This window comes from Ascaphus truei, chromosome 20 (genome assembly GCF_040206685.1).
Source record: "Ascaphus truei isolate aAscTru1 chromosome 20, aAscTru1.hap1, whole genome shotgun sequence".
Lineage (NCBI taxonomy): Eukaryota > Metazoa > Chordata > Amphibia > Anura > Ascaphidae > Ascaphus > Ascaphus truei.
The window spans coordinates 3,493,570-3,637,748 of NC_134502.1; the positions used below are offsets into that span (position 1 = coordinate 3,493,570).

At 43.3% G+C, this 144,179-nt stretch overlaps 2 protein-coding genes and 1 pseudogene across 4 annotated transcripts in view; 1 reads left to right on the forward strand and 2 right to left on the reverse strand.

The window, feature by feature from the left end:
• Window positions 1-1,168, reverse strand: part of LOC142470659 (valine--tRNA ligase, mitochondrial-like) — a 52,890-nt gene extending 51,722 nt beyond the window's left edge. Inside the window, 2 exon segments of the mRNA XM_075577267.1 lie at window positions 165-326; window positions 1,015-1,168. Coding sequence (XP_075433382.1) covers window positions 165-305 — 141 coding nt within the window. The 5' untranslated portion in view covers window positions 306-326; window positions 1,015-1,168.
• A 10,038-nt stretch (window positions 1,169-11,206) lies between these two features.
• Window positions 11,207-13,194, forward strand: LOC142471449 (uncharacterized; annotated as a pseudogene).
• Window positions 13,195-28,637: 15,443 nt separating this feature from the next.
• LOC142471198 (mucin-3A-like) lies at window positions 28,638-114,796 on the reverse strand. 3 transcript variants are annotated; one of them, XM_075577984.1, is made up of 13 exons: window positions 114,701-114,796; window positions 113,565-113,656; window positions 91,768-105,159; window positions 79,513-79,698; window positions 77,164-77,282; window positions 74,815-74,873; window positions 70,399-70,544; window positions 67,741-67,806; window positions 34,616-34,781; window positions 31,979-32,149; window positions 30,770-30,870; window positions 29,494-29,561; window positions 28,638-29,036 (listed from the first exon to the last, which is right to left on the reverse strand). In XM_075577984.1, exons 2-13 carry the CDS (start codon window positions 113,626-113,628, stop codon window positions 28,992-28,994), a joined length of 14,583 nt encoding a protein of 4,860 aa, XP_075434099.1. In that variant the 5' UTR covers window positions 113,629-113,656; window positions 114,701-114,796; the 3' UTR covers window positions 28,638-28,991. The 3 variants fall into 3 exon arrangements, with proteins under 3 accessions (XP_075434099.1, XP_075434100.1, XP_075434101.1); XM_075577985.1 differs by lacking the exon at window positions 91,768-105,159; XM_075577986.1 differs by lacking the exons at window positions 91,768-105,159; window positions 114,701-114,796 and adding an exon at window positions 111,742-111,811 and having other exon boundaries at window positions 113,565-113,621.
• Window positions 114,797-144,179: the final 29,383 nt, after the last annotated feature.

Consider the following 144,179-nt stretch of genomic DNA (forward strand, 5'->3'; position numbering starts at 1 on the left):
AGGCAGGGTTGCAGACCTGTTTAAGACATGTGAATGTGCTCACAAGTGAAATATATATATATATATATATATATATATATATATATACCTGGACTAATTAGTAGAGTTGTCAGTGTTCTGGACATAAAAAATGGGGGCGGTCAGTAGGGAGCGTCTCCTCTCACCTGTGCCGCGTGCTCCTCCTGCAGGCTTCGCCTCCGCCTCTGACGTTCCTCCCGTCCAATCCGCTCGTTAACGCCAGCCACTCCCCTGCGAGTGGACACACCCACCGCACGGGGGGCAGGGCCTGAAAGGAAACGGAGCATGGGGCAAGAGGGGGCAGGGACCTGGGGAGAAAGTGGGAAGAGGGTGCATCAGTGAGATGTATTCCTGGGGCTGCGTGACCTCTGATCTTGTACCCCCAGCACAAGGTGACCTCTGACCCGGTCATTCCAGCACAGGGTGACCTCTGACCTGTCATTCCAGCACAGTGACCTCTGACCCGGTCATTCCAGCACAGTGACCTCTGACCCAGTCATTCCAGCACAGTGTGACCTCTGACCTGGTCATTCCAGCACAGGGTGACCTCTGACCTGTCATTCCAGCACAGTGACCTCTGACCCGGTCATTCCAGCACAGGGTGACCTCTGGCCCGATTATTCCAGCACAGGGGGACCTCTGACCCGTCATTCCAGCACAGTGACCTCTGACCCGGTCATTCCAGCACAGGGTGACCTCTGACCCGGTCATTCCAGCACAGAGTGACTGCTGACCTTGTCAACCCAGCATTTGGTGGCTTCTGACCCTCTTAGTCCCAACAGTGTGACTTTCCCCATGATACCCCTGGGTACTGTGACCGCTGACCCCATTGTTTGACCTCTGGCTGTGCTATTCCAGCACCACATCCCCTTCTGACCCCATATAATTTGGTAGTGTGACCTCCAACCCCCTAAACACAGCCTCGTATGACCCCAACAGTGTGTGAGTATTACGTGACCTCTCCACTTTCTCCCTGCCCCCTGTGTAACCTCTGACCTCAGCTCTTCCTTCTCCAGGGATCCCCTCTGTTCAGCATGGAGGGGTCAGAACGCGATTCAACTCCCAGGCACCACAAAGAAGCCAAAAGGAAGGATAAACTGTCTACAGGCAGCCAGATAGTTGAGACATTGCTTGAAACGCACAGCATGCGTTCCACCGGTGGCCCACCCCACTCAGCCAATCGTCAAGTCGGAAATCCCTGCTGACAAATCAGAAGGCGGACGTGGTTGAAACGCAACCGTTTGCGTTTCAAACAGGTGGGCAATCAGGAAAGGGGAAGAGCTCAGCCAATCAGGGAGCAGAAAAAGCGGGAGTATGTTGGAACGCAAAGGGTGCGTGCCAGCGCCTTTATCCCCTCTACTAAGGAACGGGCTATAACGATTTAGCGAGCTGCATAGAGCGATGTATCGCGTTTAACAACCTAAATAAAGACGCTTCTTCCGTATGTTCTACTCGCAACAAGGGAGGGCTTATACATGCCGTTTGAAAGGGCGGTGTGGCTGCCATCTGAGAAGTGGGCAAAGATGATTCAAAGATGGCCGCCGAGAGCTTCAGCGCAGCCTCCACCTGCCAGACTGGGCGGCCATCTTTGATTTGGGAATACTGGATGACATGAAATCTATATAGTAAATCATAATACTGAGTTAAGTTATGGTGAGTAAAAAAAGTGACAAAAACCCTCCACAGGAAAGCAAATATGCAAATATAGCTGTATGCTCATCTGCATGTCTTAGGCAGGAAAGGTGGGGTTGCAGACCTGCCTAAGACATGCAGATGAGCATACAGCTATATTTGCATAGTAAATCATAGTAATAATTAAAACTATGTGATTGTTAATTTACAGCTGTTGTCCTCCTGTAGACAAGCAGGTTTTTATAAACCACTTGATAACATACCATTGTTATAAACACTTGTTAATAAACTGTTATTAGTGTTAAACTTGTTAATAGGCATTAATTAGCATTTAATAATAGGCACTTGTTAAACTCATTAAGATGCATTAATATCACTTGTTAAGCGACCTTAATAGCCACTCGTTAATGAACACCTGTACGTAAACTAAAAAAAAAAGTCATTTATAAACCCTTGTTCTTAGTATTAATTAAAAATACTTGTTAATGAGTATGCATTAATAAAAACCTGTACAAAATACTTTTTACTAGGTTTGCCAGGTGGCTTCTCCAAAAATACTGGACTCAATGGTGAAAGGTGCGTCAGGTCACTATGTGCAGGCAGGAAAATACCGGACGCATACATGTCCAGTATTACAGCACCTCTCATTTTTTACTGGACAGAATATCCAAATACAGGACCGTCCAGTTCAATACCTGGCAACCCTACTTGTTACTAATGTAGCCCCATTCTAAAACCAGGCCCGTTTTAGCATGCAGGCTAGGGCAGCACTCTGGCAGTGTATGGGGTTAAACCTAGTACACATGGTCATTCGTGTGAGCAGTCCCAGAGATAGATATGTAAAGGAAAAGGCTTCTGCTTCAGCTAACCTTTGGGGGGTGCAAGTGGGGATAGGATGTATTGGCAGAAAAGATCCCACTTGGATCATGCACTCCACCTAAGTGAGCCATGCTCTGTAGCACTCCTCTGTGACACTTATATGCTTATATATATGTTGTGGTTATATTGGGGGTTCAATATGAGCTTGTAGGTGTTCTGTATGTTCTCCACCTAAGTGAATAAGATCACATTAACTGGGAAGAGGTGGTGTTAGCCACCACCACTAATATAGAGAATTTATGTACACCATGAACCATAAAGAATATAATTCAAATATAGGAAAGGGGACATTGACAAAGCACTGCTAAAGGCAGAAGCTAAATGGATATATCTGTTTGGCACACTCACACTGCAAGGATTAAATGAAGGTTTTGCCTACACAGCAAGTGACGGTAAAGGGGTAACCAGGCTCTCAATGAAGGTATTAAGCCCGTGTGTGTGGATAAGGCTGGTCAGAATGAACCTGCACGCTTTCCCATTCTATTCCCCATAACCAAAGGACTTAGAACAAATATGTGAGAGTAGATTTTATTAGAGTGTATAATAGTACATATGCTTGTGCACGGTATATGAGCTGGGGACTTCCAGGTCCACGGTTCCGAGAGACCATGTGGCTACCAAGCCTGGTGCCATCAAGTCTGCTCGGGTCCCGGACATGAAAGCCTCAGAGGTTGCCAGGGTGTGAAAGCCATTTGGGCACTGGGGTTGGGGCTCAAGTACTCACGTCCTGGGATGAATGGAAGTCATTGGACCACCATTTGCCCCAGACCAGACGGTGAGGAGCCTAAGTCAGCGGTTGGCTTCTGACAGACAAGTGGCAGCGGCAGGGTCGCCAAGAGGGGGACCGGGCGCCAGTTAAACAAAACCAAAAAAAAAATGTGCCGGGTCTCCCTATTGGCAGCGCCGGAAGTCAGCAGCTGGCCTATGCTTCATGCGCACCGGCGTGAGAGGGAGGCCCGGCGCGTGCGTGAGCAGCCCCGTGGGACCTGCTCCTGGGTCCTCCCCCCTTGTAGCACCGTGACTGTGCCACCCCCTGCGCAACGCCCTCCCTGCAGCATCGCTCCCACCACCGGTACACCCCCTGCGCATCGCCCCCCCCCCCTGCAGCACTGGGCCACCCACTGCAGGCTGCAGCATCGCCCCACCCCCCTCCTACCTGCAGGACCGTGCCCCTCCCTGCAACATCACTCCTCCCCTGCAGCAGCGGCCCTCTGAGTCCCCAGCCTCATGCAGCCGGCTCCTCACTCCCCCCTACCCCCCACTACCGGCATCCACCTTTTCCCCTCCCTACCAGCATCCACATTCCCCCCTCCCTACCGGCATCCATCTTCCCTCCCCACCCCTACCGGCATCTACTGGACCCATCATCCACAAGGTAAGTCTTTTTTTTTATATGTATTGGGGGGCTTGGGGGAATTTTTATATGTATTGGGGGGCTTGGGGGAATTTTTATATGTATTGGGGGCTTGGGGAGTTTTTTTTATCTATTTGATGTGTGTGTGTATATATATATATATGTATATGTGTGTGTGTGTATATATATATATATGTGTGTGTGTGTGTGTGTGTGTGTGTGTGTGTGTGTGTGTGTGTGTGTGTGTGTGTGTGTGTGTGTGTGTGTGTGTGTGTGTGTGTGTGTGTGTGTGTGTGTGTGTGTGTATATATATATATGTGTGTGTGTGTGTGTGTGTATATTGTGACAGAAACCAGGGGATGGTAATAAATTCCATATATATAGGGCTCCCAGGATACTGAACAGTTTCTATCCTGTTTGGCCTGGGAGTGCAGCCTTATAATACATGCACTCCATCCCACAGTTTGGCAAGTGCTGGAACTGAGGGATGAGCGATCCAGACCACAGTTTGTCTGCTGCCTGATTTCTGTCACCTGTCCTGCTCATTTGAAATCAGGCATTTAAGACTGATTTCCTGGTTCCTCTTCCCTCTCCCCCAAGAGCCTGGAGGCAGGACGTCTGCTAGAAGCAGAGAGGGGAAAAGCATCTCCCCAAACAGGTTAAATCATTCTGCTCTTTTTTGTCTAAAACTGCAAAGTTCCTTATTTTGTTGTTGGAAGTGGAAAAGCCACTTCAACCCTGAGTCAGGGAAAATCTAAGTTAAGTTATCGCTCAGGTGAGCAGCTTTTTGTTTTGATGTGTTTCTGTTGTATGCAGTGTGGCAGTCTCAGTGCCTGGGACTGAATAAACCAGGCAGTAGCCTGTTTAAAGGAACAGCACGTGACGCCTCGTCATTTAACCTACCATAAAAGACCGTGTTCTAACAGTCCCGGACAGACGGCGGAGCCCCGGAGTAAGCCGTTTGTCACATATGGTGGAGAATGCGGGCAGAACACTAAAAGGTCTGCGGGTTAAAGAACTTTAAAAAAAAAAAGGGGGGGGTTCTCTCCAAACAAGATGGAAGACGTGGTGAGTGCGCTGGTACGCAATGTCGCTGCCCAGAAAGACGCGAATGAAATCCAGCAAGAGGCGAATGCAGCCCTGCAACGTCTATGCAAAATTGAAGTTCGAGATCCTCGCCCGCCTCGGCGTAACCACGACTGTTCGTGCCCAAAGGTTCCACGCATGGTCCTTCACGTTGGTGAAGCCAGATGTATGACCTCATCCACCTCGCTCGGAAGTGGCTACAACCCGAGATCAACTCAGCAAGCCACATCGTAGAACAGTTGGTCATGGACCAGTTCTTGAGGAAACTTCCCTCTGCCCTACGTCGTTGGGTCAGTCAGAGTGACCCCCACAATGCAGACGAGCTGGTGGCCCTTGTAGAAAGGTACAATGCAGCAGAAGAGCACCTGCAACCCACAGTCATGGAGCATCCCCACTACCCAAGGTTTCAGGACTCTTCCAGAGACGGTAAAAGGGTACCAGGGTTAAGGGGGTCTGAAGAGCGACGACCGCCTTCACACAGCACCAGCAACAGTGGCTCGCACACTAAGGGCAATAGCCAACATGGGGAGCCGGGAAAAGGCTCTAAGTGGGACACAGACTATGTACCTAAATGTGTAAATTGTTATGAGAGGGGCCACACCGCGAAAGTCTGCCCACTAAATACTGAACCAATGCAATGCAACAGCGTTGAACCTTATTCGTTGTGGTCCCAATGTATGGGCCCTAGCCCAGAGGACCTCTTGAATAACCATCTCTGGGCATTTGTAAAGGTAAATGGTAAGAGGGTTCGGGCACTACTTGACTCTGGGAGTATGATTACAATGTTGCCCATTGAGAAAAAACAGGTAAACAGTTCAAAAAGAGTGGCAATTTGTTGTATACATGGGGATAATCACGAATATTCCACTGTTGATGTTCTTATTGAAACAGAGTTTGGTTCTTTAGATTTCAAAGTGGGTATAGTACCCAAGCTGGCACATGATGTGTTAATAGGGACCGACTTTCCCCATTTTCTAAAAATGTGGTCCTCCTCTCAGAATAGCGCCCAGAGTTCAATAGCGGACCATAACGAAGTAATTGAAGAAACAAATCCTTTCCCTTTTTCAGAAATAGAGGTTGACGAAGGCCCAAATAAGAAGGGGAAAGAGGATGAGTGCTGTAAAATTCCCTTCCCCATGGCTACCTTGGTAGGGAATACCCCAAATCAAGATGTTGAACAGGCACTTACCACCCCCAGAACAGGATAAGACCTTCGCTGACCTAGAGGTCAGTCCTGGGAGTTTTAAGAAGGCCCAGTGGGAAGACCCCACATTAGCGGAAGCAAGGGGGAATATACGGGACCAGAATAGTACTCCTGGCCAACTAGATAGGTCACTTGCCTACCCCTACTTCGAGGTAGAGAATGACCTAGTATATCGGGTTGATAAAAGGAAATCAGTTACAACTAAACAATTGTTGGTACCACGGACATTCCGTAATGTAGTATTACACCTCGCACATAGTCACCCATTGGGGGGACACCTAGGGGTGGAAAAGACAAAAGAAAAGGTTCTCCGAAGCTTCTATTGGCCTGGGGTTCTGGCAGAAATGACAAATTATTGCTCCTCATGCCCAGAATGTCAGATCACCGCCCCGTTCAAAGTGTATCGTAGTCCATTGGTACCCCTTCCCATAATAGATATACCATTTAACCGGATTGCTATGGATCTAGTAGGACCCCTAATAAAGTCTGCTAGGGGACATCAGCATATATTGGTAATATTAGATTATGCCACCCGATATCCGGAGGCAGTTCCCCTACGTAGCACCTCTGCTAAAAACATAGCAAAAGAGTTAATAGTTCTGTTTACCCGGGTCGGAATTCCTAAAGAGATTTTAACTGACCAGGGAACACCATTTATGTCCCAAGTAACAAAAGAGTATGTAAACTCCTAAAAATCAAGCATCTCAGAACCTCAGTTTATCATCCACAAACAGATGGTTTAGTGGAACGGTTCAATAAAACCTTAAAGAGCATGTTACGCCGGGCGGTCGATAAGGATGGGAAAAACTGGGATTGTTTGTTACCATACCTGTTATTTGCCATTAGGGAAGTTCCCCAATCATCCACAGGCTTCTCCCCGTTTGAACTATTGTATGGCCGACACCCAAGGGGCTTACTGCATATAGCCAAAGAGACTTGGGAACACGAGTTTACCCCTTACAGAAGTGTAATAGAGCATGTTGCCCAGATGCAAGACCGCATAACTTCAGTCCTACCTACTGCACCGACACACTTTATTCGAGCAAATACCCAGTATGTACCTGGCAGATACCTGGAATGCGCCGCTCCTCACCTCTGACAAGCCCCGTTGCGTTTGCCTTCCCAGCCTGGGTTCATGCCTGGCTGACGGGCGGCTGATCTGTTAAATAATGATTAGGATTTAATAGGCTGCAATGCTTCGTGTGTCTACCAGATGGCATAAATTCATGAATTGTAATGCAGTATATATATATATATATACTGTGCAGTATTGCAGCCAGCGGGAATAAAATGCTTCAATCCCTGCCTGGAAAATACCTCAATGCACTCGGGCAGAAAACAGTCACAAACCTCAATACACCCGGGTATACCCGAATTCGTGGGACTAGCCGAGCTCGAATAAAGTGTGTCGCCAGTGTATAGTGAGGAAACACATGGAAAAAGCTCAAGAGGCACAGAGGAATACGTATAATAAGGGTGCTAGGGTCAGAATTTTTTTTCTAGACGATAGGGTACTAGTTCTGGTTCCCACCGTAGAGAGTAAATTCCTTGCTAAGTGGCATGGGCCATATGAGGTCTTGGAAAGAGTGGGAGAAGTAAATTATAAGGTGAGACAGCCAGGTAGGAGGAAAGCTGAGCAAATTTACCATATAAACCTACTTAAGCCCTGGAAAGATAGAGAGGTCTTGTTAACCCTAGTACCCCCAGGTCCATCAGAGAATCGAGAAACTGACCCAGAGGTTAGCATAGCTTAAACCCTGTCCGTTCATCAGAAACGAGAGGTCCAGAATTTAGTGAGAAGAAACAAAGAAGTCTTCTCTACACAGCCAGGTAGAACTAGCGTAATTGAACATGACCTAGTCTCTGAACCGGGGGTCTGAGTTAACTTTAAACCGTACCGAATCCCAGAGGCCAAAAGAGAGGCTTTAAGTTTAGAGGTTAAAAAAATGCTAAAACTAGGCGTAATTGAGGAATGCCCAAAGTGGGTGGAATAGCCCTATAGTTTTAGTCCCAAAGCCAGACGGTACAACAAGGTTATGCAATGACTACCGTAAACTAAACGCTGTGTCAAAATTTGATACTTATCCTATGCCCAGGGTTGATAAACTGGTAGAGAGACTGGTCAAAGCCCGATATCTCATGACACTAGAGCTAACAAAAGGGTACTGGCAGGTTCCCCTCACAGAAAGGGCAAAAGAAAAGAGAGCCTTCTCAACCCCAGACGGCCTCTTTCAGTATAGGGTGCTGCCTTTTGGCTTACATGGAGCTCCCGCCACATTCCAAAGAATGATGGATACAATTTTAAAACCACATGCTCAGTATGCTGCCGCCTACCTGGATGATGTGGTAATCCATAGTGAAGATTGGCAATCCCACCTTCCAAAGGTCCAAGCTGTGCTTGACGCAGTTCGGTCTGCTGGACTAACTGCTAACCCCGCTAAATGCACTATTGGTCTGGAGGAGGCCAAGTATCTGGGGTATTCTATTGGCAGAGGTTTATTCAAACCCCAAACACTCAAAGTAGAGGCGATACAAAATTGGCCAAGGCCAGTTACAAAAAAACAAGTAAGGACCTTTTTGGGATTAATTGGTTACTATAGAAAGTTTATTCCCAATTTTGCAACTAAGGCTACCCCACTAACCGACCTCACAAAAGCAAGAGGTCCCCTAATGGTAAAGTCGCCACGGGCCTGTATTTTAATGGATTTGTCGAACACTGTGTATATATATATATATATATATATATATATATATATATAGTATGTGTGTGTGTGTGTGTGTGTATATATATATATATGTGTGTGTATATATGTATATATATGTATATATATGTATATATATGTGTGTATATATGTGTGTATATATATACTAAATATATACGCCTACGATACAATATAAAGTCAATGTACACACATCTAATGGCTGTGTGTGTGTGTATATATCTCTTTCTAACTGTCTCCTTTCCCTCTTTACAAATATATTTTTTATATATTTTTTTATTTTTTTATATATATTTTTATATTATATTTATTACACATTTTCAGTTTTTTGTTAGCTCCTTTGTCTTATTTTTTGCACCTGGGTCCCTCTGAGTCTCTATAATACCTATTTTATCTCCTTCTACATTTAGTGGTTATTCAGCTACAGTATCTCTTTATACTTAGGATATTGTTTACCATGTATTGACATCTGTTTCTTGTATTATATGTATTATATATATGTTACTATGCAAGTTATCTACCAATGACATTCTACTTAATCTTTTTGGTTAACCTTTTTGGATAACTTGTGTGCTTAATTTTTGTTTTACAATTGTGATATATAATTAATGCACTAGTTGAAGCGCTTAATACTATATGCAATAATATATTTGGTCCTTAGGATTAAAATTGTGAATCTGTATCTATGTGTGCTTTGGCATATATGGGGGTTAATCCAACCCTATTACTCATCATGTGTATCTCATTACTAATCCTCTGTCTTCTATGCTCTGATTGGTCTTATGTACTATATAACTGTGTTTAATGCCTATGCTATTTCTCCTGATGAAGTCTCGTTCGAGACGAAACGCGTAGAGATTGCTGTGGAGCCTACTGTCCAGTTTGTATATTTTATACTGACACTCATCTGCATATATTGCACTTTTGCTGCGTTGCTAGCATTTTGCTACCAGCCATTCAGACATTCAAGTTCCTGTTTACACTGTGAACTCTCTCCGGCTGAAACCTCGCTGACGTCATTGAGCTCACGCGAGATTTGATTCAGTGTATGCTCTGTGTAGCGCCGGAGCAAGGGGAAGGCGGCGTCCCTCGTGGCTTTCGGTCCCTGCTGGGACATAGAGGGGCTATTGTGGCAAGACACACCGCGGACATCACACCGAAGTCCTTCTCATTGGGTTCCTGCGTCTGAACGGGCTGAGTTGTACTCAAAAATGCATTTTATTCAGCTCTGTTTGTGAGTGTGTATTTTTATCCCTTACTCCATAAATTTATTGTTATACAATTTTACGCTACGAGTGCGCCTGTTTTTTCTGTGTTTTTGTAGATATCCTCAAGGAAGTGGTGTTCCCTTCATTCGGGCTGCAGAGACTCTTTTGGATAACAATTGGAATATCTTGGGATTTGTATATATTTTTTATATATATTTTTCTGGACATTTTCTTTTTTTATATTTTTTTATGTATTTTTTATGTATTTTATTAGTTTAATACATTAATTTTTATTCTATCCACTGTGCTTAGCATAGGTTTTTTATTCTTATCTGTATTATTTTTACTTTTATTTTTACAATCACCTTTTATTTTTATAGAGATATTATATAGTGATAGGTTGGCGCTAATATTTTTTCTCTTGATATGTATATATATGTATATATATATATGTATGTGTATATATATGTGTGTATATATGTGTATATATATACTAAATATATATACCTACGATACAATATAAAGTCAATGTACACACATCTAATGGCTGTGTGTGTGTGTATATATCTCTTTCTAACTCTCCTCCAGAGACAAGATCTGCCCTCCGCTTAAGTGTATGTATATATGTGTCTGTCATAGTGTGTGTCATGCCGGGATAAAGTACGAAGAGATCAGGAGGGGCGAAAAGAGAGATTGGAACCGAAAAAGAGTGAGTGGGAACAAGAGTGTGATAAGGAAGAGAGGGGACCCCCCTACTCCTGATTCCTGATCCTTTACTTTCGCCATTGGAAATTCCAGGCTAATAGGGAAAAGTACCATAAACCGGATTTTTAATAGAGGAAGTCAAAGGGATTTTTAACCGGATAAATTAAAGGGGTTACCGAGGAAAGTAAATAGGGTTTTTAGTAGTGGATTATAGAGGGAAGTTGTAATATAGGAGAATAGAATGGGTTTGTAATAGGGGAAAGTAGATGGAATTTCTAATAGGAGAAAGAACTGTGAAGGAATGGCTGTTAGGGAGAGTGAAAGGGGTTTCTATGAACCTGAAAGTAAATGGGGGTTCTAATAAGGGGGAAATTGATTTTCCACACAGAAAGTACTGTAAATGGGGTTTCTGCTTGAGAAGGTAAAGGGGATTGCTTTTAGGATTGTTGAAATGTGGCTCGAGTTTTACCAGGGTTTCTTCATATGTAATATAGAAAATGTAATCTTAATCATATTTTTGTCTAATATTTCTGGTATATCTTTAAACGAATGGGATTACATTTCTTATGATAGATGCATTGATGACGTTTGGCCATAAGAAGAAAAGTGTGGAATATAACAAACATCATTACTCAAAGTAACAGTGACCTTAAAGACTAATCCTAAAAGAAATTGACAGCCGAAATCTTTTATATGTGAGCGAGTACATGTAGACCCTATAAGAAGACCCTAAAAGAAACGCGGCTGAGATTTCCTTCATTTTCAAGATTTAAGTGGTTTTACAAACAAAAGCCTAGAAGTTCAGTCTAAAGGAAATTCGGAAGAGAAATCCCATTGGATCAACAATATAGTAACCCTACAAACGCAAACCAGAAGTCCATTTCACGTGAAAGAGTTTTATTGTAGCCTTGCAACAACAAAATAACTTCCAAAGCAGTTGACAGTAGATCTCTACTATACGGGTTGAGAGAGGAATCCTCAAAGAAACTCCAGGCAAAAAGAAAATAGATGAAGTTGAACATTTTAGAATGAGCTTGTTGTGACCCTATGAACACTAAAAGGAACTGAAACAAGAATCCCACGCTACATGAAGATGATACGGACCGTATAAAAAACAAAAATAAACCTTTAAAGAAACTCGGGCTGGAATTCCACTCTGGAGTTGTCGAAAATTAAGTCATCCTATATCGGTTCGGAGTGGGAAAATATTTAATATGGAGTCACATGTTGTTATACACAAGAAGATTCTCGTTGAGAAGAGACGCTACACTACCGACACACTTTATTGAAGTGTGGTCGGTACCGCAAGCCGGGAAATCTCCCGGCTTGCTAGTGGCCGCCCCTCGGCGTGCCGCGCGTCATAGACGCGCGGTCACGCGTCATCGGGAGCGTGCGCCCCCTGCACGCGTGTCCAGGGGCTCCCCGAGGGAGCCCTGGTGTCCCGCGATCGCGGGACAGCGGCAGGGGGTTCCGGGGGACCCGGCGGACCCGGCAGCGGTAGGGAGAGCGCCCCGATCGGAGGGCGCTCTTCCGCTGCTTCGGCGCGCGCCCGTCACACTCGGGCGCGCGCCAGGCTACTGCTGCGGCACAGAACGGGCAAATGCTCGAATAAACTGTGCCGCAGCAGTATAAATGTTTGCAGTGTGGGAACAGCTACAGCCAGACTTCACATCTTCAGAGACATGAGAGGATTCCCATGGAGGAGTTGCCCTATAAATGTTCTGTGTGTGGAAAGAGATTCTGTGGGCAGTCTAAGCTTGTTAAGCACATGAGGAGCCACACGGGAGAAAAACCCTACAAGTGTTTGTCATGTGACAAACATTTCAGCCAAGCATCACATCTCAACCGCCACAAAATAATTCACACAGGAGAGACTCCCTTTAAATGTTCTGAATGTGAGAGAAGTTACAATCGGAAGTCTGAACTCCTTACGCACCAACTAATTCACACAGGAGAGAGACCTTATGTGTCCCGAATGTGGGAAAGGATTGGTAAACAAGTCCCATCTTCTTGAGCACCAAAGAATTCACACGGGGGTGAAACCATACAACTGTCCTGACTGTAGGAAGAGTTTTACTCACATATCAACTTTTAGGAGACACCAAAAATCTCACATGGGGGAGAAACGCCATAAATGTTCAGAGTGTGAGAAAAGGTTCGGTCGGAAATGTCATCTTGAGAGACACCAGAGAATACACACGGGGGAAAAACCCTACAAGTGTTTGGAGTGTGGGAAATGTTTTAATAGGAAATTTGGTCTGGTCTCTCACCAGAGAATTCACTCGGTGGGGAAACCCCTTTAAATATTCTGAGTGTAAGAAGAATGGTAGTGAAAAAAAACCATACCTTATTCCCCACCAGAGAATTCACACAGGGAAGTCTCTCTAATTGTTCAGAATGGGAGACGTCCTTCTGTGCAGAGTCACGCCTTATCCTACACACAATAATCAACATTAATAAATGTTAAACAATAAATGCATAGACCCTTCAAGTCCAGTAGGCTGCACGTTTGATGGTCGTAAACATAATATGTGCAATGTTGGAACTGTTTCCATCATGAGTGAAGCCGTATGCAGTGAAGAATCCACATTAGTTCTGAAAAGTGTAACGTCTCAATATGGGAGAAGCTTCAGACAGGAGCAATAGACTGGTAAAATCATATGGTAAGTATTTACATCAGGGGTCAAGTCTTATAAACTAAACAATGCACGTTGGTTACAAACCTTGTAGCTGGTTAATATAGAAAATGTTTCATTCTAAAAACCCGTGTGAAATTCTGAATACGTTACACCAGAGTAAAATACAATAAAGAATTCACATATGTTACTGAGTGTGGGAGTTTCTGCATTTCGAAATGTTCCCTTGTTATAAATTGTGAAGAAGTCAGACAATGTCAAAACCATATATCTTCTGAGTATGAAAGATGTTCCTATTAGGAACTGAGCCACATAGTACACCAAGGATCCCGATGACCACTTTTAATGTGAAGAAACCTTCAATTCCACACCATATATTGGGCACCAAACAAATGACTCAAGGTATCAAATCCACCAAAGTTGAGAAAATCTTGATGGGCATTTGGTATCACCCCACCCTGTAACTTCTTAGGATGTGGGATTTCCAGTCCGAGATCCACTCAAGAAGTCCATCCATACACGTCCTTCAGATCCTACTACCCTGCTGTAGACCTATTAATGTGTAGTGACGTAACACTCTCCATTTTTCCTATTCCAGGACAAATCCAGTGGTTCATATTCTGTAGGACCTCTTAATTATGGCCTGCTTTGACAAAAATCGGAAGAATCAGTTCATAACTGGGCTATGGGATTGCTGTAGCATTCTGATCGTCTTTAGGATCAATCCTTTAATAAGCCCCTACTATGAGCAGCATGTGCTGTATATTCTGGGAATTTGCCTTTGTGCTTTTTGAGGTTAGGTTTTGAGGGCTGGACTTGAAAACCCTATCAAAACATTTTTTTCTATTAGGAGATCTTCAAACAAAATAAATACAATGTTCTTGTTCAGTTTTTAAACACATAGATATTGTTTATTGTCTAAATTATTTGTGGTAAAATCCAATTGGAGATTTTTCATTGGCGATAATCGATATCCACCTGTCAATGTTTGCAAACTCACAAACAAGGGTTCGTTGATAATGAGTAGTTTAATGCAGAATAAAGCACAGAGTATGATCATACACCTCCCAAAAGTCTATAAGTCTCTCTGGCTAGGGAGTGTCCAGGCAGGCTTTTTTATGCATTTCATTTCTTTGTCTAAAATGTGTTACTGGGCAGATTATACTAACCACTCCTTAATCTTAAACCAATCATTTTACAGATCATTAAAAACCTGGTTAAAACTGGATTAAAACAGCTATGTATAGGAACCAGGTACAATCTTATTCTAGGAATGTGGGCGTAGACTACAGGCACAGTCGTAAATCTGCCACGAGCAAGAACTCACTCACACCCCATTCTTACACACAACATGGATACTAAAGACATAACAGACAAAATGGAAACAGAACAACGCTTTCAATCCTTCTCCAGAGACCCCCCAGTCCATTTCAGTAATATATCAACAGTATCTTCATTTCAGCAATATTACTTCATCAGTCCATGCTCTTATACTTTTTGAAATCTTAAGTGACAAATGTATAACTTTTATTCTTAGAAAACACGTATCCTTTCCTGGTAGAGGGTATTTCCTTGATGTAACCCTTGGTCTGGATCCTCAATCCCTTGGAGTCTCACCCACTCCATATCCATTCGCAATTGTCTTTCCCTCTCCTGACAAGCATTTGTCATTGGATCACATCAGGAGGGTATTGTTACATAAGAGAGGTTTCTGTCGTATCTTCATATATATATTTTCGGAAGGGGCATGGAGGGAATGACTTGAGCGGTCAGCTTGGTGATTAATACTTGAATGCAAAATTCATATTAAAAAATAATAGGATACTTAAGATATAAAAGACAAAATGGAAACAGAACATCGCTTTCAATCCTTCTCCAGACACCCCCCAGTCCATTTCAGTAATATATCAACAGTATCTTCATTTCAGCAATATTACTTCATCACACCTAACTGAACCTTTAGAAAGTACAAGGGTTTACAATTGAATTCGTACAGCAAATCAGGATTCAGAAACTGGGGATTGCTTTCAGGTGAATTTGAGATGCAATCAAATCAGTTTGCTACCATAATGTATTTTTTTAATGGCATGACCAGAATATATGGGTTGAATTGGCATTTGTATCATTGCATCATTGTATCATTGCATCTCCAACAGTGGTTGTTGAGAAGTCAATTTGCCTTTTAAAGTCTGGCAGGGTGTTTTATGCCATATTATATTGTGTACTGGATTAATTGATTTGTTGTCCATGTTATATGACGGAATTCCCAGCAACTCTTCCGTTCCTCTTTAGTAATATTGATACTTAACATTTTTTCCTGACTTATTCTGTCAGCTGAGATGCAAGTCAATTACTGTGCGGCCATCATGTTTTATTTAATGCCATGACCATTCTCAAAATAATGTGAAATAAGAGGAATGTGTGAAACGAAACTAGAAGACGCGTGTAGGCCATATATAATTTGACATCTTACAATGACTGGTTTTCCCCCTGAGTATATTGTTTCTGTCATTAAGCATCTTCTGTGGTTCTAGGTATGTCTTACCCTATCCTCCTCCTTTCCCTTTCCTCCTCCTATCCATCTCCCCTTCCCCCTCCTTTCCCTCCTCCCTTTCCCCATCCATCTCCATTCCCTTCTGCCTCACACCTCCTCCGCCCCCCCGCCCCCCTCTCATCACTTCTTACACCCTTATTCCCCCTCCCTCCATTCCTCCCTGTCCTCCCATTTGCCCTCCCATGTGGAATTCATAATATATTTTTTGGGATGGGCTTATTGATGACATCATGGTTGTTGTCACCCACTTTTTACTATTCTTACCCTTGTCCACTTTTAATCTTGTGCCTTATTTGTTGGCACTTTTCACCAATCTATTTTTTTTTATATTGTTCCATTGTTCTTATATGGCTATTTCACTACCCCCTTCCCTTTCCCATCTCTTTCCACTTCCCGCCCACTCCCCCTCCCTCCCTCCTCCCACTCCTCACTCCCTCCGTTTGAGGTTGTTGCTTTTTTTTTTTTGTCAAGCCCAATCATGTTTGGTACTACATATTTTAATTTTAAGTATATCAATTGTATATCCATTGGCTTCTGCTGTTTAAATAACTTCTTGTTTGTGAGTGTCATTGTATGTATAGATGAACTCCTTTTATATACTGTTATACTTCGATGTTTGTTTAAATGAATTCTTTACTATATGAGGTTCTTTTCATTATGTTTTGCATGGGATGCCCAATATTAATCACGATCCACAGCTGACTCCTTGAGCCCGTATAGGCTGTATAAGGTGCATTTTAAATATTAAATATTTTAAGATCTTATTTATTGGATTTACTGAACGACCGCATAAAACGACTGTTTTACAGTTGCTTTATGCTTTACTGTGGAGGGTTTTTGTGCTTCTGGCAGCGGGCGGGAGTAGATAGTCTGGGAGAATGCTTTCCTTTTGTCGTGGCGTTACCGGGGGTGGTCATCTCCACCAGAAGGGTATACGTGTATTCTGCAGGTGGAGGGGGTGAGTGTCGGGGGTCCCATGGCATGCTTGGTGTTGGCCCCATGAAGGTCAAATCCAGGGAGTGAGAGGATGCATGGGGGGGGGGGGGTCATGTGGTTCCTCCATGGGAGAATAAGGTGCCTCCAGGCCATCCTCCTGATCCTGCATCAGACATACAGGGACAAGGACTCAAAGCAAAGAATAGAGCCCCACAATGTTCCTCTCAATCTTATCCTGACGAACACCCATGCACCTATCCATATTCTCCATGGTCTCCAAAAGACGATCCATCTTGGCCTCCATTCGGTCCCTGTATTGCACTGTTGAGTTGTCAGTGAAAGCGACATCACTGAAAACATCCAGCATGCAGGTGACCGAGCTGGATCTGGTGCAATGAGTGCTGGTGTCACCCGGATGAAAATCTGTGTGGCTGGGTGCTGGAACAGGTAAGCTGGGGGTTTCTGGACGGGCATCGGTGTGGATGGGTGCTGGAGCAGGTAGGCTGGGGGTGTCCGGACGGGCATCAGCGTGGATGGATGCTTGAGCAGACAAGCTGGGGGTTTCCGGATAAACATCAATGGACAAAGGGTCAGAGCGGGAGAATGTTTTGGAATCGGTGGCGATGGCAGTGAAAAGTCCGGGGCGTCCAATTCGGCTTCGGTGGGTGCGGGGGCACTTCTGGTGCCCAGCCAAACACATTGATTGAAGTTGATTTTGGCCATTCCTCACATAATAAGGACCAGGGTTCTTTTCCTGGGGAGCCTTCATAATGTTTTCTTTATTAACCTTTGGCTTTGAAACAGCTTTTCGCTTTCTCGTAGTCGGCACGGCAGAAGAAAGCAGGTTCCTGCATCCGTAGAATCAGGGAAGGTCCATTGAAGCAGGTGAAAGAATGCACAACACATTATCTGGACAAGAGCTTGTTCAGATAGAGATCAGCGTGTGGTAGGCTATGCAATTTGTGTCACCTTTAAAGCAATGTGTCCCTATTTGATTTTTTTGGCGGGCATGGACACGGGCTGCAGGTGTAAAAAGTGGGCGTACAGTGCTTAACCTGTCGAGCGAGGTCCATCACATTGTGTAAATACACCATTACTTCTTTTGATTCAATGCACATTGAATATACATCGAATACACATCGAATATACATTCCTCTGTGCTTGATTTCTTTCCTAAAGCAGCGATGCCGAGGAAACTTGTTTCAATGGCACTCAGCATGAGAATACAGGATATGTACAAGAAAGGACACAGCATTTTAGAGATCCAATGCCGGTTACGTTCTTCAAGCCTCGTTTTAGCAAAAAGCACTGTCAGTTATAATGCCCAAGGTAAATAAAAATTGTAAAGCGGTGTCCCACAGTCACAACAGAGTAAGTATTTTTGTTTTCATTACTGTATGTAATTACTGTATTACTTGTATAAGCTTCTTGCCTATCAAAATGCATTTGTATGTTTACTTGTTTTCTTTGCAAGTATTTTAGAGGCAAAAAATTACTGTACTACTTTTAGAAGAAAATATCAAATGTTTTTTTTGGCTCTTGATGCTTATACAGTAATGTAGAATACTGTATATAGTATACTGTATACAGTACTGTACTGTATGTCATGTATTTGTGTTGACTTAATTATGGGTCTAGTGTAACAAATTGTTCTCTTTTCCTTTACACTGTAGTATGACAAAGTGTCTGGTGGATGAAATCAGCGAGGCTAATGATGAGCGCTGTGCAGCAAGAGTCAAGACTTTTCTAGAGAACGGTCACAATATCACAGCATATGAGACCAGCATCAGGGTGATGAGACACCATTTGGGATGAAAATATGGACGTGTAAGGTAAGTGTCTTACTGTAACAAGGTACAGTACTGTATATTGCATATAGTACTAAATAAAGTACAATATACAGTAGTAATACCCCCCGCAAATACTTAATAGTACAGTATGGTAATAAAGTTCAGAATATTGTAATAGTACTGTATGCAGAGTGCTGTGCCGCAGGTAGGACAGTACAGGTAAAGTTTTGCACAGTACACTACTGTACTGTAAAATAGGTAAAAGTGTGATTTTACTGTACCTGTAAAATTCTTCCATCTCATTACAGAGCATATCCTATGATAAGGGAGGCCAACAAGATCAAAAGAGTGGACCAAGCACAGGCATGGATCGAAAGTGGCGAGACTTTTCAGGATGTCATCTTTTCGGACGAGACAACTGTAGCGCTTTGCCACTTTGCCACTTTTGCATTCCACATTAAAGGACACCTATCTCTGAAGCTGCGGCCCAAGCACCCACTGAAGATGCAGGTGTGGGGTGCGATCTCTAGACGTGGACCAGGATGCATAATCATCTTCGAGGGAAAAATAATGCACAACGTCACATGCTGTAGCCTTTTGTACTGTACAGTACAACTGTAGTGTATTTTGTACTCTAACGTTACATTTTTCTTCTATTTTTCCAGGAATCATGGATAAAGTATTTTTCCAAGAACAAATTGTCACCCATATTGCTGAATAAAACAAAAAAGGGATACCGGCGCCTAATAAGTCCAATTAGGAGTATTCAGTGAGAATAATGCCAGTCCCAAAACGATCCACTGTCTCTTAGTCTCGGAATGACTTGATGTGGCTCCGTTCACAGGATTGGGACATGGAATAAAAAGAGAGATGATTAGTGCAACACTGTTATATATATATATATATATATATATTCACACAGACATGAATACACAGACTGACTAACAATACTAACAAGACAGACAAACACAAACACAAAAGCAAAGCTGTTAGTGAAAGGTAGTTTTAATATAACTAAATTGAATAAAAAGCTGGTCAAAGACGGGTACGCCAATCTGGTTGGGTAAAATCTGAATGACACTCACAGGACGGCAAAAGGTAATACGCATAAGATGGTGGGTTGTCAGCTCCACGTGTAGAGAATCCTCCGAGCGCCACACACGCCGTGTGCTCCTCTGTATCTCCTGATCCGACCCGGAAGTGATGTCTCTGATGTGAGCCGTGACCGGTAGTGACGTCACCGGACGTGACGTCAGGGCCTAGCAGGCCCGTCCGACGGAGCTGGAGGAGCTGGAGGAAGCGGCAATGTTCCCTTCTCTGTCACTCCACACCGAGCTGCGACATCTGCAATAAACCCGCTTGAGGAAGTATGCTTAGACACACGAAACGTGTAGGGCTATCTATTTTATTCTAGCTGGACATTGAAGGATCTAAAGGACATACAGGACAAGCGGGTTTATTGCAGATGTTGCAGCTCGGTGTGGAGTGACAGAGAAGGCAGACAGCTCCGTCGGACGGGCCTGCTAGGCCCTGACATCACGTCCGGTGACGTCACTACCGGTCACGGCTCACATCAGAGACATCACTTCCGGGTCGGATCAGGAGATACAGAGGAGCACACGGCGTGTGTGGCGCTCGGAGGATTCTCTACACGTGGAGCTGACAACCCACCATCTTATGCGTATTACTTTTTGCCGTCCTGTGAGTGTCATTCAGATTTTACCCAACCGGATTGGCGTACCCGTCTTTGACCAGCTTTTTATTCAATTTAGTTATATTAAAACTACCTTTTACTAACAGCTTTGCTTTTGTGTTTGTGTCTGTCTGTCTTGTTAGTATTGTTAGTCAGTCTGTGTATTCATGTCTGTGTGAATATATATTTATATATATATAACAGTGTTGCACTAATCATCTCTCTTTTTATTCCATGTCCCAATCCTGTGAACGGAGCCACATCAAGTCATTCCGAGACTAAGAGACAGTGGATCGTTTTGGGACTGGTATCATTTTCACTGAATACTCCTAATTGGACTTATTAGGCGCCGGTATCCCTTTTTTGTTTTACAGTAGAGGCAACGCTTATTCTAACAAAAACCAGTGGCAATTCCCCAAAAGACCCAGGTACACCCAGGTACATTCTGAATACATGCCTTAAACTTTCCTTAAACTAGCCCCAGCATTTCTGCATTGATTAATGGCCTATCAGATTAACAGCGGGGGTCCCTGGCAGTCCCATTCAAACTGAATTGGACTCCCAGGGATCCCTGCTGTGTTAATCCTATGGGTCGTTAGTCAATGCAGAAATGCTTTAAACGTGCCTCAAACTAGCCCAGAACATACCCAGCACATACCCAGCACATACCCAGAATGTAACCCGGCTAGTTTAAAGCAAATATTAGAATAAGCGTTGCCTCTACTGTATGCTATTTTTCTGATTGTACTGTCAGATTTTTTCCAGGCTGCCTAGCATACCACTAGTGTTCACCCCTATATAGGATATATTGTGTAATTTCTATTAGCGCTATTCTACATCACCTCTCTCTTTCCATATTGTTGAATACATTAAGCATGATTTCCCATCTGGTGGTCACCGTTTCGTCCAGGTCAATGACCCTAAACATACCGCCTCTATTCCTATATTTTTGCAAGCGGTACCAACTGGGTTAAGACGGCACCGGAGTAAGTTCTCCAGTTTACTGTACTTTACATTAACCTTTTTCTCATTGTTTTAAACTGTTTTTATCTGTTCAACTAATTCGCCATTTTTTTCCCTCTCCCATTCCAGGTCACCAGATTTGAATCCCATCGAACTGGTGTGGCATGCGATGAAGGATTATATACGAAAGGTCGTGAAACCATCCAAAAAGGAGGAAATTAATACAAGGAATAATTAGTTTCTGGAACTACATACCCACAGTACAAAGATTCAACAACTATATTGACATATTGCCCGTTATTTTACAGCGTTTTGTTAGTGCCACCGGAATGTAGTAAGGTACTGTACTGCACTATAGTAAGGTACTCTTCACTTTCTATATATTATATACAGTATGTACAGTACATTTGTATTAGACATGTGTGTACTGTCTTACCTATTATAGTTATATACTGTATATAGTTTAGTATATATAGTTCTAGTCCAATATTGTTAAACAGTCAGGCCTTCAATGCACTAATCCTGCTGAAATTGTTTTTCTTTCACAGCAGAGAGATGCAGCACTACAGGAAGGGGGGGATGTCCAAAATGATTGTACTGTGTGCATAATAACAGTTTGTGTGCATAATAGTTTGTCCTAATCCCCCCTCTCTCAATGACAAAAGAACTACAGAATGCAATGCAGCCTGAAAAAGAATGAGAATGTGTGAATGACTCTGCAGTACTGTTGTAGTTCAACAGACAAAAACCAAAGCCTGAGAAATAATGAATATCTCTGGGGGAGGTGTCGATAAGCAGTTGAATGTCCTTTTGCTAGGTTTTGTGAGGGGGAAATGTGCAGCTTTGCCAGTCCGGGTGTGCAGGATTATATATTGTAGTTCAAAGAAAACATTTGAACAGTTTTACAATAAAAGTTCTCACTACAGTACATAAATACCATGGGTGCGTGTCTGAGATATTTTCATAAACAGTATGAAAAGCAGACAAAGCCTCATATAGAAATAAAAAATAAGTGATTTTAAGAATGTAAAAATTGATAAAATATTAAAAACATGCATCGCATACTTTTTTCTTAAAATCACTTATTTATTAAGTCCTAGTCGAGAGAAGAAAAAAAAAGTATGGCTTTTTTTTTTTTTGTTTTGTTTCAGACTTGAAATTCACATTGGCAGTTGTGTCATTCTTGTCAAATCCCAATGAAGGACTTTTCAGCCATGCACATGCGTGTGAAACCGGTCACAGGACTCTACAGTACTGTTATAGTTCAACGGGCAAAAATAAAAGCTTGAGAAATAATGAATCGCTTTTGGGGAGTGTCGATAAGCAGTTGAATGCCCTTTTGCTAGGTTTTGTGAGGGGGGAAGGTGCAACTTTGCCAGTCCGGGTGTAATGCGCATGCGTGTCAAACCAGGCAAAGTAATTACTCAGCCAAGAACCCAGGCTCAAAGATAATGTGTTTGTATTTTTTAAGGAAGCTCCCATGGCCTGGGGGAGTTAAGGATAATGACTCGAATGCCTTTTGCAACTAAATTAGTCTGTCTTTGTCTAATGTGTGTGCCACGGGAGACCAGTGCTTTTAACACATTAATACCCGGATCCTTTGATTGAGCAAAGCAAGAGATAAAATAAATTGTGATTTATTTACAGAATGAACATTACACAGCTTGATTTACAATTACAACGAAAAATACACTTACTAGTTACGCTGTTAAGTCTGGTTACAGGTTGAATCTTTCACTACATGATGAATCTTGTTACATGATGGAACTCCTTCCCGATGGGCTGCAGGGTTTCTTATGCACTAAACAGTCCTACACTTAACCCATGCAGCCAATCTATTCCGTGGAAATAATTCCTTCCCCCTATCCAGGGAGTTGCCAATACTTTTCAAACCTGGCAGAGGGGCTTCTCAGTCTGCTCTGGGCACGTGCAACTTTGCACCTTGGCCGCTTAGAATATGAGGCCTGTTTCCTCTACCTGGTGCCGTTCAGGCTAGGCAGAGTGACAGCTGGCCAGGTGTCTTATTGAAGTTTTCTGCCTTTCCCCCTCCTTGCTAACAAAAGGTTTAACACTTCCATATCCTGGACTGCCTTTGAAGCTTAGAGGGTGGAGTAGCCACTCTGTCTCTGGCATGTTAGATGAAAATCCCCATATGCCTAACATGTTGGTACAATTAAAATAGGAAGACATTAATTCATCCATTTTTTATACAACGCTATAAAAATTGCGCGACATGATAGTTCCTGATTTTACCCGGACAGTGCTCACAGCAAATCTCACGGCGCTAGGAGCTTCCTAGCGAAAGTTAGCAAAAAGCCACCTGCTATGCTGCTAGCTGCTAGGTTTTTAAACCATTTTTCCTTTCACACACTTACACGAAAACACTGCCACAATTATACACATAATCTTAAAAATTACTTCACTCTGAACCCCCCCTGGTTCTGGGGTTCGCGGGCATATACCGGGGGACCTGAATGTAATTAATTCGCCTGACCGGTCTTACTATTATGGTCTGTGCTGAAGCGGGGAAATGTTCGCTGCTTAACACTCCTGGAGTAATACATATACAGTTTTATCACAAAACACAGTGTTTCTGCCATGATTGGATTGCAGAGCTGACATTTTACAATTCCCCAATATAGCTCATGGGCACCCAGCCAGACCAAATACCTTTATTAATGGCCTGGGTCCCCCTCACCATCACAGTGTGTGCTTCCTTGAATCCTTGGAACTGTTTTAAAATGTAATAAAGAGTTAACACTTACAGAAACAATGTTTGTGTGAGTGTAATATTTCGACAAACAGTATGAAAAGAAGAGCAAGCCTAGCAAAAGTTGAAAGTATTGAATAATAAATAATAAATATAGAATAAAAGCTATTAATATTAATTTTGTGGTTTCTTAGCAGAATTAATTACCCATGCACGTCTACTCTAATTATACTGCAAAATGCAACATCATTGATAAAATAAAACAGTTGTGATGATAACAATGAAAAAATGTATGAAAATGAAAACATAGCATAATCTATACTATCTGTACTATAATTCTAAATTGGATTCCGTTTGTTTGTATGTCAGAAGCATCGAAATCTCACAAATGGCACCACGTACTGTAGCACCACGAATCTTTCACTGTACATTCTGCTGTGGATTTGTAGGTTAACACAACTATTTTACGCTTCCAATGTCACTCACCTCCCAAATTATAGACATTCTATTGTCCAGCAAATCTCTTAGAGTAGGGGGGGGGGGGGCGTGGCTACTAAGGGAGAGGGCGTGTTTGTGCCAGAAACACACATCTGATGATTGCTTACAACTCACAGCCACAGGGTGACGGTGGGAAAGGCGGCCTGTGATTGGTCTGTGCGAGTTGGCAGGTGAAGCTACGCTGACCACAGAGAGACCCCTGGATCCCCCCACCCCCTGCCCAGAGAGACCCCTGGACACCCCCCACCCCAGAGAGACCCCTGCCCCCTCCCCCTCTGCCTCAGAGAGACTCACTTCGGCCAGGGTAACTGACGCCAAGTCTGTGCAAAGTAACGGCGGCTGTAACCGCAGGCCCAAGAGAGACCCCCGGATACCCCCCACCCCAGATAGACCCCCTGATACCTCCCCCCCACCCCAGAGAAACCCCTAGACAGAGAGACCCCCGGACATACACCCCCTGCCCAAGAGAGAACCCCCTGACAACCCCCCCCCCCTCACAGCCACTGGGTGAGGGCGGGAAAGGCGAGCTGTGATTGGTCTGTGCCAGTTGTCAGGTGAAGCGGGGTAAAGGTCACTTCGGCCAGCGTAACTCACACCATGTCCGTGCTAGGTAACGCTGGCTGTCACCGCCCGCCCCAGAGAGACCCTCGGACACCCCCCCCTCACAGCCACTGAGTGAGGGGCGGGAAAGGAGGCCTGTGATTGGTCTGCGCGAGTTGTCAGGTGAAGCTGGGTAAAGGTCACTTCAGTCTACTCACAGGTGTTGAAGGATTAAAATAAATAACTATGTCACATTACAATGTTTTTTTTAATACAATCTATTCAATCAATATTACAGTCCCCAGGCGAAGCCGGGTACAAAAGTACTGTATAAGGTTTATATAAAGCTCACAATTATTCTCTACTTCTGAATAAAAATTACATTGTCACTTTAAATTTTTTTCCTTGTTGGATTTGTAAATCAGATTCACAATGCGCATGCGTGTTGAAACAGAAAATTGAAATTTTATAACTGTTACAATTGATTAAATATGAACAAAATGCATAACGTGGTGTTTTCCATTAACCAGTAAGTGGAATAAAAGCAGGAAACTTCTTGTTGTGAAATTTTAGTACAGTTTATGACATGTAATTGAATCGATTACATACAGTATTGTACAGTGCCTAGTGTGTTGTCCAATATAATAGCGTAGCAAAGTTTTAAAAGCTTGAAGCTAGTAAAACTGACAATATAAAAGTAAAAAAAGCAACGTTTTAAAAAAGCGATATTAGAGTTCCATCGAACTTCCTCCTTATCTTTTGACGCTCGTTGTTAAAGTTTCTTTTCTGGAAAAAATGATGCTATTATTTCCGGTATTGCGCATGCGTCAAGTCGTGCTGTAGTGTGCATGAGAACAGTACAAGCATTGATACTGTATGGCAGGCGTACACTACTGTAGTGTCATTGGGAATTAAAGTTAATATTGTGCTGTATAGTGTAATACAGTATACAGTAGTACATTATAATTATTTACCTTCATTATTGTGAGATTTTCGCTATCCTGGCGACCGTAGACCGTCTCCTCACCTCAGACCTGCTGCGGTAGCAAACTCTTTGGAAGCACAGGCGCGCGGTCCTGCTACATGCGCGCGGATCTTGCGCGGTCTGTCCGCCCGCTCGTGGGTCCTGGCCCCGCCCCCTGCTCGGGTACTCGCCGCTTGTGCTCGTCCAGCATCCCCTCTGAGGCACGCCCCCCTCTCCACCCCCACCCTGCTGACGGACAGGACCGGCGTGGGAGTGACTTGCGCACCAGGCTCCACCCCCTGACCTCCGTGACGCGCGCTGGCCGGCGCACCCTCAGTCCCGCATCCCTTCCTGATCAGGCTGCATCATAGGGCACACCTGTGTCTACCAGCAGCCTATGGGATTCTGTTTCCTGGTTCCGCCCTGGCTTACCATTGGAGGATCTGCCTTTATATACCCTCTTGTTCCTGACTCTCATGGCTGAGCATAGTCTAGTGTGACACGTGCCTTGCTGCATTCTAGTTCTTGTGACCTTGCCTTGCCTGTTAACCGTTGTTGCCTGACCCTGCTTCTCTCCTTGGACTCCGCACCTCTCCTCTCCTGAACCGGCTTCGTACGACCATTCTCCTGTCTCCAGTCCTGACCTTGGCTAAGTACTCCAACGATCCGATACTCTCCTATCCTGAACCTGGCTACATACCCCGACAATCCGCTACTCTCCAATCCTGAACTTGGCTACACACCCCGACGATCCGCAACTCTCGTCTCCTGATTTGGCAAGTACCCCTCACTACTCTTACATCTCCAATCCTTACCTGGCTTGCACGACCAATCTACAGCCTAGGCACGCCCGCGTGGCTGTGGGTTGGCGTTACTCAATTCCCTACCTCAGCACTGTGGTCGCGCTTCGTTTGTGGTGAGCTACGCGTTACAATGATAAACTTTGGCAAATAGGCGCGCGTGCAGCGCAGGCAGCGGGGCCGTAGCCTCATGGAGGGGTAACTGTCTTAATAGACTGGTCCTTCACAGGTGTTTAGCAATAACTGCCATTTAAAAGGTGGGATGGGCAAAATCAGGGCAAAGGGTTGTTTTTTTTCGGTGCAAAATTATATTTTAAAAGGACCTTTTCATACAAAATGTTGAGAAGCGTGGTTGTCTTTTTTATGTATAAAAACTGAAGTAAGGCTGCGGTCCCAGTCATGACTGTGACACGCGCGCCCGGTGTGGGGGGGGGGCGGCACATGCACAGCGCTAACCGCGATTTGCGGTCTCCATGAGAGAGGGAGCTTGCGACAGGAGGGGGTGTGGTGTCGGGGATTTGCGGGGGGGTGGCCATCACGTCACATGGCTGGTTCGCCCTCATTGGGTGAACCGCCGGTGGGGGCGTGACCACGCCTCCGTCGCAAGGTTTAAACTCAATTTCATTGAGTTGTAAATATCCTTGCAGTAGGGCGCAGCTGCACCTTCAGCGGGAAGGTGACTACTGGGCCCAGACCCATTGAGGGGCGGTGCTTACATGCACAGCGCACGCCGCACTGTGCGCTGTGGCAGTTACTGGGACCGCAGCCTAACACTGTTATACTGTTACAAATAATCATTTAGGGAGGTATTTTCTTATTGTTGGCTAACGGGAGTTTTTTTACTGTACATTTTGTTAAAAAAATCTATACAAATAATGAAATAATATAATGACATCACAGTGAAAATTCAAACCATTTCTTGTAATTATTTTCAAGACAAATGCATGTTTGTATTATTCTTTTGAGATGTACCATTTTTGTTTTAAATTCAGAAATGGATTCTAACCTTGGTAATACTTACCACATCATATTAATAATAAATATATTACTTCTCAAACAAAATGCAAAATACATATATTATTGAGATAGCCTCCTCGTATACCTCACCGCTGATAATCATTTAACAACTGTCTTTCATTTTAAACCGGGGTTTTTTCGTCAAAACTATACATGTTTTGTTTAAACTTGGTTAACTTATTGTGTCACAGAAACAGAGTGACTAGTCGCTCACCTAGTAGTATAAGGAGATAAAAACCTAGGTGCTTAGGGAATATTAGTACAAATAAACACTTGGACAAGTGACTAGAAGAGGTCACTAAAAGCCCTAATAACAGCACTCAAAGGCACCATACACAGGTAAGTACACAGGTGACTGCATATGTATTGCACTGTATGAATAGACCCTTATTGTGTAGTCTATCTACCTTCTACACTATAGTGTATCTCCTTCAGATATGTGTTTCCACACATGAGCCTGTCACACAAATTAGCCCACCACCGTTTGTTCCGTGAGGATTTTAATATCCAGTGTGTGTATATATATGTTCCCCATAGTTGTTAAGTTGCGTCGGTCGTTATATTAATAAAACTTTATTATTTTTGGTTTTAATTGCTGTTTGTAGTCTTGTGGCTGGAGGTTTATATACCTCCATTTTTTGGTCCTAGTGAATACACTTATATCCTATCCCCACCATATACTTACCTGTGTATGGTGCCTTTGAGTGCTGTTATTAGGGCTTTTAGTGACCTCTTCTAGTCACTTGTCCAAGTGTATATTTTAACTTATTGTGTCCTAAATGTTTGACCAAGTCTCCCAATCATCGTCATTTTTCATAGCATTTTTTCTAGGCATTTTATCTTGAAAACAAGTACCCATTTTTCCTTCTTCCAGATTAAACTTCACCCGCCTGACCTAAATTCAATGGGAGATGAAGATACATCGATCTTTTCTTTTCCAAATGCTCAAAGGCCTTACACATATTTGCATGTGTCTTCTTCGTGGTGGCTTCTAGTGGGTGGGATTTTCTCATGCGAGATGTGTAAAGTTCTCAGTGTCTTTTCTTATCTCCTTAGACGATGCTCACTCCGGACGATCCTAGCCTCAATCTGCCTTGCTTACTACTCTCTCCGGACGTTTTGTCTGGATCTGTAAAAGAAGAAAAAAGGCAAAGTCTTGATGAGTCCTGAAAACCCTGCATTATAATTGATCCACCATTACTGGTTAATATATTAATTCAAACATTTGCCTAAAGCTCATTAGTTACTATGGTGAGACTTTGATTATTCACTGAGAAATTTATCATTTGTCTACTTGCAAACATTAACTTCTGCTTAAATTCTAAGTCTGATATATATGATGCTTAAAAAATGAATTCCCCTATAAGGAATTACCGTTTTACTTTCTCCTATTAAAAAATCCTCTAACTATGCCCTTACCACCTTAATAAAAAAATTGTATAGTCAAAATGCGCTGATTTCCATTCCCCAAGGAATGTCACATTTATATATTTGGTGTTTGTTTTTTGTATGATAAATTAGCTCAAAATTACATTTTTTTTTCAGTAAATATATATATTTTTTTCTGGCTATGGAGGCAGTCTTACCTTTAAATTGGTGTCCACGGTTTCTAAGTTTGGTCTAAAATATTCTTTACTTAAACCAGGGTTGATGCCTATTGCAAAACAGAAGGGAAAAAAAGAACAATTTAAAATAAAATTGTAACATTATCCAATGAAAACTATCTATTAAAGTGTCAGTCTCTCTGTAAAACCAGAGTGTACTAATGGCAGTGACATGGTTAAGGGGTCTGTCCCTCCTAGGGGCAAAGTGTACTAATGGCAGTGGCATGGTTAAGGGGTCAGTCTCTCATAGAGGCAAAGTGTACTAATGGCAGTGACAGGGTTAAGGGGTCAGTCTCTCATAGAGGCAAAGTGTAATAATGGCAGTGACATGGTTAAGGGGTCAGTCCCTCCTAGGGGCAAAGTGTACTAATGGCAGTGACAGGGTTAAGGGGTCAGTCCCTCCTAGGGGCAAAGTGTACTAATGGCAGTGACATGGTTAAGGGGTCAGTCCCTCCTAGGGGCAAAGTGTACTAATGGCAGTGACATGGTTAAGGGGTCAGTCCCTCCTAGGGGCAAAGTGTACTAATGGCAGTGACATGTATAAACGGTTTGTCCCTCCTAGGGCCAAAGTGTAATAATGGTGGTGACATATTTAAGAGGTCTGTCCCTCTCCTGGGACCAAAATTACTCAGTCCATCCAAGGACCAAAGTGTACTAATGAATGTGGCATCTCTGTTACATCTTGGTGATTACAGCCTTTGTACCCAAGTGCGACCCGTATAAGTATTTTTAAATCCTTTTTAAAAGTGTGTTTGTAAACATGGTGACCTGATATGTATTACATCATAAAGGGGTGCCACTGATCCTATTTAATTTATAGGATTCAAGAGTGTGAGTAACCCTCTCATCGTATTAGAAGGTGCAACCTATCATAGGAATACCATTCATGACAAACCCTCTTCTCCCACCAGAGGGCGATAACACAGACAATTTTAACTAATAGGAATCCCATTCAGGAGATGTAATTTATCCCATTAGAGGGAGATGCTACTCATCCTAACAATGTATAGAAATATTATTCATGGGAAGCCCTCTTATTCCTTAAGAGGAAGATGCTGTTGACCTTATTAACTTCAAGGAATCCCATTGTTGAAACACCCTCTCATCCAATCAGAGTGGGACGCCACTGACCCTATCAACTTCCAGCAGTTGTTGCCAAATCTCTCCTCAGAGACCCCCAGGGATGGGCTTTAGAATCCGGCCTAACCTATAGGAAACCCATTTGTGAGACCTACTCTTTGGAAATTAACAATCTCACCTTCATGTCCCCTTGCATTTGGGTTTTTGACAATGAAGGTCTCGGAGGAAAACCAGGGTGATTCTTCATCAACCCAAGAATCGTATCCGGCGAATCTGCTCCTTCAAATACAGCAGAACAATATTTCTTAGAATTCACGGTATTTAACATGTTCTAAAGTGAAAACATTCAATCGTGTCACATCTACAATTTTGTATGTTTCATAATTTAACGGTTTTTAAAATGTAGGCTTTGTTTAAACCATAAAGGCCAAAAATGTGTCAATAGGTCAATTTGGCCCTACATCGGACTGACTCTTTACCCATTTAACATGCCACTGTCATTAGGTCACTTTGCCCTATGTGGGCCTGGCAATTTAGGTCATTAAATAGGTCACTGTAATTAAATCCCTTTGATGCTACATGGGAATGACGATTTAATCCATTGAAGATGTCACGTCATTAGGTCACTTTGCTCTTAAGTTGACTGCCATTGGGACTGGCCCTTTAATCCCTTAAACACGTCTATCAGGCTACGGCGTCATCAGTGCCCACACTGAAGCCACAATGTCCATCTTGTTCACTGGCAGTCCTTTATTCACTTCTCTCCACATTCAGGCTGCAGGGGCCATCTTGGTCACTGGCGTCCCCGACCTTGCACCTCTGCCACCTGCCATTGGGTCACTTTGCTCCTACATGGGACTGACCCTTTAACCGATTAAACTTTTCACTGTCATTGGGTCACTTTGCGCCATCATGAGACTGACCCTTTAACCCATTAAAACCGTCACTATCATTGGGTCACTTTGCTCCATCACAGGACTGACCCTTTACCCCATTAAACACGTCACGGTAATTAGGTCACTTTTCTCCTCCGTGGGACTGACCCTTTAACTCATTAAACACGTCACTGTCATTGGGTCACTTTGCTCCTTCATGGGACTGACCCATTAACCTATCAAACCCATCACTGTCATTATGTCACTTTGCTCCTATGTGGGTGTAAGACGTGTGTGCAGAGGTACATTTAATGGAGACCGATTAGGGTGAAATTAAATCCTGGCTTTATTGAGCCTGTTCCATTAATAAGGCAAAACATTCAAAATAAACAAAATAAAAGCCTACTCCGCTTTGGAGAATGGGCAATCTAGGTGGACCAAGTGGTTCTCGTCTGCTGTCAATGTCTATGTTTCTATTGAGTGGTTTCTCACTCCAACAGTTGCTGACTTACTTTGTAAATATATTCCATTTTCCACGTCGTCTTTGAAAGATGATCAGTGCAATGATGAATATGATGATTAAGATACAGGCCGCAGCCGTGACTCCACCAATCACTCCGGGCCTACTTATCCTGGTATCGCAGGTCTGTCCCGAGTACCAGAAATCCGTAGTGTCGTGGCATCTGTAAGTGGAAACCAGCTATGAAGTCCAATTGAGTTTCAAAATGGCCGACCCTGTGTATCCTTCTGCCTCAGCATACAGCCCTGAATACTAGGCTGTGTCCAAGCTGCCACTGAGCACGCTTGGCGCTTGGCGCGTTTACTTCAATGAAACTCAATAGGTATCACCACGCGCTCGTGCCCGTGCACATATGCTCTCAGAAGCTCAGCGCTTGGAGAGACAGGGAAATTTAATTTCCAAGCGCTCAGCAGGGTCCCATGACCCTTCAATAGGGGAGAGAGGGACAGACACAGAATGGGAAGAGGGACACAGACAGAGAATGGGGAGAGAGACAGACACAGAATGGGGAGAGAGACACAGACAGAGAATGGGGAGAGAGACAGACACAGAATGTTGAGAGAGACACAGACACAGAATGAGGAGAGTGAGACAGTATCGGATGAGTGGAGAGAGAATGGAGGGAAGGGGGAGGGAGAGCGGTGGGAAGGGTGGAGAGAGAGGTGGGAAGGGGGGGAGAGGGAGGAGGGAAAGGGAGGAGAGAGAGGAGGGATATGGGGGAGGGAGCAGGGAAGGGGGGAGAGATGAGGAAAAGGGGGAGAGAAGAGGGGGGAATGGGGGAGAGGAGGGGGGATGTGAGGGAGAGAGAGGAGGGAAGGGGGGAAAGAGAGGTGGGAAAGGGGGAGAGAGAGGAGAGAAGGGGAGAGAGAGAGGAGGGAAGGGGGAGAGAGAGAGGAGGGAAGGGGGAGAGAGAGAAAAGGGAAAGGGGTGAGAGAGAGGAGGGAAGGGGGAAAAAGAGAGGTGGGAAAGGGGGAGAGAGGTGGGAAGGGGGAGAGACGAGGGAAGGGGGGAAGGAGAGAATGGGGGAGGGAGAGGAGGGAAGGGGGGCAGGAGAGAATGGAGGGGGGAAGGAAAGAATGGAGGGAAGGGGGAGGGAGATGGGGGAGGGAGAGAATGGAGGGACACACACAGACACACACAAACACATAGATACTGTACACACACACACACACACACAGAAAGACACACCCAGACACACCCATAGACAAACACACACACATGCACAGACACACAGCCCCGATCCAGCCAATGACACGCCCCATCCATTAAACACCACGCCCCTCGCTCCTGCTCTCTAATTTGTGAAGGACAGCCAAGCGCTCAGGCTGGGAGAGGTGGGGACGTCACCGCTCTCAAGCATGAGCACGCTCAGCAGCAGCGTGGCCACAGCCTTAGGCTGCGTCCATAGAAGGACAAGCAGCGCTGAACCGTGCGGACGCTCCGCGCTGAGCCCCTGCATCCTCAATGAGGATGCCTTGAGAGGGGGCTCACGCGAGCGTCCGCAGGCGTGCGGAGGCTTTGGAGTTTTCAGCCGAACGCCAAGCTGTTTTTCAGTGCGCTGTCGGCTGAAAACATCCAATCAGCCTTAAGCAGCGTCAACGTCACGGCGCCGTGACGTCGGCGCCGTGACGTTGACGTCAGTGCGTCGCGGGCGATTGGCCCAGCGATGTCACTGCCCCACCTCCAATCACCTCGCCCCGGCTCCCTTTGCGCACGCTGGCTCGCCTGCAAGTCCGTGGAATCGTGCTGACTGAAGCAGGTGAGCCTCAGCGTTAGCGCGCCTCTGCTCTCCTCACCCCTCTATGGCCCGGGCCTTAGTAAGAGAGGTATTATTATAAAACAAAATGGCACACCATATGTATCCTACAGTCTGACCCCTGAATAAAAGGCAGAGATATGTTATTATAAAACAAAATGGCTGACCCGATGTATCCTTCAGCCTGACCCCTGAATATTAGGATAATACTGTTAATTTCCTTTGCAATCCACCATACAGTATGTTAGATATGTAATTATTATACAAAATGGTCGCTGTAGCACCAAGCAGACAGGCCACTCACGTGCCTTGACGATGTCATTAAGGCACAAGATGGCTGCCTTTTTGTATGCTGCTGCAAGACTCCTGAACATCACATGATTCAGACATTTCACACGTGTTAGAAACAGTATGTCATTATGACACACAATGACCAGACGTATGTCTACTGCCACAGTGGTTCCTGCTGTGTATACTGCTGCCTGATCCTCGAAAACTTGGGTGAAACAGGATACTCGTGTACGTTAGGGATGTCAGACGAGAACCGGCACTCCAGTTGAATTTCTAAATAATGTAATTGGTTAATTTCAAGAGGATAGTCGTTTCTGTCTCAGTGATGGCTTCCTGACACAAAATGACATCCGACAAAATGGCTGACTAAGAGCACCTGCAAGAACTCCCTTGGTTTCCTGTGGGATAGAATTGTAAAACAAAATGGCCTCCCCCACGTATTCTTCAATTCCTTACACATTCATTTCCCATCCCCCTTATAATAGCATGTTGACAGGCCCAGCATGGGGATCCCTCCACAGTTGACACGATACAGGATTAAAAGCAGTAGTTCCCACCTCGGAGGCCCAGTCAGATACTTACTCGCACGAGGGTCCTGACTTTGGCAGCACGCGGCACTGTCCGTAGTGACAGTTCATAGTGCCCAGAATCCCCTCGGTGCAATTCGTGACGCAGATCAGGCCCTTGTCGCTTGTATACGGATAATAGTAGTTTGCGTTTTCCGGGGGAGACACTGACTTGCACCATTCTGCAAAACAGGTTATACGTCGGAGACGTCGTGCGATTAGCCTCTTGAAAGACTACTCTGGGCAGGAAGGAAATAGAGGTTTAGGAAGGCCACAATAACAACACTTCCTTCTGCATTAGGCTGGTTTTATGGTAGGTGCGCGCACACGTGCAAGCCTGTGCGCACGTGCATGCACGTGACGCACACTTTTTGTGTGTACGGCCCACTTGGTATAGTCTTTAGAAGTTTTCTAGTATTATCTGTATTTACTATGGGTGTCTCGCTGCTTGTCAAACTCGCACTTGCCCCCACTTCTACCTCCATACCACCTTGTATCCTCATCTATTCCATTTAGTTCATTATCTGTTTCATTCCCCTCCCTCCTCCATCCTAGTTTAAAATCTCCTCCAACCTATTTAGCATTCTCCCCCCTAGCACAGAAGATCCCTCTTCATTGAGGTTCAATCCGTCCCTAGAATATAGATGGCACCTCTCAGAAAAGGAGTCCCAGTGCTCTAAAAACCCAAACCCCTCCTTCCTGCACCACTTTCTTAGCCATGCATTAACTAAGTGATCTGGGTGAGGAACTCCAGGCTCTGAAGACTGGCGCGAGATGCTATGTTCGACTCGACTGCTGCCCAGCAGGAGATTCCTCAGATGAAGTTGGAGAAAAAGGTTACAAACCTAAGACAGACACTTGGGTCACAGAAGCAGTCCATGGAAAAGATGGCGGTAGATTTAAAAGGAATGAGGCTCCACGGAACAGTAATGCACAGGTGTCCCCACTACAGGAAAAGGTATTGGCTTAGCCCAAATGTCTGTATCCCACAGAAACTAATGTCGTGATGACAAGGGTACAGTGAGAGCGGGGGACACCGCTCAACTGCAAAACGAGATTACAAAGTTTGAACAAGTGAGAGAGTGATGCTGAGCAAGTGAAGCGCTCGGGTAAGCGTGACTGCAATACCTTTGCAGTACCACAGTCTACTTTCCACAAGGCACGGAATGGGAGGACCAAGTTGGAATGGAGTAGCACAGTAAGAATCCAGTTGTACTGCAGTGCCCATGGGACTCAAAGTGAATTCCGTGCCATGAGGGCAGCTGCTGAAAATATACAGTCTCGGATGAGAATGGGACGGAAGTGTGTCCGTGATTGTAAGACGAGAAAGACCTCACAGATTGTCCAGCGACACTCCCACCAGAGTAAGCTAAGGAATCAAGAAAGAAAGGCACAAGCCTACGAGTCTGCCGACTGTAATAAAGAGGCGCCATGGGGTGGACTTGGGGTTAATGACAATCCAGCCCAAGTTGAAGTACTGAAGATAAATGGTGTGGAACCCAACACTGAACTTGTGGTGAATGACCGGTCTCTAGTATCAAACTCTGAAGTACGCTGATGGAGAAAGGTCCAAAAGCCATCACCGCTAAAGCGGAGTTACTGTCTTCACAAGAGAAGGCCAAACAGTCACTGGTGAGTGAATGAAATTAGCTAACCATTGAGGACAAGGCTCTTCTGCAGGGTAATGAAGACTCTGAGCACGGGAGGAAGAAGATGGAGATGCATCTTCAGGATATGCAGATCAAGGTCACAGTTCGGGATAGAGTCCGGGCTGAGATGACAGAGAGAACCAACGGACTGCAGGATGCTCAGGAACTTTTCTAAAAAGTAACACGCCAAGAGCTGAGCTTCAATGCTAAAATCAAACAATTGAAAGAAGAGAATGTAGCGAAGTACCAGTCAGCAGGCCCAGAAGGCCTAGTACATGCCCTGCAGGAAAAAATCTTCAACTGGAAGTCAAGGAAAAAGAAGAGATGGATGTCAGACGTCTCTGATAAAGAGCTGGTGCACGGGAATAGTGCACAGGCCACGTCACAGGACAATGTTACGCTGGGGAGGGGGATATGTGATACCATCACTCTCCTCTAGGTGAAGGCATAGGGCAGCTATGGGACTTTCCAACACACAGAGAGTTCATCTCACTAGAGAAGCCAGCAGCAGCTGCTGGCTTATTGAACAGGCTGAACTCCTGATTGCTCATGGAATTTTAAAAGTCAGGAAGTGACTATACATAATGAGTGAGATACTGCTGCTCCCAGAGAAGGGGACAGAGAAGAGTTCTCCCCAGCTGTGGAGGCTGGCGCAGCCCCCTAGGCCCACTGGACAGTGGTCGCAGAGCCTGCTGGGACTGCCTGGGTTGTTAATCTCAGGAAGAAGAAGGAAGGAAGAGAGACCGTGCTCAAGCGGGGATGTCCTATCCTTAACATTGAACTTACAGAGGAGAGATTCTCTGAGCTCTCGTGGGGCAGAGCTCCCCTAGGAAGGAAGGATAAGAGACTGTGCTGGAGCTGGGACGTCTGCTCCAAACCCAGGAGTAACAGATAAGCAAAACACTTTATTGCTGTGTTCAGAGACAATATATGTTCAGCTATAATAGTACCTGTTTGGGGTGGTAACCATCCAGTTAGTAAGGGTTGAAGCTGAATGTGTAGTTAGTTTCCTAAGAGGAGTAGGAGTTTATTTTATAATTTCATATTGACTTAGAGGGACGGTAGGTCTGTTAGTTTATTATTTATGTCCAAGAATAGTATGTGTGGGTGCACAGCAGAAAGGAACAGGTCACGTGGCAATGAAAAATATTTATTAATGCTGCATATTAAAAAACGGTGGAGGATACATCACTCCTACGCGTTTCGTGCTTGTGGGCACTTTATCAAGGAGTTATCAAGTAACTCCTTGATAAAGTGCCCACAAGCACGAAACGCGTAGGAGTGTTGTATCCTCCACCGTTTTTTAATATGCAGCATTAATAAATATTTTTCATTGCCACGTGACCTGTTCCTTTCTGCTGTGCACCCACACATACTATTCTTGGACATCGTTGGACTTTGGATGAGGCTGCACGCCTGTGGACATTAAGGGGCAATAGCGAGTACTTCATTCTGTTTATGGGACTTTCTAAGGAGGAGGAAAAGTTATTACACTTTTATTCCATACCCTCAGGCATTATTCAGTCTATCTATGTCAATATTTAGTACTATACTATTAATATGTATACCCCCTAATTTGTCCACATCAATATGGATTAATGGTGGTACCAAAGCATTTGAGCTCCCACATATCCAAATAGTTTATTATTTATCCCTGTGAAGAAAAGAAAATGTGCTAATAGCGCTAATGCAGTAATTAATTCGTAATTAATAATTAGTGTAATGTACAACTAAAAGTGAATACCCTGTAGGTCTTATAAATATAAGATAGGCTGCCAGGAAAATAACCAATCAGAGCACATATAACACAAAAACAAAAAATAATCCGGCGCCTAAAATAATGTGAGTTTTGACGAAACTGCAGTGTGTTGAACGATCAGTGCTGTGCCAAGCGGAGATCAATAATCACCTCCCCGCGCAGGTAGGGAAACGCACGAGGACAGTGCACAGGACTTGGCATCTATGGCGGCTGTGAGAGGAAGCTCTGTTTGGCTGGTGTGGTCAACAGAGGCGATATCGGAGCGGCGGTACAAGCGACGGCGGTACCTACACCCGGGGGCAAGTGCAACGGACATCCTGGACTTGGGACCTGCCAGCAAGGGTAGAAACTATCCACTATGCCCTTCTGAATCATGCTTGCTGTAAGTAGGATTCCAATTTTTCCTTTACTGGAGCAGAATATTTCACTTCATCACTCCCTGTATAGGAGGCACTTTGTTATTATTGTTATTTTTATAATTATATTAAATTAGTCTATTTTAGCTCAGCATTAGGTGTCTAGTTTTACGTTAGTATAAGTTGGTTTGTCTGTCTGTTAGTATTGTCTTATTTGTTGTTGTCATATCAACAGTCATTTAGTTACATTCTATGATCGTTTGTTTTATCTGCTATTGTGGATTTATTTTAGGTGCCAGATTATTTTTTGTTTTTGTATTATTTATCCTTGTAAATAAATCCCATATAGAGAAATACTACGTTTCCTGCCTTTATCTGGGACTAAAAGATGCTACAATGTGGTGTGGGCATCACAATATATATATATATATGAATAAAGGACAGGCACTCCAATCTCAAAAATGTGACTTTTAATAGCTCAACATTTCAGCTCCAACTCGTACCTTTCTCCGGAGCTTTCGAAGATGTAAAAGGCAAAACCATGTATGCCCTCGCCCTGTGACAAGACTAGATTTGGCACCCAGAAAAATCCCAGGTGAATGCCCTGTGACATCACTGGAGTGTGAGGAAGAGGCGAGGGGCCTAAGGAGCCACAGTCTAAAGAAAAGGGGATGGAACAACTGGTCTACTGGATGGACAATGGTCTACTTGGAAACAGTAAGGTGTTGAACAGGCATAAAAGTAATGTTACCAAAGAAACACAATGTATGTAAATAAATCAAAATTGCAGCATTATGTGTAAACACTTGTCCGCAGCAAACTGGAGATCCACTGTAGAGGGTGGGAAGGAATCAGGAGACGGTCACGTACATAATCAGATGCACAGACCGAAGCATGAACTCATACTGTTTAGCTCTATGTACTTTGCCCTACGTCCGCATGTCAGTTCCAGATTAGAGTGTATTTTACTTTCAGGTCAGGCTAAAATGGAACTGTCCTTTCCTTAGACAATCCGGCCGAAGCGTCATGCTGTGTCTGTGACAGAGCCCTGACACCGCAATGGGGCGACCAGTCGAACTTCTATTTAACGGCCAGCCACATGACTTCAAGCAGTCCCGTGTCCTTGTGCTCCCCAGGGACTTGGCGGCAGCAGCAAGTCCCCGTCAGCCGCGTCCATCTCTGTATCAGTAACGGATCGCCTGTAGCTGTCAGGGACTGATCTACTGCTTCACTGCTCTGCTGCCCTCCCACCCCCGCTGATGGTTGAATGTAACGGCTTGGACAGACCTGTCCATGCTCAGATGCCTGGCAGGGCTAACTCTCCATTGTTGCACCTTATTTGGCGACCAGTTTGGGACTTGATTATGAATGTATTCTAGATTACCGTGTTGTTCTGTGCATCTGATCCTGTATGTGACCGTCTCCCAGCTCGGATCTCATGCCCACCATCTACAATAGATCTCCAGTTTGTGTTTAGGTGCAGGCATCCCCCACTGCGGCGGACAAGTGTTTACACGTGCTTTAGATTTTATTTATTTTATTATTTTTATTTACATACATTGTGTTTTTTTGGTAACATTACTTATGTGGCTATACACCATAATTATGTGTTCCTCTGAAGACCACACAATGGTGGTAATTGTCCCACCCCTTTCTTTGTACGTTAGGCCCCATTCCTTTTCCTCGTCACTCCAGTGATGTCACAGGGGGTTCACCTGGGCTCAAAATCTAGTCTTGTCACCCAGTGAGATCAGATATACTGTATCTGGTTTTGCCATTCACAGTTTTGATTGCTCGAGATTGGAGCGGAAATATTTTAGGCACTATTGCTAAGCCTGCTGTCTACAAGCACTCCTAAATCCTTCTCCATCAAGGATTCCCCCAATCTATCCCCATTTAATTTGTAAGTCGCCTTTTTTATTCTTGCTTCACAAATGCATAACCTTACATTTATCTGTAAAGAGGGAAAAAAGCACAGGAGCGCATCAAGGTAAAGATGTATGTATTAAACAATACAATAATAATGCATGGAGTAACTTACATAGATAAAAGACACAGTCCAGTAGATGATAAACGATCAGGCTCTGTGTTGCCTCAACAGTAGTTCAGGAGATATGGGGGGGGGCTGTATTGGTGTGGATCTCCCCTACTTCCAGGTTCGCGCGCCACTGCGGTACCCGTATGGCATAAGCCCCCGCGTCTCCGACACTTACTATTGTCCCGGACGAGGGGGAAAATAGGTGGCTATGTGTACTACGAGCACACAAATGGGTATGGCAACCAACTAGCGTGGAGCCTGAAGTTATGAGCAATTCTTCCGATATGTTAAGAATTGCTCATAACTTTAGGCTGCACCTTAGTCCGGGTATATATATATATATTGTGACAGAAACCAGGGGATGGTAATAAATTCCATATATAGGGCTCCCAGGATACTGAACAGTTTCTATCCTGTCTGGCCTGGGAGTGCAGCCTTATAATACATGCACTCCATCCCACAGTTTTGGGCAAGCGCTGGAACTGAGGGATTTCTGTCACCTGTCATGCTAATTAGAAATCAGGTATGTAAGACTGATTTCCTGTTTGCTCTTGTCTCTTCTCCAGAGCCTGGAAGGCTGCTGAACACAGTGGGGAGAAGCCCCTTCCCCACACAGGTTCAATTGTTCTATTCATTTGGCTAACTCTGCAAAAGTACCTTGTTTTGTTGTTGGAAAGTGGAAAAGCCACTTCCACCCTGAGTTAGGGAAATCTAAGTTAAGTTATCGCTCAGGTGAGCAGTTTTTGTTTTGATGTGTTTTGTTGTATGCACTGTGGCAGTCTCAGTGCCTGGGACTGAATAAACCAGGCACAGCCTGTTTAAAGGAACAGTACGTGACGCCTCCTCATTTAACCTACCCCAAAAGACCGTGTTCTAACCGTCCCGGACAAGCAGCGGAGCCCCGGAGTAAGCTGTTTGTCACATATGGTGGAGAATGCGGGCAGAACACTAAAAGGTCTGGGGGTTAAAGAACTTTAAAGAAAAAAAAAAAAAAGTTTTTTTCTCTCTCTCCAAACAAGATGGAAGACGTGGTGAGTGCGCTGGTACGCAATGTCGCTGTCCAGAAAGACGCGAATGAAGCCCAGCAACAGGCGAGTGAAACCCAGCGACAGCTGTTAATAAACCAGCAAGAGACTAATGCAATCCTGCAACAGGCGAATGCAAACCAGCAAGAGACAAACCGCTTGCTGAGAGAGGAGCAACAGCGGTTCGCTCAGGGCTTACAGCAGGAACTCGAGATCCTGAGGGGGACTATCAGTAACCTTCCACTGGCAGCGGCAGCCCCAGTTCCGAAAATGACCAGGGCAAGCCACTACCTTCAGAAGATGGGACCCTCGGATGATGTGGAAGCCTATCTTCTCACGTTTGAACGCACGGCACAGAGAGAGGGATGGCCAGAAGCTGAGTGGGCTGGTCTAATCGCACCCTTCCTAAGCGGCGAACCCCAGAAGGCTTACTTTGATCTAGAGCCAGCCGAAGCTAACGTCTATGCAAAATTGAAGTTCGAGATCCTCGCCCGCCTCGGCGTAACCACGGCTGTTCGTGCCCAAAGGTTTCACGCATGGTCCTTCACGATGGATAAAGCCACCCGAAGCCAGATGTATGACCTCATCCACCTCGCCCGGAAGTGGCTACAACCCGAGATCAACTCAGCCAGCCACATCGTGGAACGGTTGGTCATGGACCAGTTCTTGAGGAAACTTCCCTCTGCCTTACGCCGTTGGGTCAGTCGGAGTGACCCCCACAATGCGGATGAGCTTGTGGCCCTCGTAGAAAGGTACAATGCAGCAGAAGAGCACCCGCAACCCACAGTCGTGGAGCAACCCCACTACCCGAGGTTCCAGGACTCTTCCAGAGACGGTAAAAGGGTACCGGGGTTAAGGGGAGCTGAAGAGCGGCGACCACCTTCACGCAGCACCAGCAACAGTGGTTCGCACACTAAGGGCAATAGCCAACATGGGGAGCCGGGAAAAGGCTCTAAGTGGGACACAGACTATGTACCTAAATGTGTAAATTGTCATGAGAGGGGCCACACAGCAAAAATCTGCCCACTAAATGATGAGCCCATGCAATGCAACAGCGTGGAACCTTATTCGCTGTTGTCCCAATGTATGCGCCCTAGCCCAGAGGACCCCTTGAATAACCATCTGTGGGCATTTGTAAAGGTTAATGGTAGAAGGGTTCGGGCACTTCTGGACTCTGGGAGCATGGTCACACTAGTGTCCGAATACCTCTTGCCCATTAAGAAGAAACAGGGAAACAGTTCACAAAGAATGGCAATTTGTTGTATACATGGGGATAATCATGAATATTCCACTGTTGATGTTTTTTTTGAAACAGAGTTTGGTTCTTTAGATTTCAAGGTGGGTATTGTACCCAAACTGGCACATGATGTGTTAATAGGGACCGACTTTCCCCATTTTCTAAAAATGTGGTCCCCGCTCAGAATAGCGCCCAGAGTTCAATAGCGGACCATAACGAAGTATTAGAAGAAATAAATCCTTTCCCGTTTTCAGAAATGGAGGTTGACGAGGGCCCAAATAAGAAGGGGGAAAAGGAGGAGTGCTGTAAAATTCCCTTCCCCATCACTACTTTGGTAGGGAATACCCCAAATCAGGATGTTGATCAGACACTTACCACCCCAGAACCGGATAAGACCCTCGCTGACCTAGAGGTCAGTCCTGGGAGTTTTAAGAAGGCCCAGTGGGAGGACCCCACATTAGAGGTAGCAAGGGGAAATATACGGGACCTGAATAGTACTCTTGGCCAACCAGATAGGTCGCTTGCCTACCCCTACTTCGAGGTAGAGAACGACCTAGTATATCGGGTTGATAAAAGAAAATCAGTTACAACTAAACAATTGTTGGTACCACGGACATTCCGTAACGTAGTATTACACCTCGCACATAGTCATCCATTGGGGGGACACCTAGGGGTGGAAAAGACAAAAGAAAAGGTTCTCCGAAGCTTCTATTGGCCTGGGGTTCTGGCAGAAATTACGAATTATTGTTCCTCATGCCCAGCATGTCAGATCACCGCCCCGTTCAAGGCGTACCGCAGCCCATTGGTACCCCTTCCCATAATAGAGGTACCATTTGACCGGATTGCTATGGATCTAGTAGGACCCCTAATAAAGTCTGCTAGGGGACATCAGCATATATTGGTAATATTAGATTATGCCACCCGATATCCGGAGGCAGTTCCCCTACGTAGCACCTCTGCCAAAAACATAGCAAAAGAGTTAGTAGTTCTGTTTTCCCGGGTTGGAATTCCTAAAGAGATTCTATCTGACCAGGGAACACCGTTTATGTCCCAAGTAACAAAAGAGTTATGTAAACTCCTAAAAATCAAGCATCTCAGAACCTCAGTCTATCATCCACAAACAGATGGTTTAGTGGAAAGGTTCAATAAAACCTTAAAGAGCATGTTACGGCGGGCGGTCGATAAAGATGGGAAAAACTGGGATTGTTTGTTACCGTACCTGTTATTTGCCATTAGGGAAGTTCCCCAATGCTAAAACTAGGCTCCACAGGCTTCTCCCCGTTTGAACTATTGTATGGCCGACACCCAAGGGGCTTACTGGATATAGCCAAAGAGACTTGGGAACACGAGGTTACCCCTTACAGAAGTGTAATAGAGCATGTTGCCCAAATGCAGGACCGCATTGCTGCAGTCCTACCCATAGTGAGGGAACACATGGAGAAAGCTCAAGAAGCACAGAGGAATACGTATAATAAGGGTGCTAGGGTCAGATTTTTTTTTCCAGGTGATAGGGTACTAGTTCTGGTTCCCACCGTGGAAAGTAAATTCCTTGCTAAATGGCATGGGCCATATGAGGTCTTGGAAAGAGTGGGAGAAGTAAATTATAAGGTAAGACAGCCAGGTAGGAGGAAACCTGAGCAAATTTACCATATAAACCTACTCAAGCCCTGGAAAGATAGAGAAGTCTTGTCAACCCTAGTAACCCCAGGTCCGTCAGAGAGTCAAGAAACTGACCCAGAGGTTAGCATAGCTGAAACCCTGTCCGTTCATCAGAAACAAGAGGTTCAGAATTTAGTGAGCAGAAACAAAGAAATCTTCTCTACACAGCCAGGTAGAACTAGCGTAATTGAACATGACCTAGTCTCTGAACCGGGGGTCCGAGTTAACCTTAAACCGTACCGAATCCCAGAGGCCAAAAGAGAGGCTATAAGTTTAGAGGTTAAAAAAATGCTAAAACTAGGCGTAATTGAGGAATCCCAAAGTGGGTGGAACAGCCCTATAGTCTTAGTCCCAAAGCCAGATGGTACAACAAGGTTTTGTAATGACTACCGGAAACTAAACGCGGTGTCAAAATTTGATACTTACCCTATGCCCAGGGTAGATGAACTTGTAGAGAGACTGGGCAAAGCCCGATATCTCACAACCCTAGACCTAACAAAAGGGTACTGGCAGGTTCCCCTCACAGAAAGGGCAAAAGAAAAGACAGCCTTCTCAACCCCAGACGGCCTCTTTCAGTATAGGGTGCTGCCTTTTGGCTTACTGCACCGACACACTTTATTCGAGCAAATGCCTGGTTTGTACCTGGCAGAAACCTGGAATCCGCCGCTGCTCACCTCTTGCATGCTTCGTTGCGTTTGCCTTCCCAGCCACGGTTCATGCCTGGCTGACGGGGGCCTGATCTGTTAAATGATAATGAGAATGATTTACTAGGCTGCGATGTTTCGATTGTCCACCAGATGGCATAAACTCATGACTTAAGTAATGTGTGGCCTTTGCAAGTTGTTTCGTTTCCAAAAAAAAGTTACTTTATCCCAGTACAGTATGCTATTGTGTAACTTGTCCTTGAGACTGAAGGAAGAGTTGCAAAAAATGTATCAATTTAGGCTTTACATACAGTAATGTATTAAATAAAGACAAAGATCATTTTCACTTACACTATTCTACAGAGACATGAGTGTTCAAGTGGAGCCCGTGTTCCAAAAACCTGACAGAAGTTATGCTTATTTGATATGGGCCGCTATTAATGCAACAGAGGATAAGATGGCAACAGTTGTTCAAATTTATCAGTATTTTATCGAAAATTATGACTTTTACAGATTTTCGCCAACTCCTCATTTGTGGAAGCATGCAATAAGGAAAAGGTTATGTAGTGACCCCTGTTTTCACCGTATTGAGCCCCAATTTGTTGGAGGGTATTGGTGTGTGTCACAGGGTTTTTCCCGTATCTATGATAATGGAGGCGGCAAAAGGCGAAGGGTCGTGTTAAAACGAAATAAGAAGCGACAGTCCCTGCCAAGCAATGCGCCAGAACCAGAACCAGAACCAGCAGCAGCACCAGCTTATCATCATGGTCCCGCCGTCGGTGACAACTCTGAGATGGATTTCGCAGCCAGTTTTGATGAAGCTTGCATGTACCTAAGCGATTTCCCGCTGACTACAGGTGGGCTAGTCCCTCTGCAAAATGATGAAAGCTGGACTGGAAGTGGGCCGGCGCCAGCGCAAGCTGAATGGGAAATTTAGTAATACTGTACAGTATGGTGAGTACTGTATTTTTGCCGTATTATTTTGGTGGGGCTGGCTGGGAACTTCTTTAGGGGGCTGACCATTACTGTACATTAAAACTTTTCATTTTGTTTTTCCTCAGAAAAGAAAACGGCTAATGGGGGGATTTCGATGGATTATATTGTACTGTATGCTGATGTTTTCCGGCCATACAGTATACTGTGTAATAAACCCGAATAAATAAAACTATGCATTTATTCTACAGTACATGTTCAGTAAATTACTGCACATACTGGGGGCGAGATGTGTTTGCAGCAGAGAGAGATTTAATAATATTGTACAGTGAGCAGGGGGTTCCCTGAGCCAGAAATTAATGCTCAGGGAACCCCCCCCCCCCCCCCTGCTCCTGATCAATATTATTAAAAATACGGAAAATGCTGCGTCATTACCATAGCGGATAGCCGCTAAGGCAATGAAGGGGTTAACCCACCGTGCCCGCTTTATTGTGTGTAGTGGGGATGGGTGAGGGGGTTATTTGGCCCTTGGTGTGAGTTTAGGACTTGCGGGAGGGGGGGGGGGTTGCGGGTGCACTTAACCCCTTCACGATCGTAGCAGTTAATACCGCTACGGTCATGAAGGGGTTAAGCCCTCCCGCTACCCCACCCCCCCCCCCGCAAGCCCTCCCCAACCATCGTTGGGGCGAATACCCCATTCACCCACCCTCCCGCTACCCACAATAAAAAAATACACACACACAGCAGCCGCCAAAAAATAAATAAATAAATGACAATAAATACATTTGAAATACATTTTTATTGATAGTGTAGATGTGCAGGGGGTCTCCGGAGCTGAACCGCGCTGGTTTTAGGTCTGGGGACCCCGTGCCCCCCGAGATACAGGCCCCTTAAGGGGGTGCCGGTAGCCCTCTGCTTGGTTTAAAGGTCCGATCACGTGATCGCGGCCTGTAAACCAAGCAGAGCAGAGGGATACCGGCACCCCCTAAAGGGGCCTGTATCTCGGGGGGCACGGGGTCCCCAGACCTGAAACCTGTGCGCTTCAGCTCCGGAGACCCCCTGCACATGTACACTATCAATAAAAATGTATTTCAAATGTATTTATTGTCATTTATTTATTTATATTTATTTATTCATTGTGCTGCTGCTGCAAGTCGTAAACTCACACCAAGGGCCAAACACCCCCCTCACCCCCAATAAAAAAAATTCACGCACAGCAGCCCCACAATTAATAAATAAATCTAAATAAATAAATAAAATCTATGTAAAACCCCCTCCCCTATTCTCGCTTTTAAAACGCCCTGCCTTCTCTCTAATCTATGTAAAAAACCCTCCCCCTATCCCCCTATTGTGTGTGCGTTAAGCTTCCCTGCAAGCTATGTAAAAAAACCTCCCCCTATTGTGTGTGTGTTTAAATCTGTCTGGCCTGTGTTTCTGAGTGCTGAGTGCTCTGCGTTTAAAGGTCCCGATCACGTGATCGCGGCCTGTAAACCAAGCAGAGCAGAGGGATACCGGCACCCCCTAAAGGGGCCTGTATCTCGGGGGGCACGGGGTCCCCAGACCTGAAACCTGTGCGCTTCAGCTCCGGAGACCCCCTGCACATGTACACTATCAATAAAAATGTATTTCAAATGTATTTATTGTCATTTATTTATTTATTTATTTATATTTATTTATTCATTGTGCTGCTGCTGCAAGTCGTAAACTCACACCAAGGGCCAAACACCCCCCTCACCCCCAATAAAAAAAATTCACGCACAGCAGCCCCACAATTAATAAATAAATCTAAATAAATAAATAAAATCTATGTAAAACCCCCTCCCCTATTCTCGCTTTTAAAACGCCCTGCCTTCTCTCTAATCTATGTAAAAAACCCTCCCCCTATCCCCCTATTGTGTGTGCGTTAAGCTTCCCTGCAAGCTATGTAAAAAAACCTCCCCCTATTGTGTGTGTGTTTAAATCTGTCTGGCCTGTGTTTCTGAGTGCTGAGTGCTCTGCGTTTAAAGGTCCCGATCACGTGATCGCGGCCTGTAAACCAAGCAGAGCAGAGGGATACCGGCACCCCCTAAAGGGGCCTGTATCTCGGGGGGCACGGGGTCCCCAGACCTGAAACCTGTGCGCGTCAGCTCCGGAGACCCCCTGCACATGTACACTATCAATAAAAATGTATTTCAAATGTATTTATTGTCATTTATTTATTTATTTATTTATATTTATTTATTCATTGTGCTGCTGCTGCAAGTCGTAAACTCACACCAAGGGCCAAACACCCCCCTCACCCCCAATAAAAAAAATTCACGCACAGCAGCCCCACAATTAATAAATAAATCTAAATAAATAAATAAAATCTATGTAAAACCCCCTCCCCTATTCTCGCTTTTAAAACGCCCTGCCTTCTCTCTAATCTATGTAAAAAACCCTCCCCCTATCCCCCTATTGTGTGTGCGTTAAGCTTCCCTGCAAGCTATGTAAAAAAACCTCCCCCTATTGTGTGTGTGTTTAAATCTGTCTGGCCTGTGTTTCTGAGTGCTGAGTGCTCTGCGTTTAAAGGTCCCGATCACGTGATCGCGGCCTGTAAACCAAGCAGAGCAGAGGGATACCGGCACCCCCTAAAGGGGCCTGTATCTCGGGGGGCACGGGGTCCCCAGACCTGAAACCTGTGCGCTTCAGCTCCGGAGACCCCCTGCACATGTACACTATCAATAAAAATGTATTTCAAATGTATTTATTGTCATTTATTTATTTATTTATTTATATTTATTTATTCATTGTGCTGCTGCTGCAAGTCGTAAACTCACACCAAGGGCCAAACACCCCCCTCACCCCCAATAAAAAAAATTCACGCACAGCAGCCCCACAATTAATAAATAAATCTAAATAAATAAATAAATAAAGACATGAAGAGAAATAAATATATACTGTACAGTATATACTTTGTATATATATATACACTGTATGTATATATATATATATATATATATATATATATATATATATATATATATATATATATATATATACAGTATACATATATACACTGTGTATATATATATATATATATATATATATATCATACAGCTATATTTATATATATATATATATATATATATATATATATATATATATACTGTATATATATATATATATATATATATATATATACATACTGTATGTGAGTGAAAAGAGAAAAAAGTAACCCGTATGGGAGCACTCAGGTATGCAATTGATATATTTGTTTATTTATTTGACACAGTGCAAAAAGGGATGAATAAACAGTACATGATTTAAAAACACTTAAAAAAGAGGCATGGACCCTTAAACACTAATGAACAGCACTAGGGAACGACACACGCTGTCAACCCTAAACATGAAAAGGATAGTGACTCAAAAAACACTAGGGAGAATCAAAGTGAATCACAATAGGTTACTGGGTTTAAAGGCACCTACTGTATACAACGCTAAGGATAATGCACACTACACACCAAAAGGTAGACTTGTCAAAGTATAAATGACAGTCTCAAAGCATCACACATCTGCATTAGCATACAGTAATATACAGTAACCAATGCCTACAGCACAAATCATGTGTAGGAAAGGTGGTAAGGTGGAATGAAATCCCTAGATGTGTAGAGCAATGAAGTTAATGAATAGCATACTGTACAGTATAAAACATAACATTACAATCCACACAGTACATTGCATTTACAGTACATTGTATACTGTAAATGATGCATAGCATTAAATCTATGCACCATATACAGTACTGTACATTCTGCAAATGAATGTTAACAATATAATTGCAAGCTACTCTACCAGTAAATACTGTACAAACACTTCCAAACAAGTCAACTTAACTACAGTATTTTAACCAAGCAAGTAAACCAAAATCAATATATACTGTAAGTAACAACCAGAAAAGACAATTTAAAAACAAACTAACCCTTACAATACCAAGGATTACATCTATCTAATTGTAAAAAACCTTATACATTATACACAGCATTGTTTAAAAACCCCTTCCCCCCTAATGTTTGTGTTAAGCAGATTACACTGAAGGGAGAGAGATATAAAGGCCTAAAGCCCCTTCCCCCCTAATGTTTCTGTTAAGCAGATTACACTGAAGGGAGAGAGATATAAAGGCCTAAAGCCCCTTCCCCCCTAATGTTTGTGTTAAGAAGATTACACTGAAGGGAGAGAGATATAAAGGCCTAAAGCCCCTTCCCCCCTAATGTTTGTGTTAAGAAGATTACACTGAAGGGAGAGAGATATAAAGGCCTAAAGCCCCTTCCCCCCTAATGTTTCTGTTAAACAGATTACACTGAAGGGAGAGAGATATAAAGGCCTAAAGCCCCTTCCCCCCTAATGTTTCTGTTAAGCAGATTACACTGAAGGGAGAGAGATATAAAGGCCTAAAGCCTTACCTGCATTGGTAAACCCTCCCTGCATTGGTAAACCCTCCCTGCATTGATGTCGTGTAGTGTACAGTATGTAAATGTGGGGAGGAGGGGGGCCCAATGTGCATAATGTACTGTGAGGTCTAACCACCCTCACCCCCTACCCACATACTGTACCGTTACCCCCCCCCCCCCCATCCTGGCCATGGCCCCTCACGCACAGCAGCTCCACAATTAATAAATAAATATAAATAAATACATGAAGAGAAATAAATATATACTTTATATATAAATGTGAGTTTATAAATAAAATAAAGAATATTATTTCTAGGGGCCCTAGAACAGAAGTTCCCACGCCAATTTCGCGCTCATTGCTCTTTTTTTGCTCTTTTTTTACAATGTTGCTGGTCTTGCGGCTTTGCAGTATGCAAGCAAAAAGCGCAGTGTATGAAGTCTGGGTGAGCGCTTTCCACATTTGATGCCTACGGCACCTTCCCATTTCTACACACTTCAATACCTGCACAGTTGGTAGCGCTTTCCATCCCAGCTACCATTCTGGATATTCACCTCTCACAGGCCATTCTTGCCCGAGTCTGTCCTATCAGACAGGGGCATTAACCTGTATCCACACCACCTGGACAATTTCTCTCTGTCAGAGACTTGTGCTATTTATTTTATATATTTTTGTGTAATTATTCATGCAAATTTATGCTCATTTCATATGTGGTTTTCAACATAAAGTGGCTGCTGGGCCTGATCCTAACTCATACAGTATACAGTAGCGCTTCCCTGTTTGTTTGTTTATTGCAAGCAAAAAGCAGTTTGTAGTACTGAGTGTGAGATAAATTACTGTATTTATCAGTGTTGATCAAAGAGAGTTGATCAGAAGGATTCCCCTTATATACAGTACGTAGAATTAATAAAATTGTATTATTTTCCGATATCCGCAGTGATTCTGGTCAACCTGACAGATTTTTAGTAATACAGTATACTGCAAGACCATGTGTTGTCTACCCTTTACTACAGTATACTGTACTGTATGAATGACAATAGAGTGCTGTATACTTTATAAGGGGAATCCTTCTGATCAACTCTCTTTGATCAATACTGATAAATACAGTATCATATTTATACCCCTTTAGCACCTGTCGTTCCATCCTATGCACCCATTTACTGTACAATGGTGATTGCGGTCGTATTCACGTACTTTATGTGAGATAAATTAACCAGTTCTTTTATTGCTGAAGTCGCCACAAAATACTTTTATTTACAAATACAGTACAATACAATGGTGAAACATTTCAAGTTAACAGCAATTCAAAACATCAACACACAATAATACATACTTTACAGTACTGTATACTGTACTAGTATATTTGGGCCTTGTCTTTGGGGGTTTATTCATGCAATTATTAGGGTGACCTGGCGTTGGAAATACTGACACAGTACAATCCTACAGTACAGCTACACCACCCACCCCCTCCCTTAGAGTTTTTAATCCCTCCCTGGCCAAGCATCAATCGTCTGGCTAATCCAATCCAAGCCATTGTTTTGTTAAACTGGCCCTGGGCTGTTCAGAACAGCCACTGCTTCTAAATTACTGAAAATATACAGGATAAATATACAGTGATGTGAAATACTGTAATCCTTTCTGTGGGTCTGAGAGGGTTGAAAGTCACCAGGTCCTCATACAGTAGAGTACATTCTCGAATACCTTTAGAATAAAAATACAGTATATATAAATATACAGTATAAATATTGCACAGTATACTGTAATGTTAAATAACCCATCCTGTTCTTTTTCCCTTCATACTGTAACAGTATCCTCATTGTGTCTGCGGTACAGTAGTTCATTGAGAGAGGAGAGGTTTTGTGTACATCATTACTGCTGTTTATATACTGTACATTTGACTGCACAAGCAGATTTGACGAACACAAGGCCCCCCCTCCCCCCTGGTGCACCCTTTTTCCTGGAACGACAAGAAAACAAAAACTTTGTTCAGTTACTGTACTGTACTGTATGTGCATACTGTATTATGGTAGAACTACTGTACAGTAGGTGGCTGGTGCAGCTTTCTCTGGAAAGAAAAAAATGGAGCAGTTAGTAGGCAGTTACTGTAGTATGTCAAACTAGTCTACTGTACTGTATACTGGAACTACTGTAAACTCTGACTATTGGGAAAGCTAAAATCTGTGCCATACTTACCTGTATCATAGTGTACCTACTGTACAATACTACAGCACTGTACTACTTTCCTGATGCTTGTCCATTGCGCGCGATGACAATGGGCAACACAGTGGCAATATGGTCTATATATTTATTGCATCGTTCCACGGTGAGTACATCGTTCCAAAAACTCATTATGGCTGTATACAACTCGTCCTTCTTGGAGGGTTTCGCCACTTTACGGATGTGGTCCTTCAGCTGATGCCAGACCATTTCGATCGGATTGAAGTCTGGCGATCTGTGATTGGAAAGAAAGGACAATTAGTTTAAGAGATACAGTACACAGTAAAAACAGTGGGGAACATATAAATGGGACACGGTCTACTGCACTTACTCCGCTGGCGTCTTCACCCAGTTGATGCCGCGCTCAAGGATATGCGCCGTCGACGCGGTGTGCTTGGGATCATTGTCCTGGTAAAAGCGATGACCATTGGGAAAGTCTTCTGTGATGTATCGCACTATCACGGGCACAATGTTGTCTTGGAAGAAATCTTTATTCATGATTCCTATAGCAAGAAAAGAAAAGTGCTCAATAGTACAGTACAGTGCATACGGTAAGGCAACACTAGTCAAGTACAGTGCATTAGGCGGCATTATATTTGAGAAATTGTACCTTCAAAGACGACAATGCATCCCGGTCCACGCCTAGAGATGGCACCCCACACATGCAGCTTCACAGGGTGTTTTGGCCGTGGCTTCAAAGTTATGCGGCCTTTTTTGTGGAACGCAAATCTTGCAAATCTCTCCAGCGACACAGTAGACTCATCAGTGAAGATGCAATCCTGGAAAGTCTCACCGCTGTCGATCCATGCCTGGGCCTGGAGCACTCTTTTGATTTTGTTTGCGTCCCGTATCATGGGGTACGCTCTGTAATGACAATGAATAAAAAATGTTAGCGTCACAGCGCAGTACAGTTTGCAAAACAACATGTTTACTTTACAGTACAGTACCTCCTGTACTGTCCACTACTAACCTCACACGTCCATATTTCCATCCAATTCTGCGTCTCATCTTCTTTATGCTGCTCTCGGATACAGTCAGATTGTGGTTTTCCTGAAGAGTGTTTTTAACCCTTAATGCGCTCCTCTCATCATTCTCCTCACTTATTCTGTCCACCAGAAGAGTAGTCTCCCTACAATGCAAAGAAATTATATTGTGTTATTAATATGCAGCAATATAAAATGTATATTGTATACTGTACATGTAATGTTGTAATATACAGTAAATATAAATATACAAAAAATGTATACTGCTGTACTATAAATATAAATAGACAAAATATACAGTATACAGTACTGTTGTAATATAAATATACTATATAAATACGGTATACTGTTGTTACTGTATATCATAATAAATACACATCATATACTGTATATTCCGTTGTCAGATGAATTGCAATATACCAAAAGTGTATACTGCTGCACAAAAAATATAAATTGACCACACATACAGTACAGTACACTACAGTATATACTGTTGTAATATAATAAATATACTATATAAATACGGTATACTGTTGTTATATCATAATAAATACACATCATATACTGTATATTCCGTTGTCAGATGAATTGCAATATACCAAAAGTGTATACTGCTGCACAAAAAATATAAATTGACCACACATACAGTACACTACAGTATATACTGTTGTAATATAATAAATATACTATATAAATACGGTATACTGTTGTTATATCATAATAAATACACATCATATACTGTATATTCCGTTGTCAGATGAATTGCAATATACCAAAAGTGTATACTGCTGCACAAAAAATATAAATTGACCACACATACAGTACACTACAGTATATACTGTTGTAATATAATAAATATACTATATAAATACGGTATACTGTTGTTATATCATAATAAATACACATCATATACTGTATATTCCGTTGTCAGATGAATTGCAATATACCAAAAGTGTATACTGCTGCACAAAAAATATAAATTGACCACACATACAGTACACTACAGTATATACTGTTGTAATATAATAAATATACTATATAAATACGGTATACTGTAGATGTACACTACAGTTTTCTATATTTTTTTTGGTTAAGTTTTATAAATACAGTATACTTACGCATTTGTTACCCTTGGTGCCTTTTTGCGGTCTCTGTTTTTTCCTTGTGCATGATAGCACACAGTGCTTGATGGCACAACGAGGCCAGAAGCAGTTAACCAGCGCTGGATATCTGCAATTCGTTTTCCGCTCGTGTACATCTCCTTCATTCGCATGCTGAGATCCTTGGAAATCTTCTTAACAGGCATTGCTGCGAGTACTGTACTGTAGAAAGAAATACAAACACAAGAATGTGTATTCGATGTTTAGTCGATGTGTATTCAATGTGCAGTGAATCCACAAAATGGATGGTGTATTTATATGTTAATGACTCACATAACAGACCACCCACTTTCAACACCTGTACCTGGCCACCATGCATAAAAGGTTGTACACGTTGCATAGCCCACCACTTGCTGATCTTTATCTGAGGCATTGTCCAGATACTGCATTGTGCCTCCCGCTTACATGGAGCAGCCCCGGTTCTATGGACGAAAGAATCATCTCACCTCTGCTGTGCCTGCCACACTGAAAAAAAGAAAGGCAGTTACCGTTTCCAAGCCAAAGGCAAAGCGACAGGCTAAGGCCAACAAAGAAAACCTTCTGCTGACCCCAAAGGCTAAGGCTTTTAAAACACGTCAGCCTTATTATGTGAAGAAGAAATACGGTACTGTGCTCGGTACGCAAGACGCATGGCAGCCAACTCACCGAATCCGCAGACCACTTGCTCCCATATGCTTCGACGACTCTGCTGTAGCTGTCCCGGAAATCTTCAGCCCGGCTTCTCCACCCCCATCTTCTCCGGTTCCATCTGAAGATGCTGCTGCCTCTGAAATCAACGGGTCACTGTCTCCTTTGCTCTTGGACGACTCTGCTTCTCTCCCGGAAATCCAGCGGTCACCTTCTCCATCCCTCTTCCACCACGCTGCAGCTTCTCCTGTACCGGGCATCCCCAGGTCACCTCTTCCACTCTCCATCGATGCCGCTTCTCTCCAGGGAACCCCCATCTCATCCTCCGTTGCACCCATCCCCCCAGATCTCCAGATGCCATGCACAAGCAGCTCGTTGGACCGGATCCTGAATGGGCTAAGTGTGGATCTCCCCGGGAATTCTAGTGTGCTGGCAAAGCTAGATCTGCTTCTGGAGTCGGTGCTACATATGGAGCAAGGGATGCTACATATGGAGCAACGTATGGATCAACGGATGGACAAGATAGAGGCAGACATAGCGGGCATACATTATTTGCTCGGTGTTAATGCCCCTGTTTCCCCGACGCTGGAGCAGGGGGGTGACATGGATGTGATGCATGGTACCTTCGACCCCCTTCCATCACCAAGCGCACCCCCTCCACCAGAAGATACAGTGTACTATGCTATTGAGGAGGACATGACAACCCCATCAAGACCACGCCAGGAGACAACCCGGCGACCACTACCAGAGGAAAGCTTCCTCCCAGACACCCTACCATTGCCCATCGCCTCAAGTACACCCGCTCACAAAAGACTTCCTACACCCGCTCGCATACAAACAGTGCCCGACATCTCCCTGTGCGATCTGCCACCGGCGCTGAGGGAGAAGTATAGGGTGAGGAGTGCTGGTATACCACACAAGTATGCCTTGATCATATTTAAACACCATGTTCCCTACACATTGTACTGCGAGTGGGTGTTCAAAGTGAACTATGATGGGAATCGCCAAAAAAATGCCCTTCCTGCCAATTTAAGGAAAAAGATTGTGGAAGAAATGCAGCGCTATTATCCTGTTACAGATCCTGTAATGAGAGGCGTTAGAGACTGCATTAATGGCGTTTTGCGCCATGCAAGGCATCGGCCATGGCTGGAAAATGGGGAGGACTTTCAGTGAGACCATACTGTAATGTTGTGCTGTACTGTACAGTACATGTTTTACCCTATAGTACCTGCTGTACTTAAACAAAGGATACTGTATGTTGTTGTGTGTTGCACGGTTTTTGTACTGTATTTGTAAATAAAAGTTTTTAGTGGCGACTTCAGCAATAAAAGAACTGGTTACTTTATCTCACACACAGTACTACAGTACAAACTGCTTTTTGCTGCCAGACTGCAAACCCGCAAGACCAGCAACATTGTAACAAAAGAGCAATGAGCGCGCAATTGGCGTGGGAACTTCTGTTCTAAGGCCCCTATAAATAATATTCTTTATTTTATTTATAAACTCACATTTATAAACCCCGTCACCCACCCCCGCTAAACACAATAAAAAATAATCACACACAGCATCCCCGCAATAAATAAATAAATAAATAAATACAAATAAATACATTTGAAATACATTTTTATTGATAGTGTAGATGTGCAGGGGGTCTCTGGAGCTGAAGCGCACAGGTTTCAGGTCTGGGGACCCCGTGCCCCCCGAGATACAGGCCCCTTTAGGGGGTGCCGGTATCCCTCTGCTCTGCTTGGTTTACAGGCCGCGATCACGTGACCGCGGCCTGTAAACCATGCAGAGCAGAGGGATACCGGCACCCCCTAAAGGGGCCTGTATCTCGGGGGGCACGGGGTCCCCAGACCTGAAACCTGTGCGCTTCAGCTCCGGAGAACATCTACACTGTGAATAAAACACACACATCATTAAAGAATCATTCTTTAGCTTAGCGGCTATGCGCTATGGTAAAGAAGCAGCATTTCTGTCTTTTTAATAATATTGTAGAGTGAGCAGGGGGTTCCCTGAGACAGAAATCTAATCTCAGGGGACCCCCTGCTCCTGCACAATATTATTAAAAGTTCAGAAACGAGGCTTCATTAGCATAGCGTATAGCCGCTAAGGTAATGAAGGGGTTAAGGCATAATAACCAATAAATACATTCAATACACTACCCACTACCCATGGCAACCTCCGCTGCTGTACAGTAAAACAGAGAAACAAAAATAACACTTTCAAAGTAATGTCCCCTAACCCCTTAATCACCATAGCGGTTATTAACCGCTACAGTCATGAAGGGGTTAACCCGCCCTCACCCACCACTCGGGACGCCTACTGTACATACCCTCCCACTCTAACCCCCCACCCCGTGAGGCCTAACCACCCTCAACCCTCACCCACTAACTACCCACAAGGGAGGCCTACCCACATACCGTTGGGGAAACACCCCACCCCCACCCCAGTACCCACAATAAAAACAGTACAATCACCCACAATAAACAGCATTCTATTTATTAAATACATTACCCACCCCCTGTGCCCCCCCCCCCCATAAATACAAGATTTATTCTTTTACATTCAGGGTCCATAACGTAGCCCCACGCTAGTCCCCGGTGGGCTGGCAGGGCACCTGGACAGACCTACAGTTTACCAGCAGCATTCCACAGGTTCTGGAGGCCTGCTGGTGGATCCTGCCAGCACCATGGCGCTCAGGTGGTCTCCTTGGGTCACCGTGAGCCACAATTGGGTCCACACGGTAGGCCCAAGGATGTCTGGGAGCCCCGGGTCAAACCCACAGGTGTCTGCGGGGCCTCGGGCGGTTCCCATGGGGGTCTGGGGAACTCACGGGTGCTCACTACGGGTCCGCGGTGCCCCCACAGAAGTGGGACCACACATCATCATCCCCGCACCTACGGCTCGGAGGTGCCCCCACAGAAGTGGGACCACACATCGTCATGCCCGCAGACTACGGGTCCGCGGTGCCCCCACAGAAGTGGGACCACACATCATCATCCCCGCATGTGTCACCCGTGGAACCACCAGCCTGCTACCCTTTAGGATACCCGAGGATTCCCCGCGGGTGGTCTCCAGAGGTCCCACGCAAAACCACGGAAGTAACCCTGAATGTAAAAAAAATAAACCTGGCCTATACATTCAATACATACACCCTCCCCCCCAACACCTACAGTACAATAATGTGCAAAATAACTATTATCCAGATATGGATAATAGATTAATTGCCCATTATTAAAAACATTAACTAGCATATACAAATAAATAAAGTACTACTGACCTCATCAATACGAAGTGTCCGTTGCCAGCAAAATCCTTGTCTTGTCCACAACATACATAGCAAATACAAAGCCAATACATTGCAATTACATTCAGATATCAATTAACCCCTTAAACACCTTATCGGATAATAACCGCAAAGGTAATTAAGGGGTTAAGCCACACAGGCACGATACCCACCCTTCACCCATGAATTTGTACTGTGGCTTCATCATGCAACTATATATATATACTGTATATATATACATACAGAGAGACAGAGAGAAAGAGAGAGAGAGAGATATATACAGTATATATATATACACACGTTATATACACACCCATGATAAACCAAATATACAGTACAAATAAATGTAGAAGGGTTATCAAAACCATACTGTTCTACAACCAAACACTTCTCCATACAGACACTACATTAAAATCAATTTCCTTTAAAAATCCTAACTGATCTCACAATCTACTGTACTGTATATGATCACAAACAATGAAAAAAGTCACATTCCAAAATGCATAAAATCTATGCACCATACTGTATACATTCTGCAAATTAATCAACGTAAACAAAAATCAATTAGCAATCATTATTTAGATCTCTAAACATTTCACACTCAATCATGAACAATGAAACCATTAACAGATTCACGCCTAGAGCAGAACAATTAAGCCTTTGAAAAAATATAAGTACCGACAAAAATACAACCTTTCCAAACCAAGCCTACAGTACCTACAGTATCCCTGACCTTCCTCAAACACACAATACAATACCAAGGAATACATCTACAGTATCTAATTTTAAAATACTTTAAACTCACAAAATAATTAAAAACACATCTAATCCAGCTTTTAAAACATCATCATTTCTTACCCTGAATGTATACTGTACAGTATATCTCTCTAGACATATATATTGTACATACATACATACAGTGGCAAGAAATGATATACCACAAAAAAAAAAAAAATACACAGGTTAAAAAACCTTTTGAAAAAATTAACAAGTTAAATAAAATACATTTCTTTACTGTAGTTCACTTACCATTACTTGCCCCCACCGACTCCCGTTGCCCAGCTTACTCACGAACCAATCCACGATCAGGAACCCATAAAATAATAAACCATTGAAAATAATAAACATTAAACTAAAAATCCAAACCAATCCACGGGTCTTCTACTTGTAATACACCTTCATCTGTATTCTTCTTTCTTCTATCTCCTTCCGGGCGGGGCAGGGCGTGGTCTTCTTTCCATCATCGGCCACGCCCTTGTCTTTTTCCTTCTCCGGAGGTCCTTCCTCCGCGGCGTCTGGCTGCAAAATGAGACGACATAGGCTTTTAAAGGCCTATGACGTCACATTTTGCGTCATGGTTCCCACGGTCCTGATTGGACCGTGAAAACCATGTGTTTTGGCCGATAATAAAAAAATGATGACGTCACTTAAAGGGAATGAAAGCACAGCCAATCAGAATGGCTTTGCTTCAATTGCCTTTAAGTTGACGTCATGAAAAGGCACATGGCCGTGCACACATGGTACTAGAGCCAATCAGAGCGTGGGAACTTTATCCCTACTCTGATTGGCTCTGGTATACCATGTGTCAGGGGCTTGGGGGAGAAAGGATGTGACGTCAATGAAAACCTGTCACGTGGTACGGTAGCCAATCAGAGCGTGGGAACTTTATCCCTACTCTGATTGGCTCTGGTATACCATGTGTCAGGGGCTTGGGGGAGAAAGGATGTGACGTCAATAAGGATAAAGTTCCCACGCTCTGATTGGCTACCGTACCACGTGACAGGTTTTCATTGACGTCACATCCTTTCTCCCCCAAGCCCCTGACACATGGTATACCAGAGCCAATCAGAGTAGGGATAAAGTTCCCACGCTCTGATTGGCTACCGTACCACGTGACAGGTTTTCATTGACGTCACATCCTTTCTCCCCCAAGCCCCTGACACATGGTATACCAGAGCCAATCAGAGTAGGGATAAAGTTCCCACGCTCTGATTGGCTACCGTACCACGTGACAGGTTTTCATTGACGTCACATCCTTTCTCCCCCAAGCCCCTGACACATGGTATACCAGAGCCAATCAGAGTAGGGATAAAGTTCCCACGCTCTGATTGGCTCTAGTACCATGTGTGCACGGCCATGTGCCTTTTCATGACGTCAACTTAAAGGCAATTGAAGCAAAGCCATTCTGATTGGCTGTGCTTTCATTCCCTTTAAGTGACGTCATCATTTTTTTATTATCGGCCAAAACACATGGCTTTCACGGTCCAATCAGGACCGTGGGAACCATGACGCAAAATGTGACGTCATAGGCCTTTAAAAGCCTATGTCGTCTCATTTTGCAGCCAGACGCCGCGGAGGAAGGACCTCCGGAGAAGGAAAAAGACAAGGGCGTGGCCGATGATGGAAAGAAGACCACGCCCTGCCCCGCCCGGAAGGAGATAGAAGAAAGAAGAATACAGATGAAGGTGTATTACAAGTAGAAGACCCGTGGATTGGTTTGGATTTTTAGTTTAATGTTTATTATTTTCAATGGTTTATTATTTTATGGGTTCCTGATCGTGGATTGGTTCGTGAGTAAGCTGGGCAACGGGAGTCGGTGGGGGCAAGTAATGGTAAGTGAACTACAGTAAAGAAATGTATTTTATTTAACTTGTTAATTTTTTCAAAAGGTTTTTTAACCTGTGTATTTTTTTTTTTTTTGTGGTATATCATTTCTTGCCACTGTATGTATGTATGTACAATATATATGTCTAGAGAGATATACTGTACAGTATACATTCAGGGTAAGAAATGATGATGTTTTAAAAGCTGGATTAGATGTGTTTTTAATTATTTTGTGAGTTTAAAGTATTTTAAAATTAGATACTGTAGATGTATTCCTTGGTATTGTATTGTGTGTTTGAGGAAGGTCAGGGATACTGTAGGTACTGTAGGCTTGGTTTGGAAAGGTTGTATTTTTGTCGGTACTTATATTTTTTCAAAGGCTTAATTGTTCTGCTCTAGGCGTGAATCTGTTAATGGTTTCATTGTTCATGATTGAGTGTGAAATGTTTAGAGATCTAAATAATGATTGCTAATTGATTTTTGTTTACGTTGATTAATTTGCAGAATGTATACAGTATGGTGCATAGATTTTATGCATTTTGGAATGTGACTTTTTTCATTGGTTTGTGATCATATACAGTACAGTAGATTGTGAGATCAGTTAGAATTTTTAAAGGAAATTGATTTTAATGTAGTGTCTGTATGGAGAAGTGTTTGGTTGTAGAACAGTATGGTTTTGATAACCCTTCTACATTTATTTGTACTGTATATTTGGTTTATCATGGGTGTGTATATAACGTGTGTATATATATATACTGTATATATCTCTCTCTCTCTCTTTCTCTCTGTCTCTCTGTATGTATATATATACAGTATATATATATAGTTGCATGATGAAGCCACAGTACAAATTCATGGGTGAAGGGTGGGTATCGTGCCTGTGTGGCTTAACCCCTTAATTACCTTTGCGGTTATTATCCGATAAGGTGTTTAAGGGGTTAATTGATATCTGAATGTAATTGCAATGTATTGGCTTTGTATTTGCTATGTATGTTGTGGACAAGACAAGGATTTTGCTGGCAACGGACACTTCGTATTGATGAGGTCAGTAGTACTTTATTTATTTGTATATGCTAGTTAATGTTTTTAATAATGGGCAATTAATCTATTATCCATATCTGGATAATAGTTATTTTGCACATTATTGTACTGTAGGTGTTGGGGGGGAGGGTGTATGTATTGAATGTATAGGCCAGGTTTATTTTTTTTACATTCAGGGTTACTTCCGTGGTTTTGCGTGGGACCTCTGGAGACCACCCGCGGGGAATCCTCGGGTATCCTAAAGGGTAGCAGGCTGGTGGTTCCACGGGTGACACATGCGGGGATGATGATGTGTGGTCCCACTTCTGTGGGGGCACCGCGGACCCGTAGTCTGCGGGCATGACGATGTGTGGTCCCACTTCTGTGGGGGCACCTCCGAGCCGTAGGTGCGGGGATGATGATGTGTGGTCCCACTTCTGTGGGGGCACCGCGGACCCGTAGTGAGCACCCGTGAGTTCCCCAGACCCCCATGGGAACCGCCCGAGGCCCCGCAGACACCTGTGGGTTTGACCCGGGGCTCCCAGACATCCTTGGGCCTACCGTGTGGACCCAATTGTGGCTCACGGTGACCCAAGGAGACCACCTGAGCGCCATGGTGCTGGCAGGATCCACCAGCAGGCCTCCAGAACCTGTGGAATGCTGCTGGTAAACTGTAGGTCTGTCCAGGTGCCCTGCCAGCCCACCGGGGACTAGCGTGGGGCTACGTTATGGACCCTGAATGTAAAAGAATAAATCTTGTATTTATGGGGGGGGGGGGGCACAGGGGGTGGGTAATGTATTTAATAAATAGAATGCTGTTTATTGTGGGTGATTGTACTGTTTTTATTGTGGGTACTGGGGTGGGGGTGGGGTGTTTCCCCAACGGTATGTGGGTAGGCCTCCCTTGTGGGTACTGACTGGGTGGTTAGGCCTCACGGGTGGGGGGGGGGGGTTAGTGTGGGAGGGTATGTAGGCATCCCGAGTGGTGGGTGGGTGAGGGTGGGTTAACCCCTTCATGACTGTAGCGGTTAATAACCGCTATGGTGATTAAGGGGTTAGGGGACATTACTTTGTATGTTTTAATTTTTGTGTCTGTTTTGCAGAAGCGGAGGGGCCATGGCCAGGATGGGGGGGGGGGTTAACGGTATGTGGGTAGGGGGTGAGGGTGGTTAGCAATGCAGGGAGGGAGATTTACTGGTAACAGAAACATCTCTCTCCCTTCAATGTAATCTGTTTAAAGCCCCCTCCCCCCTAATGTGTGTTTCTGTAAAATCTCTCTCCCTTCAATGTACTGTAATCTGTTTAACAGAAACATTAGGGGGGGAAGGGGCTTTAGGCCTTTATATCTCTCTCCCTTCAGTGTAATCTGCTTAACAGAAACATTAGGGGGGAAGGGGCTTTAGGCCTTTATATCTCTCTCCCTTCAGTGTAATCTGCTTAACACAAACATTAGGGGGGAAGGGGCTTTAGGCCTTTATATCTCTCTCCCTTCAGTGTAATCTGCTTAACAGAAACATTAGGGGGGAAGGGGCTTTAGGCCTTTATATCTCTCTCCCTTCAGTGTAATCTGCTTAACACAAACATTAGGGGGGAAGGGGTTTTTAAACAATGCTGTGTATAATGTATAAGGTTTTTTACAATTAGATAGATGTAATCCTTGGTATTGTAAGGGTTAGTTTGTTTTTAAATTGTCTTTTCTGGTTGTTACTTACAGTATATATTGATTTTGGTTTACTTGCTTGGTTAAAATACTGTAGTTAAGTTGACTTGTTTGGAAGTGTTTGTACAGTATTTACTGGTAGAGTAGCTTGCAATTATATTGTTAACATTCATTTGCAGAATGTACAGTACTGTATATGGTGCATAGATTTAATGCTATGCATCATTTACAGTATACAATGTACTGTAAATGCAATGTACTGTGTGGATTGTAATGTTATGTTTTATACTGTACAGTATGCTATTCATTAACTTCATTGCTCTACACATCTAGGGATTTCATTCCACCTTACCACCTTTCCTACACATGATTTGTGCTGTAGGCATTGGTTACTGTATATTACTGTATGCTAATGCAGATGTGTGATGCTTTGAGACTGTCATTTATACTTTGACAAGTCTACCTTTTGGTGTGTAGTGTGCATTATCCTTAGCGTTGTATACAGTAGGTGCCTTTAAACCCAGTAACCTATTGTGATTCACTTTGATTCTCCCTAGTGTTTTTTGAGTCACTATCCTTTTCATGTTTAGGGTTGACAGTGTGTGTCGTTCCCTAGTGCTGTTCATTAGTGTTTAAGGGTCCATGCCTCTTTTTTAAGTGTTTTTAAATCATGTACTGTTTATTCTCCCATACGGGTTACTTTTTTCTCTTTTCACTCACATACAGTATGTATATATATATATATATATATATATATATACAGTGTATATATGTATACTGTATATATATATATATATATATATATATATATATATATATATATATATATATATATATATATACAGTGTATATATGTATACTGTATATATATATATATATATATATATATATATATATATATATATATATACAGTGTATATATATATACAAAGTATATACTGTACAGTATATATTTATTTCTCTTCATGTCTTTATTTATTTATTTATTTAGATTTATTTATTAATTGTGGGGCTGCTGTGCGTGAATTTTTTTTATTGGGGGTGAGGGGGGTGTTTGGCCCTTGGTGTGAGTTTACGACTTGCAGCAGCAGCACAATTAATAAATAAATATAAATAAATAAATAAATAAATGACAATAAATACATTTGAAATACATTTTTATTGATAGTGTACATGTGCAGAGGGTCTCCAGAGCAGAAGCGCACAGGTTTCAGGTCTGGGGACCCCGTGCCCCCCGAGATACAGGCCCCTTTAGGGGGTGCCGGTATCCCTCTGCTCTGCTTGGTTTACAGGCCGCGATCACGTGATCGGACCTTTAAACCAAGCAGAGGGCTACCGGCACCCCCTAAAGGGGCCTGTATCTCGGGGGGCACGGGGTCCCCAGACCTAAAACCAACGCGGTTCAGCTCCGGAGACCCCCTGCACATCTACACTATCAATAAAAATGTATTTCAAATAATTTTTAATGTGTGGATGTTTGCGCAGAGAGAGAGCAGCGGATCTCTCTCTGCTGCAAACACATCTCGCCCCCGCCGCCCATACAGTAGTATCATTTATGTATGTGCATATACAGTACAGTACAGTACTGTACAGTACTGTATGTTAGGGCTTACAGGGGTTGTTGTTATACAGTACTGTATATATATATATATATACTGCATTACAATTCATTATAGGGGACGGCTTCACAGAGAATAGCTCGCAAGCGCCACCATGTGTATTTTGACGGCATTGCAGTATTGTAACCAGCCGGAATAAAAAGCTTAAATTCCTGCCGGAAAATAACGCAATGCACTCTGGCTGAAAAATATCAGAAACCTGAATACACCCGAGTATACCCGAATTCGCGGGACTAGCCGTGCTCGAATAAAGTGTGTCGCCAGTGTACATGGAGCTCCCGCCACATTCCAAAGAATGATGGCTAAAATTTTAAAACCACATGCTCGATATGCTGCTGCCTACCTGGATGATGTGGTAATCCATAGTGAAGATTGGCAATCCCACCTTCCAAAGGTCCAAGCTGTGCTCGACGCAGTTCGGTCTGCTGGACTAACTGCTAACCCCGCTAAATGCACCATTGGTCTGGAGGAGGCCAAGTATCTGGGGTATTCTATTGGCAGAGGTTTACTCAAACCCCAAACACTCAAAGTGGAGGCGATACAAGGTTGGCCAAGGCCAGTTACAAAAAAACAAGTAAGGACCTTTTTGGGGTTAATTGGGTACTATAGAAGGTTTATTCCCAATTTTGCGACTAAGGCAACCCCACTAACCGACCTCACAAAAGCAAGAGGACCGCTTATGGTAAAGTGGTCCCCCGAAACTGAACAGGCCTTTAGAAGCCTGAAAGAAGCTCTCTGTGCCCAACCAGTGTTGGTCACACCTGACTTCTCCAAAGAGTTCGTAGTCCAAACCGACGCATCTGAGGTAGGGCTGGGGGCGGTACTCTCCCAGGAGTCTCAAGGTGAGGAACACCCCATCCTTTATTTAAGTAGGAAACTAAATCCCCAGGAGAAAAATTACTCCATAGTAGAGAAAGAGTGTCTCGCAATAAAGTGGGCTGTAGAGACGCTCAAATACTACCTGTTGGGGAGAAAATTCCGGTTGGTCACAGATCATGCACCCCTTACCTGGATGTGTCAAAACAGGGAAAAGAATGCTAGAGTGACCAGGTGGTTCCTAAGCCTACAACCCTTTAAATTTTCTGTGGAACACAGGTCAGGGCACAAACATGGCAATGCTGACGGGTTGTCAAGGATGCACTCCCTAATATCCATGGTCGCTCATCCCTCAGGGTCTGAGCTGGGGGGGAGGATATGTGACAGAAACCAGGGGATGGTAATAAATTCCATATATAGGGCTCCCAGGATACTGAACAGTTTCTATCCTGTCTGGCCTGGGAGTGCAGCCTTATAATACATGCACTCCATCCCACAGTTTTGGGCAAGCGCTGGAACTGAGGGATTTCTGTCACCTGTCATGCTAATTAGAAATCAGGTATGTAAGACTGATTTCCTGTTTGCTCTTGTCTCTTCTCCAGAGCCTGGAAGGCTGCTGAACACAGTGGGGAGAAGCCCCTTCCCCACACAGGTTCAATTGTTCTATTCATTTGGCTAACTCTGCAAAAGTACCTTGTTTTGTTGTTGGAAAGTGGAAAAGCCACTTCCACCCTGAGTTAGGGAAATCTAAGTTAAGTTATCGCTCAGGTGAGCAGTTTTTGTTTTGATGTGTTTTGTTGTATGCACTGTGGCAGTCTCAGTGCCTGGGACTGAATAAACCAGGCATAGCCTGTTTAAAGGAACAGTACGTGACGCCTCCTCATTTAACCTACCCCAAAAGACCGTGTTCTAACCGTCCCGGACAAGCAGCGGAGCCCCGAAGTAAGCTGTTTGTCACAATATATATATATATATATATATATATATATATATATATACAGGCATACCCCGCATTAACATACGCAATGGGACCGGAGCATGTATGTAAAGTGAAAATGCACTTAAAGTGAAGCACTACCTTTCCCCACTTATCGATGCATGTACTGTACGGCAATCGTCATATACGTGCATAACTGATGTAAATAACGCATTTGTAACAGGCTCTATAGTCTCCCCGCTTGCGCACAGCTTCGGTACAGGTAGGGAGCCGGTATTGCTGTTCAGGACGTGCTGACAGGCGCATGCGTGAGCTACCGTTTACCTATTGAGCGATATGTACTTACTCGCGAGTGTACTTAAAGTGAGTGTCCTTAAACCGGGGTATGCCTGTATATTATTGGGCATTAGCTCCTTATAACACCTCATTCATATACAAGATGTAAAGAACATGATCATTAAGATGTATATTCAATTTCATTTAACTGTATTTAATCTCATACCTGCAGGGTCAAAGTTCACCTCCATTTCTGTCACCTTGGTGGCATTAGCATCAAAACAGAGAAAAGCTGAAAAACAACCCGGACACGGGTTAATATTGAATAATATTCATAAGATCAAATAAAAACACTTGAAACTATCATTTTTTTTATACTCCTTTTTTGTTAATGTACCTGATGATTGATATGAAAGAATGATGTATCTGAGTCTTTTACCTACAGTAACAATAAAGAGACGTAGGGTAAAATCCACAAAGGTCCGTTAATTCAAGGCTCAGTTATGGATGTTATGTTCCCTAAGGTTAACACCAGTCCACAAAGCTAATTATATGCAAAAACAAGGAGTCATTTGCATATCCTACTAGCATATTTCCCAGGTATTTCAGCAGTGCCAATTTCTCATGCACAGGTGTCTGTCCACATGTTGTTTGAAGGTGGCCTCTCTCTCTTTTCAGTGTACTAGGACAGGAGCACAAGTGCTACCGGTGGTGGTGGAAAAGGTGTTAGTGGTGGTAGTGGTGATGGGGGGGATGTTGATGGTGGGGATGATGGTGATGATGATGATGATGGTGGTGGTGATGGTGATGACGGTGGTGATGATGGTGAGGGTGGGTTTGATGTTGGTGGTGGTGATGATGGTGATGGTGGTGGTGATGATGATGGTGGTGGTGATGATGATGGTGATGATCGTGGTGATGGTGGTGGTGATGGTGAGGGTGGTGTTGGTTATGGTTGTGATGATGATGGTGGTGATAGTGACAGTGGTGGTGATGGTTGTGGTGGTGATAGTGGTGGTGATGGTGGTAGTGGTGAGAGGGATGAGGATGGTGATGGTGGTGAGGGTGCTGGTGAGGGTGGTAGTGGGGATGGTGATGGGGTTGTGGTGATGGTGTTGGGGATGCTGATGGTGCTGTTAATGGTGCTGTGATGGTGGTGGTGGCTGTGATGGTGATGTGGTGGTGATAATGATGGATGTCGTGGTAGTTGTGATGGTGGCGTGTGAATTTGCTTATTGTATTACCCCCTTCTACCTCTGTTGGAAGGCTATGCCATGAATTCCCTACACTTTTGTGCAGAAGCGCTTCCTCACATTTCCCCTTAGCTGCCACACTCCAGCCTCAGAGAACGGACTCTTGTTCTAGCTCGTCTCTCTTTCACTGGAATAAACTTTCTTCATGTACTTTGTTGAAACCCTTTTTATATTTTAAAGTTTTCTATCAGATCTCCCCTCTTTGTCTATCCTCTGATCTGGACATATTAAGTTCCCTTAGTCTTTCCTGATAGGCACCATCTTTGTGCTGCACCATCTCCAGTTTATGTCCTCTGGAGATATGGCTTCCAGATATGGGCCAAGCAGATGGATTCCTAGATCTGGGAGGTCCTACGATATTTCAAAGGAAATATTTATCTTTTTATGTGCCAATAAAATGAAAGAAAAATGGCTACTGGGGTCTCCAATGGGATGCCATGTCATGGTCTGATGACATGGTGGCTTCTTATTGGTCCATTGGAGCGAGGCTTGGGTGGCAGCCATATTGATTTTCCAAAATGAAATAGAAACACCGGCACATGGAAAAGTAAATATCTGGGGAAAGAGGGGGTCACGGCGCTCAAAGTAGTGCAGTTCAGCCATCTATCTCTCTATCTGTCAATTAATCTATCTATCAATTTGTCTATTTTTGTATTTGTGTATCTATCCATCTATCCATCTATATATCTATCTATCCATCTATATATCTATCTATCCATCTATATATCTATCTATCCATCTATATATCTATCTATCCATCTATCCATCTATCTATCTATCCATCTATCTATCCGTCCATCCGTCCATCCGTCCATCCGTCCATCCGTCCATCCGTCCATCCGTCCATCCGTCTATCCTTCTATCTGTCTATCTTTCTGTCTGTGTGTCTATCTGTCTGTGTGTCTGTGTGTCTGTCTGTCTGCCTGCCTGTCTTCGGAAATCGGGCATTTTGGCACAAAATTCACATTTTTTTGGTGCATAATTCTCTAGTATTCACAAACAGAAACCTATGAGGTTTAAAAAAGCTATGTATACTATAATTGAATCTAAAGAAAACCATTGAATATTAGTCCTATAAAACTTATCACAATCTACAACAAATATAGCTATCACATTCTTCTCTTTGCTTCTTAAAGAAATAATAAAAAAGAGAAATAATACATGTTACATAACATATACATTGATATAATATACATTTAGCTATGTAAAGCAATGGGGGGGGAAAACCAACAATAATAAATGCTATTTATATTCTCAGTTTCTTAATTAAGCTGTTCATTCACGAATATAATACAATAAATAATATTGCAAATTCTCTATTAAGCTGCTATTCCCAGAGCCAAATCAGTCAAGAATTTTCAACCAAAACTGCTGTTGTGGAAATAATCTCCACTCACCCCCGTGAATTGTACGTATGTAGGTGGACGGGGGCAAGATTTGTGTATACCAGCCGCCTAGGCCAATCAGCGTGTTCCATTTTTGGAATGTTGCATGAGAGAGGAGTCTACAGGGGTGTATAACATAAAATTGCTCCGTGCTTTTGCCATGAACTTTTGTCAATCAACCCCTAATGAGTGTAGTACTCTAAATGTGTTAATTACCAGATTAATAAAGATGAATGAGGTTCTTACTTGAAGAATTGCATTCCAGTGTGGATTGAGCAGCCCTGTTGAGACTGTGCGTTATATTCTGATATATCGTCTGGTATTCCTCCGTGATATTTGACTTGTAATCGGTTTCCACAATAACATCGTGATCAACAACAATACTTCCATTCCTGGAGAAAATAATAATAATAAACTGCTTTATAAGAAGGAATCTGTTCTCAATAAATGGTTCCATAAGAAGTAGTCATCTGTAAATAAACTGGGTTTTTTTTTTTCAAAGTGCTTCTACTCTTAGTAAATTGCTTTATAGGAATCTGTAAATGATAATAAACTACTGTCTCTGTAAGTTTCCAATCAAACCTTTAGAGTGTAAGCTCTTCGGGGCAGGGATTTCCTTTCCTATTGTCTGATTTTGCTGCACTTATTGTATTATTATAATTCCCTGTACTGTATTCTTTGTGAAGTGCTGAGTACACTTTTGGCGCTATATAGATGTAGCCAGGTCCCCCCCTTGTTCTAGCTGACCCCCCTCCTTCCAGAGCGCACAGCCACCGCGCGCGAGGAAGTGAGGGGGCAGGTGCGCGAGCAGCGCGTTACCTGTGAGTTGTGGCCGGTTGCCGGGGACGCGAGTGGGCCGGTTGCCAGGGATGCGATCGGGCCGTTGCTAAGGCCGCGGTCGCGTCGCGAGGGTCCCGGCGGCTCGGGAAGCAGGGCGCCGCCATGTATAGTGCTGTTGCGCATGCGCAGGAGCCAACTAGCGCGGGAGGTCCCAAATAGCTCACGCATGCGCGAGACAGGACTGCCAGCCCCCAGGGTGCATAGGGGCAGAGCCACATGACTCCAGGGAGCCAATAGGGCTGAAGTATTGCCCTGCAGGCAAGAAGAGATACATTGTTTGGGTTTGCAGCTACGCAGTTAGTCAGGACCAGGACACGCTAGGGGAAGGAGGTGAGTGCAGGGGTCAGTGATCCTCTGCATTAGGCCAGCAGCCCCCAAGGTCCCAGTTAGGTCCTGAGCCACTGTGTAGCTTGTGGTGCTATAGGGACAGGCCCTAGATAGGGACACTGCCCCATTAGCTAGTTGGATAGTCAGGGACACAGCGCTGAAGCCGTGCAGCCCTGCGAGGTGGGTTCTGGGCGCAGAACGCCACCAAAGACCCGGAGACTAAGGTGATATTATCCGCGCTGGAATTCACCCCACGCTGTGCGGAGGACGACGTCGGATCGGGCGGAATCCCTGTCGTATTCTGCGGAACCCGGGTGGGAGCCCCGGGCAGGTATCAATTCTTCAAGTGCACCAACAATCCTACATTATACTCACCCGTACTAGTGGCTGCGCAGTCACACATATCATCTCACCTAAAGAGTGCGGGACATATTGTGTGGGGTTACTGGACACGGGGTGGGATCACCCGGTGTAGGTGGGAGCGTCCTGCGAGACGCAGTAGTCAGTGTCTCTCTAGAGAGGGACACCTGTTGATTTATAAATACGTACATGCTATGCAGTAAAGCCAGTTCTGTTTTACATCTGTTCGCTTAATGTGATTGTTTCCTGTGAGGGCCCCCTCCCACTCCGTTGGGATCCCTCCCAGGTGGAGGTGTTGCACCACGAGATCGTATAATATGTATGTACCCCAGGCTCCCCAAGCGGAGGCTTAGGCTCCTGAGGGCCACACAGGTTGCACAGCAGGTAGTAGCGTCTGTATTCACAGGGAATACCCGTTACATAAATAAAGACATACAATACAATACAAAACTTTATTAGCATGTGTCTGTTCTCAATAAATTGTTGTTGTTTTTTTTAATACATCCATCCTAATAAACAACTTTAAGAAAAATAGTACATTCTTAATAAACTGCTCTGAAAATGCATCAAACCTTAATAAACTACATAATGAGCATGAGTCAAATGTTAAGAGATTGCTTCTTTAATCTTAATAAACTGCTCTATGTGAATATATACATCCTTAATAAACTGTTCTATGTGAATATATCCATCCTTAATAAACTGCTCTATGTGAATATATCCATCTTTAATAAACTGCTCTATGTGAATATATCCATCCTTAATAAACTGCTCTATGTGAATATATCCATCCTTAATAAACTGCTCTATGTGAAAATATCCATCCTTAATAAACTGCTATATGTGAATATATCCATTCTTAATAAACTGCTCTATGTGAATATATCCATCCTTAATAAACTGACCTATGTGAATATATCCATCCTTAATAAACTGCCCTATGTGAATATATCCATCCTTAATAAACTGCCCTATGTGAATATATCCATCCTTAATAAACTGCCCTATGTGAATATATCCATCCTTAATAAACTGCCCTATGTGAATATATCCATCCTTAATAAACTGACATGTGAATATATCCATCCTTAATAAACTGCCCTATGTGAATATATCCATCCTTAATAAACTGACTGCTCTATGTGAATATATCCATCCTTAATAAACTGACTTATGTGAATATATCCATCCTTAATAAACTGACCTATGTGAATATATCCATCCTTAATAAACTGACTATGTGAATATATCCATTCTTAATAATCTACCCTATGTGAATATATCCATCCTTAATAAACTGCTCTATGTGAATATATCCATCCTTAATAAACTGCCCCATGTGAATATATTAATCCTTAATAAACTGCTCTATGTGAATATATCCATCCTTAATAAACTGACTGCTCTATGTGAATATATCCATTCTTAATAAACTGACTTATGTGAATATATCCATCCTTAATAAACTGACTTATGTGAATATATCCATCCTTAATAAACTGACTTATGTGAATATATCCATCCTTAATAAACTGACTTATGTGAATATATCCATCCTTAATAAACTGACTTGTGTGAATATATCCATCCTTAATAAACTGACTTATGTGAATATATCCATCCTTAATAAACTGACTAATGTGAATATATCCATCCTTAATAAACTGACTTATGTGAATATATCCACCCTTAATAAACTGCTCTATGTGAATATATCCATCCTTAATAAATTGCCCTATGTGAATATATCCATCCTTAATAAACTGCCCTATGTGAATATATCCATCCTTAATAAACTGCTCTATGTGAATATATCCATCCTTAATAAACTGACTTATGTGAATATATCTATTCTTAATAAACTGCTCTATGTGAATATATCCATCCTTAATAAACTGCTCTATGTGAATATATCCATTCTTAATAAACTGCTCTATGTGAATATATCCATCCTTAATAAACTACTCTATGTGAATATATCCATCCTTAATAAACTGCTCTATGTGAATATATCCATCCTTAATAAACTGACTAATGTAAATATATCCATCCTTAATAAGCTGCCCTATGTGAATATATCCATCCTTAATAAACTGCTCTATGTGAATATATCCATCCTTAATAAACTGCTCTATGTGAATATATCCATCCTTAATAAACTGCCCTATGTGAATATACCCATCCTTAATAAACCGCTCTATGTGAATATATCCATCCTTAATAAACTGACATGTGAATATATCCATTCTTAATAAACTGCTCTATGTGAATATATCCATCCTTAATAAACTGCTCTAGGTGAATATATCCATCCTTAATAAACTGCTCTATGTGAATATATCCATTCTTAATAAACTGACCTATGTAAATATATCCATCTTTAATAAACTGCTCTATGTGAATATATCCATCCTTAATAAACTGCTCTAGGTGAATATATCCATCCTTAATAAACTGCTCTAGGTGAATATATCCATCCTTAATAAACTGCTCTAGGTGAATATATCCATCCTTAATAAACTGCTCTATGTGAATATATCCATCCTTAATAAACTGCCCTATGTGAATATACCCATCCTTAATAAACCGCTCTATGTGAATATATCCATCCTTAATAAACTGACATGTGAAAATATCCATTCTTAATAAACTGCTCTATGTGAATATATCCATCCTTAATAAACTGCTCTATGTGAATATATCCATTCTTAATAAATTGCTCTATGTGAATATATCCATCCTTAATAAACTGCTCTATGTGAATATATCCATCCTTAATAAACTGCTCTAGGTGAATATATCCATCCTTAATAAACTGCTCTAGGTGAATATATCCATCCTTAATAAACTGCTCTAGGTGAATATATCCATCCTTAATAAACTGCTCTATGTGAATATATCCATCCATTAATAAACTGACTTATGTGAGTATATCTATCCTTAATAAACTGCTCTATGTGAATATATCCATCCTTAAAAACTGCCCTATGTGAATATATCCATCCTTAATAAACTGCTGTATGTGAATATATCCATTGTTAATAAACTGCCCTATGTGCATATACCCATTGTTAATAAACTGTTCTATGTGAATAAAGTTGATAAACCGATTTATGAGGCTGATTTAATACATACCTTATCTGAATGATTTTAATGTCTTTGAATCCTGATACTTGACTATAAATCCCTTTCATCTTAAATAGAGAAGTAAAAAGAATACATTATCATTAGAATTCTTTATGTTTAATCAATGCAAATATGACACAGATATATATGAGCGTCACTACGACCTCTGTGTGATATGATAACAGGGTGTCGTATGTATGTGATTCCTATAAGTCAGCAGCATCTTCCTACGATGATAGGAGTGCCCCCCTTGTAAAAAAAAATCCTATAAGTTTATAAGGTTAGCGTTTGATCCCTTTGATGTTATGAGTATGTTTAACAGAAGATACGCCCTTTCCTCTGTTGCTCGACTGCTAAAACTCTGACTCAGGCCCTCATTCTCTCCCACCTCGATTACTGTAACCTCCTGCTGTTCGGCCTTCCTGCCTCTCAACTGTTTCCCCTACAATCTATCCTAAATGCTGCTGGCAGAATCGCTCTACTCTTTCCTAAATCAGTCTTCGCGTCTTCCCTGCTGAAATCCCTCTCCTGGATTCTGATCAAATCCCGCATCTCACACTCAATTCTCCTCCTCACTTTTAAAGCTTTACACTCTTCTGCCCCTCCTTACATCTCAGCCCTAATTTCTTGTTATGCACCATCCCGACTCTTGCGTTCTTCTCAAGGATGTCTTCTCTCTACCCCCCTTGGTATCTAAAGCCCTCTCCCACCTTAAACCTTTCTCACTGACTGTCCCAAACCTCTGGAATGCCCTCCCCCTCAGTACCCGACTAGCACCCTCTCTATCCACCTTTAAAACCCACCTTAAGACACATTTGCTTAAAGAAGCATATGAATAGCACTGTGGATATTCTGAACACGATACATAAAGCTTGGCCCCCTGCAGACGCACTTGCCAGAACTCCCTCCTACTGTCTCTGTACGTTCTCCCTACCTACCCATTAGACTGTAAGCTCTTCGGAGCAGGGACTCCTCTTCCTTAATGTTACTCTTATGTCAGAAGCACTTATTCCCATGACCTGTTATTTATATTATCTGTTATTTATTTGATGACCCCTTATATTACTACTGTGAAGCGCTATGTACATTAATGGTGCTATATAAATAAAGACATACAATACAACACAGAAGGTATCCCTATAAGTTAATGCAGTCCGCGTTGCTTTCCTCTGAAGGTAAGAGAGTGCATTGCATACAAGGGATTCCTAGAAGTTATTATGGTCAGCGGTGCCTCCCTCCAATATGATAAGAGGGCATCGATCATCTGGGATTCCTAGAAGTTATTATGGTCACCGGTGCCTCCCTCCAATATGATAAGAGGGCATCGATCATCTGGGATTCCTAGAAGTTATTATGGTCACCGGTGCCTCTCTCCAATATGATAAGAGATTATCTATCATGTGGGGTTCCTAGAAGTTATTATGGTCACCGGTGCCTCCCTCCAATATGATAAGAGGGCATCGATCATCTGGGATTCCTAGAAGTTATTATGGTCACCGGTGCCTCTCTCCAATATGATAAGAGATTATCTATCATGTGGGGTTCCTAGAAGTTATTATGGTCACCGGTGCCTCCCTCCAATATGATAAGAGGTCATCTATCATGTGGGGTTCCTAGAAGTTATTATGGTCACCGGTGCCTCCCTCCAATATGATAAGAGGTCATCTATCATGTGGGATTCCTAGAAGTTATTATGGTCACCGGTGCCTCCCTCCAATATGATAAGAGGGCATCTATCATGTGGGATTCCTAGAAGTTATTATGGTCAGCAGTGCCTCCCTCCAATATGATAAGAGGGCATCTATCATGTGGGGTTCCTAGAAGTTATTATGGTCACCGGTGCCTCCCTCCAATATGATAAGAGGTCATCTATCATGTGGGGTTCCTAGAAGTTATTATGGTCAGCGGTGCCTCCCTCCAATATGATAAGAGGGCATCTATCATGTGGGATTCCTAGAAGTTATTATGGTCAGCGGTGCCTCCCTCCAATATGATAAGTGGGCATCTATCATGTGGGGTTCCTAGAAGTTATTATGGTCAGTGGTGTCTCCCAAAGATGTGGTACGATGGTGACTTAGGCATGGGATTCCTTACAGGTAATAGGGTAAGAGGCACCTCCACCTGATGGAATAGGAATGTGTTTTGTATATGGGATTCTTTATAGGGTCAGTGGCATGTGAGAGAGGGGGCGCTCTTTGTTGCATCCAAATTTGGGAGTGAAACATGACAAACATCCTCTGATGTTCTTTAGTGAATATATGGCAAAATTGAACGCTATATCTGCCATTATTGAACTAATGCTAACGGTGAGTGAATCTCAAACGTAGGAATCAGTTCACGAGGAGATATTTTTCTTACCTGCAAGTTAAATTCACGGACAAAGTCTTTATATTCTGGAGTGTTTACATCTGTGAGTTCCTCGGTGAAAGTCCGACTAGAGATTTTCACTTCCACTTTAACAGTAGTATCCACTTTATCTAAAGTAAGCAATGTAAAAGCAAAATATATATCAATAGCACCTCCTATTACTCCAGTGGATAACCTCTCCCTATAACTCCTCTTATTGCTCCATATAAACTCTCCCTATAAATACTCCTATTAACCCATATAACCGCTCCCTTAAAACCTCCTAATGCTTCATATAACCTCTCCCTATAACTCCTCCTGTTACTCCAGTGGATAACCTCTCCCTATAACTCCTCTTATTGCTCCATATAACCTCTCCCTATAACTCCTATTACTCCATATAAACCCTCCCTATAACTCCTCTTATTGTTCCATATAACCTCTCCCTATAACTCCTCCTATTACTCCATATAACCTCTCCCTATAACTCCTCTTATTGCTCCATATAACCTCTCCCTATAACTCCTCTTATTGCTCCATATAACCTCTCCCTATAACTCCTCTTATTGCTCCATATAACCTCTCCCTATAACTCCTCCTAATGCTCCATATAACCCCTCCTATAACTCCTCATATTGCTCCATATAACCTCTCCCTATAACTCCTCCTATTGTTCCATATAACCTCTCCCTATAACTCCTCTTATTGCTCCATATAACCCCTCCCTATAACTCCTCCTATTTCCCCATATAATCCCTCCCTATAACTCCTCTTATTGCTCCATATAAACCCTCCATATAACTCCTCTTATTGCTCCATATAACTTCTCCCTATATCTCCTCCTATTACTCCAGTGGATAACCTCTCCCTATAACTCCTCTTATTGCCCCATATAACCTCTCCCTATAACTCCTCCTATTGCTCCATATAAACCCTCCCTATAACTCCTCTTATTGTTCCATATAACCTCTCCCTATAACTCCTCCTATTACTCCATATAAACCCTCCCTATAACTCCTCTTATTGTTCCATATAAACTCTCCCTATAACTCCTCTTATTGCCCCATATAACCTCTCCCTATAACTCCTCCTATTGCTCCATATAACCTCTCCCTATAACTCCTCTTATTGCTCCATATAACCTCTCCCTATAACTCCTCTTATTGTTCCATATAACCTCTCCCTATAACTCCTCCTATTACTCCATATAAACCCTCCCTATAACTCCTCTTATTGTTCCATATAAACTCTCCCTATAACTCCTCTTATTGCCCCATATAACCTCTCCCTATAACTCCTCCTATTGCTCCATATAACCTCTCCCTATAACTCCTCTTATTGCTCCATATAACCTCTCCCTATAAATACTCCTATTAACCCATATAACCTCTCCCTATAACTCCTCTTATTGCTCCATATAACCTCTCCCTATAACTCCTCCTATTACTCCATATAACCTCTCCCTATAACTCCTCCCATTAACCCATATAACCTCTCCCTATAACTCCTCTTATTAACCCATATAACCTCTCCCTATAACTCCTCTTATTGCTCCATGTAACCTCTCCCTATAACTCCTCCTGTTGCCCCATATAAATGCTCCCTAAATCTCCTCCTATTGTTTGACATAGCTGTCATGGGAGAGACTCATGACTGTAAGGGGGATAGGACTGAGATATCTGGGCTCAAAAACCAGGAGTCTGGGGGACACTGGACAGCCCCGGGTGTAATTCCACCCGCGTACCGGCAAATCATGCCTGGTCGTCATGTAGAATGAAGGTATCACCGGTAGCTCCGGCCCCCGAACTCCTGCAAAGAAAGTCATTGCAATCTTACCCCAATATCTCACCTAAAACTTACACACAGAAAGTTTCATGGGTCTGGGACAAAGGGAACATGAAAAGTGGGAAAGCAGGGGTCCCTTTAACTTTTGCATGAAAAAAATACCTTGCCCCTGGCTAAAGTGCTAGGTAACTGCCAGAGACCCACGGGCGTCAAGGGTAACCAGAGGGTTTAACATTTATTATTTAGCCTAGTTACCCGTGCCCGTCACAATAACCCCTCCCTATAACATCTCATTGCCCAATATAACCTCTCCCTATAAATACTCCTATTACTTCATATAACTAGCCTATAACTGCGCCCTATAACCCCTCCTATTGTTCACTATTGCAGCTCCCAGAAATAAATATGAATTATGTGAACAATATTTAAAAGTCTACGGATACAGCATTATACTGTACAGTTCTGAGTTTTAATTATAGGTTATATATGCTCCTCACCATTACACAGCGCAGTGTGTTCATTATCAGTTTGTAGGTACTCAGCATCATTATACAGATAACACACAGGCGTAGTTACCTATAGTAATGGTGTCCTCAGCAAACTGACAGGTGGGACCGGTATATCCTCTGGCGCAGTCGCACTTGGAGCCATCAAAATACCCCCCGTTCTCACAGCGGCCAGCAAAATATTCACACAGGGGACCGATGTAATTTTCGTTACAGATGCATTTGATGCCATCATAATATCCTCCATTCTGGCAATCTGCAAAATGCATGTACACGTCAAAAATATAGAGAGAGAGAGGAGAGGGAAAGAAGAGGAGTGAGAATGGGTGAGTTGGGAGAGAATAGAGAGAGAAGATTGCCATGGGAGACCAGATATGTACACCTTTTTACCGGGATCATTCACTAAGCAAAACAAGTTGGTAAAATAAATTGTCATTTATTCCATAGAAACAGACGTACACACATTGGATTACAAAATACAAGAGAAAACACACTTACTGGGGGTCTGGGCTACAAAACTAGACTTTACTAGGTGAAATAAGAGGTAAAACAAAGTCTTTAAGTTGACCGGGACTTGTCCCGAAATGTCGTGGAACTCAAATCGGCATGAGGTTCCAAACGCCACGGCTGTATCTGCTCCGGAGAAACCGAAATCCCTTGACCGGGAGATAGTACCAAATGTCCTGGTACTTCTTTTCGGCTTGCAATCCCAGTCACGATTGCTAGGTTCTATTCTCATAACTTGGCCCCGAAAAGTGGGACTTTTCTTGCCTTAAAATTTCTAAAGACGGCTCGCTGCTATTTCTCTCAGAGCATCTTTTGATGATTTCGAATTTGCCGAAAATTTCTGAGAATCTCTCGTCCGGATTGGCTGCTGGCTTTCTTATAGTATTCCAGCTTCATTCATGAAATATTCATGAAATATTCCAGCCAATCCGAGCGTGGGGGAAACCCTACCAGCCAATCAGAGCGTTGCCAGTCTATCTAAGCCGGGCAAGCTCGGATTCGGATTCTGACAAGGGCATGCGCCAACTTGGTCCCTCTGCCACTTGTCAGGCAGAAGCCACCCACTGTGTTAGGCTCCTCACAGTCTGGTCTGGGGCAAATGATGGTCCGATGACATCCATTCATCCCAGGACATGAGTGCTGAGCCCAGCCCCTGTGCCCAAATGGCCTTCACACCTTGGCAACCTCTGAGGTTTTCATGTCCGGGACCCAAGCAGACTTGGTGGCACCAGGCTTGGTAGCCACATGGTCTCTCGGAACCATGAATTGGAGGTCCCCAGCTCATAATACCGTGCACAAACATATGTACAATTAAACACTATGAAACAAAATATTTTTCCCCATATTTTTTCTTTGTCCCGAAGTATAATGATAACATGCATAGGTTCATTCTCAGGGTTGTCTCTCATTCCCTTTAGAAACTGGACTTAGGTTTCATTATAACCCTCGCAACCTCATATGTGGTTGGAGTACCCCCAGAACCTCTATACCGCTTCTGGGTAATGGGCATTAACTTGGGCATCCATCTGTTACTGGGGGGACCCCGGTACTGTTCTGGGGATACCTTACATCCCCATGCCCCACTTACATTTCTGGTCTGTGCTGAAGCAGGGAGTCCTAGCGGTGAGTCACGAAAGCGGTTCCAGAGCAGGATTTTGACCGGAGCCTTGTGCCTACATGTTTCCGGGCTGCCTGACCTGACTCCCGGGTACATTATTGGGGCGCCCAGCAACTCTGAACCCCAACTATCTACTGTAGGCACAATCTGATTAGACTTTCTCCCCAAAATCCCCCCTGAAACTGAAGAAAAATATTGAATGTATGTAATTTTATTTTTACAGGTTTTTTTATTGTATTTGTTTCTTTTAATGTTTTTCATTGCCCATTGACTGATACTGTATTAATCTGTGACCGTTACAGATAAATACAGTAACAGGCAAATGCTTTTTTTGGCAATAGCTAGTTTTCTATTGATTGTTGTTTTTTCTTTTTCTGTTTATTGTTTGGCTTAAATTGTTTGTAATTTGGATGGCTTGTTTTTTTTTCATTTTACGGTTGTTTAGTGTTTTGAATTAATTATTTATTTTGTTGGCTACTGGTTTAAATTCATTAATTGTTTTGTTGTCTAGTGTTTAAAATGAATGAATGGTTTTGTTGTTTCATGCTTTAATTTCTTGAATTGATTGGTTGGCTAGTTCTTTTATTTATTTAACTGGGGTGTTTAGGTGCTTGTGTATATCTTTTATTATTGTGTATTTTTTGCCTTCATGCTTTTTTATTAGGGTTACCATTGACTGCTATAGTTGCCTATCATGCCCTCATGATATGGGTATGGGTATATTGGTACTATACCAATCAATGGGTAGAGGGGGTGTATCGTTGTCCCAGGGTGGGTGCTTAGGCCTCCTGGGTGGGCAGTGGAGGAGTGTGGGTTAACCCCTTAATTACTATAGCGGTTATTAACCGCTATGGTGATTAAAGGGTTAGGGGCCATTCTTGTATTCTTTCTAGCAACGGAGGACATGGACCTGCAGCATGCTGATGAGTTCGCCCTTCATGATGGTAGGGGTAAGTTGAACGTTTTATTTACTTTATTTATGCTATCTGGCTAATATTTGATTTTATAATGGGAAAATTGCTGAATGTATTGGAGGGTGGGAGTGCGGGGCGGGCGTATTTATTACAATGTGTTTTTAAAAAAATGACCACAGGATTGGTACTGCAGACAAGCGGGGACCCGCGAGGACCCCCTTAGGACCCCTGGACACCCACGGAGACCACCTGAGGACCCCTGGACACCTACAGGGACCACCCACGGGGACCACCCACGGGGACCACCCGAGGACCACAAGACACCCGTGGGGACCACCCAGGGAACCCTCTGGGGCCCCCGGACACCCACCCCGGTCGTGGGGACCACCAGGGACCCACGCTGGCCTCTGGCCTCTGGCATCAATCATGTGCAGAAAAAAATAAACAAAAATTGGCGGGGGGGGGGGGTTGGGGGTGGTTTCACAGGGGGTGGGTACAGGATTGTATTGGTGGTTATCACATATTGTAATGTTTGTTGGGGGCAGAAGGGGTGAGTGAAGGGCCAAGTACCCGCTTCACTCACCCCCTTTGCCCTCAGTAAAGAGTCCAAATGCGAAGAGTGTGCAGCGCATAGCAATGAGTGAGGAAGCAGGTCTGGCAAACGAAATCCTTTATTGAGAAGCCATAAAATAGAGGGTTGCAACCCTTCTACGCGTTTCGTGCTAGTGCACTTTATCAAGAAGTGCCATACACGGTATACCAAACATTTAAATACAGCTGACTGCCGTTTTTGACGCCAAAGCAATGACGTCACAAATCCACAGTAACCAATACGAATCGCTCCTCTAGCGCATGTGCCGCACGACTACGTTCAGGAGGAGTCCCTACCACATATCAAGTCAATTCACAGTCCCAGAGAGTCACGCCCCACCCAGACGCTCACCCGGACGCTATGACAAAGGCTTGCCTGCGATAAGATGAACTCCTCCATCTCGCCGGTACGCGCATGCGCAGATGAGCAATATTGACGAAAAAATCTTACTAATACAGATGTGAGCATGTTGTAAAACATAATAATAGCTCCATTTAATGACACTATTTACACGCACACCCACATGATGCCATGGCAAATCGTGGAGGCAGTGATCATAGAGTCAGATATTGGTAGCCATAAGATGATAATTCGTTATGCAAAAATGCATCAATACAGAGAAACACATAAATGGCAAAACGCATGTAACGGGTCCCCCCCCCCCCCCCAATCGCAGATTATACTGTGGGTGCGGGGAAACATACAGTGTTACCAGGTGTGGTGCTTTACCTGTTGGCCTGCAGGAGGGCTGAGCTTCCGCTAAGGGAAACCTGGGGCAATTATAGGATACTATGAGTAACCACGTACTCGGTGCAGCGCCTCCACCTGCGATGGCTCCCACCAGAGGGGGAGTGGTTCCTCACAGGACAATACACAATAACCACGTACAACTGATTGGATAATAACTAATACCTTTACTAACGTGCATAGAAGACATGTAATATCAACATATAACAACAGGTGTCCCTCTCTAAAGGCAACCTGACTACGGCGTCTCGCAGGACGCTAACGCTAACTTGCACCACGGCGGGCGCCCACACTTTATGCGTCACGGCGGACGCTAATACCTTATGCGTCACGGCGGACGCTAACACTTCCACAGAGTGATCCCACCCAGTGTCCAGTAAACCCAATCCAATGTCTCGCACTCCCAAGTCATATACAAGTGTGTGTGTGTGTGTGACTGCGCAGCCACTATGTCTGGTGATAGGCCTTGTTGGTGCACGTGAGGTTATGGGTTACCTGCCGAGCACTCCAGTGCTCGGACCTGCAGTGGACTTCACAAAGGATCCAGGCGAACTCCTGCACGATATCCGGATCCACCACAGGATGATCCAGCAGGGGCGATCCCCACCCTGATAATAGTCCAGCTCTCTCTCTCAGCAAGACAGGCAAAGTTCTTTCTCCCTACTATCTAATAGCTAGTGGGGCAGGGTCCCTAACCTAGGGCCTTTCCCTACAACACTCCACTAGGGTGACTCCGGGCTATCTGGGGCCTAGGGGAATGCTGGCCTAATGCAGGGAGTCACTGACTCCTGCACCCTACCTCCTTCCCCTAGCTGCTCCTGTCACCAACTGCCTAACGTGGTCCAAACCCATGAAATGTATCAATCTCCCTGCAGGGAGATGCTGCAGCCCTGTTGGCTCCCTGGGGTCATGTGGCTCTGCCCCTGTGCACCCTGGGGGTGGGCTGCCTGCACTGTGCATGCGTGACCTTTCTGTATTCCTCCCGGCGCTCCTGTGCCCTTGCACATGCGCAACACACCTAGCAATGGCGGCGCCCTGCTCAGCGAGCCGCCAGGACCCTCGCGACGCGACCGCGGCCCTAGCAATGGCCCGATCGCGTCCCCGGCAACCGGCCCGCTCGCGTCCCCGGCAACCGGCCCGCTCGCGTCCCCGGCAACTGGCCCGCTCGCGTCCCCGGCAACCGGCCGCATACCAGAGAGACACACTGTGCACGCACTGACAGGGGACATGGCTACATCCTCCCCCTGGTAAAAACCCCAACGTCCTCGCTTGGGACCCAACTCAACCATGTACAGAACTTATATAATAAAAATGCATTTGAAAACATAACTTAGCACATGCATGACTCTACACGATATTGCACAATTCTGTGATCATCACAATCACAGATTGGATCTTGCTCAGAGAGCACTGCTGAGCCTCATAATGGGGTGCCCCCATTTGATCATAGGTTACCCGAGTTGGAGGGTACCTGACTCTTTGGCTCCATCGGAGCTGTTCTTCTGCAACTCCCTCGGGGGAGTAATAAACACAGTCCTGAGGCTCAGCCTCTTCCCTTAAGGGGAGAAATGTCTCTGAACAGTCTGTGTTAGGCACAAAGCTCGGGCTCTGTGGATCCAAAGGCTGGCCTGTTGGTGCCACCTTAGTAGGCGTTGGCCTACGGGGCCCTTTACCCGTAGCTCCTCCGGGAGATGCCCCTTCTGTTGAGCAGTCCCTTTGAGAGGGTACCTCCATAGGATCTTCAGGAGTTTCAGAGTGGGTCTCGTTATCGACAGTCTCTTGACCCAACTCTGATAAGTCGGGCTCACCGTTGAGCGGTGTGGCCAGTATCTCTGTCTCTTCATCTTCCACTTGTGGAATGGGGAGAAGATGATTACGGTGCCATACCTTTACCCGGCCGTCAGTGTCTTTGATGCGATAGACCGGGAGGCCAGGCATCTGGGATTCTATTTCATACACTCCGTCTCTCCATCGGTCGGCCAATTTGTGTTTTCCCGGAACTACCAGATTGCGAAGCAACACAGCATCCCCAGGACGAAGTTCCCGATATTTGACCTTATGATCGTATCGCCTTTTATTGTCCGCGTTCAGCTTAGCTGTAGACTTCTCAGCCTGTTGATAGGCCTGCTGCTAGCTGTCTTTGAGCCTTTGCACGTATTTGAAATGGGTAGCGTTGTGTATCCCATCTGTCGAGACGCGAAGGCGCACATCCACTGGCAGTCTCGCCTCTCGCCCAAACATGAGGAAGTATGGGGAGAATCCAGTTGACTCGTGTCTGGTACAGTTGTACGCATGCACCAAGGCCTCCACATATTGACTCCATTCAGTTTTCTGAGCACTCTGCAGAGTTCAGAGCATGTCCAGTAAGGTTCGATTAAATCGTTCTGGCAGGGCATCTCCTTCGGGGTGATATGGAGTCGTTCGTGATTTGGCAATGCTCAGCATTTTGAGCAGTTCTCGAATCAGCGTGCTCTCGAAGTCCCGACCTTGGTCGGAGTGAAGGCGGTTGGGAAGACCGTAGTGCATGAAGTACTTCTCCCATAATATTTTTGCCACTGTGATGGCTTTCTGATCTTTCGTGGGGAAGGCCTGGGCATACCTGGTGTAATGGTCCGTGACGACCAGCACGTTGCATATTCCCCGGCTATCAGGCTCAATGCACAGAAAGTCCATACACACAAGGTCCATGGAGCCAGAACTTTTTAGATGGCCCATGGGGGCTGCTCGTGTAGGCAGGGTCTTGCGCTGTATACACCTAGTACAGCGGCGACAGTGACGTTCAACGGCCTCTCGCATCTTGGGCCAGAAAAAGCGATCTCGGACCAACCCAAAAGTCTTGTCTATACCAAGATGTCCATGATCATCATGTAGGGACTTCAACACCAGGTATTGTAAGTTCTGAGGGAGGACTAGTTGTCGCCTATCCGGGTGGTTGTGGTATTGCACCACCCGATAGAGTAAGCAATTGTCTATTTCGAATTTGTCCTATTCCCGCATGAGCAAGGCCAACAAGCCATTGGGCACGCGTTTCAGAAGGGCTGGGTTCTTCTTTTCAACGGCTCGCCTGATGATACTAACTACAGGGTCTCGTATTTGGTAGTCTACCAGATCCTTCCACCGTAACACCTTGTCATGAATGATGTTCATCCCTTTGGGGTCGCAGTAGGCGGCTGGGACAGCCTGCGACCGGCATCCCAATGAATCGGCCACTCTTAATTCTGAAAAGGCCACTTGGTCGTTGACGATGGCGGCCATGCTACACATAGCTTGCACTCCGGGTCCTGGGAGTTCCTCCCATTCCCCATCATCTGGAATAGCACTCAACCCGGGTCGCCTGGATAGAGCGTCAGCCCCTATATTTAAAGGTCCCGACTTATACTTCATGGAGAACCTGTAGTTGCTTAGGGCGGCCAGCCAGCGGTGTCCGGCGGCGTCCAATTTGGCCGAGGTATTGACGTAGGTGAGGGGATTGTTATCCGTCCTTACCTCGAAGGCGACGCCATACAGGTAGTCGTGGAGCTTCTCGGTGATAGCCCACTTGAGAGCCAGGAACTCCAACTTGTGGACGGGGTATCTCTGTTCACTGGGGGTCAAACTGCAACTGATGTAGGCGACAGGCCGAAGGCCCTCAGGGTGCTTCTGGTGCAGGACGGCACCTAGTCCATTGAGACTGGCATCCACATGCAGAACGTATGGCTGTTCAGGATCAGCATACGCAAGCACCGGCGCTTCGGTCAGACACTTCTTCAATTTCAGGAAGGCCTGCTCACACTCAGACGTCCATTTATCCCCAAACGGTTGGTGTGCCGAAACAGTCTTCCTCCCGGTCTCGGAGGGGTATATCTTCAACAGATTGTTCAGGGGTTTAGCTCTACTAGAGTACCCTTCCACGAAGCGACGGTAGTACCCACAGAATCCCAGGAAGGATCGCAGCGACATGACATTCTCGGGACGAGGCCAGTTCACTACTGCTGCAAGAAGATAAAACGAATGGCGCACAGCCAGGGAGCCAGGTGGTTACAAAAAAGTTACCCTTATTCAGTGCACGGTTGAAGACATATTCACCCCTTGGAGGACAAAAACAAGCACCTCCTACGCGTTTCGGACCGGTAGGTCCTTTATCAAGGAGTCTGGGATATGCAGGGATGAGGTACCTAATATACATGTGTTGCTATTAGGATAATTGGACAAATCTGCGCGACGTCGCGCGAAATGCCCATTGCGCATGCGCATGACGTCACATGGGGCGCCGGTACACCAGCCATGGGGATTATGGGTACGGACCGCCCCCCTGTTCCAGTCTGCGCATGCCCACATGAGGCATATACACAGGAGTTCCAGTCCTAGTCTCTGCTCACAATTCCGCCCATAGTGACGTCACTGCGGGTCTCGGATAGGCTAAGGCGCACCGCTACACCACCAATGAATATGATGAGTAGATGATGCGACCACCAATCGAAAACACCCCAGCAGGCATACACAAGTGAGCGCAATGATCCGCAAAGTGCTTAGTAAAGCTAAACTGCAAGATATAACATACACTGGGAGCGAATTAATAATAAGAGCGAATTCATAAACACTCCCAGTAATATCATAGTACCTCCTCGCTCCAAATCCCACAAAAACAAAGACATTCAGTATATAAAAAACGGCCTTCATATTAGGTCCACATCAATATCAGACATCATAATCAAAACATAACATACAATGTCTACCTTAAAAAACATATACAGAAAATTAAAAACAAAGTTAAACGATCTTAAGACCTTCTTATTGTAAGTCTTTTAGAATTACCTCCAAGGTCTAAAGTGTCTAAAGTGTTATCATTTAAATAATCAAAAAATGCTTGTAATGTGTCCGTGCTCCCGTGCCAAATAATAATCAGATCATCTATGAATCGTTTATAAAAAATAATACTGTGTCTATAAGTGTTAGTGCTACTATAAATAAAGTTATTTTCCCACCACCCCATAAAAAGGTTGGCATAGGAGGGGGCGAAACTCGTCCCCATTGCCGTCCCCCGAAGTTGAAGATAAAATTGGTGCTCTAAAAGAAAATAATTGTGCGTGAGAAGAAAAAGTATAGATTCCATAATAAATGTAGTTATAAGTAAGGAGCTACCTGGACATTCTATAAAATGACGGACAGCCGTCATGCCCAGATCGTGTTGTATGATCGAATACAGGGAGACCACATCCATAGTTACCCACAAAAAATCTTGATCTCATGTAATGTCCTGTATTTTAGTTAGTAAGTCCCCTGAATCCAGAATGAAGGACGGCAAAGCCCTAACAAAGGGCTGTAGATAAGAATTGACATATTGGGACAAACCATCTCCCAAAGATCCAATACTAGAGACTATTGGCCGACCAGGAGGGTCAACCAAAGTCTTATGGATCTTTGGGAGATGGTGATATATGGGAATTACTGGATGGAGGTTGACTATGAAGCCCGTTTCATCCTTATTCAGGTGACTTTGACACCTGTAGGGATTCATTTATTAATTATTAATTCATTATGTGACATGTATTATTGTCACCATTTGAAACTATACAAGTAAACTACAATAATCAATGTATAAAATGGATTTCTCAAATGGTTGGACCCTTTATCTTTATTTTGAATTATAAGAATATGAATTTATGACATATATTCAAGCAATACATCTTATATGATATCTTCATTCATTGTTTATTATCTGTAACGGTTTAAAATGGGAATATATAAATATATGCTCTCATTGTATCATCTATGTTGCAAGAAATTTATTATTGTTAAATATTTTCTCAAGGGCAAATCCACAGAATACATCTCAGGAACTGATGCTTTAAATATTTATCATGACCTCTATTTCATCAAGGCGGTGCACATTTGTTTTTATACGGGTATAAGAATATATTTTTTAATTTGCTTTTTTGCTTTTTTAGACAATAAATTGTTTAAATGTGTGTATTTGTATACATCTTGTTACTGACTGCCTAATATGAGTTCCTCGTCTGTTCTTTTGCATTAATGTGTTTTTTTGCATTTATGTGTGTTTTGCCATTTATGTGTTTCTCTGTATTGATGCATTTTTGCATAACGAATTATCATCTTATGGCTACCAATATCTGACTCTATGATCACTGCCTCCACGATTTGCCATGGCATCATGTGGGTGTGCGTGTAAATAGTTTCATTAAATGGAGCTATTATTATGTTTTACAACATGCTCACATCTGTATTAGTAAGAACGGGGTGATTGGATTTTTTCGTCAATATTGCTCGTCTGCGCATGCGCGTACCGGCGAGATGGAGGAGTTCATCTTATCGCAGGCAGGCCTTTGTCATAGCGTCCGGGTGAGCGTCTGGGTGGGGTGTGACTCTCTGGGACTGTGAATTGACTTGATATGTGGTAGGGACTCCTCCTGAACGTAGTCGTGCGGCGCATGCGCTAGAGGAGCGATTCGTATTGGTTACTGTGGATTTGTGACGTCATTGCTTTGGCGTCAAAAACGGCAGTCAGCTGTATTTAAATGTTTGGTATACCGTGTATGGCACTTCTTGATAAAGTGCACTAGCACGAAACGCGTAGAAGGGTTGCAACCCTCTATTTTATGGCTTCTCAATAAAGGATTTCATTTGCCAGACCTGCTTCCTCACTCATTGCTGTGCGCTGCACACTCTTCGCATTTGGACTCTTTACCTGGATACAGCGGCACGCCTTGGAAGGGAGCCACTGGGGGATAGAAGTATCGTGAGTACATTACCTGGGGCCAACCCAATGAGGTAAGGGGAGGGTGTCTCTGGGCAACCCACCCCAACCTTCAGGGTCATCCTAGAGCCCCGTTATAGGCTTAGTACTGTGATAATCTGAATAGTCACTACTCAGTTTGTGCTCCCTTCCAATTAACTAAACGGACCAAAGCATTTTTGTGCACCATTCTTTCACCAAACTTTGCCCTCAGTAAACCTGCTATTGTGCCTTAACCTCTTCATTGCCTTAGCGGCTATCCGCTAAGGTAATGAAGCTGCTTTAATGTCATTTTTATTAATAGTGTGCAGGAGCAAAGGGTCTCTTGAGCTGAAGCGCTTTGATTTATGCCTTAGCGACCCCCCTGCTTCCCGAATTACAGGCCCTGGTATGGGGCATCGGGTGCCGGTATCGCCGACATTTTGAAATCATCCGCGTCACGTGACCGGGGGATTTAAATAACGAAGGACATACCTGCACCCCATATATGGGCCTGTGACTCGTGAAGCAGGGGTTCCCCGAGGCTGAAATCAATGCGGTTCATCTCAGGAGACCCCCCTGCTCCCGCCCACTATTAATAACAATTACATTAAAGCCATTACATTACCATAGCAAATACAGATGCTGCCACCAGCATCCGATCACTTGCCTGGGTAAAAAGATCACTTGCCTGGGTAAAAAGATCACTTGCCTGGGTAAAAACTAAGGCATCTCACTGTAAATGCCTCAACATTTCTGTGAGATTACTAATGGCCCATTGGATTAACACAGTGGGGGGTCCCTGCAGTCCCATCCATCCGCTGTGTTAATCCGATGGGCCATTAGTCTGGCTGCAGAAATCTCGCAGAAATGTTGCAGTTTATTGGGAGATTGCCCCATATTTTCCGCTACGGTAACGAATTTTTTTATTTGGTTTTAATACTGTATTTTAGCAGGGGGTCTCCGGAGCAGAACATCGTTGATTTGAGGTCCGGGGACCCCCGGCTTTCAAGACACATGCTCCGTTATGGGGTGCCGGTATCGCCTATGCATTTAAATGTCCCGAGGTCACGTGACCGTGGGAATAAAATGCATAGGAGATACTTGAACCTCATAACGGGGCCTGTATCTCGGGAAGCAGGGGGTCCCCCGGACCTCAAATCTACGAGGTTCTGCTCCGGAGACCCCCTGCTACAATACTGTTGTATTAAATTATAGATTCAAAATTTTTGATCTCTGGCGAGATTTGCGCCGAGAAAGGCAGCTCTCTCTCTCTATAGCAGAAAGGAATCACTGGGCGAGCCCTTTTCAGAGGGCGATCATCACGTCGCCGGCTACTCACCAGTTTTGCAAATGTTGCTATCACTGGTATTCGGGGCTTTCTGCACCATGATAGCAACGCTGCCAAAACTGGCGACTTAAACAGCCCAGCGATTTTTTTCCCCCAGCACTTAGTGCATAGGCCCCAGTAAGTCTCCCAACGGTTCCTCCAACTTCACCGATAGCACCGTTACCTCAAAGTTGTCAACAGTTTATCAGGTAGAAGATTTGACCAATTATAGGTGCACATTAATATTTTGTAGTCTGGCACATTCATTTAAATAGGGATCCCAATTTGTTTATATGCCTCAAAAGGGTAACACAATTTTCAAAATGGGTTATGTAGTAATAAAAGAATGCATTATTATAAAAGCCTAAGATAATATGATACAGCATGTGAAGAGTGATATTCTTACCTGTCGGTTTCGTGGTTGGAGGTGGAGTAGTGGAGCGTGTGAGCTGGCTCTCAATTCCGGAAACGGCTGTCGTGAAAGGAATAGAGGGGATTGCAGAGCTGGTGTGGACGGTGCTAAACCAGGTGGTACCATTGGAAGTTGTCACCCCAGCCGTACTGCTGATGGTTGAAGATTTAATGTCATCATAAACACATGGGGTGCAGGGAGTTAGGGTCCAGTGAGTGGTGGAGAGTGTCCCCCAGCTCTCAGTAATGGTTGTTAAAGACGTGGTAATAGAGGTAGTGCCAGTGGTCAATGTCCCAGAGGAAGTGGGCAACTGAGAAGTTGAGGATGTAATGGGCATTGTTGTTGTTGTTAAAGGTCTAGTTCGTTCAGTTGTCTCAGTTGTGGTTGGTGTCGTTATTACAGTTGTAGATGGTGTCATTGTTTTGGTTGCAGTTGTTATAGTTGTCACAGTTGTAGTTGGTGTATTTGCCTCAGTTGTGACTGGTGTCATTGTCTTAATTGTGGTTAGTGTTATGGTCCCAGTTGTGGTGGGTGTTGTCTCAGTTGTGGTTGGTGTTGTTGTTTCTAGTGTATTTACAGTTGTAGATGGTGTATTTGTCTTAGTTATAGTTGGTGTAGTTGCCTCAGTCATTGTTACAGTTGTAACTGGTATAGTTGTCGCAATTGTGGTTGGTGTTTTTCTCTCAGTTGTGGTTAATGTAGTTGTCTCAGTTGTTCTTGGTGTTTTTGTCTCAGCTGTGGATGGTGTTGTTGTTTCAGGTGTAGTTGGTGTTGTTGTTAGAGTTGTGATTGGGGTTGTTATAATTGACATAGTTGTCTCAGTTGTGGTTAATGTAGTTGTTACAGTGGTGGTTGGTGTTGTTGTCTCAGTTGTATTTGGTGGGATTGTTACAGTTGGAGATGGTTTTGTTGTCTCTGTTGTGGTTGGCTTAGTAAATTCAGTTGTGGTAGGAGTCATTGTCTCAGATGTAGTTTGTGTACTCGTTTCAGTTGTAGATGAGGATGTTGTCTTTGTTGTGGTTATACTTATAGTTGGTGTAGTTGCCGCAGATGTTGTTACAGTTGTAGTTGGTATAGTTGTCTTTGTTGTGGCTGGTATGGTTGTCTTTGTTGTGGTTGGTGTTGTTGTCTCTGTTGTGGTTGGTGTTGTTGTCTCTGTTGTGGTTGGTGTCATTGTTTCAGTTGTAGTTGGGGATATTATCTTAGTTGTGGTTACAGTTGTAACTTGTGTACTTGTCTCAGTTGTGGTTGGTGTACTTATCTCAGGTGTAGTTAATGTAGTTGTCTCAGTTGAGTTTGATGTCGTTCTTGCAATTGTTGTTGGTGTTATTGTCTCAGATGTTGTTGGTGTAGTTTTCTCAGTTGTAGCTGGTGTTTTTGTCTGAGTTGTGGATGGTATAGTTTTCTCAGATGTAGCTGGTGTAGTTGTCTCAGGTGTAGTTACAGTTGTAGTTTGTATAATTGTTGCAGTTGTGATGGGTGTTGTTGTCACAATTGTGGTTAGTGTTGTTGTCTCAGCTGTGGCTGGTGTAGTTTTCTCAGTTGTAGCTAGTGTTGTTGTCTGAGTTGTACTTGGTGTTTTTGTCTGAGTTATGGATGGTGTAGTTGTCTCAGGTGTAGTTGGTGTAGTTGTCTCAGTTGTGGTAGGTGGAGTTGTCTCATTTGTAGTTGGTGTTGGTAAAACAGTTGTAGTTGGTGTCATTGTCTCAGTTGTGGTAGGTGGAGTTGTTACAGTTGTGGATGGTGTAGTTGTCTCAGGTGTAGTTGGTGTATTTGTTACAGTTGTGGTTGGTACTGTTGTCTCATTTGTAGTTGGTGTTGGTATTACAGTTGTAGTTGGTGTTGTTGTCTCAGTTGTTGTTACAGATGTAGTTGGTATAGTTGTCACTGGTATAGTTGTCGCTGTTCTAGTTGATGTATTTGTGTCAGTTGTGGCTGGTGTCATTGTCTTAGTTGGGATTAATGTCGTTGCCTCAGTTGTGGTTGGTGATATTGTCTTACTTGTGGTTACCGTTGTAACTGGTGTACTTGTCTCAGGTGTAGTTGATGTAGTTGTCTCAGTTGTAGTTGGTGGCATTGTTACAGTTGTAGATGGTGTCTTTGTCACTGTTGTGGTTGGTGTAGTTGTCACAGTTGTGGTTAGTGTTGTTGTCTCAGATATATTTGGTGGGATTGTTACAGTTGTAGATGGTGTTGTTGTCTCAGTTGTGGTTATCTTAGTTATTTCAGTTGTGCTAGGTGTTGTTATCTCAGTTGTTGGTGGTGTAGTTGTTAGAGTTGTAGTTGCTGTTGTTGTCTCAGTTGTTGTTGGTGTAGTTGTTACAGTTGTTGTTGGTGTATGTGTCTCAGTTGTGGTTGGTTTAATTATCTCAATTGTGGTTGATGTAATTATCTCAGTTGTAGTTTGTGTCATTGTGTAAGTTGTTCTCTGTGAACTTGTCTCACTTGTGGTTGGTATAGTTCTCTCAGTTGTGGTAGGAGTCATTGTCTCTGATGTAGTTTGTGTACTCATTTCAGTTGTAGTTGGTGTAGTTTCCTCAGTTGTTGTTATAGTTGTAGTTGGTATAGTTGTCTTTGTTGTGGTTAGTGTTGTTGTCTCAGTTGTTGTGGGTGTTGCTGTCTCAGTTGTTGTTGATGTACTTGTCTTAGTTGTGGTTGGTGTAGTTGTTACAGTTGTTGTCAGTGTACTTGTCTCAGCTGTAGTTGGTGTCGATAATACAGTTGTAGATGGTGTAGTTGCCTCAGTTGCAGTTACAGTTGTAGTTGGTTTAGTTGTCACTAATGTAGTTGATGTATTTGTGTCAGTTGTGCCTTGTGTTGTTTTCTTACTGCTGGTTAATGTTGTTGTGTCAGTTGTGGTTGGTACTGTTGTCTCAGTTATAGTTGGTGGAATTGTTACAGTTGAAGATGGTGTTGTTGTCTCAGGTGTGGTAAGTGTTATTCCAGTTGTGGTTAGAGTCATTATCTCAGTTGTGGTTGGTGTAGTTTTTTCAGTTGTAGTTGGTGTAATTGTCTCAGATGTAGGTTGTGTACCTGTTTCAGTTGTAGTTGGTGATGTTCTCTTAGTTGTACTTACACTTGTAGTTGGCATAGTTTCCTCAGTTATTGTTATAGTTGTAGTTGGTATAGTTGTCTTTGTTGTGGTTTGTGTTGTTGTCTCAGTTGTGGTGGGTGTTATTGTCTCAATTGTGGTTAGTGTTGCTGTCTCAGTTGTTGTTGATGTACTTGTCTCCATTGTGGTTGGTGTAGTTGTTACAGTTGCGGTCAGCGTTGAGTTCTCAGTTGTAGTTGGTGTCGATATTACTGTTGTATATGGTGTAGTTGTCTCAGTTACAGTTACAGTTGTATTTGGTTTAGTAGTCGCTATTGTAGTTGATGTATTTGTGTTAGTTGTGGCTGGTGTCATTGTCTTAGTTGTGGTTAATGTTGTTTCAGTTGTGGGTGGTGTCTTTGTTTCAGTTGTAGTTTGCGTCGTTGTTTCAGTTGTAGTTGGGGATATTATCTTAGTTGTGGTTACAGTTGTAACTTGTGTACTTGTCTCAGTTGTGGTTGGTGTAGTTATCTCAGGTGTAGTTAATGTAGTTGTCTCAGTTGAGTTTGATGTCGTTCTTGCAATTGTTGTTGGTGTTATTGTCTCAGATGTTGTTGGTGTAGTTTTCTCAGTTGTAGCTGGTGTAGTTGTCTGAGTTGTTTTTGGTGTTTTTGTCTGAGTTGTGGATGGTGTAGTTGTCTCAGGTGTAGTTACAGCTATAGTTGGTATAATTGTTGCAGTTTTGGTGGGTGTTGTTGTCTCAATTGTGGTTAGTGTTGTTGTCTCAGCTTTGGCTGGTGTAGTTTTCTCAGTTGTGGATGGTGTAGTTTTCTCAGTTGTAGCTAGTGTGGTTGTCTGAGTTGTTCTTGGTGTTTTTGTCTGAGTTATGGATGGTGTAGTTGTCTCAGGTGTAGTTGGTGTCGTTGTCTCAGTTGTGGTAGGTGTAGTTATTACAGTTGTGGATGGTGTAGTTGTTACAATTGTGGTTAGTGTATTTGTTACAGTTGTGGTTGGTGCTGTTGTCTCATTTGTAGTTGGTGTTGGTATTACAGTTGTAGTTGGTGTTGTTGTCTTAGTTGTTGTTATAGATGTAGGTGGTATAGTTGTCACTGGTATAGTTGTCGCTGTTGTAGTTGATGTATTTGTGTCAGTTGTGGCTGGTGTCATTGTCTTAGTTGGGATTAATGTCATTGTCTCAGTTGTGGTTGGTGATATTGTCTTAGTTGTTGCTACAGTTGTAACTGGTGTAGTTGTCTCAGGTGTAGTTGATGTAGTTGTCTCAGTTGTAGTTGGTGGCATTGTTACAGTTGTAGATGGTGTCTTTGTCACTGTAGTGGTTGGTGTAGTTGTCACAGTTGTGGTTAGTGTTGTTGTCTCAGATGTATTTGGTGGGATTGTTACAGTTGTAGATGGTGTTGTTGTCTCAGTTGTGGTTGTCTTAGTTATTTCAGTTGTGCTAGGTGTTGTTATCTCAGTTGTTGGTGGTGTAGTTGTTAGAGTTGTAGTTGCTGTTGTTGTCTCAGTTGTTGTTGGTGTAGTTGTTACAGTTGTGCTTGGTGTATGTGTCTCAGTTGTGGTTGGTTTAATTATCTCAGTTGTGGTTGGTGTAGTTTTTTCAGTTGTAGTTGGTGTAATTGTCTCAGATGTAGTTTGTGTACCCGTTTCAGTTGTAGTTGGTGATGTCCTCTTAGTTGTACTTACACTTGTGGTTGGCATAGTTTCCTTAGTTGTTGTTATAGTTGTAGTTGGTATAGTTGTCTTTGTTGTGGTTTGTGTTGTTGTCTCAGTTGTGGTGGGTGGTATTGTCTCAATTGTGGTTAGTGTTGCTATCTCAGTTGTTGTTGATGTACTTGTCTCCATTGTGGTTGGTGTATTTGTTACAGTTGTGGTCAGCGTTGAGGTCTCAGTTGTAGTTGGTGTCGATATTACTGTTGTAGATGGTGTAGTTGTCTCAGTTGCAGTTACAGTTGTAGTTGGTTTAGTTGTTGCTATTGTAGTTGATGTATTTGTGTCAGTTGTGGCTGGTGTCATTGTCTTAGTTGTGGTTAATGTTGTTTCAGTTGTGGGTGGTGTCTTTGTTTCAGTTGTAGTTTGCGTCGTTGTTTCAGTTGTAGTTGGGGATATTATCTTAGTTGTGGTTACAGTTGTAACTTGTGTACTTGTCTCAGTTGTGGTTGGTGTAGTTATCTCAGGTATAGTTAATGTAGTTGTCTCAGTTGAGTTTGATGTCGTTCTTGCAATTGTTGTTGGTGTTATTGTCTCAGATGTTGTTGGTGTAGTTGTCTCAGTTGTAGCTGGTGTAGTTGTCTGATTTGTTTTTGGTGTTTTTGTCTGAGTTGTGGATGGTGTAGTTGTCTCAGGTTTAGTTACAGCTATAGTTGGTATAATTGTTGCAGTTGTGGTGGGTGTTGTTGTCTCAATTGTGGTTAGTGTTGTTTTCTCAGCTTTGGCTGGTATAGTTTTCTCAGTTGTGGATGGTGTAGTTTTCTCAGTTGTAGCTAGTGTTGTTGTCTGATTTGTTTTTGGTGTTTTTGTCTGAGTTGTGGATGGTGTAGTTGTCTCAGGTGTAGTTACAGCTATAGTTGGTATAATTGTTGCAGTTGTGGTGGGTGTTGTTGTCTCAATTGTGGTTAGTGTTGTTTTCTCAGCTTTGGCTGGTATAGTTTTCTCAGTTGTGGATGGTGTAGTTTTCTCTGTTGTAGCTAGTGTTGTTGTCTGAGTTGTTCTTGGTGTTTTTGTCTGAGTTATGGATGATGTAGTTGTCTCAGGTGTAGTTGGTGTCGTTGTCTCAGTTGTGGTAGGTGTAGTTATTACAGTTGTGGATGGTGTAGTTGTTACAATTGTGGTTAGTGTATTTGTTACAGTTGTGGTTGGTGCTGATGTCTCATTTGTAGTTGGTGTTGGTATTACAGTTGTAGTTGGTGTTGTTGTCTTAGTTGTTGTTATAGATGTAGGTGGTATAGTTGTCACTGGTATAGTTGTCGCTGTTGTAGTTGATGTATTTGTGTCAGTTGTGGCTGGTGTCATTGTCTTAGTTGGGATTAATGTCATTGTCTCAGTTGTGGTTGGTGATATTGTCTTAGTTGTTGCTACAGTTGTAACTGGTGTAGTTGTCTCAGGTGTAGTTGATGTAGTTGTCTCAGTTGTAGTTGGTGGCATTGTTACAGTTGTAGATGGTGTCTTTGTCACTGTAGTGGTTGGTGTAGTTGTCACAGTTGTGGTTAGTGTTGTTGTCTCAGATGTATTTGGTGGGATTGTTACAGTTGTAGATGGTGTTGTTGTCTCAGTTGTGGTTGTCTTAGTTATTTCAGTTGTGCTAGGTGTTGTTATCTCAGTTGTTGGTGGTGTAGTTGTTAGAGTTGTAGTTGCTGTTGTTGTCTCAGTTGTTGTTGGTGTAGTTGTTACAGTTGTTGTTGGTGTATGTGCCTCAGTTGTGGTTGGTTTAATTATCTCAGTTGTGGTTGATGTAATTATCTCAGTTGTAGTTGGTGTCATTGTGTAAGTTGTTCTCTGTGAACTTGTCTCAGTTGTGGTTGGTGCTGTTACTACAGTTGAAGATGGTGTCGTTGTCTCAGATGTGGTGGGTGTTATTCCAGTTGTGGTTAGAGTCATTATCTCAGTTGTGGTTGGTGTATCTGTTTCAGTTGTAGTTGGTGATGGTCTCTTAGTTGTACTTACACTTGTAGTTGGCATAGTTTCCCTAGTTGTTGTTATAGTTGTAGTTGGAATAGTTGTCTTTGTTGTGGTTAGTGTTGTTGTCTCAGTTGTGGTGGGTGTTATTGTCTCAATTGTGGTTAATGTTGCTCTCTCAGTTGTTGTTGATGTACTTGTCTCCATTGTGGTTGGTGTAGTTGTTACAGTTGTGGTCAGCGTAGAGGTCTTAGTTATAGTTGGTGTCGATATTACTGTTGTAGATGGTGTAGTTGTCTCAGTTGCAGTTACAGTTGCAGTTGGTTTAGTTGTTGCTATTGTAGTTGATGTATTTGTGTCAGTTGTGGCTGGTGTCGTTGTCTTAGTTGTGGTTAAGGTTGTTTCAGTTGTGGGTGGTGTCTTTGTTTCAGTTGTAGTTTGCATCATTGTTTCAGTTGTAGTTGGTGATATTGTATTAGTTGTGGTTGCAGTTGTAACTGGTGTACTTGTCTCAGTTGTGGTTGGTGTAGTTATCTCAGGTGTAGTTAATGTAGTTGTCTCAGTTGAGTTAGGTGTAGTTCTTGCAGTTGTTGTTGGTGTTATTGTCTCAGATGGTATAGTTGGTGTAGTTTTCTCAGCTGTAGCTGGTGTTATAGTCCCACGTGTAGCTGGTGTAGTTGTCTCAGGTGTAGTTACAGTTGTAGTTGGTAAAGTTGTCTCAGCTTTTGTTACAATTGTAGTTGGTATAGTTGTCTCAGTTTTGGTTAATGTGGTTGTTACAGTGGTGGTTGGTGTTGTTGTCTCAGTTGTATTTGGTGGGATTGTTACAGTTGGAGATAGTTTTGTTGTCTCTGTTGTGGTTGGCTTAGTTAATTCAGTTGTGGTAGGAGTCATTGTCTCAGATGTAGTTTGTGTGCTCGTTTCAGTTGTAGATGAGGATGTTGTCTTAGTTGTGGTTGTACTTATAGTTGGTGTAGTTGCCGCAGATGTTGTTACAGTTGTAGTTGGTATAGTTGTCTTTGTTGTGGCTGGTATGGTTGTCTTTGTTGTGGTTGGTGTTGTTGTCTCAGTTGTGGTTGGTGTCAGTTTTTCAGTTGCAGTTGGGGATATTATCTTAGTTGTGGTTACAGTTGTAACTTGTGTACTTGTCTCAGTTGTGGTTGGTGTAGTTATCTCAGGTGTAGTTAATGTAGTTGTCTCAGTTGAGTTTGATGTCGTTTTTGCAATTGTTGTTGGTGTTATTGTCTCAGATGTTGTTGGTGTAGTTTTCTCAGTTGTAGCTGGTGTAGTTGTCTGAGTTGTTTTTGGTGTTTTTGTCTGAGTTGTGGATGGTGTAGTTGTCTCAGGTGTAGTTGGTGTAGTTGTCTCAGGTGTAGTTACAGTTGTAGTTGGTATAGTTGTTGCAGTTGTGGTGGGTGTAGTTTTCTCAGTTGTGGATGGTGTAGTTTTCTCAGTTGTATCTAGTGTCGTTTTCTGAGTTGTTCTTGGTGTTTTTGTCTGAGTTATGGATGGTGTAGTTGTCTCAGGTGTAGTTGGTGTAGTTGTCTCATTTGTGGTAGGTGTAGTTGTTACAGTTGTGGTTGGTGTAGTTGTTACCGTTATGGTTGGTGTATTTGTTACAGTTGTGGTTAGTGCTGTTGTCTCATTTGTAGTTGGTGTTGGTATTACAGTTTTAGTTGGTGTTGTTGTCTCAGTTGTTGTTACAGTTGTAATTGGAATAGTTGTCGCTGTTGTAGTTGATGTATTTGTGTCAGTTGTGGCTGGTGTCATTATCTTTGTTGTGGTTACCGTTGTAAGTGGTGTACTTGTCTCAGGTGTAGTTGATGTAGTTGTCTCAGTTGTAGTTGGTGGCATTGTTACAGTTGTAGATGGTGTCTTTGTCACTGTTGTGGTTGGTGTAGTTGTCACAGTTGTGGTTAGTGTTGTTGTCTCAGATGTATTTGGTGGGATTGTTACAGTTGTAGATGGTGTTGTTGTCTCAGTTGTGGTTGTCTTAGTTATTTCAGTTGTGCTAGGTGTTGTTATCTCAGTTGTTGGTGGTGTAGTTGTTAGAGTTGTAGTTGCTATTGTTGTCTCAGTTGTTGTTGGTGTATTTGTTACAGTTGTGATAGGTGTACTTGTTACAGCTGTGGTAGGTGTAGTTGTTACAGTTGTGCTTGGTGTAGTTGTTACAGTTATGGTTGGTGTATTTGTTACAGTTGTGGTTGGTGCTGTTGTCTCATGTGTAGTTGGTGTTGGTATTACAGTTGTAGTTGGTGTGGTTGTCTCAGTTGTTGTTACAGTTGTGGATGGTGTAGTTGTTACAGTTGTGGTTGGTGTATTTGTTACAGTTGTGATAGGTGTACTTGTTACAGTTGTGGATGGTGTAGTTGTTACAATTGTGGTTGGTGTATTTGTTACAGCTGTGGTTGGTGCTGTTGTCTCATGTGTAGTTGGTGTTGGTATTACAGTTGTAGTTGTTGTTGTTGTCTCAGTTGTTGTAACAATTGCAGTTGGTGTTGGTATTACAGTTGTAGTTGGTGTTGTTTTCTCAGTTGTTGTTACAGTTGTAATTGGAATAGTTGTCTCAGGTGTAGTTGATGTAGTTGTCTCAGTTGTAGTTGGTGGCATTGTTACAGTTGTAGATGGTGTCTTTGTCACTGTTGTGGTTGGTGTAGTTGTCACAGTTGTGGTTAGTGTTGTTGTCTCAGATGTATTTGGTAGGATTGTTACAGTTGTAGATGGTGTTGTTGTCTCAGTTGTGGTTGTCTTAGTTATTTCAGTTGTGCTAGGTGTTGTTATCTCAGTTGTTGGTGGTGTAGTGGTTATAGTTTTAGTTGCTGTTGTTGTCTCAGTTGTTGTTGGTGTAGTTGTTACAGTTGTTGTTGGTGTATGTGTCTCTGTTGTGGTTGGTTTAATTATCTCAATTGTGGTTGATGTAATTATCTCAGTTGTAGTTGGTGTCATTGTGTAAGTTGTTCTCTGTGAACTTGTCTCAGTTGTGGTTGGTGTAGTTCTCCCAGTTGTAGTTGGTGTTATTGTCTCTGATGTAGTTTGTGTACTCGTTTCAGTTATAGTTGGTGATGCTGTCTTAGTCGTGGTTATACTTGTAGTTGGTGTAGTTTCCTCAGTTGTTGTTATAGTTGTAGTTGGTATAGTTGTCTTTGTTGTGGTTAGTGTAGTTGTCTCAGTTGTGGTTGGTGTAGTTTTCTCAGTTGTAGCTGGTGTAGTTGTCTGAGTTGTTTTTGGTGTTTTTGTCTGAGTTGTGGATGGTGTAGTTGTCTCAGGTGTAATTTTCTCAGTTGTAGCTGGTGTAGTTGTCTCAGGTGTAGTTACAGTTGTAGTTGGTATAGTTGTTGCAGTTGTGGTGGGTGTAGTTTTCTCAGTTGTGGATGGTGTAGTTTTCTCAGTTGTAGCTAGTGTCGTTTTCTGAGTTGTTCTTGGTGTTTTTGTCTGAGTTATGGATGGTGTAGTTGTATCAGGTGTAGTTGGTGTAGTTGTCTCAGTTGTGGTAGGTGTAGTTGTTACAGTTGTGGTTGGTGTATTTGTTACAGTTGTGGTTGGTGCTGTTGTCTCATGTGTAGTTGGTGTTGGTGTTACAGTTGTAGTTGGTGTTGTTGTCTCAGTTGTTGTTACAGTTGTGAATGGTGTAGTTGTTACAGTTGTTGTTGGTGTATTTGTTACAGCTGTGGTAGGTGTAGTTGTTACAGTTGTGCTTGGTGTAGTTGTTACAGTTATGGTTGGTGTATTTGTTACAGTTGTGGTTGGTGCTGTTGTCTCATGTGTAGTTGGTTTTGGTATTACAGTTGTAGTTGGTGTGGTTGTCTCAGTTGTTGTTACAGTTGTGGATGGTGTAGTTGTTACAGTTGTGGTTGGTGTATTTGTTACAGTTGTGATAGGTGTACTTGTTACAGTTGTGGATGGTGTAGTTGTTACAATTGTGGTTGGTGTATTTGTTACAGCTGTGGTTGGTGCTGTTGTCTCATGTGTAGTTGGTGTTGGTATTACAGTTGTAGTTGTTGTTGTTGTCTCAGTTGTTGTAACAATTGCAGTTGGTGTTGGTATTACAGTTGTAGTTGGTGTTGTTTTCTCAGTTGTTGTTACAGTTGTAATTGGAATAGTTGTCTCAGGTGTAGTTGATGTAGTTGTCTCAGTTGTAGTTGGTGGCATTGTTACAGTTGTAGATGGTGTCTTTGTCACTGTTGTGGTTGGTGTAGTTGTCACAGTTGTGGTTAGTGTTGTTGTCTCAGATGTATTTGGTGGGATTGTTACAGTTGTAGATGGTGTTGTTGTCTCAGTTGTGGTTGTCTTAGTTATTTCAGTTGTGCTAGGTGTTGTTATCTCAGTTGTTGGTGGTGTAGTGGTTATAGTTTTAGTTGCTGTTGTTGTCTCAGTTGTTGTTGGTGTAGTTGTTACAGTTGTTGTTGGTGTATGTGTCTCTGTTGTGGTTGGTTTAATTATCTCAATTGTGGTTGATGTAATTATCTCAGTTGTAGTTGGTGTCATTGTGTAAGTTGTTCTCTGTGAACTTGTCTCAGTTGTGGTTGGTGTAGTTCTCCCAGTTGTAGTTGGTGTTATTGTCTCTGATGTAGTTTGTGTACTCGTTTCAGTTATAGTTGGTGATGCTGTCTTAGTCGTGGTTATACTTGTAGTTGGTGTAGTTTCCTCAGTTGTTGTTATAGTTGTAGTTGGTATAGTTGTCTTTGTTGTGGTTAGTGTAGTTGTCTCAGTTGTGGTTGGTGTAGTTTTCTCAGTTGTAGCTGGTGTAGTTGTCTGAGTTGTTTTTGGTGTTTTTGTCTGAGTTGTGGATGGTGTAGTTGTCTCAGGTGTAATTTTCTCAGTTGTAGCTGGTGTAGTTGTCTCAGGTGTAGTTACAGTTGTAGTTGGTATAGTTGTTGCAGTTGTGGTGGGTGTAGTTTTCTCAGTTGTGGATGGTGTAGTTTTCTCAGTTGTAGCTAGTGTCGTTTTCTGAGTTGTTCTTGGTGTTTTTGTCTGAGTTATGGATGGTGTAGTTGTATCAGGTGTAGTTGGTGTAGTTGTCTCAGTTGTGGTAGGTGTAGTTGTTACAGTTGTGGTTGGTGTATTTGTTACAGTTGTGGTTGGTGCTGTTGTCTCATGTGTAGTTGGTGTTGGTGTTACAGTTGTAGTTGGTGTTGTTGTCTCAGTTGTTGTTACAGTTGTGAATGGTGTAGTTGTTACAGTTGTTGTTGGTGTATTTGTTACAGCTGTGGTAGGTGTAGTTGTTACAGTTGTGCTTGGTGTAGTTGTTACAGTTATGGTTGGTGTATTTGTTACAGTTGTGGTTGGTGCTGTTGTCTCATGTGTAGTTGGTGTTGGTATTACAGTTGTAGTTGGTGTGGTTGTCTCAGTTGTTGTTACAGTTGTGGATGGTGTAGTTGTTACAGTTGTGGTTGGTGTATTTGTTACAGTTGTGATAGGTGTAGTTGTTACAGTTGTGGATGGTGTAGTTGTTACAGTTATGGTTGGTGTATTTGTTACAGTTGTGGTTGGTGCTGTTGTCTCATGTGTAGTTGGTGTTGGTATTACAGTTGTAGTTGGTGTTGTTGTCTCAGTTGTTGTTACAGTTGTGGATGGTGTAGTTGTTACAGTTGTGGTTGGTGTATTTGTTACAGTTGTGATAGGTGTAGTTGTTACAGTTGTGGTTGGTGTATTTGTTACAGTTGTGGTTGGTGCTGTTGTCTCATGTGTAGTTGGTGTTGGTATTACAGTTGTAGTTGTTGTTGTTGTCTCAGTTGTTGTAACAGTTGTAGTTGGTGTTGGTATTACAGTTGTAGTTGGTGGTGTTGTCTCAGTTGTTGTAACAGTTGTAGTTGGTATAGTTGTCACTGGTATAGTTTTTTCTGTTGTGGTTAATGTTGTTGTCTCAGTTGTGGTTGTTGATATTGTGTTAGTTGTGGTCACCGTTGTAACTGGTGTATTTGTCTCAGTTGTGGTTGGTATAGTGGTTTCAGGTGTAGTTGGTATATTTGTCGCTGTTGTTGTATTTTTCCCACTTGTGGTTGATTTTGATATCTCAGTTATGGTTGGTGTCCTTGTTACAATTGTACTTGGTGTTATTGTCTCAGTTGTAGTTGGTATTGTTGTTACAGCTTTAGTTGGTGTAGTTAACTTTGTTGCAGTTGCTGTCATACTATCCTCAGTTCTAGTTTGTGGGGTTGTTAAAGTTGTAGTTTGTGTAGTGCTTACAGTTGTTTTTGCTGCAGTTGCCTCAGTTGTGCTTTGTATCATTGTTACAGTTGTTGTTGGTGTTGTTGACTCAGTTGTACTTGGTATCGTTGCAGTTTGTGGAGTTGTTTCAGTTGTCGTTTTTGTAATTGTCTGAGATGTGGCTGGAGTAGTTATCACAGTAGTGGCTGGCATCAGTGTTTCAGTTGTGGTCGCAGTCGTTACTACAGTTGTGGGTCTCATTGTCATGGTTTCTGATGTGGTTACCCATGGTGTGGTGGACATTGTGGTTTTCCATGTTGTTGTTGTTGTACTGCCACTGCTTCTAGGTGTAGTCACTGTCACAGACACTGTGTACATGGTGGTACAGGGTGGGCAAGTTTCTAGCTCATGGTGTCGGAATTTAGGAAAGATTACATCTTCTAGAGTCTCATCTCTACTCCTCATAATCATGTTGTTCATCTCTACTAGAGTATTATCTCTGTCTAGAAGATAGTTTGGCTGCACTTCTTCTAGAGCCAGGATCCGCTGGCTTTCACTCCTTCTTATCCATGTGTAATCTAGAGGACAACGCAAATGGAATTTATGGTTCTCCTATGGACTGATGAATAGGAGGAAGTAAAATGGTTTACATGGAGCAATAGGTGGAATGATAGGGAGCAGTTATGTGAAGCTAGATAAGGAGGAGTTATATAAACTAGTTATATGGAGGTATTGGAGGAGATATAGGGAGAAGTTACTGTATATGGAGGAGTAAGAGGAGTTGTACAGAATGGTTAGGGACAGTGTATAGGGAACAGTTATAGGAAGCAATTGGAGGAGTTACAGAGGTAAGTTTTGGGGAGTGGTTATATGGAGTAATAGTTTTATGAAACAATAGGAGGAGTTATGGTAAGCAGTTCCATAAAGAAAATGAGCGGTTATATGGAACAATAGGAGGAGTTAGAGGGAGCAGTTATATGGAGTAATAGGAGGAGTTAATGGGAGTGGTTTTAGCCAGCACTTTAGTGGCGCAATAGAAAAGATATAGAGATGAGTTTAATTGAGTGGTTATATGGAGTACTAGGAGGAGATAAAGGTCTGGATACATCAAACTCTGTTAAAGTTGAGTTAATATGGGATTGGTTCATGTATCTTGTTATTACCTAATTTTTGCTTGAGAGGTCATTTTCATTCAAAAGTCAATAGAATTGGTTGCGTACCATGTGACTAGTCTTCTGTGACATCACATGCCTTATATAAGGCCTGGGACATCGCAGAAGGCCAGGAGATGACGAGGCAACATCCTGGATGAAGAAGAGAAGAAAAAAGCTATTAAGAAGAAGTGAAGAACTACTCACTGCTCTTCAAGCAACCTCAATTAAGAGGGGTCTTCTGTGCTAGGGGGGAGAATGTTAAAAAGGTTGGTGGAGATTTTAAACTAGGATGGAGGGGGAGGGACAAGAAACAGATACCGAACTAAATATAATAGATGGGCTTGGGGAAATAGCAAAGGGTCATGGAGGTAGAATGGGGGCAATTTGAAGTTTGGCAAGCAGGGAGACACCCATAATAAATACAGATAATACTAGAAAACTTCTAAAGACTAAACCCAATTGGCGTTGAAAGGCAAGAGCAGATAAGATAATAGTACAGGCTGAAAATAAATAGTAAATGCATGCTTGCTAATGCAAGAAGCCTGACAGATAAAATGGGGGAGATTGAATTAATAGCTGCAAGGGAGCAGTATGATATCATAGGCATTACTGAGACACGGTGGGATGAAACTCATGACTGGGCAGTTCATTTAGAGGGTTATTCCCTTTTTCGGAAGGATCGAGCAAATAGAAGTGGAGGTGGAGTATGTTTAAATGTTAAACCGGATCTAAAACCTATTATAAGGGATGATGTCTATCAAGGGATGATGAAAATGTAGAGACTTTGTGGATAGAAATTAGCAGTGGAAGTAAAAGTATAAAGAAAATGTTTGTGGGAATATGCTATAAACCACCAAATATCTGTGAGATTGAGGAAGCTAAAATACTTTTGCAAATGGAGAAGGCATCAAAACTGGGTCATGTTTGCATAATGGGTGATTCTAAGTATCCAGACATAGACTGGGGCAATGAGATTAGCATTACAAAAAAAGGAAACAGGTTTTTGGGGGTGCTAAAAGACAGTAACATGACCCAAAGTATTGAGGAACCAACCAGGAGAGGGGCAATACTGGATTTGATATAAAGTATACTGTTTTTAGCAGCACCTGAATGGAGTATAGAGAAAAACTTGATGAGAATATGGTGCACGGGAACACGCTAATTCCCTCCAAAGTTACAATAAATAGCACTGGGGGAGTTTCCAGCACTCAAAATATGAATACAATTGCAACAACAATTGTCAATAAAATTTGATTTTATTGGTATATCAAATATAATATGAAGCAAACATCCACATATAGGAATGATAGTAATTTCAAAGCCGAATAATACAGCTATAGTATTCAATACTTTGCATCGTATCTCATAAAGCACATATAATCTATGGAGTATCAGGGAGTATACAGAACAAAAATCACACCAACGGGTGTAATGATCTGCAGGGGGCGTCCTGCAGATCATTACACCAGTTGGTTTGATTTTTGTTCTGTATACTCCTTGATTACGTAAAGAAGGATCAGTGCATAGAGGATTTTGCTGCATTATCTAGGACTGCCTGTATTTGGGCTAGTAGTGGTTCTCTATTAGATTAGTTGCTGTGGTATTATTGTGTTTTTTACCCCAATGTGGGATACTTATCCACTAGCCATTTTTATAGCCTTTACTCATTATTCTAGGTAGTCCAAATATCTTGTTGTGTGTGTGGGAGCACCTGTTTTTACAGGGGTAAGGGAAGTACTAGGATCTGATTGATCTTAGGGAACGGGCCAGAAGAAGGGGCTAGGAGCCCCGAAACGTTGCCCCCCTAATTCCCCTGTTTTTCCCCCTCTCTCTCACCTGGTCCATCCTTAACTTGTCCCCCTTCCAGTGCATCCCCCTGTTTATGCCCCACCATAGATTATAAGTGCTTTACGAGATACATTGCGAATTATTGTATACTATAGATGTATTATTCAGCTTAAAAATTACTACCACTGTTGTAAGTGGATGTTACATAGTTATGAGTAGATGAGTTTGAAAAAAGACGTACGTCCATCAAGTTCAACCTATGCTAAATTTAGACAACAGATACTTTATCCTATATCTATACATCCTTATTGATCCAGCGGAAGGCAAACAAAAAACCCCAGTGTCATATCATCCAATGATATCTCATAAGGGGAAAAATAAATTCCTTCCTGACTCCAATAATTGGCAATTGGATTATTCCCTGGATCAACATTCTTCCCATGTATACTTATTTGGTATATCCCTGTATACCTTTCCTTTCTAAAAAGACGTCCAACCATTTTTTGAACAAGTCTATTGTATCTGCCATCACAGTCTCCAGGGGTAATGAATTCCACATTTTAACTGCCGTTACTGTAAAGAAACCTTTCCTTTGTTGCTGGTAAAATCTCCTTTCCTCCAACCTTAAGGGATGGCCCCGAGTCCTTTGTACTGCCCGTGGGATGAATAGTAATTTTGAAAGCTCCCTGTACTGTCCCCGAATATATTTGTATATAGTTATCATATCCCCTCTTAGATGCCTCTTTTCTAATGTAAATAAATCTAATTTAGCTAGCCTCTCCTCATAAATTAGATTGTCCATCCCCTTTATTAATTTGGTGGCTCTTCTTTGCACAATCTCTAGTTCCATAATATATTTTCTAAGGAGGGGTGCCCAAAATTGTACTCCATATTCAAGGTGTGGTTTTACTAATGCTTTGTAAAGAGGCATAATAATGTTTACTTCCCTGCCATTCATTGCCCGTTTAATGCAAGATAAGATCTTGTTTGCCTTTTCAGCTACTGCCTGAATTTGGGAACTATTGCTAAGCCTGCTGTCTACAAGCACTCCTAAATCCTTCTCCATCAAGGATTCCCCCATAACCTGACATTTATCGGTATTAAACCTCATCTGCCATTTACCTGCCCAAGTGCCCAGTCTCTCCTACTCCTTCTGGAGAGAAATTATATCCTGCTCTGATTGTACTACCTTACACAATTTAGTATCATCAGCAAAGATGGAGACTTTGCTCTCGATCCCAACATCAAGGTCATTAATAAACAAGTTAGAAAGCAGGGGTCCCAGTACTGATCCCTGAGATACTCCACTCACGACTTTAGCCCAACCTGAAAAAGTTCCATTTATGACAACCCTCTGTTGTCTATCCTTCGACCAGTTTTCAATCCAGGTGCATATATTATTACTGAGTCCAATTTGTTTATTTTGTACACCAACCTCTTGTGTGGAACCGTATCAAAAGCCTTTGCAAAATCTAAATAGACCACATCAACTGCATTACCCTGATCTAAATTCCTACTTACCTCCTCAAAGAAACAAATAAGGTTAGTTTGGCATGATCTATCCTTCATAAATCCATGCTGACAATTACTAATAATTTTGCTTTCTATTAGGTATTCCTGAATATTATCCCGTATTAAACCTTCAAGTAGTTTCCCCACTACTGAAGTCAGGCTTACAGGTCTGTAATTCCCCAGTTGTAATCTAGCTCCCTTTTTAAATATAGGCACCTCATCTGCTTTACGCCAATCTTGTGGTACTGAGCCTGTGGAAATGGAGTCCTTGAATATTAAAAGTAATGGTTTGGCTAGTACTGAGCTTAACTCCTTGAGAACTCTTGGATATATGCCATCGGGGCCAGGTACCTTATTTACTTTAATTTTTGCAAGCTGCCTATGAGCTTCATCCTCAGTTAACCAATTGTTCATTAATATTGAGGTTGTGGCTTCCTCCTGCGGCACTACAATTGAAATTACTTCTTCCATAGTAAACACATAGGCAAAGAAAGTGTTTAATACCTCTGCATTTTCCTTATCTCCAATAATCTGCCTACCCATCTCACACTGAAAGGGTCATATATTTTCTTTTCTCATTTTAAAGAACTTTTTAGGGTTGACCTTACTTTCTATTGCAATCCTTTTTTCATTATCCACTTTTGCTAATTTGATTGCCTTTTCGAATTTTTGGTGCATTCCTTATAATTCTGATAAGATGTCTCCGTCCCTTGTGACTTAAAGAATCTAAACGCCTTCCTCTTCTTGTCCATTTCCTCCCCTACCTGTTTATTTAGCCACATTTGTTTTCTTATTTCTTTTATACTTATTATCCAAGGGTATACACTGATGAGTGTGCTTTTTCTAACAATGTTTTAAAGACTGCGCATTTATCGTCTACATTTTTCCCTGCAAAAACATCATCCCAGTGTATTATTTTGTAGATTAGTCCTCAGTTTATTAAAATCTGCCTTTCTAAAGTTTAAGGTCTTTGTTGAACCCAAGTAATCTGTTTTTTGATCATTTATTTCAAATGAAATAATCATGTTACATGTTATGATCACTGTTACCCAAATGTTCCAGGACTTTAATATTTGCTATTACTTCTACATTGTTTGATATTACCAAATCCAGTATTGCCCCTCTCCTGGTTGGTTCCTCAATAATTTGGGTCATATAATTGTCTTTAAGCACCCCCAATAACCTGCTTCCTTTTGTTGTAATGCTAATCTCATTGCCCCAGTCTATGTCTGGATAATTAAAATCACCCATTATGCAAACATGACCCAGTTTTGATGCCTTCTCCATTTGCAAAAGTATTTTAGCTTCCTCAATCTCACAGATATTTGATGGTTTATAGCATATCCCTACAAACATTTTCTTTATACTTTTACCTCCACTGCTAATTTCAATCCACAAGGTTTCTACATTTTCAGCATTCCCTTCATAAACCTCTTCCCTTATAATAGGTTTTAGATCTGGTTTAACATATAAACATACTCCACCTCCTCTTCTATTTTCTCGATCCTTCAGAAAAAGGGAAATACTCTCTAAATTAACTGTCCAGTCATGAGTTTCATCCCACCATGTTTCAGTAATGCCGATGATATCATACTGCTCCCTTGCAGCTATTAATTCAAGCTCCCCCAGTTTATCTGTCAGGCTTCTTGCATTAGCAAGCATGCATTTAAGTTTTTCAGCCTGTACTATTATCTTATCTGCTCCTTCCTTTCTGCGCCCACTTGGTTTAGTCTTTAGAAGTTTTCTAGTATTATCTGTATTTACTATGGTGTCTCACTGCTTGTCAAACTTGCACTTGCCCCTATTCTACCCCCATAACCCCTTGTTTCCTCATCTATTCTACTTAATTCGTTATCTGTTTCATTCCCCTCCCCCCTCAATCCTAGTTTAAAATCTCCTCCAACAATTTTAACATTCCCCTGGCTGCTAGAGGAATCAGTCTCCCCCAGCCTTGCCATTTCTGCCCTGACAATCCCAATATGTTCACTCAACATGGCAAATCTATTGGGATGAATCAGCTCAGAACTGGCCTGCCTCTTCCTATTGCCCCTGCTTCCCCTTCTAACTGTTACCCAGCTACCTACCTGCTCCCCACTAACAGCACCACCATCTGCACCACTAGCCGAAGCAAGGGCCTGCTCAGTGAGCTGTAAACCCCACTCAAGATTGCCAATGTCCCTCAATATTACAAGTTGCCTCTTGAGATCAGCAATCTCTGACTCTAAAGAGACCACCCGCTCACACCTCTCACAGCGGTATGCTCCTTGGAACAGCTGCTCCAAGTGCACATACATGTGGCAAGATGTGCACTGAGCGGCATTTTCAATCCTTCTCATTCTAGCAAGTACGAAGTTTATAAGTACTAACAGTAAACTGTACTTCAATATACTTTATACTGCTTACTGTACCATTGATTGTGGCTATCCAGACCCCAATTGAGAAGGCCTAGGCAGTCCCAATGACAACCAATGGGGTTTATGGTTAAAACAATTTAGATACGATGCCTAATGTGGATAGACACACTTCCTGAATAGTTCCAGTCCTCTATCGTTGAGTAATGATTCTCGTACTTTGTGGGAAACGGCAGCAAGAATCGTGTCCCTGGACCCCTTGCACATTAAACAAGTTCCTCGACAGGTGTGGGGAATCGCTCGGAGACTGAGTGGGACCGAGGGCATTACGAATGTCGGTGACCTGTTTCCTCACCTCTACCTCTGCATGTATTGAGCAATATCATCTGCGGCAGTTTCCCACAAGGTACCAGGATCATTAGTTACTGAATAGGAACATAAAGAAACAGAACCCCAAAGGGAGAGCACTCAGTCACTATGTGATCACAGGTACATGATAACACAGTGGAGAACAATAGGTTCAGTGGCATGTGAGTGGTGAGGAGTGAATAATTTAAAACACTTTAATTGGAGTATTACTCAAATAAAATAGAACGCTAAAGAGTCCAAGTATAGGGGAGACTCAAATAATGAGCCAAAATGACAGCGAAATATAAAAGAAACCAATCGGATACAGAGTATAAGTCGTACCAATAAGCTACCCTCGTAGGAGAGATAGCTGTACCAGTATAATACTTTATTGGTAGTACAGCTGTGAGTTTGTACCTAGAGCCTGAGGTCTAGATGAAAAAGCCACTCTGGCAGTGGTGGATCCTCAGCTAGTGCTAATAGTGGCTTACAAATGCATCCAGATCAGTGACAGCTTGCCAGCCCATGAGTGATAGATGGCTGGGTGTGTAGATAATTGGGCCGGCCAGTGTACTTTGACGCTAAGTGTGAATAACACTGTGTCTGAAGATGTGCATGTTGTGGTCTGGATTACGGTTCAGTATTAATATGACTGGTCTGAAATCTTAACCTGACCATTAGTAACTCACCCAGTTGCTTAACTGATAAACGATGAGGATTGGAAGTATCCAGGGAGTGTGTCTATCACCATTAGGTAGCTTAACTAAATAGTTTTGCCCATAAAACCCATTGATTGACACTTTGGCTAACTAGGCCCTCTCAATGGGCTATATCCCTGTCACATCTCGCCATCTGTTACTCATTCATGTTTATCTGTGGTGCAGTCTAGGAGGTCTTCTTCTTCCCTCTTTCTTTGGAGGGAACACCTCTCTTTAACCAATACAGTATATGGAGTACAGGAGGAGATATAAGGAGGGGGTTATATGGGGCAATAGGATGAGTTATAGGGAGTAGTTACACTATATGGAACAATAGGAGGAGTTAGAAGTAGTGGTTATTTGGGGCCAAAGGAGGAGTTATAGGAAGTAGTATATGGAGCAATAGGAGGAGTTACAGGGAGGGGTTATATGGTGCAAACGTGTGAGTTATAGGGAGAGGCTATATGGAGCAATAGGAGGAGTTATAGGGAGCGATATATGGGGCAATAGGAGTTATAGGGAGAGGTTACTTGGAGTAAAAGGAGGAGTTATAGGGGGCTGTTATATGTAGTAATAGGAGGGGTTATAGGCAGTGTTTACAAAGGGCAATAGGAGGTGTTATAGGGAGTGGTTACATGGTACAAGAGGAGAAGATATATAGAGATAGAAAGGTACAGATATATACAGGAATAAACAAGTGGATAGATTGATTGATGATAGATGATAGATGATAGATGATAGATGATAGATGATATAACATAGATGGATAGATGGATAGATGGAAAGATAGATGGATAGATGGATAGATGGATAGATGGATAGATGGATGGATGGATGGATGGATGGATGGATGGATAGATGGATAGATGGATAGATGGATGGATGGATGGATAGATGGATAGATGGATGGATGGATGGATGGATGGATGGATAGATGGATAGATGGATAGATGGATAGATGGATAGATGGATAGATGGATAAGTGGATAAGTGGATATGTGGATAAGTGGATAAGTGGATAAGTGGAACAATGGATAGGTGGATAGGTGGATAAATGGATAAGTGGATAGGTGGATAGGTGGATAGATGTATAGATGGATAGATGGATAGATGGATAGATAACATTACTTACCAGATGCAGACAATGGAAGCACGGAGTGTGAGAGGAGAAGATAGCAAATTAATACAATCCTCATTTTGCTTCTTTGGGTTACCTGTGATATCCTAAAGAAAAGAAGCCACGGGGTGAATATATACAGAAGAGAATATATACTGGGGAACAATTCCTATAGGGAGAGAATATACAGTATATAATATAGAGGGAGAATTTATACAGAGGGAGAATTTATACAGAGGGAGAATTTATATAGAGGGACAATTTATATAGAGGGAGAATTTATACAGAGGGAGAATTTATACAGAGGGGGAATTTATATAGAGGGAGAATTTATATGGAGGGAGAATTTATACAGAGGGAGAATTTATATAGAGGGAGAATTTATATATAGAGAGAATTTATATAGAGGTTAGAATTTATATAGAGGGGGAATTTATGTAGAGGGAGAATTTATATAGGAGAATTTATGCAGAGGGAGAATTTATACAGAGGGGGAATTTATAGAGAGGGAGAATTTATAAAAAGGGAGAATTATACAGATGGGGGATTTATTCAAAGGGAGAATTTATACAGTGAGGGAATTTATAAAGAGAGAGAATTTATACATAGGTAGAGTTTATACAAAGGGAGAATTTATACAGTGAGGGAATTTATAAAGATGGAGAATTTATACAGAGGTAGAGTTTATACAAAGGGAGAATTTGGTACAGAGGGTGAATACATAGACAGGGATAATTATACACAGGGAAAATTGATAGAGAGGGAGAATTTATACAGAGGAGGAATTTATAAAGGGGGGGAATTTATACAGAGAGACTTTACACAGGGGGAGAATTTATACTGAGGAGGAATTTATACAGTAGAAGAATTTATACAGAGGTGGAAATTATAAAGAGGTCGAATGTATACAGAGGGAACATTTATAGAGAGGGAGAATTTATACAGTGGGGGAATTTATACAAATGGAGAATTTATACAAATGGAGAATTTATACAGTGGGGGAATTTATAAAGAGGGATACTTAATACAGGAGGAACTTAAAGAAGGGGATTACAATTTTAAACAAAGAAAACGTTAGAGGAATTTATTCTGTTGGGAAGAATTCATAAAGAGGAATAATTGAATATAATGACAGTTGCTTCTGATCTTACCTGAGAGAGAATCCTGGGAATTAAAATACTTCTCCGGATCCCATTCTCAGACTCCTTTCTCTCCCAAAGAAATGTAGGTGTGGGCAAGTTTTGTGGGCAGATGCTGGACACAGAACATACACACCCCTCAACTTCTCTCTTATCTCCCTGTTTATAACAAGGTTCATCGGTCCAAAAGTAATTAAAATGGGCTTTCTGCCAGCTGTTTGCAACTTTATTTGAGGCTAAGTTTGTTTATTATAAACATTTATGCAGAGGGAGAATTGATAGAGAAGGATAATTTTATACAGAGGGAGATATTATACAAAGGGAGAATTTGTACAGAAGGATAATTTGTACACAGAGGGAATGTATACAGTTTTGGACTACATACAGAGGGGGAATTTATAGAAAGGGAGAATTTATACAGTTGGAGAATTTATACAGAGGTATAATTTCAAGAGAGTGAAATGTATACAGAAGGAGAATTAATACAGAGAGGGAATTTATACAGAGGGTGAATTTATAGGGGAGAACTTAGAGAGGGAGAATTTTGTCAAAGGGAAAATTTATACAGAGGGAGAATTTATACAGAGGGAGAGTTTATACAGAGGGAGAATTTATACAGAGGGAGAATTTATGCAGAGGGAGAATTTATACAGAGGGATAATTTATACAGTGGGGGAATTTACACAGGGAGAGAATTTAAAAAGAGGGTGACTTTATAAACAGGGAGAATTATAGAGAGGGAGAATTTATAGAGCGGGAGAATTTATACAGAGAGACTTTATAAAGAGGGAGAATTTGTACAGAGGAGTGAAAAGGTATATATATCGAGTGAGAGTGGAAGGATGGGCTTTAGCCATGGTATGCCCGAGCTTCCCACAAACAGGGGAGGTATGTAACAGGGAAGCAACCCTGTCTCAATGAGGCTGCAATACAAAGCCTCAGTATTTTGAGAAACCAGCAGGGAGCTGGTTAATTGCAGATAGACAATTAACCAGTCTCCATCTGGTAATCAGACAGGTTTAAAACTCCTGCTGAAATAGACCAAAAGAGATTCTTGTGCACTCATGATTACTGTATGCTGATTGCAAGACAAGAGGGAAACAGACCTTTCTTCCAGGGTGCAGCAAACCCAGGAAATTATCAAAAGGCTGGCCCTCAACAAACACCCAGCGGGAACCAGAGACTGACCTGAAGGGCCACCTGCTTTGAGGTACCTTTTGAGAGTTTGTGGTGATAAACTGGTAAGGGGCTTTTCCTCCCAGTCTTGTAGAGAGGGACTGAGAAGTAAGTTAGCCCTTACACAGGGATAGGTGTTTGTTTTGTTTCTTTTTGTATGCATTGCCTTGTTAAAGGGACAGGCTGAATAAAGTCATGTTTTAATTTCCCCAAATCTGTCTCCTTGTGTGTACGTCGGCACCTCCATCCTACAAGGAGGAATTTATAGAGTGGGAGAATTTAAACAGTGGAGGAATTTATACAAAGGGATAATTTATAAAGAAGGAGAGTTTATACAGAGGGAGATTTTACACAGATTATACTGAGGGGGAATTTATGAAGAGGGGGGATTTATGAAGATGGAGAATTTATACAGGAGGATAATCCCAGGCTTTGTGAGAAGATGCGGGACAAAAAAACATCCACACCCTTCACATTCTCTCTTACCTCCCTGTTTATAACAAGATTCATAAGTCCAAAAGTAATTAAAATGGGCTTTCCGCCTACTGTATGCAACTTTATCTGAGGCTAAAATCTTTTATTATAAACATTTATACAGAGGTAGAATTTATAGAGAGGGTAAATGTATACAAAGATAATTTATAGAGAGGGAGAATTTATACAAAGGGAGAATTTATACCAAAGGTGAATTTATACAAATGGGCAATTTATACAGATGGGGAATTTATACAGAGGGGGAATTTATAGAGAGGGTGAATTTATACAAAGGGAAAATTTATAAATAGGGGGGATTTATACAGAGGGAAAATGTATACAGTGAGGGAATTTATACAGAGGGAGAATTTATAGAGGGAGAATTTATATATAGGGCCTGTGACGGTATGGGTAGCTGACATCACAAAACTGGGATGAAGCCCAGCTAGCTACCCCTAAATCCATGTAACTTGGCCACCTATGTAAGGCTTATTTCGGCCAAATGTACTTTAATATCTGGGGGAGAACAGGGAATAAATAATGCACCATGTATGTAAGCCCAGGCACTTTATTCCCTGTTAATGCAATCCCCCAGTCTATTGAGAAAGCAATATGAGGTAAAGTGTTTTGTGATCTATGAGTAAGCACATTGATTTGATTTGGGAGTCAGCCCTGTAAAGTGTAAATTGGATTATGTGATCATTTCTGTAATGGAGTGCTCACCACAAACAGGGCACGACCGCGAGCCGAGGTGGGGATTAGGAAGACACCAACCTCCAGCCGCGAGGACGTGTCTGGAGTGTAGATTGCTGGTGGGTAGCCGTGTCAGGGTTAGAGAGGTCAGAGTCGTAGAAGGTACTTGCCGTGATCAGGGTTGGAGAGGTGCGGATCGTCGTTGGTAAAGCTGATGTCAGGATTGGAGAAGTGTGGATCGTCGTTGGTAAAGCTGATGTCAGGAGCAGAGAGGTACGGAGTCCAGATAATAGCCAAGGTCAGACACGGAGAAACACAGGCACTTGGAAGCAAGGTACAAGGTACAAGGCAGGGATGCAGTAAGCACTTCGTACTGAATTAAGTCTTATGCTCAGCCATCTACCAAGGGTCTGACTGAGCATATATACTACCAGGGACCAATGGGGAGCCAGCAGGGAAGAACCTCAGCAGTAAGTTGGTTGTGTGATAGGTGGGGGAGGAGTCCGCAAGGGACGTGGTGTGTACCAGAGAGGCCAGGCTCCGTTTGTCACGCGCCGCCGACACCAGCACGGAACCTGAGGGCGGAGGAGTAAATCTAGACAAGGTGCAATAGGGATGTGGGAATAGACAGCATACAGAAGAAAAAGATTCCCTTTCGAATGCAATCTAAGTGTCAAAAGTCAAGGTAATAATAAATGTATGGGAAAAGGGATACCCACAAAAACACACGACGCTAAAGTTTAATGGTTAAAATAGTATTAAATCCTAATGGGTTAATATATATCACCACTAAAATAATAGTGGTGAGGAGAGGGAGGGACGTTAGGCTCTGGCACTCTGTAATGATAGATGGTATTACAAATGGTGCCTAGGGGAGGGGGGGGGGGGTTGGTTTGATACCAAGAGAGGTAAGCGAGGATAGGATGACAGATGTAGGTATATCCATATACACCCCAACCCACCCTAAAGAAAAGTCACCCCAGATAGAACAAGGAGGCTGACAGCAGCAATATCAGGGTATGGTGATAACTACCTCTGACTGATAGGGCCCAGCAGTGAGCACCCTGTATGGTAGGAGCCGCTGGTTGATTGCCTAATGGTAGCTAGACTGTGAACTAGTTGCAACTATGCATGTAAAAGCTTCCACATAGGGTAATGACTGGTGCCTATGGTTCCTATACACGCAACACAGATAAAATCAGATATAAGTAGCTCATATAGATTGGACTCCTCAGTAGCTTGGAATCAAAATACTGTGGAGTCGGGAACCCTGATGCAGGTAGAACACGTAGTTCGCAGGTTCAGGGAGTCCTGTCACACAGTATGATCATGGCAATATGATATATCTATATGCCAGAATCAAAGAGAGCGCAGTGTGTGATTGAAAGCCCTGCTGCTCAGCTGTACCGTGAGGGCAGAGGTCTTGGGGGCTGTTAAGCTAAATAACAGAGTGTATATACACAAAATGTATAGTGCAGGCCGGTACCTCTATAGACAGATAGGATAAATAAATCTGCTATGGTATACATATATTGATATTACATAGGGAAGGCGTCCGATGTTAATTCCTATTACTCAGCTGACATGAATAATTCATGCCGGATAACAGGTATATGGAAGCTGTGTCGGACAACATGCTTGTAGATGCCAATCCGGCGTGGTGTACTCATGAACACCACAGAACATTAAATATGCCGGATGGGACACTAACCTTCTACCTAACGTATAAGCGCGGCGATTTCCCCATTCAAAATATCAAGGGAGGCCTCCGTGATCAAGCCTGCACGCTGACCCGACAGGACTCCCTGAACCTGCGAACTACGTGCTCTACCTGCATCATCTATCATTACCGAGTGCCAGAGCCTAACGTCCCTCCCTCTCCTCACCACTATTATTTTAGTGGTGATATATATTCACCCATTAGGATTTAATACTATTTTAACCATTAAACTTTAGCGTCGTGTGTTTTTGTGGGTATCCCTTTTCCCATACATTTATTATTACCTTGACTTTGGCTATTTGTATTCCTACTTGAGTGCTAGACATATAGGGGTCTCCTCCGCCTACCTAGGTAAGCGGCATATCTCGTTCAGGCTGGTAAAGCACAGTTTATGGCCAATCAGTGATCTATACTCAAAAAGTAGCAAGATATTAACTGCTGTTAATTATTGACCCGATTAGGTCCACTTGATATAGTGTTATTGTATTGTATAGCGCCAAAGTGTTGTATAGCCCCACAGCTTTTGGGGCCCCGTGGATCCACAGGGACCACCCGAGGGCCCCAGACACCTGTGAGAACCACCCGAGGGCCCCCCGACCCCCATGGGAACCACCCAAGGACGCCCAGACACCCACAGGTACCACCTGCGGACCCACGGGGGATACATGTAGGGAAGAACCGGGGGGCCCCACAGTCCTGTCAGAGGAAGCTCCGTGCGTGCACGGAGGTAGTGCAGGAGCGTGCGTGGAGCGGCAAAGATCCGGACGCTCACAGCTTGTCCCTCCCTCTGTATGTCCGACTCTGGAGCAGGAGGGTGACCTGGAGGAGTCTTATTCTCCCATGGAGGAACCGCATACCCCCTCGACCTGCCCCAGAGTGTCCGGGAGAAATTCAGGGTCAGATGTGGTGGTCAACCTCAGAAATATGCCCAGTTTATCGTTAAACACCACGTCAGTTTTGAGATGTACAGCAAGTGGAGCCAAAATGTAAATTATGAAGGCAATAAGTACAAGAAGGGGCTTCCTACAAATTTAAGATTTAAATCAATTATTTCTTTAAAAATACTTTTTGTTGTGTGTTCATATTTTTAATCTTTAAATTACAATTACACACACTTGTAGTACTGTACGGGAATAAAAGACAGGTTGCATTGCAATTTGATTTTTAAGACATCGCCCACTTGAGTTTCTCAACGGTATTGCAGACAACGATAAAATTAAATTTTCTGCGCTCGATCAAAACACTAGTAAACTCGCGTTTTGAAAATTTCAAGAAATCACACACCAAGGCCGGGTGAACCAAGGAATTCAACCCTCTAAATGATCGGATAAAGACCGTTGTATCTGTAGGTGGATGAAGAATTTACAGATGGAGAACTTATACAGAATAGTGAATGTACAGAGGGAGAGTTTATAGAGGGAGAATTTATAAAGAGCGGGTATTTATAAAGTTGCCTAATTTCCATAGGGGGAAAGAAAGTTGATATGGATGGAGAATTAACAGATGGAGAACTTATACGGAGGTGGAATTCATATATAGCAGGGGTGGGGAACATCAGGCCCGAGGGCCGTATAAGGCCCCTGAAATCATTTGGTCTGGCCCTGCTAAGGCAACTTCTATAACCGGGGTAACGCTAATTTTTTTTTAAATGGCCGCCGCGCGCCCGATCGGGAGGAGGTGGTGTGAGGCGCCGGCAGCCCTACACAGTCCCCAGCAGCTACTGTACTAGCCCCAGCAGCCACCGTACTTCCCCCCGCACTCCCCCGCAGCAGTCCCCGCACTTCGCCAGCAGTTCCCCCTGCACTTACCCCAGCTGCCGCCCTACACGGTCCCACCAGCAGCAACTACCAGGGGTAGGGGGGGGGGTCTGTGTCCCTGCATGCCTGCTTTGTGCCTGCCTGTGTGCCTGTCTGTGTCTGTATGGCCCGCGAACGATGTTATAAATATCCAAATGGCCCTTGGCAGAAAAAAGGCTCCCCCACCCCTGATATAGAGCGAGTATTGATAGCGGGAGAATTTATAGAGAGGGAAACTTGATAGAGGGATAGAGTTTTTAAAGAGGCACTACTATTTACCGAGGAAGAATTCGTACAGTAGCCTAATTTATATAGGTGGATGGAGAATTGACTAATGAAAATGTTATACAGAATGGTGAATATACAGAGGGAGGGTTTATAGAGGGAGAATTTGTAGAGGAGGAGAAGTTAAAGAGGGGGATTAAGAATTTACACAGAGAGGAGAAGTTAGTGGAATTTATTCTGGGGGGAAAGAATTCACAAAAAGGGATAATTGAGAGAGAATCCTGCAAATTAAAATATGTGCCCGGCTCCAATTCTCCGACTCCTCTCTGTCCCAAAGGAAATGTAGGTGCTGGCAGGTTTTTTGGAAAGATAATGACAAAAAACGTTCACACGCTTCAACTTCTCTCTTATCTCCCTGATTATAACAATGCTCATCGATCCAAAGGTAATTAAAATGGACTTTCTGCTGATTGTATGCAACTTTATCTGAGCCGCAAATGTTTCATTATACCGTACTTTGTCCTGTAGAGAGGGGGGAGAAAGAGAGAGAAGGAAAAGAAGAGAGAGGGAGAGCGTGAGAGAGAGTGAGAGAGACGAAGAGAGGGAAAGCGGGTGGGTTGAGTGAGATCAGCAGAGGAGGGAAAGTAGAGAGAGAAAGGAAGACGGGAAGAGATGGAGTGGGGGAAGGAGAGGGAGGTGATGAAAGAAACAGAGAAAGAGGGGGTGATCGCTCGTTGGGTGGAGGGAAAAGTGGGGTAACCATGTGGCCTGTCTAAAGAAAGACTAGGTGTCCCTATGACAATGGCACCGATGGTTCGTGGAGAGTGGATACTAATGTGGGTGGAGGTGGGTAGTTAGTGGTGGTTGCCAGCTGTTTTGGTGGACACATAATTAACCTTAGTTTCACGGATACTGCACAGGGATCATTTTCATGGCAGCTCAGAGATTCCAATCTTGTAACTCCAAATGGGTTACAGATTAAACAGTTAGGACATACTGTACTATGCCATGATGTAACCACTGTGGCACGGGAGACCAGAACTTTTAACACCAAAATTACCCAGATCCTTTGACTGAGCAAAGCAAGAGATAAAATAAATTGTCATTTATTTACACAATGAACATACATAGCTTGATTTACAAAATATTACGAAAATACACTTACTGGGACGGGGGCAAAACGAAATTCTCTACTTCCAGAACGAAATCTTTAGAAATAGTCTTTGAGCCGATTAAACCAGATCTACCCTCTGGCATCAGACCAATGTTGGAGAGGCTGTGGTAATAGAGGGGACATGGTCCACATCTGGTGGTCCTGTCCAGAAATTGTGAAATACTGGGCCAAGGTCCAAATTTTGATAAAAGAGGTCACCGACCTAGAAATTCCTATTGAACCACTGACCTATCTGTTGGCCGCACCAATGCCAGACATTGTTCGGCCTACCAGGAAATTAATATCCTTCATTCTTACCGCGGCAAGATGCTGTATTGCGGCTTCCTGGAGGAAAACAGCTACGCCAGCACTGAATACAATCAAAAAAAGAATCGGTGATGTGATGATTATGGAAAGGCTTACCGCCACCGTTAGACAAAAAATCCCCGCCTTCGAGGATATCTGGGAACCCTGGATCCTGCTCACTAGAGAGCATCTGCCACCTCCGGCACGTCGGAGGCCTATCCTTTCCCCATAAGGGACTCAAAAACTGCCCCAGTTAGAGAATCCTCAACAGCCAAATGGGACACCCACCCTCCCCTACCCCCCCTACCCCCCCCTCTCTCACACACCCCCCCCCTCTGCCTTCCCTCTCTGAAGGCATTCCCCCTTCTCTCTGACAACTCAGGTTGACACTCTGTTCCCCCCAAAAAAAAGATGTTTCGAAAAATGTTAGGCCATGATATTTGTTATGATTGTTGTAATGTCTAAATGCCTAATAAAAACATTGGAAAAAAAAAAAGAAAAAAGAAAAGAGAAATAGTCTTTGAGCACAGTCTCCCAGGAGCGGGGATTGTGCATACGCAAAGCCGCGTAAAAAAGTCTTTGGCTAGTGGCGCCGCTCGCAGCCACTTTTTCTCCGCCGGGACTGCTCGCTTTGTTCTGCCCTTGTAGAATTGGTTTGGAAGTCCTTAGTTCTTACGAACTCTTGAAGCTGGGTACAAATCTTGGTTACGATGTTATAATTTTTGTACCGCACGATGAATCTCATTTCCCGATTGGCTGCAGGGATCTTTGAACAGTAAGGACCCCTATCTCCATGCTCTGCAGCCAATCGCTGCGTGGGAACTAAACAACCCACCCATCCCCAGGTCTTGTCAGTAATTCCCAGCACCGGGCATACTGGGGCTTCATAGTATGGCAAGGGCATGCGCAAACTTTGCACCTTCACCGCTTAGCATACCAGGCCAAGCCCCTTTCCCTGGCGCCGGGAAGTCTACTCTACCTGGACATCTGCTAGGATGCCAGTACTTATATTTCCTCCGCCCCGCTTAACACCTTTAACGGTCGGAACCATTTTAACTCCGGACTTTTTCAGACATGCTGGAACCATGCCAGTGTGATACCTTACAAGTCCGGGGCTAAATTATGCATGACTCACTCACAGGAATTCCCTGCTATGCATCCATAAAGTATGGTTCTTATAATTGAGTGTTTCCCCTGTTCCGGCTGCCTGAATAAAAAAAAAACTCCCTCCTATAATGTTAGTACAATTAAAAGAGGGGGACTTTCATACATCAATTTTTATCAAACTTAATAAAAATTGCGGCATAACCTTTTAACTGGTTTTACCCCAGCAGCGCTCACAGCAAAATTCAGCGCGCTAGCACGTTCCTAGCAGAAGTTAGCAATAAGCTATGCGCTATGCTGCAAGCTGCTGCGTTTTAAAACCTTTTTTTATTTGCGCGGTTACAGGGAAACCTGGACATAATAATGTATACATTTTAACTCTTGATATTGATATCGTCCCCTTATACCTAGCGGGACACACACACAGACATTTGTAATACATTTACAGGGTTGCAGCCACTACTGGGGCGCAGAGCTAGCACTTTATAATTCCCTAATATGGCTCATGGGCACCCAGCCGGGCATAAAACTTTTATTTATTGGCCTGGGTACCCCCTCACCGTCACAACACCGTAGCACTAAATTCATTTTGCTACCCTAGTAGGCCTATGCCTAAATCTGGGCCTGGTCCTTCACAACTACAAATGGGTTACAGATTAAACCGTTGGGACATACACTCAACATGCTTGTGGAAAAGTGGGTGGACTTGTGGAGGTGTTTTGTTTTTACATTGAAATATACAATATAAAGACAAGTTGTTTTCGCTTTTCGATGTACTGGCAGCACTAGTGCTTCTAATTACGGTTGTGGCCATATTTGTCTGTAATTCACAGACGGCTAATAATCATTATGAAGGTGTTAGAGTCCATATCTAATCTCAGCCTTGTGATAAAATGGTCTGTGCACATGTAATGTGTTTTAACCAAGATATATTTCCTCCTTTATACGACGTAGCTGCAAAAAAAAAACATTACTAAGTCATTCCGAGTATCGAGAAGGGACAGGCAAGAGAGTAAGTGAAACTCGATGTCTCTCACAAGTGTCTCTCAACGTATTGTATAAAGGTGTATTTGGGGAGATATATACAATAATTAAAACTCTCTCCCTCAGGCCCCCTGTGGAAAACTTCTTCCCTCAGGCCCCCTGTGCACCACTCCATCCCTCTATCCCGTGTGTCCCACTCTGTCCCTAAGACCCACAGTGTCCCACTCCGTCCTCAGACTCCAGTACCCCACTCCTTACCTCAGATCCCCAATGTATGATTCCTTTCCTCAGACCCCCAGTGTCCCAATCCCTCCCTCAGATCCCCAGTGTCCCACTCTGTCCCTAAGACCTAGTGTCCCACTCCGTCCCTCAGACCCCCAATGTACGATTCATTCCCTCAGACCCCCAGTGTCCCACTCCCTCCCTCAGACTTGTGTCCCCGTCCCTCAGACCCCCAGTGTTCCCCTCCATCATTTCATTCCCCAGTGTCCCATTCCCTCCCTCAGGACCCCAGTGTCCCCCTCCCTCAGACCCCCTGTGTTCCCCTCCATCATTAAGGCCCCCAGTGTCCCATTCCCTCCCTCAGGACCCCAGCGTCCCACTCCTTCCCTCACACTCACAGTGTCCCACTCCTTCCCTCAGACCTTGTGTCCCACTCCCTCCTTTTACCTTTTACCACCTCCGTTTAACACATTTATACCCGGGATCATATGGTTGAGCAAAGCAAGGAGATAAAATAAATTGTAATTTATTCCACGAATTGACATACAAACAATGTTACACAATTACTCTCCAAATACACTTACTGGGACGGGGGCAAACGAAATAAATTGTTTCCAAAACGAAATCTTGAAAAACAAAGTCTTTAGGAGCAATTTCCCAGGAGCAAGAGTTGCTCGCGAAATGGCTAGGAACTGTCCTCGGTCAACGGTGCAAGTCGCCTCCGCTGTGTACTCCGACGGAGCGACTTACTTCGTTCTGCCACCACGGTAATGGCACTTGGAATCTATGTCTCTTACGAAATCGGATGGATCTTAGATGTTTCTTGCATGAATCTGAAGAATTTAAGGTGAATCTGGTCCCCGATGGGCTGCAGGGTTATTTATAAGGTTAAAACTCCTATACCTAAACAGTGCAGCCAATCTCTCTGTGGGAATAATTTTTCCCACCTATCCTGGAGTTGCCAATACTTTAGAAACCTGGCAGAGGGGGCTTCTCATCCTCCTAAGAGCATGCGCCAACCTAGCACCTTTGCTCCTTAGCATATGAGACCCAGCCCCTTTACCTGGCGAAAGTAAGTCTGGGCTGGCCACCATTTGCCAAACTGCATGGACTTTACACTAGCATGGGGGTACTTGAGGAACCCCTCCCCACATAACACCTTAGAGACACTGACACCCTTTCAACTCCAGACTTTTACAGACATTGTGGCGTCAAGCCAGCGGGATGCCTTAGAAGTACGGAGCTGCACATCCTCAGCTCATTTACAGTGAGTCACTACACACATACTATGTGGGGTGCTACAATAAATGAGTGTTTCCCTGTCTCCGGTGTCCTGAATGAAAGCCCAAATATGCCTATTATGTTTAATACACTATTTGAGGGGGACTTTCATTCATCAATTTTTATAAAAAGTTATAAAAATTACGTTCTGGTCGTTTTATATGTTCCTATCTGTACTATGCGTACCGCAACTTTCAGAGCGCTAGGAGCTTCCTAACCAAAGTTAGCACATAGCCGCTTTAACTCCTCAAGCGCTGAGCTTAAAAACATTTTTACTCTCGCCACCTTATACCTGGTGGGAGAGACACCGAACCCCTACACTCGGTTCTGGGGGTTTGGGCATATACCAGGGGACCCTGGAATGTGATGTCCCTCTGCCCGGTCTTACTGTTCTGGTCTGTAATGAAGCAGGGAGATCTGGCAGTGAGCTAACTACTTCCTAGGGAGGATTTTGTCTGGTGTCTGTGTAGGATTCCTGGGTACATGTTTCGGGGTAACCAGCAAGTCCGGCTCACTTCTACCCAAACACACTGACAACACTTTACCGTAAAATCATCCCTGAAACTCATGCCCTGCGAATCTCCGCTGGTTAGCACTCATGGAACAGTAAAACACACATATACATCTTTATTGAAATACATTGCACATGCCATAACTGGGTTGCAGAGCTGACACTTCACACTCCCCAATATGGTTCAGGGGCACCCAGCCGGGCATAATACATTTATTATTGGCCTGGGTACCCCCTCACCATCACACCCACTCCCTCCCTCAGTCTCCAGTGTTCAACTACCTCCCTAAGTCTCCAGTGTCCAACTCCCTCCCTCAGTCTCCAGTGTCCCACTCCCTCCCTCAGACCCCCAGTGTCCCACTCCCTCCCTCAGACCCCCCGTGTCCCACCCCTCCCTCAGTCTCCAGTGTCCCACTCCCTCCCTCAGTCTCCAGTGTCCCATTCCCTCCCTCAGTCTCCAGTGTCCCACCCCTCCCTCAGTCTCCAGTGTCCCACTCCCTCCCTCCGTCTCCAGTGTCCCACTCCCTCCCTCAGTCTCCAGTTCCCCACTCCCTTCCTCCATCTCCAGTGTCCCTCTCCCTCCCTCAGTCTCCAGTTCCCCACTCCCTTCCTCCATCTCCAGTGTCCCACTCCCTCCCTCAGTCTCCAGTGTCCCACTCTCTCTTTAAGGTCCCATGTATCCAATCCCTGGCAGGAGAGGCTTTCCCCTTTACAACGTATATCCACAGAGCTGCCTTATAGTGAACGCAGCGCGTTAAGGAGACATTAGTCAGGTCATACCTAAAGGGAGCTTTACTCCCATCCAGACCTTGCAATATGGGTTTTACTGAAGAGGTGAAAGAGAGAAACCCAGACTCCAGGGTCTGGCTGGAAATTTTGCCACCTTTTTGTGAATTTTCTCCTTTTCGCCACCTTTTTGTGAATGATACCTCACGTGAACCATGTTATTTGAAACTTAGGGTGAGCTGTACTAACTTAACAGGGTGCTAAGCTTATGCAAATAAGATACACAACAGCCATTGCTTTTGCATATGTAACCCTGTTTCCCCCACCCAATCTCATTTTGGGTCTATCTTGGGAAATACTCTGGTTACATGGTGTAGTGTGGTGCATACCTGCTGGTAACAGGGGTGCCCTGGGTCTCCCACATGGTGTTATAGGGGAATAGCAGGACAGGCTTCTGGGGTCTTGCCCGAATTCTACTCACAGGTGCAGCGCCTCCATCTCTTGCAGCCCCCAGCTGTATGGGGTGAAGTCTCTGCAGAAGAATAACGTTTCCCCCCCCTCCCAATAGACTTCACTCTTAGGCAGGGTTTGATCTTCCTTTGTCAGCAGACACATATGACAGCAATAGAATGGTCTTCACCCTCAGGATGTCCCTGGACCCACACCCGGCCAAAGGGCACAGAGAGTGGTCCTTGCTCTTCCCTTATCCCCTTGTGGGATAGGAGGTATTGGTTTCCCACCTCACCCCGTAAGTAAGGCCTCAAGCATGCCAGAGCCCTGACAGCTTAGTTGGGCAAACCTTGCCCCTCTCACGGTAGAGGCAGAATGCCTAAATCAGGAAGTACAATGCATTAAGTACAGTTCCAGTAAGCACCACCCCTGTGCCTCTAATTGTACACCAGACTTGATGACACTACCTTCACTGACTCACTGCAGTGCATGTGTGGGGAAAACCCATGATTACTCCTGGCAGACCTACCCTTACTAAGCTTTCCTGCTAGGAGGAGGACAGAATAATAGCCCCAAACTACCCAGGGCTACACATATAAGTAGCTTTGCGGATATGTGTTAACCTCACGGAGAACAACAGCCATTGATGATTTTGAGAACATCCTGTTATTAGCACTGATGGATCGGGCCCTTGGTGTCTATACAAGTGTTAATGTGGTGGGTAGGTGGTAATCACACTTCATTACAAACCTGCTGAACTTGGTCACGTCTCCAAAGGGTAACCAGGGACATTGTTATATGGGTCAAGAGGACACTGCAGATACACTGAAGATTAGAGCGTAAGAGTATAATCAGACAGATAGCAGTGAACAGGAAACAGATACCAACCACCTCTTTGAACCTCCTGTTTGTCCTGAAAATTCCTGTTTGAATGAGACTAACACACTTTGTTTGAACAGCATTAAATATTGTTAAAAAAAAAAAACAAGCGCACAATTAATAAAGGGGATGGATCATCTGATTTATGAGGAGAGGTTAGCAAAATTAGATGTGTTTACATTAGAAAAGTGGCGTCTAAGAGGGGATATGATACCTATATACAAATATAGTCGGGGACATTACAAGGAACTTTCAAAAGAACTATTCATCCCACTCAGATGGCCCCTTATGAGAAATAGCTGCAGGGCAGAGACTTCTGGAACATGAGGAAAAAAGGGGGATATTTGGGGGTAAACAGGGTTAACCTGTATTGCCTGCCAGCAAGGTATCAGAGCTGGGTCAAGAAGGCTTGTATGCTAACGCAGGTTTTAGAACCCCTAGCTCGCAGATCCCAGTTTTAGAGTGTCAGCTCTAGGGATCAAATGTTACTGTTACTGTATTGGGTGTAGGGGCTGGTGTCCTAGAACAGGTTTTAGAGCCCCAGTTCACAGACCCCACATTTTAGGTCCAAATTGTAGAGTGCAAGTTTTAGTGTTGCTGTGTTTTAAAACTACAATGCATTTTCTGTTTGTGCTGTGAGATAACCTGCATGCAGAAAAATAGTTTTGTGACAAAAGGCAGCCAGATGTGGATTTGCATTTCAATGCTACCAGCCCAAGTATAGGGACTCCCTGTGTTAAGTGCAAAAGACATGCAGGTTTGTGGCACAAACTCATAGGCACGATCTTCATTGGCAATTTTTTTAATTTTCCCCTCCTCTCATTGAATGCACAAACACAATCCGTGCTCTAATTGTCTGCCAGCCCCCTCAATGTATTAGATAGGCATCAAGCCCTATATAATGGAGTGTAGAATAGCAGATCTCTCTCTTTTTTATTGGAGCTTTGAAGAGACAAGCAGCTGCTGGCAGACTTCTCAAAGGTTCTTCTGGGTGAAAGAGCTATAATGCCAACAGAGAAGCATGGAGAAGCCCAGCCAGCAGGCTAGAACCAACCGGAGTGGACAGGGTAATGCCTTTTGCTGAAGCAGGCGCCCTGAAAACTAGGAAAGGGCTAGATCTCAACCCTCAGACCCCGTAAGTGTGTATATTCTCTGTATTTTGTGTTCCTGTGTATTTCTGAGGTCATCCAAATAAACCTCATTTTATTGCACTGCCTTGTTTTCCCTTGTGACTGAATTAAATAGAAATGTGTTAAAAGACCTGTTCTACCGTGACACTATACTATGTAACTATGTAACATGCGAATCAACTTGGTAAACATATTGAATGCATAATGCATCAGTGTTGTGCACCAAGATTTTATTTTAAATGTCATTGTGCGTTAAAATCTCAGTGTTAAAAGACTATACAAGCCTTCATAACGTGTGCGTCATATGCGTGAAGACTTCTGTATGTACACAACGCGTCATTAGTTGTTTGTTATGATTTTTTTACGCATTGCATCATATTGAATACTTGCTTGAAACAACTGTAATTAAAATAGAACTGTGAGTATTTATTTTTTCCCTATAACTAGTATTAGTAAAAACTAATAAATGCATGGCAATACTTTAATAGACACTAAGGTAGCTTGGGGGGGGGGGGGTGGGGGGTATTAGGTAATGTAGTTTAAGGTTACTATTAACCTCTTGATAGACCTTAGTGGTCAGCTAGTCATGGAAACCCATGACTAGCTGACCACTAGGACTTCTAATGGGTTAAATGTGGATACAGGCAGTCCTCGGAATCCGTTCTGGAAGGAGCGTTGGATAGTGAAACTGTTGTAAAGTGAGTCCCATGTTAATCAGTGGCGGTGAGCGTCGGATAGCGTATTCCGGCGTCAAAAAACGGCCCTTATGGTTGTGTTGGATATGCCTTTCATTGTAAAGTGAAACGCTGGATAGCGAGGGCTACCTGTATAAATATATAGGGTTAAACGTGTGATAGTTTATTTTGGATCACCTATTCCGTGTTGGTTTAGGTTCCAAAGTGTCTTTATTATAATTACACACTATCGTTTCTGTTAGTAAAACTTCCTAAGATTATCCTTGCTGGTCTCTATCCTGATTTCGTAACTGAATTTTTTTCTGTGCCTAGGGGAAGCTTTCCTATCTGATATGGACTTTAGTTCTGATTTGATTATCTGTGTTTGTCGGGCGATATGCCACATAGGGATGGGTAAACCTTTCACCCAAGTTCGTGATGCATGCAAAATGTGCCCTTTTTTTTCGTCAACGAAAACAAGCAGCTTCCTCAGTGAAAGAGAAGCTCAGTTCCATATGCTGAAATATGGTTGGAGAGGGAAAGGCCTATTTCAGGGTCTGGATGTTGTTGGAATATAGATCTGCTGGTGAAATGTATGTACTGTATGTACATACAGCCCCTGAGGAAGTAGAGGTACATCTACGAAACGCGTAGGGCTAGTGGCACTGCCACTATTTGACTGACTTTGGACGTTTAAGGTCATTTGGCTTGTGAGCCCAGCTATCCCTTCAGCCTGCCAGCTGTTCCTTTAAGGCAACAGGCACTATCGCGCGCGGGCGCGCAGAGACTTGCTGTTGTTCCGGAAGAGGAAGTGGGGCGTGTGTCTACATGCGGTGCAGAGCTGTGGACCCCGCACACCAGCCTCCACGGCCGGAGCTGTTCCGGTTACCATCGTAAGGACTGACTGGAGTCTGAACCGCAGTGGAGCAGAGGCATCACCCGCCAGGGAGACCATCTGTATCTAGGACTTGTTCCTACCATGCGAGTTTAAACCTTGCTGGATGTAAGTAGGGCTCCAATTTTAGTGCTCCGGATGACCTGCGGTTCTCTGTATTTGCCACTGTCTGTCTCGGCATAGTTCTTTTTAATAAATAGTTGTTTTAAATGTCGCTAGGATTCTTAATTGTCTGTGTATATTAGTGCAGTACTGCTCACCCTACAGTGTTGCGCTATGATCTCTGTTTGTTTGTGTTTTTTTCTTTGCATGGTCTGTCGAGCAAGAGTGCGGATCCCTTGAGGAGTACAGGACATTCCACTGACAATTTGGCGCCAGGTTTTTCTTTATTTTGTGTTATTCTGTTAGTACTGACAGTATCACCGGGCAGCCATACTTTATTAAAAGTTATTTTACTATCACACTGTGTATCACACTTTAGCGCTAGTTCACAATTTCTGTTTTCACTATTATATATAATGTTTTAAATCCATTTGGATTGGAATAGAAACAGGAACCTTGCTCGGCAACTTCCTGCAGGAAGTGTGGCCTTAAATAGGATCCTGCCAGGAACCAAGGCGGCCACCACAGCCAATTGAGGGTAAGCTCCTGAAAAAAAAACCCCAGACCTGAGCGAAAAACCAGACAAGAATCCTGTGGGATTCGCACAAGAGGGGACTACATGGAAAAGAAACATCTAGGAAACGTAACGCCTTGTGTACCTTCCAGTTTATCGTTTCTAACCTATGAGTTCACAAACTTTTTGTTTCCACACCAAAAGGGGAATAGTGGAGTTAGCATTTACACAGATACAGCCGTGCACCCTTTCTGGGGCCTTGACCTGCAAGTAATCCAGCTCCACGAGGACCCCACTGTCACCCCAACCACCTGAAGCCTCCCACAATCACGCAACACGGCTGGGCGTGTGCGGAGGTCACTATTTATATTAATCTAAAGCGTTATATACTGATAAACAGGCACCATCTAGTCAAAGAATCTTCTGACCTTGATTGTTATGATATATAATGAACTCGCTAACGTGCCCGGCTTTGCCCGGGATGCAGTAATCAAAATGACTAATGCCCGTCAGAATGACGGGTTTGAGGTTTTCTTATTAAAGACTTTAGTATCAACATGCATTAACCTCGGTAACTTCTCCCCCCATCACCTCCCCCTACTTCTCTCTCCCATCATCTCCCCCTACTTCTCTCTCCCACCACCTCCCCCTACTTCTCTCTCCCACCATCTCCCCCTACTGTCTGTCTGCAGTGCTGCTGCCTTGTGTGCAGAGTTTGTGCTCTGTGGTATAGCGCCTGCTGCTCTGTTTAGCAGTGTAAAGCTGCTCGCGTGTCAGTGGTGCAAATGGTTCATAAATTCATTATTTTGTTTCTTCTTTTTTTAAACCGGAAAAAAAATTGCAGCCCGCGCCCGGGTTGAAATGTGTGAGTTTCAAAAGACGAACGTTAATCAAAATGAATCGCACACTTAACCTTTTATGTGCACTCTGGCCATTGTTGATTGTTTTTAGGAATGATCACTGATGGCCAAACATTTCTTATTTATAGACAGATTATTTTTGCTCACAATATTCCCAGAAACGTTGCGGAGAAAAGTCTTACTCGTGCGTCGCAGAAAAAGGGATCGCACGGCAATAATAATTTGCTCTTGTTTTTAGAGCGCTCCCCCGTGAGAATAATCTCAGACCCTACGTGGTCCTTGTTGCAGCTTCCCTGGTTTGTTGCAGTTTGCACAACGTTCCGACAGGAAGGGATGTCCCCCGTAAAACAAAAACCTTTCGGTTAAAAGTCCCTCTGCTCACCTTAGGACAACGTTCTGCTTCTCAAGCAGTCTGGGTTTAGTATATAGTATAAAAATAGTAGAATATAAAACTTAGCATTTCATTCTCAAAGTTGCAAAATAGGCGTACTATACAATAAATATAGAACGAATCAAAACTATCTCCAAACTACAGTGCTCGTGTAGTACAGTGAAGTTAAAAAGGTGTTTCACCGCAGGGAGCAATAAGGTCTATTGCGCAGACACGGGGATATCCTGAAAACCTGAGCTGTTGGGGAGTTTGAGGACAGGAGCTGAGCATCCCCCGTTCTGCTGCATGACAGGTCATTTAACCCTTAAGTGCAAATGCATTTTTGTACCTGCTTTATACGTGACTAGCTAATTTGCTATTTTAATCTTTCCAGCACTTACCATAGACCATTTTCCTAATTCACCGATGAGTAACCTCACAAGGCCAATATTAACATACCAAATAAGACCGCCTAGCTATCAGTTTGGTAATTGCAACATCTCCCCTGGATTAGAAATACAGCGCTAATGTAATGACCAAACTGACAGAATACATCCTCGCACACAACTACTGCAGCTTCAACAAGGAAATGTACCTACAGCACAACTAATGTTGATTAGTGTCAATCAATGTGCAAGCGGAATGGAACCATGGGGAGAGCTGGATGCTGGGCTGCTACAAGCCAATTACCCCCCTGCCGAGACCAAGCCTAATCCCCTCAAACAGAGAACAGAGAGGAAAGACCAAACAAGGCAAGACTCAATCAGGTCAAAGTGGGAATCTGGCATTAGTAAGAGGAGGAAGACAGTCACACTGGACCCCTTTTTGGGGGGGGGGGGGTCCACCTCTCCCGCTCCTCAGGAGATATTTACAGTCCTTTCCAACTAGTATTTGTAAGAGAATTTAAGGCGCGCTTCTTAAACTACAACTTTCTGCAAACGTTCAGTTTTTTGTGACTTTGTCGTGAGCCGCAATTGTTACGTTTTTGCCAAATTTGTGAGAATGTTTTTTCAAATCTCTTGGGAGTTTAATTTGCGAGCACTGGACAGCAGAGGGCGCTGTTTCATTAGACGGCGGTGCTCATTGCAGCCTAGGACCCCTGCCCAGCAGTGAGACGTTGCACGTTACAGAGCCTTGAACCTGCACAGATGTGCATTGATGGTGTAATGTGCTCTGCCCCCTTTCTTTGGATCGAACAATCCCTTGCAATTTTTGGCTTGGCACGTAATGGTTGGGAACTGATGAGACTGTATGTTCGTTCCCCACTTTGTTTTGCAATCTTTAATTTCCACTCTTCAATGGGCAGTCCCACCTAAAACCCAAAATGCTTAATTGCCGTGACATGTTAAGGGTTTTAATCTTGTTTTGTTTCCACTAGTTACTTCCTTTTTTCTGTCACGATATTAAAGAAAAGTTTTGTACAGGCTATTGTCCCCTCTCCCCCTTGCTTACCTTTAGGTATCCAAGAACGAAGTTCCGACATTTCAATGGTTTCAAACAAACCACAGATCACTGGTTAATTTTTTATGTCATTGGGTATATAAGCCAACGGGATAGGTGGGGTACGAATGCTTCTGATGAAGCCTTGATCTAGTTGGGCGAAACGCGTGAGTGGGAGGACCCCTTCACTTCAGAGCCAATAGCACTGAATCGAGCACACAGGAAATGCGCTGAGCCACTTGCACACCACGGAAGCCGAATCGAGTGTGTCGTCATCGCCCTGGAGACGCGACTGAGCAGAGGCAGCGGTTACCATCAGCTGGTGGACGCCTGACCTCAGAGGGCTGATCAACGGAGGCGGGTGGCTTGCAATATTATTTTACACGGCTTTCAGACCCTTTGTCCCTATCAAGGTTAATACTGGTAAATACTCAAGTAAAAATATGAAATAATTATATTGGCATCAATAAATGAAGTAATCTTTATCAGTACTTAAATGGTATAGTAATAATCCAGATCGTCATGGCTGACAAACAACACGCTACAGTACAGGGAACTGACAGTCATCTAGTGAGGAAAAAGGAGCACGTGTCACTGTTGATACTTTTGTAGGGGGGAAAAATCACTAAAGCACACGAGAAATCAAGTTTGGTAACAGTGTCCGAGGACAAACTTTCCACCTAGTTAAAACCTATTAAATGCTATCAAGCAAGAAGGACAGTCTACAGGTTGGAAAAAACTCAGCTGATATCGTGTAATGAGTACAGCTCAACCCCCTTATAGCGCTGTGCTTGGGGTCCAAAGAATCACATCGCGCTATAAGCGGGTCGCGTTAGAAATAATGTACCATTGTATGCATTGTACAATAAAGTATTTAAGACGCCAATAATCGTGTTGTAAAGTATTAATAAATACAAAAATTGGGAGCCGCGCTGGCATCGCGTTATAAGCGGATCCGCGTTGTAGCGGATCGCGTTATAACGGGGTTGAGCTGTATTTCTGTTTCACTAAGCAATAAAGGACAGGAATACACTCTCTGTAAAAATAGAGAGCAACAGACAATGTAAGGAACCGTATGTTCTCAGCTAACTAGCTCGAGGCTGTGAGAAACACAGGAACTGCTGTAATACCGAGGCTGCTGTTGTAGCTGGTATGCTGGTGTAATAGAATAGTATTAATACATATTCCAGTATTAGGAGGTAAGGAGAGTATATAGCGTTAACCTGGGAAAGCTGCCTGCGGCTAATAAGTCTGTCGAGAAGAGCAGAACAAATTGCACTGAACCAATTATAACGGTGTTACAAATATCCCTTATGGATATTATATAAACAAACAATTGCACAATTCCAGGGGCCAGATCATAAAATATGCATACGACGCTTCGTACAATGAAGTCTGTACCCCAACAGACCATCCAAAAATGGCAACGATTTAAATAAAATGCAGGGAAAGTAGGCTACAGAAACCAGTCCTCAACCAAGTGATTACAACAATACGGCGACAGAAGTGTTGCTTATAGAAGATGCTAAAATCTAGGAGAAAGAAATGGCATTCCTCGTCTATACATATCGGATCAGGAGTTTACTTAGGACCTTCCGGTGGGGGCTGACATGATCGTGCTCCAGAGCTTCTACTCTGAGAACTCCCTGCTGAGCACACGCTCACTCCTCTTCTCGCACGAGAATAGTCTGCGGGCATTACTATAGGCGCTATATAGAGCAGAGCACATTCCTTAACTTTAAACAATAAAATAGCGACAGGACATCCTTAATACACATAAGACATAACTATGCAAAGATGATTTCCATATCTGTAAGACGCTATTACGCCAAAAAGACAAAGCTATAGGTCCATCTAGAAACACGCGATACCATATTCAGTCATAATACTGAGAATAGGGTGCGGGCTGGGGAATTTTCTTTGTATAATAACGGAAAGTTATAGGTTTTTCCATGTTCCTGGGCAGGACAGGTCAACTGGGGTCATTCACCCTCCACTGCAGAGGTTAATGGGAATGTTCACAGGTAGAGTTAGGACCTGCATATACTGGTCCTGCCGTGACGTGGCTGCATACTGGTCATGCCGTGACGTGGCTGCATACTGGTTATGCCGTGACGTGGCTGCAGGCTTGTAACGCTTTGGTCAAAGGGTTTAACTAAATGACCATTACTCACGAGAATACTAACATTGAAGTATTTAACTATGTAATTTGTCACATTGGATGTAGCATTGGATATTTTTGTCTTTTGTTGTATACATTTTTCCACGCTCAGTAGCACTCTTTTTTACACACACACACACACACACACACACACACACAAAAAGGATCTTGGAGTAAGTCCCGGTTTCACCCATATGTTACCCCCAGATGGATTGTAGCTCGGGATGGATGGGGAGTGGCTCTGGCCCGGGTCGGACCTCGGATGGGGACCACTGTCCCGTCCGTCCGTCACATGTGGTCAAGTTGTGGAAGCAGCGGAGGGCTTTAACTTTCACACCCCGAAACTCCCTATAAAGGGGGTGAGAAGGAAAAGGAAATGAACAAGATTTAATGCATCTACATAATTTGCACCCCCTCGGTCCCGAAGACCGGCGATCCCTTCTCCGCCGCCTCATCGGTTCCAGACCCACGGGGGCCAACGTGACCAACTCTTCCCCTTCCACACAGCACTTCCGGGAACCCGGGCTGACGTCACCGACCCCGCCTCCTTCCGCAAGGAGCACTCTGGGAATTGTAGTTCAAAGCCTGGGCAACTCATCTGCTGGGGATGGACCGGAGGGAAATACCAGGGTAGGAGAGGGGGAGGAGAAAGGGGTAGAAGGGGCCCTCGCTACTGCCAATGACAAAGGTGCTGCGACCAGGGGAAAAACCTGAACAAAAACACAGAGATGAAGAACCCCTATGTTGGGAGCACTCAGAGGCTAATGATACTGATGTAAATAAATAAATAAATTTGGAACCTGTGAGAAACAATATGTCCAATAATATGTAATATGAAATTAGGTTAAAAAAACTACAATTTTTATTCGGAGAAATCCTCAAATAAAATAAATGGTCCTCAATATGGAAAATGTTCTATGTTAATGGCGAATTTAAATAAAAGTGGAGGTGGGGTGAATAAGCAAACGGGGTGTATGCTCTTCTTGAAATAAGAGGTATCTATATACACTGTAACAAAGCAGGTAAGTTTATGCACAGTTCCGTAATAGGATAGGTAATAGTTTTCAAATGGTAGATTCAATGTGTGATAAGCATATTGAGCAATAAGGGTGTCCAAAAAAGCTCCATATAAACCATTTGAACAGCTCAAAACAAGATCCCTGAATATAAACTGTTTGTATCCAGTGCAGCGAGTCTGACAGATTGGCAGGTATCTGATATCTGCCAAAGTGTGTTATGACAACGACCTGTGCCCGGAGCCCTCACTGAACTAACTGGAGGACTAATGATTCAATAATAATGTTAAGAACACATACAATGGTGCACTTCAACTAATATCGTCTGTTCAGCTCAGACACAATCATACAAAAACTAGCTGTATAAGTCTATATACATGCAGAGCTGTAAGTATAACAGATAGGCAGCTTTATAGTATCTGCCCTGGTGCTAAACCAAAGCCCTCACTAATGTAAGTAACGGGCTGATAGAATCAAAAACACTCCAGATATATACACTGTGAAAACTATATATGTACTGCGCTGTATATAAAGTGCTTTGCAGCGCACTGTGTAACTGGACATAAAGCAGACTAAGCGTGTCTGCAGTAGAATCTCCAACACCCAATCCTACCCTGTGCTGTACAGGGATAGACAATAAGTTAAAAAAAAACCTCCTCACACACGATACAGACCATGGGAGTCTGTATGCCGGATACTTCTCAGCTGTTGGAGCGAGTGAAGCAGTTTCGTATACCGGAAGTGACGAACCGGGAAGTCTCGGGAGGCGTCACCTATGACGTCATTACGTCTATTGATGCCGACGTACGTTTCGCTGATAACGCTTTTTCGAGGCTGATTTGAGCACTCTCCATTCCCTACTATATAAAGGGGATGAACTCTAAGCTGATTGGTTAGAGGCAATTAGAATGCACGTAGCGTCAATGTGCATAATGATGCTGGCTAGCAGAATGTAAAAGGAATGTGTTCTCTAGGGACCTCTAGTGGCAAAAACCAAACACAAGGCATATAGTGCTGGGCAATAAAGACACATCAGTAAAAAGAAGGGTTTTTTTTGGGATATGGTTTAGATGAAGGGGTAAAATACAAACCCCTCATTTAACCCTTGAAGGGAGAGTGTACCCAGTGTATATATCCACCTTGATTCTTTTTGAAGCAGAACCTGATCCCAATCGCCCTTCCTTTTGCCCATAGAGTATTGGTCTATGCCTATAAATGACAGAACTGTACTGTCCCCTTTGTGATTCTCCAGGACATGTCTGGCTACTGGTGTATCCTGGTGGTTGCGAATGCTGCCTAGGTGTTCCAAAACTCTTATCCTAAAAGGACGTCTAGTCTTGCCCACATACTTTTTTTGACATGTACATGTCACCAGATAAATGACACCAGCTTATCTACAGTTTATGTATTGTGTTATGTCAAATTTTCTGGTGTTGTTCCAGTTGTGGAAAATTTTTGAGGTCCTGATGGATTTACAGGCTTTACAATTGTGGCAGCTAAAACAACCTATTGGTTTCCCCGGGCTGACGTCACCGACCCCGCCTCCTTCCGCAAGGAGCACTCTGGGAATTGTAGTTCAAAGCCTGGGCAACTCATCTGCTGGGGATGGACCAGAGGGGCCTGGTCTGGCAGCCAGGGGGTTAAAGTTGTTGTGCTGTGCACAATTCAAAGGTCTGTATATATGTATATCAACTTTTTGGCTCCCAAGGGAGCCTTTTTTCCCATTGGGAACCGAAACAATAATCAATAATAAGAGCTATGGATCGTTCCGACAGGTCCTCTGCTTCCCGGTGAACCGGTGCGGGCCCGTCTGAATGCGGGACCGGTACCAGGGATGCTTGTCGAAAGTACGGTGGCTGCCTGTGTCCAAAACTACGAGCGCCGGCAAGGAACAACGCGTTTTGCAAATGAGATTTCTTTGTCAGGTTTCTGCCAGCCGCTCCAGTATTACTCACTCACCAGGGTGAATGATTAAAAGCAAAACTTTATTTAAGCTACATAAAACAGATACTCTGATGGACAAGACTAAGAGACCTCCTCCCACGCGTTTCGAGCAAGATTGCTCTTTCTCAAGGCATTGATCTTCTACTTATCTGTTTCCTTTCATTTCCTGTTGTCTGATTTTGCTGCGCTTATTGTATTATTAAATGGGTCTTAAAGGTGGATAGAGAGGGTGCTAGTCGGTTATTGAGGGGAAGGGCATTCCAGAGGTGTGGGGCAGTCAGTGAGAAAGGTTTAAGGCGGGATAGAGCTTTAGATACAAAGGGGGTAGAGAGAAGGCATCCTTGAGCAGAACGCAAGAGTTGGGATGGTGCATAGCGAGAAATTAGGGCTGAGACCCAAAATTCATCAATTTCACTACAGCCAAGACACGTTTGAGCCGATTTCACAAGACCTTAGACAAGTTCAGATTTTTCGGTCAAAACAGTTTGAGGGAATTTATCGCTATTTTTAGAACTATTTTTATGTTTACCAAAAACAGTGGCAAAGCGTATTTTGGTGGTAAATAAAGAAGAATGCACATCCAATATGATTGAGTTAATTTCTATGTTTTGCCTTCTCATAGGTATGGGTCATTTAGTTCAAATCTATAGCAAAAAGTACTGTATATAGATATTTGTTCCGATGGCTGTAGTTCAACTGATATCAGTTCTTAACAATAGATGAATAAAACCTTATTCTGTTTAACGTGACATTTACTCATTGCTCGATAATGACCTTGAAGTGGTATTGCTGTCATTATTTTGAGACAACATGACATGTGGAATCTTCAATGACCCCCTTGTGGCTTTACTATTTCATGTGCCTCCCTGGGTTCCACCTGTACACCAGCCACCAACCGTACATAACCAAAATTCCATGAGAGGACACCACCACACCCGACCATATATCATTGCCTCTTCCTCCATGAGAGGAGAGCATCAAGCTCGGGCTGTAATGCCACCACGAGAGGAAACCAGCACACCGTACATCTCGCCATGGGGTATTAGCACTGCCTCTATCTCCATGAGAAGACACCACTACACCCTCCTCTCACCATGGGGTATTAGCACTGCCTCTAACTCCATGAGAAGACATCATCACACCCTGCATCTCACCATTGGGTATTACTACTGCCTCTATCTCAATGAGAAGACATCACGCCCTGGTTGTCACCATTGGGTATTAGTACTTCGTCTATCACCATGACATCATCACACCCTGCCTCTCACCATTGTGTATTAGTTACGGCCCCTATCTCCATGAGAAGACTTCTCCACATCCTGCCACTCGCCATTTGGCTGCAGCACCCCCTCTCCCTCCATTGTTACTGTCCAGGAGACTGACCCACTAGGCAGAGGAGAGGAGTATAGACCAACCCATCCCTGGGATCTGGATCCTAAACGAGTAGGGATAGTGACGTCCGGGTCAGAGCAAGGTGCAGCAGCTTAGTCGAAATCACGGTTCCAAGGTCTGGGCAATAGAGAGGCAATGAAGTTCAAAGGCAGGCAGGGGTCCAGGATAGGTAGGGTGACCAGACATCCCGGTTTAGCTGGGACAGTGATGTGGTTCCCTATTCCATAAACATATTACAGAGCCATCTTTACCACTTTACTTGCTCCACCAGTTCCACCTTCATGCTGCTCCATTACAGGCATACCCCGCATTAACGTACGCAATGGGGACCGGAGCATGTATGTAAAGCGAAAATGTACTTAAAGTGAAGCACTACCTTTTCCCCACTTATCGATGCATGTACTGTACTGCAATCGTCATATACGTGCATAACTGATGTAAATAACGCATTTGTAACAGGCTCTATAGTCTCCCCGCTTGCGCACAGGTTCAGTACAGGTAGGGAGCTGGTATTGCTGTTCAGGACGTGCTGACAGGCGCATGCGTGAGATGCCATTTGCCTATTGGGCGATATGTCTTTACTCGCGACTGTACTTAAAGTGAGTGTCCTTATACCGGGGTATGCCTGTACACTGAAAGTTTGTAGATTTGTTTTATTGACGCTTACATTGCTGTTATATCATTGTGGTATATTGTCTATGCCATCTAATCACTTTCTATTATAGCAGCACTACTTTCAGTGTCGATTTTGTATATTGACGTGTGTATCCATATCTAATGTTATTGTATTGTTTTTAAATGTATTTTTTTGATAATCGATTCCCAGATCGACGATTTGTTTTATTTCTCTATTTAATTACATTATAACAATCGGATGCTACCACCAGTGTTTGTATACTTTCATGTGTGAGCCTCAATAACCGCCCCCTGAAGAAGCGAGGATAGCACTTGTGAAACGTGTTGGGCTACCATAGGAACACCCCTGAAGAAGCGAGGATAGCACTTGTGAAACGTGTTGGGCTACCATAGGAACAGCAATTGAATCCTAGAGACCATACATCTATAGGAACAATACCACTGATATATATCGGGCTACAACTTATCCCATTACCAAGGCACAACAGTGTAAAGGTCTGGGAGGGAGGAGGATGCTGATGATATCCTGGTCTTTGAAGTTGTATCCATCGTTCCTGATGATCTTAACCCTGCCCACCCTGGCGCTGAAGGTGACGCATATTGGGGACTCTCTCTTAGGGGGGATGCCGTTGCTGTTACTTGGGTGTAGTTTCTTAGAGCGATTGAGGTGACTTATTAACTTAATGAATTACTGTAGCTCGTCGCACGTGGCACTGCACCATTATACTGATAGCTAAACTCTGTTCCAGCATCATACATGAAGGACAGAGGTCATCTTCTGATCTTCAAGCATTTATTAAAACATCGGTAGTGGAAAACACGGTGATGGTACAGTACATAGACCTTGATTGTGAAGGATCTAGAATTAGGAAGGTTGAAACGAGATGAGGAGATTTGGCTTTCCTAGGCTACATGTGCAGATAGGATCAGACCGAGCAAGCTCACCCAACTGTTGAGTCTTCTTCTAGTTCCACCCAAGCGGCTGTTCCATGGATATAGACGTAGTCATGGAAGGCGGATGGATAAAACCTGACCTCTAAAGTCACACGCTGGCCGGCTGTAGAGCTAGGCAGCAGAAGAACAACAGCACTGATTGTCCAGTAGAAAACAGGTAAATGGATTTTCTAAGCGAATACCTTTGATAATGAATAGATGATAACCGTAACAGTAGACAAATGACCCTGAATGCAAGACAGTATCTCACCGAATTCCCCTGCGGTTCTTCAAGCGCTAGATGCAGAGAAAGCTTTCGATAATGAACACCGCATTGTATAATGATGCTCATAATGAACACACTGCGCTGTATAATGATGCCGAGAATCTCTATACAGTACACTGATAATGAAAACGCCACACTGTATAATGATGCTGAGTATGTATACACTGATGATGAACACGCTGCGCTGTATAATGATGGCTAGTATCAATTCACGGATATTGAACACACGGTGCTGTATAATGATGGGGCATATCAATACACGGATAATGAACACACAGTGCTGTATAATGATGCTGAGTATCAATACACGGATAATGAACACACTGCGCTGTATAATGATAGGGAGTATCAATACACGGATAATGAACACACAGTGCTGTATAATGATGCTGAGTATCAATACACGGATAATGAACACACAGTGCTGTATAATGATGGGGAGAATGTATACACGGATAATGAACACGCTGCGCTGTATAATGATGCAGAGTATGTATACACAGATAATGAACACGCCGCGCTGTATAATGATGGGGCGTATCAATACACGGATAATGAACACACTGCGCTGTATAATGATGCAGAGTATGTATACACAGATAATGAACATGCCACGCTGTATAATGATGGGGAGTATCTATACACGGATAATGAACACACTGCGCTGTATAATGATATAGAGTATCTATATGTGGATAATGAACACGCCGCGCTGTATAATGATGCTGAGTATCTATACGCGGATAATGAAAACAACGCTGCGCTGTATAATGATGCTGAGTATCTATATATACGGATAATGAACACGCCGCGCTGTATAATGATGCGGAGTATCTATATATACGGATAATGAACACGCCGTGATTGTATCATGATGCTGAGTATCTATATATACGGATAATGAACACGCCGCGCTGTATAATGATGCTGAGTATCTATATATACGGATAATGAACACGCCGCGCTTATAATGATGCTGAGTATCTATATATACGGATAATGAACACGCCGCGCTGTATAATGATGCTGACTCTCTCTCTCAGCAACTAAGAGGTTTATGTTGAACTTTGATCTAACAACATGGGAGTCATAGCGAAAAATATTTCATTGTGAAATTATTTTATTGATAAGAATAATAAGAAAATGCACATTAATGTTTCCTTCCCCCCCCCAGTAATATAATAATTATATATATATATTATTAAGTAGATTTAATGGACATATCACGACCCCACAATATGCCAGATTACCCAATAAATAGTAATATTACAATGGGAATTATTTTGGGGTGACTGTCTATAAGAGCAAAAGAGAGATATACAAACACACATGCACCCAGGGAATGTACACACTGGTAATATGTGAAACAAAATACATGTACACTTATAGGTAAGACATATACACTGATCGGTACACACAGGAGCAAGTAATGGGTGCA

Excerpts from the sequence above, each read along its gene's own strand:
- LOC142471198 (XM_075577984.1), bottom strand. The coding sequence starts at position 113,628 with ATGAGGATTGTATTAATTTGCTATCTTCTCCTCTCACACTCCGTGCTT. Across the intron at positions 67,807-70,398 it reads ACTGGAATGCAATTCTTCAA|CTTTTCTCTGTTTTGATGCT; the intron begins GTAAGAACCTCA and ends GTTGTTTTTCAG. Across the intron at positions 32,150-34,615 it reads AAGTCAGGACCCTCGTGCGA|ATGCCACGACACTACGGATT; the intron begins GTAAGTATCTGA and ends TTCCACTTACAG.